Genomic DNA, 132,607 nt, shown 5'->3' with positions numbered 1-132,607 from the left:
CTGTGATATTTCTTTTCTTAAAATTCTTTTTAAATTTTATTTGATCATTTTTTACAGTCCAGATTTTATCCCCCTCCTGGTCCATCCTCTGACTGTTCCACATCTAATACTCCCCCCCATGGCCACAAGGATGTCCTCACCACCCCACCCACAAACCCAGAAGACCTCCCCATACTCTGGGGCCTCCAGTCTTTTAAGAGTTAGGTGCATCTTCTCTGACTGAATTCAGACACGACAGTCCTCTGCTGTATGTGTGTTGGGGGTCTCATGTCAGCTGGTATATGCTGCCTGGTTGGTGGCCCAATGTCATAGGTGTGCTCACAAAAAGGGGTCTATCATGAATGCCCTCTGAAAGACCAAACAAGCAGTAGAAAAAGTCAGATCAAGATATTTACACTCAACCAATGGACAGAAGATGCTTTCCTCTTTTTATTAACCCTTACAGACACCTTCCCTTTGTGTCAACCTCCAATACACATAACTGCATTCTCCCTGTGACCTCTAATGATGATACCTATAACAGGACTGCCATACAACATAAGTCATCACACATTCCCAAGATCTAGAAATAAAAACAGAAAACTAGGAATGGAATATTCACCCAACAAAGACAAAACATATCAACACCTAAAATCACAAAACATCTGAAACCCAAATGACTAGACACCAATGCAAAAACACAACATTAACATGCAACAAAATGTCTCCACCAAAACCCAGCAACTCTGCAAAAGGTGGCACTGAAAAAGACATTATAACTGAAGCATGGACAAAGCTTCAATGTAACTGTTACAAATATATTTAAGTACCTTAAAGAGGGTATGAAAAAATCCCATAATGAACTCTGAAAATAAAATCAAAGAGTGGGATGAAATGATAAGAAAAGTTTAAGACATGAAGTAGAAACAGATTTACTAAAGACAATACAAACTAAGGTATAACTGAAAAATAAAATTTAGAAAGTCTAAGACTTCAAGAGAAAATCACTCCAACAGAGTACAATTAATAGAATGGTGAAACTCAGGCATTTAAGAAAAATAGAAGTAGATAATTCCATCAAAGAAAATGTAAGGTCTTCTATTGTCAATAAAATTGAGAAATTATTTAAAGAGAAAATCTAAAAAGAATAGTAAAAAATAAGAGAGAAAGAACCCAAGCCAAAGGCACAGAAGTTTTTCAACAAAAGTATAGGACACCCCCGGAAACCTGCCCGCAGCAGCTCCCTGCTCCCAAACCCCGTGGGAGAGAGACCTCAACACCTGGACAGGTGGGCACTCCTGAGACTGCAGAGCAGAAGAGACCACCAACACTGTCCACCCCTGCCCACATCCCTGGCCCAAGAGGAAACTGTATACAGCCTCTGGGTTCCCTTGGATAAGGGCACAGCAGCAGCAGGTCGCCTGCGTCTGAGACACCGCCAGAACCTGAAGGGTACGACCAGATAAACGGTGCTCTGCACCCAAATCCTGTGGGAGGGAGAACTAAACCTTCAGAGAGGTAGACATGCCTGGGAAACCAGAAGAGACTGCACTCTGCCCACATCTCTGACTCCAGAGGAAAACACCAAACGCCATCTGGAACCCTGGTGCACGGAAGCTCCCAGAAAGGGCGGCGCAGATCTTCCTGGTTGCTGCTCCCACGGAGAGCTCATAAGCAACACCCCACGAGCAAACTTGAGCCTCGGGACCACAGATAAGACAAACCTTCCTACTCCAAGCAACCTACCTAGTGAACTCAGGACACAGGCCCACAGGAACAGCTGAAGACCTATACATAGGAAATACTACACGCCCAAAAGCAGAACACTGTGTTCCCATAACTGAATGAAAGAAAACAGGAAAACAGGTCTACAGCACCCCTGACACACAGGCTTATAGGACAGTCTAGCCACTGTCAGAAATAGAAGAACAAAGTAACACTAGAGATAATCGGATGGCGAGAGGCAAGCGCAGGAACCCAAGCAACAGAAACCAATACTTCATGGCATCATCGGAGCCCAATTCTCCTACCAAAGCAAATAACTCCTAAGGAAATAGAAGCAGTCATTAAAGGTCTCCCAACCAAAAAGAGCCCAGGTCCAGACGGGTTTAGTGCAGAATTCTATCAGATCTTCATAGAAGACCTCATACCAATATTATCCAAACTATTCCACAAAATTGAAACAGATGGAGCACTACCGAATTCCTTCTATGAAGCCACAATTACTCTTATACCTAAACCACACAAAGACCCAACAAAGAAAGAGAACTTCAGACCAATTTCCCTTAGGAATATCGACGCAAAACTACTCAATAAAATTCTGGCAAACCGAATCCAAGAGCACATCAAAGCAATCATCCACCATGACCAAGTAGGCTTCATCCCAGGCATGCAGGGATGGTTTAATATACGGAAAACCATCAACGTGATCCATTATATAAACAAACTGAAAGAACAAAACCACATAATCATTTCATTAGATGCTGAGAAAGCATTTGACAAAATTCAACAACCCCTCATGATAAAAGTCCTGGAAAGAATAGGAATTCAAGGCCCATACTTAAACATAGTAAAAGCCATGTACAGCAAACCAGTTGCTAACATTAAACTAAATGGAGAGAAACTTGAAGCAATCCCACTAAAATCAGGGACTCGACAAGGCTGACCACTCTCTCCCTACTTATTCAATATAGTTCTTGAAGTTCTAGCCAGAGCAATCAGACAACAAAAGGAGGTCAAGGGAATACAGATCAGAAAAGAAAAGTCAAAATATCACTATTTGCAGACGATATGATAGTATATTTAAGTGATCCCAAAAGTTCCACCAGAGAACTACTAAAGCTGATAACTTCAGCAAAGTGGCTGGGTATAAAATTAACTCAAATAAATCAGTAGCCTTCCTCTACACAAAAGAGAAACAAGCCAAGAAAGAAATTAGGGAAACGACACCCTTCATAATAGACCCAAATAATATAAAGTACCTCGATGTGACTTTAACCAAGCAAGTAAAAGATCTGTACAATAAGAACTTCAAGACACTGAAGAAAGAAATTGAAGAAGACCTCAGAAGATGGAAAGATCTCCCATGCTCATGGATTGGCAGGATTAATAGAGTAAAAATGGCCATTTTACCAAAAGTGATCTACACATTCAATGCAATCCCCATCAAAATACCAATCCATTTCTTCAAAGAGTTAGACAGAACAATTTGCAAATTCATCTGGAATAACAAAAAACCCAGGATAGCTAAAACTATCCTCAACAGTAAAAGGACTTCAGGGGGAATCACTATCCCTGAACTCAAGCAGTATTACAGAGCAATAGTGATAAAAACTGCATGGTATTGGTACAGAGACAGACAGATAGACCAATGGAATAGAATTGAAGACCAAGAAATGAACCCACACACCTGTGGGCACTTGATTTTTGACAAAGGAGCCAAAACCATCCAATGGAAAAAAGATAGCATTTTCAGCAGATGGTGCTGGTTCAACTGGAGGTCAACATGTAGAAGAATGCATATCGATCCATGCTTATCACCCTATACAAAGTTTAAGTCCAAGTGGATCAAGGACCTCCACATCAAACCAGATACACTCAAACTAATAGAAGAAAAACTAGGGCAGCATCTCGAACACATGGGCACTGGAAAAAAATTCCTGAACAAAACACCAATGGCTTATGTCGATCAAGAATCTACAAATGGGATCTCATAAAACTGCAAAGCTTCTGTAAGGCAAAGGACACTGTGGATAGGACAAAACGGCAACCAATAGATTGGGAAAAGATCTTTACCAATCCTACAACAGATAGAGGCCTTATATCCAAAATATACAAAGAACTCAAGAAGTTAGACCGCAGGGAGACGAATAACCCTATTAAAAATGGGGTTCAGCCCAGTGAACTAGACTATGGGGGGAGGGCGGCAATGGGGGGAGGGTTGGGAGGGGAACACCCATAAGGAAGGGGAGGGGGGAGGGGGATGTTTGCCCGGAAACCGGGAAAGGGAATAACACTTGAAATGTATATAAGAAATACTCAAGTTAATAAAAAAAAAAAGAAAGAAAGAAAGAAAGAAAAAAAAAAAAGAACAACAATACCAACCAACCAGAGGTCCTAGGAACTAAAGACTACACATGGACAGACCCATGTGTATATGTATATGTTGCTGCATATGTAGCAAAGGATGGCCTTGTTGGTCACCAATGGAAGGAGAAGCTCTTGGTCCTGCCAAGTCTTGACCCCTCAGTGTAGGGGAATGTCAGGGAGGGAGGCAGGAAAGGGTGAGTGGGTGGGTGGGGGAAATCCCTTATAGAAGCAGGGAGAGGGGGATGGAATAGGTGGTTTCTAGAGTGGAAACTGGGAAAGGGATAACATTTGAAATGTAAATAAAGAAAATATCGAATAAAAGAAAAGAGAAAAAATGGGGTTCAGGGCTAAACAAAGAATTCACAGCTGAGGAATGCCGAATGGCTGAGAAACTCCTAAAGAAATGTTCAACATCTTTAGTCATAAGGGAAATGCAAATCAAAACAACCCTGAGATTTCACCTCACACCAGTGAGAATGGCTAAGATCAAAAATTCAGGTGACAGCAGATGCTGGCGAGGATGCGGAGAAAGAGGAACACTCCTCCATTGTTGGTGGGATTGCAGACTGGTACAACCATTCTGGAAATCAGTCTGGAGGTTCCTCAGAAAATTGGACATTGAACTACCTGGGGATCCAGCTATACCTCTCTTGGGCATATACCCAAAAGATTCCCCAACATATAAAAATGACACGTGCTCCACTATGTTCATAGCAGCCTTATTTATAATAGCCAGAAGCTGGAAAGAACCCAGATGCCCTTCAACAGAGGAATGGATACAGAAAATGTGGTACATCTACACAATGGAATATTACTCAGCTATCAAAAACAATGACTTTATGAAATTCGTAGGCAAATGGTCGGAACTGGAAAATATCATCCTGAGTGAGCTAACCCAATCACAGAAAAACACACATGGTATGCACTCATTGATAAGTGGCTATTAGCCCAAATGCTTGAATTACCCTAGATGCCTAGAACAAATGAAACTCAAGACGGATGATCAAAATGTGAATGCTTCACTCCTTCTTTAAAAGGGGAACAAGAATACCCTTGGCAGGGAATAGAGAGGCAAAGATTAAAACAGAGACAGAAGGAACACCCATTCAGAGCCTGCCCCACATGTGGCCCATACATATACAGCCACCCAATTAGACAAGATGGATGAAGCAAAGAAGTACAGGCAGACAGGAGCCGGATGTAGATCGCTCCTGAGAGACACAGCCAGAATACAGCAAATACAGAGGCAAATGCCAGCAGCAAACCACTGAACTGAGAACAGGACCCCCGTTGAAGGAATCAGAGAAAGAACTGGAAAGCTTGAAGGGGCTCGAGAGCCCATATGAACAACAATGACAAGCAACCAGAGCTTCCACGGACTAAGCCACTACCTAAAGACTATACATGGACTGACCCTGGATTCTGACCTCATAGGTAGCAATGAATATCTTAGTAAGATCAGCAGTGTAAGAGGAAGCCCTGGGCCCTGCTAAGACTGAACCCCCAGTGAACGTGATTGTTGGGGGGAGGGCAGCAATGGGGGGAGGATGGGGAGGGGAACACCCATAAAGAAGGGGAGGGGAAGAGGTTAGGGGGATGTTGGCCCGTAAACCTTGAAAGGGAATAACACTCGAAATGTAAATAAGAAATACTCAAGTTAAAAAAAATGTAATTGAAAAAAAAAAGTATAGGACAAAATTTCCCTAACCCTAACCTAAAGAATATACCATAGGAAAAATTGGCACAACAGTCAAAGATAATATAAAAGGCAAAAGGCTGCTTTCCCAAATCATCCAGAAAATCCAGGACACAAGCAGAAGATCAAACCTAAGGATAATATGTATGGAAGAGAGCAAAGACTCCGAACTTAAAGGGCCAGTAAATATCTTCAACAAAATTAGAGAAGAAAACTTCCTTAACCTAAAGGAGGAGATGCCCATAAACATACAAGAAACCTACAGAACTCCAAATAGATTGAAGCAAAAAGAGAACTTCGTCCTGTCAGATAATAGTGAAAACACCAATTACACAAAACATAGAAAGAATATTAAAAGCAGTACGGGAAAAAGGTCAAGTAACATATAAAGGCAGACCTTTCAAAATTATACCAGACATCTCACCAGAGACTTTGAAAGCCAGAAGATCCTAGAGAGATGTCCTACAGACCGTAAGAGAACAATACTGCCATACCAGGCTACTATATCCAGAAAAACTCTCAAGTAACATAGATGGAGAAACTAAGATATTCCATGACAAAACCAAATTTGCACATTATATTTCTACAAATCCAGCCATACAAAGGATAATAGATCAGAAACTCCAACACAAGGAGGAAAACCACACCCTAGAAAAAGAAAGAAAGTAATCTCATTGCAATGAAACCAAAACAAGTAGCCACACAAACATAATTCCACCTCCAACAACAAAAATAACAGGAAACAACAATCACAATTCCTTAATATCTCTTAACATCAATGGACTCAACTCCCCCAATAGAAAGGCATAGACTAACAGACTGGATATGGAGAAAGGACTCAGCATTTTGTTGCATACAGAAAACACACCTCAGAGACAAAGACAGACACTACCTCAGAGTAAAAGGCAAAAGAACAATTTTCCAAGCAAACAGTCCCAAGAAATAAGCTAGAGTAGCTATTGTAATATTGAATAAAATCCACTTTCAACCAAAAGTTTTCAAAAAGGATAAGGAAGGACACTTCATATTTATCAAAGGAAAAATCCACCAAGATGAATCCTGAATATCTATGCTCCAAATGCAAGGGCACCCACATTCATAAAAGAAACCTTACTAAAGCTCAAAGCACACATTGAACCTCACACAATAATAGTGGGAGATTTCAAACCCCACTCTCCAAAATGGACAGATTATGGAAACAGAAAATAAATAGAGACACAGAGAAACTAACAGAAGTTATTAACCCAATGGATTTAAGAGATATTTATAGAACAGTTAATCCTAAAACAAAAAAAATGTACCTTCTTCTCAGGACTTCATGGTACCTTCTCCAAAACTGAATATATAATCAGTCACGATGCAGCCCTCAACCAATAGAAGAAGATTGAAATAATCCCATGCATCCTATCTGATCACCATGGACTAAGGCTGGCAAAGCACACATATACATGGAAGTTGAACAACACTCTATTCAATAGTAAATTGGATATGAAAGAAATAAAGAAAGAAATTAGAGACTTTTTATAATTTAATGAAAACTAAGGCATAAGATACTCAAACATATGGGACACAATGAAAGCAGTGCTAAAAGGAAAACTCATAGCTTTGAATGCATCGAAAAAGGAACTGGAGAGAGCATACACTAACAGCTTGACGCAACACCTAAAAGCTCTAGAACAAAAAGATAGTGCACCCAAAAGGAGTAGAAGGCAGAAAATAGTTGAGGTCCAGGCTGAAAGAAGCAAAAAGAACTACACAAAGAATCAACAAAACCAAGAGCCGGTTCTTTGAGAAAACCAACAAAATAGATAAACCCTTAGCCAGACTAACCAGAGGGCACAGAGAATGTATTTAAATTTACAAAATCAGAAATGAAAAGTGAGATATAACAACAGAATCTGAGAAAATTCAAAAAATCAACAGATCCTACTACAAACTCCTGAATTCAACAAAATTGGGAAATCTGGATTAAATGGATAATTTTCAAGTCAGAAACCAGATACCAAAGTTAAATCAGAACCAGAAAACCACCTAAACAGTTCCATAACTCCTAAAGAAATAGAAGCGGTTATTAAAAGTCTCCCATGACCAGATGTGTTTAGTATAGAATTCTATAAGACCTTCATAGAAGACCCCATACTAATACTGTACAAATTATTCCAAAAAGTAAACAGAAGGAGCACTACCAAATTCCTTCTATGAAGCCACAATTATGCTTAAACCAAACCATACAAAGACCCAACAGAGAAAGAAAACTTTAGACCAATTTTCCTTATGAATATCAACTCAAAAAATACTCAATAAAATTCTCGCAAACTGAGTCCAAGAACATCAAATGATCATTCATCATGATCAAGTAGGCTTTATCTCAGGGATGCAGGGATGATTCAATACATGGAAATCCACCAATGTAATCCACCATGTAAACAAACTCAAGGGAAAAACAACACATGATCATCTCATTAGATGCTGAGAAAGCATTTGACAAAATTCAACACCCCATCATGATCTAGTCTTAGAAATATCATGAATTCAATGTCCATACCTAAACCTACTAAAAGCAATATACAGCAAACCAGTAGTGAACATCAAACTAAATGGAAAGAAACTTGAAGCAATCCCACTAAAAACAGGGACTAGACAAGGCTGCCCACTTTCTCCCTACCTATTCAATATAATACTTGACGTCCTAGCCAGAGCAATCAGACAATGAAAGGAGGTCAAAGGGATTTAAATTGGAAAGGAAGAAGTCAAAATATCACTATTTGCAGACAATATGATAGTATATTTAAGTGACCCCAAAAGTTTCACCAGAGAATTACTAAGCCTGATAAACAACTTCAGCAAACTGGCTCGGTATAAAAGTACCTCAAACAAATCAATAGCCTTCCTCTACTCAAAAGATAAACAGGCTGAGAAAGAAATTAGAGAAATGATACCCTTCACAATAGCCACAAATAATATAAAATACCTTGCTGTGACTCTAACCAAGCAAGTGAAAGATCTGCATGACAAGAACTTTAAGGCCCTGAAGAAGAAAGCGAAGATCTCAGAAGATGGAAAGATCTTCCATGTTCATAGATTGGCAGGATTAATATAGTAAAGATGACCATTTTGCCAAAAGCAATCTACAGATTCAATGCAATTCCTATCAAAATTCAACTCTATTCTTCATAGAGTTAGAAAGAGTAATTTTCAGATTCATTTGGAAAAGCAAAAATCCAAGAATAGCAAAAAATATCCTCAACAATAAAAGTACTTCTAGAAGAATCACCATTCCTGACCTCAAGCAGTATTACGATGCTGATTAAAGAAGTGCAATAATGATTTAAAAAAACTGTATGCTGTTGGTACAGAGACAGGCAGGTGGATCAATGGAACAGATTGAAGACTCAGAAATGAACTGACACAGCTATGTCACTTGATCTTTGACAAAGGAACTAAAACTATCCAAAGGGAAAAAAACAGCATTTTTTAAAAATGATGCTGGTTCAACTGGAGGTCAGCATGTAGAGCAATGCAAATTGACCCATTCTTATCTCCTTGTACAAAGCTCAAGTCTAAGTGAATCAAAGACCACTACATAAAAACAGATACACTCAAACTAATAGAAGAGAAAGTGGGGAAGAGCCTGGAACACATGGGCATGGGAGAAAATTTCCTGAACAAAATACCAATGGCTTATGCTGTAAGATCAAGAATCAACAAATGAGACCTCATACAATTGCAAAGCTTCTGTAAGGCAAAGACCACTGTCAATAGGACAAAGTGGCAACCAACAGATTTGGAAAAGATCTTTACTAATCCTACATCCTATAGAGAGCTAATATCCAATAAATACAAAGTACTTAAGAAGTTAGACTCCAGAGAATCAAATAATCCTATTACAAATGGGACAGAGTTAAACAAAGAATTCACAACTGAGGAATATGGAACTCCAAGAAATAACTAAAGAAATGTTCAACATCCTTACTTAGTCACCAGGAAAATGCAAATCAAAACAACACTGAGATTCCACCTCACACCAGTCAGAGTGGCTAAGACAAAAACTCCGGTGACAGTAGATGCTGGCGAGGATGTGGAGAAAGAGGAACACTCTTCCGTTGTTGGTGGGATTGCAAACTGCTACAGCCATTCTGAATATCAGTCTGGAGGTTCCTCAGAAAATTGCACATAGTACTACCTGAGGACTGAGCTATACCACTCAAAAAGATACTCCAACATATAACAAGGACACACTATAGTTCCACTATATTCATAGCAGACTTACTCATAATAGCCAGAGCTGGAAAGAATCCAGATGTCCTACAACAAAGGAATGGATACAGAAAATGTGGTACATCTACACAATGGAGTACTACTCAGCTATTAAAAACAATGACTACATGAAATTCATAGGCAAATGGATGGAACTAGAAAATATCCTGAGTGAAGTAACCCAGTCACAAAAGAACACACATAATATGCACTCACTGATAAGTGCATATTAGCCCAAAGGCTTGAAATAGCTGAGAAAAAATGCACAGATCACATGAAGGTCAAAAAGAAGGAAGACCAAAATGTCGATGCTTCATTCCTTCTTAGAAGGGAGAACAAAATACTCCCAGGAGGAAATACAGGGACAAAGAGCGGAGCAGAGACTGAAGAAAAGTCATCCAGAGACTGCCCCCACATGGGGATTCATCCCATATGCAGCCACCAAACCCAGTCACTATTGTTGATACCAAGAAGTGCTTGCTGAGAGTAGACAGATATGGGTATCTCCTGAGAGGATCTGCCAGAGCTCTACTGAAACAGATAAGTAAGCTTTAGACTAACCATTGGGGACCATATGGAGGAGTTAGAGAAAAGACTGAAGTAGCTGAAGGGGTTTGCAACCCCATAGGAAGAATAACAATATCTATCAACCAGACCCCACCAGAGCTTCTAAGGATTAAACCACCAACCAATGAGGTCACATGGAGGGACCCATGATTCCAGCCACATATTTAGCAGAGGATGGCAGTGTTTGGCATCAATAGGGGGGAAAGCCCTTAGTCCTGTGAAGGTTCATTTCCCCCAATGTAGGGGAATGCCAGGGTGTTGAATTTGGAGTGGGTGGGTGGGAGTGGGAGCATCCTCATAGGATCAGGGGTAGGGGGATGGGTATAGGAAAGGGGGGAAGAGGATAACACTTGAAATATAAATACATAAAATATACAAGTAAAATAAAATTTAAAAATATTTAAATGACCAAAAGAAGTCAAGTGGTGACTTTCTGAAAAAGACTCTGATAGCTCCAGTCATAGTAATAGCAAGGGTTAAAGGGCTGAAAGATGGCTTAGTGGGTAAAGGCACTTGCTGCAAAGGCTAGCAATCTGAGTTCAATCGCTTGAACTCCTGTAAGTACTGGATGCAGTCGCATACATCTGCAATATCAGTATTCCTATGGCAAGATGCAATATGGAGACAGGAGAAATGCCTGGAAGCTCGAAGACCAACTACCCTGAAGTGAAGCAGCATGGTAGCAGTAGGACTGACAAGGTCTCAGAGTCCAAAGGTGAGAACTGACTATAAAATGTTATCCTCAGATACTAAAAGGATGCTCAGTGGGTAAAAAGCTCTTGCTGCTTTTGCATAGGATCCAAAGTTTGGTTCGTGACACTCACATGATGGCTGCAACTACTTGTAACTCCTGTTCCAGAGAATCCAATAACCTCTTCTGGCCTCTGCAGGCACCAGATGTATACATCCTGCACCTATATAAATGCATACACTCACATATACACAAAATAAATATAAGCAAATCTTCTTTTAAAAAAATAATTGACTGGTAGGATTACAAGATGCTTCTAAGCAGAGAAAATAATAATCACCCCAAGAACAGAGACAGCCTAGGAGAAAATCATTGCCAGTTATTCAGCCAACATGGAATTAATATACAGTATACAGAAAGACTCAAAATATTAAACACCAAAAAAAGCAAACAATCCAGTAATGGAGGGCAGATAAGAACAGAACCTTCACAAGTAAATAAATACAAATAATCAACAAACACATGAAATAAAATGTCCAATGAATTTAGCTATCATAGATATGCAAACAAATGTTATATGGGTATTGCCCCAGCCAGGCTATTATTAAGAAGCAAAAAACAACAAATGGTGGTGAGGATATGAAGTCTAAAAGAAAGGAAACCTATACACAGCTGATAAGTATATCAACTAGTGTAGCTACTATGTAAATTATTGAGAGGATCTCCAAAACATTAAAATTACAATAAGATCCAGCTATATAATTTCTGGGTGCTCACCAAGAAGAATCAATGTCAGTTTTTTATGATGATAACTACATACCCATGTTTATCATGGTATTCTCAATATCCAAACTATGGGGTTAGCATGACAACACACCATGAAAAGAATGTGTGATGAATGTTCATAATACATATTATCCTGCTATAAAGAAGAGTAAAATCATGGCATTTGTAAGACCATGGGTGGAACTGAAGATGCAATTATAACTGAAATAAAGCCATCCTCTGGGAGACAAAAAACATGGGGCTCAGAGCTAAACAAAGAAGTTACAACAGAGGAATCTCAAATGGCTGAGAACATCCTTAATCATCAGGGAAACGCAAATCAAAACAACCCTGAGATTCCACCTCTCACCAATCAGAATGGCTAAGATCAAAAACTCAGGTAACAGCAGATGCTGGTGAGGATGTAAAGAGGAAAGAACATTCCTCTATTGCTGGTGGGACTGCAAGCTGGTAAAACCACTTTAGAAATCAAACTGGCGATTCCTCAGAAAATTGGAAATAGTTCTACCTGAAGACACAGCTATACCACTAACGGGCATATACCCAAAAGATGTTTCAACATTTAACAAGAACACATGCTCCACTATGTTTATAGCAGTCGTATTTATAATAGTCAGAAGTTGGAAAGAACTCAGATGTCCCTCAACAGAGGAAAGGGTACAGAAAATGTGGTACATCTAGACAATGGAGTACTACTCAGCTATTAAAAACAATTACTTCATGAAATTCTTAGGCAAATGAATGGAACTAGAAAATATCATCCTGAGTTAGGTAACATCCTGACATAAAAGAATACACATAGTACATATTCACTGATAAGTGGATATTAGCCCAAAAGCTCAGAATACCCATAATACAACCCACAAACCATATGCAGCTTAAGAAGTAGGAAGATCAAATTGTAGATATTTCAATCCTACATAGAACAGATAACATAATAATCACAAGAGATAGAGAGAGGGAGAGACCTGGGAGGGAGAGGGGAGAGGAAGAGAAAGGGGTGAGAGGGCAGGAACAGGTATTGGAAGGGACAGGAGAGAAGTACAGGGGGTCAGGAAATTGAATAGAAACATGTAGCAGTGGGGGATAGGGAACTAGGACTAGCCACAGGAAAGTTCCAGACGCCAGGGAAGCATGAGGCACCCAGGAGCCAATGGCTATGACTAGCTGAAGTACCCAACAAAAGGAAGATAGAACCTGTAGAGACCGCCTCCAATAGACAGGCATGGGCCCCCAATTGAGGGATGGGGCCACTCACCAGTCTGAAAGTTTTTAACCCAGAAATGTTACTGCCCAACGGAAAGACAGGGACAAAAAATAGAACGGAGACTGAAGGAAAGGCCATCCAGAGACCGCCCCGTCTAGGGATCCATCTGCAGACACCAAACCCCACAAGTGCCAAGCAGTACTTGCAGACAGGAGCCTGATATGGTTGTTCTCCGCAAGGTTCTACCGACACCTGACCAATACAAATGCAGATACTCAGAGCCAACCACCAGACTGAGCCCAGGGACCACAATAGAAGAGCTAGGGAAAGGACTGAAGAATCTGAAGGGGACTGCAACCACATAAGAAGAATATCAACTAATCGGACCCCTCAAAACTCCCAGGGACTAAACCACCAACCAAAGAGTATACATGGAGGAGCCAGGACTCCAGATACATATGTAGCAGAGGATTCCCTCATCTTATATCAATGGGAGAGGAGGGAGGCTTGATGCCCCCGCATAGGGGGAGGCTAAAGAGGTGAGTGGGGAGTAGATGAATGGGTGGAGGAGCACCCTTATAGAGGCAAAGGGAAAGGAGGAGAGGAGGATTTGTGGAGGAGTAAGCAGGAAAAGGGATATCATTTGAAATGTAAACAAAAATATTAATTTTAAAAAATTCTATCTTATGAAGATGATAGATACCTTTAGAAAAACACAGGAAAACATAATCAAACAGATGGAGGTCTTTAAAGAGGAAACAAATGAATCCCTAAAAGACATAGCAGAAAATACAGCTAAACAGGTGAAGGAAATAAATAATACTGTGCAATAGCTGAAATAGAAATAGAAGAAATTAAGAAAACACAAACTGAGGGAATCCTGGAAAGGGAAGAGAACAGGAACAAGAGATTAAAGCTTCACCAACAGAATGCAGAAGATGGAAGAGAGAATCTAAGGTATATAAAACGATACATCAAAGAAGATGTTAAATGAAAAAAGTCCTGACATAAAATATCCAGGAAATCTGGGAAACCTGGAAAGACACAGAAGGGTCAGAGGAGGAGAGGGGAAGGTGGGAATGATGTAAGCATAGTAATCATGTAAGATATTCTCAAAACATAAATTAAATAAGTTCGTATTCACTACAAAAGGGAGCATTAATTTTAATAGATGATATTTTTTAAATATGAAGGTAAAGTTTTTTTTAAATACGAAGGTCACGGATTCTGCTATTCTGCTGTTTTCAGAAGTAGGATCTTCATGGGAAGATAGGAGTTTTTCTCATGCTGTCTAGGATACAAAATGGCACACAAGTAATTACTCGAAAACACTCATCGTTAATACAGGTAACACAAATGGGGTGTGTTCAGAATAGACAAGGTAGAAAGGTTCTATTTGTATAAGGATAACTCTTGAGGATCTTTAGGAGACAACTTTAATTATCTTCCAGCCTTTTAAAAAGATTAATTTATTTGACATGTATGTGTGCTTTTATAAGTACATGTATGTGAACCATGTGCATGCTGAGCCTGCAGAGACCAGAAGACAGCATCGGGTCCCCTGGAATTGATGTTATAGGCAGCTGTGAACTGCCATGTAGACACCAGGAACTTTTCCCTGGCTCTCTACAAGATTAACCAATGCTCTTATCCACTGGGCCATTTCTCCAGTCACTTGGTTAGACTTATTACAGCCACATTTTCTCCATTTTTTTCCTCAAAAGATTCAAGCTGAGTTCTTCTGAACTCAGTTTTAATGTGTAATGTTCTCTAGTGTTTTGATCTTGCTTTTCATGAAGGAAAAAGTAGATATCTATGAATTCTTAAATTCCTCTTGAAATTTTTAAGTTTCTCTGTGAAGAACCAAGCAACACCCTTCTACACTTTGTAAATACCTATGGGTAATAATCATGTCGTACTGGTTCTTTGATCTTTTATCTTTGTACTGCAAAGATGGTAAATTACCTAAGCAAAATTTGCTTTTTCATATTCTTCTTAACGGATCTTAAAACACAGAGTTCTTTGAGTAGCAAACGATGATTATTGTAACATTATTCTCACCATTACCCATCTAAGAGAAGAGATAATCACCGAAGGTATTGCAATGTGTGCCAGGTTACCTAACTCGATTGGGCTTCTCTAAATCTCTCTCCCCATTTATCATCTCCCTCCATTCTCAGCAGGTAAATTGCTCCTTCTTTTTTTCCACAGAAGAAACAAAAACCATAGGGTATGAATGTCCTCATTCCAGGCCCTACTCATTGACAAGCACAATTATGTCGTGTGTGTGTGTGTGTGTGTGTGTGTGTGTGTGTGTGTGTGTGTGTGTGTGTTATTTATTCTCCAACTTACAACAGTCTCACAGTCATACAATCCTGTTTTCTGTGAGGGAATCGAGACCATAACACAGCTTTTGTGGTCTCATCTCCACTGATTTTCATTAAACCAATCCAACCATTCTCTTCCTATTCCCTTTTTAAATCCTGCCTTCTACCCCTAATCACTAAGCAGTGCACACCTGCCTTTGGGCCGTAATGTTATATCTGAATATCCATTCTCAACCATTTCATCCTCCCATGTTTCAGAATTTGGGATTAAATGCATAGGCTTTGCAATAACAAGTGAAATGATATAGAATTGTGATTGAGTGGTGGGGAAAAAATGTCACATTAATGAAACTAACGTCTTGAGTTAAATGAGCAGGGCAACTCTGCTCTTGTACTGACAGCCAGTCCTAATGTGGATGGCATGATCCTGGTAACACTACTACGTACCCATGACTGAACAGAAGTCACAACTGGAAATATAACTGTTGCTAAGGTAGCAGTGTTGCTATTTCAGGTGACCCACTGAGCTAGGTAACTAACATGACCATGTTGTCTTCAGAACAGCTACTTTCACAATATGTGATCTGCATGACACCAGCAACTACCTGTCCTTAAGATATTATGCAGAGAGTGTTAAATATTACAACCGCAAGTCATTATTTGAACATGTAAGCAGAACACTATAGTATAATTTAATTATGATCCTTGTAGGAAATATTAGAGTTAATTTCAAAAGTTCCTTACACTTTGAAAAATAATCTTTCTCATTTTATAAAGAAACTCTTATGCTATATCATTGTGCGTGCCTTTTTCCAATGGGTTTGTCTCTGATATTAATAAATATCGAATTAAAAGTAACAGAAAAATCTTAATTTTAATGAATATAATAAACCCAATTGTGTTTTCCATATACACTCAAGGAAACAATATAGTCTGGCAGTGATCGATAGATAATAGGAATGATTTGATGAATAAATCAAATTTAACATGTGAAAGATGACAATAAAGATTAGGTTAAACGTAAAATGAAGCAAATTAAAATGAGATACACTTGTGCTCTGATTTTTAAATAAGGAAATATTGAGTACATTTTTATGCAAAAGTAAAGCCTTAGAACACTGAACTCTGTGCAGTCTTCCTAAAATTATTTTGTGCAGAATTCATGTTAGAATATTCTTTATCTTTCTTCCATTTGTCTTCAGGTCCTTAATGCTTCCTGAAAGGACAGACTCCTTGATGAGAAAAGGGAGAGAAAAAGAAAAAAAGAAAATACAAAAGAATATTAACCATAATCCAGTACCTATCTCAATTTTAGTCATTAAGTTATTGAGTTATATTAAGTCATTGAGTTATGTCTTAAATAGCAACCAACAAGCACAAGTAATGATGCTTAGTAAACTACACTTCTGGTTCCATTTGAAAATTGTAATGGTTTTTATTAATGTTGCTTACTATTAACACCAGGTTTATATATTCTTCAAATTATTTGCTTACTCTGTACCCCATGCCTTGAAAAGCAGAATCCCAGTACCATAGCTTTTAATATTATACAAAAGTTTCCTACTCCAATTTTATCATAATTAAGCATAAGAAGTATTTCTAGGCAAGGACTCTAAGCATTTTAAAGGATGTAGAAAACATTTATAAAGGTTGTTTTTGTGTAGGTCTGGGAGTTAGGTCATCAACTGCCACTGTACAAGTATTTCCAAACTTTGTTATTTGTAAACTTAAGACCAGTTAGAAATATGATACATGTGCTTTACTTCTTATTTCAAAGTATGAGTTACATTTTGAACGTTTAAATATTGTAAATGCAAATAGATTTGTTTTCCAACTGTCAAAATACCACAGATATATTGAATGGTAAACAGCAATTTGACTCCACGAAACTCAACTGCTTCCAATGTTTGGTTGAATTTAAGATATAAAGAAAATACAATTTTTCTCTCCAACAGACATGAAAACAGAGTAGTGTTGAGCACAATATTATAGAATTTATAAAATAGCAAATCTCTTGACTAGCACCTGACAAAAACATACTTTCAGTGCATTTTCTTACCTTTCTCTTGGAGTACACTTAGGGTATTTCAGTATTCCCCCGTCACACTGCACTCGAAGTTCAGACTCAGGAATAGATGTCTCAGTCATATATGCATCTCCCTTGCAAATAAATTCAATATACTCGCCATGGAGAATGAGCGGTCTGTTGTCAAAATTCCATTTCAGCTGTAAATAGTTCTTATCCATTTCAACAAATGATAATGTGCAAGGCTCTGGACAAACATAAGAAATTAAGAAGAAAACTATATTGACACATCTTATGTGAGGTAACCTTAACATTCCAGAGAGCCAAGTGTGTTAGAATTATTATTGAAGTCAGAAAACATGCTCATTCCTAGTCCCAAAGGGAACCTGTATGACATTCACTCCTGTGGTGTTTGAGCCAAAGAATACATAGTTATAATTTTCATTAAAATTCATTTCCTTCCATTTGTTTATTCATAAAATTTAAATAAAGTACCTGAGAGATGGCTCAGTGATACAGTGTAACCTAACATGGGTAAGTCCCTGTCCTTTGTTCAGTCCCCAGGAACCCCTAATACACATATTGTCCTCATATGGTTCCTTGACTTAATTCATTGTCTGCAGTCAGTGGGACATAAACTTTGCCACTAGTTGAGTTTTAATATGCACAGTTGATTGTAAACATATTTTTCACTTTTTATTTAATTTCAAAAAGGTTGGAATGCTGACACCATGAAAATTTTCACATAATTGATAATATTCCTATAAATATTATATATAGCATGTGCAGATAAACCATCAATTGCTAATAAGGTGACATTGTAGAAACAAGCCAGATTCTCAACACTAATACAAATGTTCTGACCAAAACAGGTGACAGTTTTCTCTCTTAAATTTCCACTTGAGGACTATTGGGTTGGATTTAACTGAAGATTGGGTTCTGTTATAAATACTAAGCAATGAAAGTATTCATGTCATCCTTCAAATAAGGATCAACATAAAGCAAGACAAAAACTAAACACATATAATAATAAACATCTTTGATATTCTCCTGTGATAAAAATAGGATTTTAAAAATTTTTCAAGAATCAAAATATTTAACCAGGTAGTGGTGTGCACACCTTTAATCTCAGCACCCAGGAGGCAGAGGCAGGGGGATCTCTATGAGTTGAAGGCCAACCTGGTCTACAGCATGAGACAGAGCTACACAAAAGAAACAACGACAAAAATCAAAATATTTTCAAAATGGAGTTACTTTTGCCTCCTTAATGACCTAAGACTAAGGAAATACTCCTGAAGTAAATTTAAGATTTCCAGAGTTGCTAATGTAATATACCAACTATCATATATTTATGCAGATACTTTTAAAGAATGTACTGAATATCTGTAGATCAAGTGATATATGAGAGACACTATAGTCAATAATACTAAATAAAAATTATTGGAAAGGGTCCTTAGAATTTTCATGCTCTCTGTTAAATATTATTTTAATGAAGTCAAGTTGAGTTGTAATTTAAATCAGTACTGGTGTAGAATAAAGTACAAAACAGCAATTGTTAGATACTCAGACAAAGAGAATGGTGACAATGTCATCTCCATGCATTAACTATGGGCAGAACTTGAAGGCACAGCAGATTAATACAGTCTGTGGGTAAAGGAAACAAATGAAAAGTGTCCTTAAGTCTTGGAGGAAAAACAAAATAATAATCCACTTCAGATCTCAGAAACAAAGGTATCATGATATGATCCATGACATAGGTAATGGAAAACCACAGGAAAGTATAAACAAACTCAAACATGATAAGATCATAAGACAAAAGAGCTAATTTATCCATAAGAAACTTAAAAGAAAAAAACACTTATGAATGTGGTCAATGATAGCTACTGTACAAATGTGCTTTGAAATAAATCAACAATTGGCTGTAAAATACACACTTAAAATGCAAATTCAGAGGGTTAAAAAATCAAAATATAGAAAACTTTCTACTGAATAAGCTAGCACCTTGCTCTCTCTCTCCCCCAAAAGTCCTACAAAACATTAACTAAAAACAAAAGGTTGGTGGGTAGGAATGTGGGGAGAAGCTGGTGGATCTGGGTGAAGAAAGAATATGATCAAAATACATTGTATGAACAGAATGTAAATAAAAATAAATTTAAAAAGTTAGTGAAGGAAAAAATGTCCTGAACAAAACACCAATGGCTCATGCTCTAAGATCAAGAATCGACAAATGGGATCTCATAAAACTGCAAAGCTTCTGTAAGGCAAAGGACACTGTGGTTAGGACAAATCGGCAACCAACAGATTGGGAAAAGATCTTTACCAATCCTACAACAGATAGAGGCCTTATATCCAAAATATACAAAGAACTCAAGAAGTTAGACTGCAGGGAGACAAATAACCCTATTTAAAAATGGGGTTCAGAGCTAAACAAAGAATTCACAGCTGAGGAATGCCGAATGGCTGAGAAACACCTAAAGAAACGTTCAACATCTTTAGTCATAAGGGAAATGCAAATCAAAACAACCATGAGATTTCACCTCACACCAGTGAGAATGGCTAAGATCAAAAACTCAGGTGACAGCAGATGCTGGCGAGGATGCGGAGAAAGAGGAACACTCCTCCATTGTTGGTGGGATTGCAAACTGGTACAACCATTCTGGAAATCAGTCTGGAGGTTCCTCAGAAAATTGGACATTGAACTGCCTAAGGATCCAGCTATACCTCTCTTGGGCATATACCCAAAAGATGCCCCAACATATAAAAAAGACACGTGCTCCACTATGTTCATCGCAGCCTTATTTATAATAGCCAGAAGCTGGAAAGAACCCAGATGCCCTTCAACAGAGGAATGGATACAGAAAATGTGGTACATCTACACAATGGAATATTACTCAGCTATCAAAAAAAATGGCTTTATGAAATTCGTAGGCAAATGGTTGGAACTGGAAAATATCATCCTGAGTGAGCTAACCCAATCACAGAAAGACATACATGGTATGCACTCACTGATAAGTGACTATTAGCCCAAATGCTTGAATTACCCTAGATGCCTAGAACAAATGAAACTCAAGACGGATGATCAAAATGTGAATGCTTCACTCCTTCTTTAAAAGGGGAACAAGAATACCCTTGGCAGGGAATAGAGAGGCAAAGATTAAAACAGAGACAGAAGGAACACCCATTCAGAGCCTGCCCCACATGTGGCCCATACATATACAGCCATCCAATTATGCAAGATGGATGAATCAAAGAAGTGCAGGCTGACAGGAGCCGGATGTAGATCGCTCCTGAGAGACACAGCCAGAATACAGCAAACACAGAGGTGAATGCCAGCAGCAAACCACTGAACTGAGAATAGGAACCCCGTTGAAGGAATCAGAGAAAGAACTGGAAGAGCTTGAAGGGGCTCGAGGACCCATATGTACAACAATGCCAAGCAACCAGAGCTTCCAGGGACTAAGCCACTACCTAAAGACTATACATGGACTGACCCTGGACTCTGACCCCATAGGTAGCAATGAATATCCTAGTAAGAGCACCAGTGGAAGGGGAAGCCCTTGGTCCTGCTAAGACTGAAGCCCCAGTGAACTAGACTGTTGGGGGGAGGGCGGCAATGGGGGGAGGGTTGGGAGGGGAACACCCATAAGGAAGGGGAGGGGGAGAGGGATGTTTGCCCGGAAACCAAAGAATTATTATTAGAATTATTATTAAGTATTAAATAAATTTTTTAAAAAATCACAAAAAAAGTTAGTGAAGCCTAAGTTAGGGAAAGTGGGCCTCAAGACAATTAAAAGAGCAAAGTATGTTATTGTTAAAGAAGTTCTGTCTCAAAATCAATATTTTAACTGCTCTGATCCTTATGCATCTAAAAATATATCACTATACAAAAGAAAATAGAAAGAATTAAAATGAGAACAAAATTAATTCAAAGTATGTCTCTTCATAACTGATACTAAGACATGTATCATGAACCCTTGACTTCTGAGACCCATTATGAAGTCATTCCTTTATGAAGTCATTCTTTATGATATCATTCCTTTATGAAGTCATTCCTTTATGAAGTCATTCTTTATGATATTATTCTTTTATGAAGTCATTCCTTTATGAAGTCATTCTTTATGATATCATTCCTTTATGAAGTCATCCTTTTATGAAATCATTCCTTTATGAAGTCATTCCTTTATGAAGTCATTCCTTTATGAAGTCATCCTTTTATGAAATCATTCCTTTATGAAGTCATTCCTTTATGAAGTCATACTTTATGACATCATTCCTTTATGAAGTCATTCTTTAATGAAGTCATTCCTTTATGAAGTCATCCTTTTATGAAGTCATTCCTTTATGAAGTCATTCCTTTATGAAGTCATTCCTTTATGAAGTCATTCCTTTATGAAGTCATTCCTTTATGAAGTCATTCCTTTATGAAGTCATTCCTTTATGAAGTCATTCCTTTATGAAGTCATTCCTTTATGAAGTCTCCTTTGATGAAGTCATTCCTTTATGAAGTCATTCCTTTATGAAGTCATCCTTTTATGAAGTCATTCCTTTATGAAGTCATTCCTTTATGAAGTCATTCCTTTATGAAGTCATTCCTTTATGAAGTCATTCCTTTACTCTCCAGGCCTCTGAGACACTAGCACATTGTCTTCTTCCACATGCTGCATTAGTGTGCTGTGCCCTCTAATTCTATATGTAGTTTAAGGCCTGGAGATATTACTAGCATTATTTCTGTCTGCCAATCTTTATTTCAATTTTAAGGATTAATTTAGCTGCTTGACAATTCCATATGTGTCTACAATGTATTCTGAAAACTCTATATTATACTATAGTGTCAACTATATTGAGTAGAATAATAATTTCTCTGTAACATTATAGTTTATTCATCTTAAAATCTAACAACGCATCTGATTGTGATGCACAGTCTGTGCTTAGTAAACATTTTGAAGAGTAACAGACTACAGTAATACAGAAAGAAGAAAACCAGAGCCTATGATTAAATAGGAGCATCAATAAAACAAGAAAACCGAGTGTTAACTCAGTATCGCCTCATATCTAAATGGCAGAGTGAAAGAGGAGTGTTAGAGCACGTACCTAAACAAGATGGTGGTGTAGTCCACACTCCATCTACACAGTAGGCATCCCGTGACCCTTGTAGGAAATGGCTATCAAAGCACTGGTACTCTACTGACGAGCCATTTTCATAGGTGCTGGCTACTAAGCTAACAATGTTCCCATTTCTTATCACTGGAGGAGATGCACACATCCCTTTAGATTCTGAAAAGAAATGATTTTACAGAATATAACAGTTGCTATGATGAACTTTTAGTTTTTGATGATTGCTACAGAAATAAAATGAGATGTTTCACTGACTTAAAAGTGTTAAGGCAATTAACTATATCTCATATTGAAAATAATTCATGTCTAAGATCAAAAACTCAGGTGACAACAAATGCTAGTGAGGATGTGGAGAAAGAGGGACAGTCTTCCATTGTTGGTGGGATTGCAAGCTGGTACAACCACTCTGGAAATCAGTCTGGAGGTTCCTCAGAAAACTGGACATAGAACTACCTGAGAACCCAGCTATACTTCTCCTAGGCATATATGCAAAAGATGCTCCAACATATAATAAGAACATATGCTCCACTATGTTGATAGCAGCCTTATTTATAATAGCCAAAAGGTGGAAAGAATCGAGATGCCCTTCCACAGAGGAATGGATACAGAAAATGTGGTACATCTATACAATGGAGTACTACTCAGCTATCAAAAACAATGACTTCATGAAATTCATAGGCAAATGTATGGAACTAGAAAATATCCTGAGTGAGGTTACCCAGTCATAAAAGAACATACATGGTATGCACTCACTGATAAGTATTAGCTCAAAGGCTCAGAATACCTAAAATACAATTCACAGACCATATGAAGCTCAAGAAGAAGGAAGGCCAAAATGTGAATGCTTTAGTTCTTCTTAGAAGGGGGAACAAAAGTACTCACAGGAGGTAGAGGGTGGGAGGGACTTGGGAGGAAGGGAGGAGGGGGAGAGGGAGGAGAAAAGGGAGGGGCAGAATCAGGTTTGAGAGGAGACTGGAATGATATACAGACAATCAGGAATTTGAACAGAGGTGAGTAGCAATGGGGATGGGGAACTGGGGGTAGCCACCAGCAAGTCCAAGATGCCAGGAAAGCAAGAGGTTCCTAGGACCCAACAGAGATGAGATTAGCTAAAATGCCCAACAAAAGGGAGGGAGAACCTGTAGAGACCATATCAAGAGGTTAGGGCAAGGCCCCCGGTGGGGGATAGTGGCACCCAACCTTCTCAAAATTTTAACCCAGAATTGCTCCTGTCAAAGAGTAGAGCAGAGACTAAAGGAAAGGCCATCCAGAAACTGCCCTACTGAGTATCCATCCCATATTTAGCTACCAAACCAAGTCACCATTGCTGATGCCAAGAAGTGCTTGCTGACAGGGGCCTAATATGGATGCCTCCTAAGAGGCTCTGCCAGAGCCTTACGGATATAAATGTGGATGCTTGCAGCTAACCATGGGGATCCCAATGGAGGAGTTAGGGAAAGGACTGAAGGAGCTGAAGGGGTTTGCAATCCCATAGGAAAAACAACAATATCAACCAACCAGACTGCCCCAGAGCATCCAGGGACTAAACCACCAACCAAAGAATACACATGGAGTGACCCATGGCTCCAGCATATGTAGCAGAGGATGGCATTGTCTGGCATTAATAGGAGGAGAGGCTCTTGGTTCTGTGAAGGCTCAATTCCCCACCGCGGTGAATGCCACAGTGGTGAGGAGGTGAGTGGGTGGGAGGGGGAGGATCCTCATAGAAGCAGGGGGAGGAGGATGGGAGAGTGGGGAACCCGGAAAAGTTAATATTTTCCCTTTCCCTTTTAGTTAAACCAGAGGTGAAAAGGTAAACCATTTATTTGCCTTAAAGCATATGCCTTCCATATGTATTATCTTTCTTTTCTCTTATTAAAAGAAATTGCCCCTAGATCTAGCGAACAAATAAAATCTCTCACATTCTGCCCTAAACCCTTTCTTGAGCCAAAGGATCCCAGCGAATCTTGAGAAAAATGAAGCTTTAGAGGGTTTCCGCGTGAGGAACATCAGCCTCTAACAGTCTGGGGTTATTCATGAAACCTTGGCATTTCCCCATCACAATTATTCTTTCAGTGTAAACTGTCAGTATGGGCTTCCTTTGTTAGCACATACGCTTACTGGAAGCAGGGAACCGAATCACTTCCAATTGTTATCAGAAGAGAAGGCTGCAGATACTAATAGAGCAGCATTTCCAACCTCATTCCTTTACCTCTTCTCACACACACAGGGTACCTCACATCTCCTCTATTGCACTGCACAGACACTTCAGACAGGGTGGTCGACAGTGGCAAAACATAGCCTTGTTTACACACAAAATCTATCATGTCTCCATGTAAAATCTTGCCCTCATATTTCCACTTCATCTGTATGTTATTCCTGTTCATGTGATCCACATCAATAGTGCATGGCTCTGAAAAACACAACGATCTTTTTAAATCATCAATAATCTGACAAACACGTAATACATTTTTAAAGTAATATTATACTAGACACCAAAAGTAACATTATACATCCGTCATTCATCATTATGATCATACATCCATGTTAGACGAAGAAGTAATATGTAGAGACACAGACAGGAACTGAGAGGTATTTTTATGCGGGCCACTATATCAAGGACTTACTTGGCTCCAGGTTTCAACACATAGGCAAATACAGGAACCCATGGGTCAAAAGGAATCACTTATTTTTTATAATTTTTCCCCTAGGGTGTGGATGCTTTCAGGGTCTTTACTACTGGGGGTGCTGACAAAGAGTTTGGCCTTGGAGACACTTAGCTGGAGTCTTTAGGTAGGATGTCTGTATGCAACTTAAAGATGATTTGGGGTGAGGGCAACTGAGTTGCATCCTAGGAGGGCTATAAATAAGAAAGAATGTTTTCATGTGTCCCTTCTACATCTGCAGGAGACAGACACCAAGCCACAGGAGAGGCATGGCCGGATCTCCTTTGGGAAGTCAACAGAGGGAAGGAGGGGCAGGGTTTGCTTTCCCACCATAGCAAGGTGGCCCTGTTACTTTTTTGTCTCAAGGTTCAGGCCACATAAATTGCTCAATCTGGTCTCAAAGCACAGGCCTATGACAATATAGTAATAAAATACAAACTTTATGACTTCCAAATTAATTAATTGTATATGTCTTATTTTCATGATATCGTGGATTTAAACCAAATAGTTTTCAAAATCAAAATATTATTTCAAGTCATGAAACAGCAATGTTGAGCATAGTTTTTTAAATTAACTAATAGCCTTGAAACAGAGAGTGCATTTAATTTATAAATATTTGCAGAGAGCCCAGCGTACCTAACCATGAGTACTCAGGGAGCTTCTACTGTAACAGAAGCTCCCACAGTAAATCATAAATAAAATAAATACAGAAACTGTTGTGATTTGTGACCATCTTACAGCTTCGCTGTGAGTTAGAGAACAAAAGAGGTGTGGAGAGGAAGGGTTTCTATAAAGGCTGAGGGAAGGGAGTGTGCCCTTTTAAGAAAAATGATCCCAGTGAGCCCAGTTTTTAAGGATTGAATTTGTCGTTTTCCTATAGGAGGGGTTCAATCGATATAAAGGTCGTCTGGAGATAAATCACAGGCAAGATAAAGAAAGCAGTATGGCTGAAGCATTGTGAGAACGAGAAAATGAGCCGGGAAAAGCTAGAGACACTCCCGTCTGAATGCTGATTTACATGGGAAACTGTGCCCCTTCCACAGTTGCTTGAACCTGCAGTGGAAGAACTACGGAATCTAAGAGATGCTCACACTCTCTCACCGTACCCTGCCAGCAAGAGTAACTCTGCACAGCATCTGCTCTCATTCATTACTGTCGGGTCAGAACGTCTGTAGCAATCGTTCCAGGGATATGATGGAATGTCTTTAGATCCTGCTATGCCTTCGGAAGTTGTTTCACTGCTGTTTTAATCTAAGCTCTGTCCTCAGACTATAGTTCAGTTCAACAAAATATCAGTCACATCACCAAGAACCTAGTATTGCAGCATTTATGACAACATAATAAGAGGCGAGCAATTGTGGTTGATAATGTATTTGATTTGATGAGCATAGCATTCTCAGAATGACTTGAAATATAGAAACCACAAAGGCTGAAACTGAAGGTGTCTGTGTTTTAGGACATTATAAATAAAAATAAAATCAAGAGAGATATTTCTAATCTATGTGATTTTCAAAGGTTAATAATATACATTATGTTTCTATAGCACACATGAAAGTAGAAAATGAAAACAAACCTGTATACATTAGAAAACTGAAAGCTGTCCAAGTTGTACTTCAATAAAACAAATTAAAATTACTGTAATGATTAGGTTAAAAATTACATGATAATTAAAATACCCAACAATAGTTATAGTTCATAGGCGTTTATGAGATGTAATAAAGGTGACCATTTGAGTACAGAAGAAAGTGCATCAAAGTCATCAGCAATGTTCCTTGCAAACTTAGATTGTGAGTACTACAGAGGAAGCCTGCATCTAGGCACAACACTGCACCTAAAGAAACAGGTTACAAATTTAAATATGCACAATGTCATTAGATTGTCCACTAACTGTGCCACAAAATGACCAATTATATGATATTTATAAATAAATATCAAGTGGGTTGGGGATTTAGCTCAGTGGTAGAGCGCTTGCCTAGGAAGCGCAAGGCCCTGGGTTCGGTCCCCAGCTCCGGAAAAATAAATAAATAAATAAATAAATAAATAAATAAATAAATAAATAAATAAATAAATAAATATCAATAAAATTGATTGCAAAAATCATATGTAGATCCATACCAGGATGTAAGAAATCTCCTAATTAAATCAGAGAAAAATGTATGAATGTATCCAAGTGTAAATTCAATAATGTTCTCTCTTTCTTACCCAAGCAGACAGGTGGCGATGACCATGTTCCTTGCTCACAGAGAGATGTTTGCGATCCCTTCAATAAGTAATACTCATTGCATCTGTATTCCACCGAAGATCCTGTTGTGTAACTTGCCAGTAAACCATCAACAACTGCACCATTGGCTATAACAGGAGGAGGCTTACAATTCTCAATATTTTCTAAGAAAAGGGATTGTTTGGAAATTTAATAAACCTGCAACAATACAATGATCTGGCTATCCAAAAACATGATATCTCAACATTTGTCCTATCAATTGGGACAATTGTTTCTAAGTTAATCAAAAGTTGAAAATATTTTAGCTTAAGTATTTTTAATGCATTTTCTTCTTGATCAAGAACAAATTTGTGTATAATTCTTATTTGCTTGATGGTAAAGCGACAGTGATAGGATGTTCTAAAATGCCTAAAAAGATTAGAAGAGTTGTGGTCCAGCCTAAGATTGCCCCAGGCTTTACCCACCCCTCTCTTCTTCCTTCCCCATTCCTTTCATCTCTATTTTAATTAACACATGGATGAAGTGTATCTCTCTCCCACTTTCTCTTCCTCAGTTAATTCATTTAGTCTCTTTTGTAAGCTTTTTCTCTTATGTAATAAATATCTTATATATGCATGCTTTGGGAACTTTTTCAATATCCAATCAAAACAAAACCTGATAAAGATGGTAGGAAGGGTGGCAACCAGGAGTGGGTGGACCTTGAGATATCATTCAGTAAAATCTAACACCAAGGGAGTGCCTCTTAGAAGCTGCGAGGCTCAGAAGGGTACGATGTGAGATTCCAATCAGCAGGATTTACCTGGGATCTAAGAGAGTGTGTTGTGTATTGACCATAGTGCTTTGGGGAGGGGAAGCAGATCATACTCAAAGCCATCTGCTCACCAGGCCTCCCTATGCTTGCTTCTTTAATAAAACACATCTCCCTTAAGTGTGGTCACGAAAAGTATACAAATCATGGGGTTAACGAAAACTACACACCAGCCTGGTATTAATGATGCTTTGATGTTTATTTTTTTAAAAAAAAATAATGGTTTGAATTCACAGCTGAGGAATGCCGAATGGCTGAGAAACACCTAAAGAAATGTTCAACATCTTTAGTCATAAGGGAAATGCAAATCAAAACAACCCTGAGATTTCACCTCACACCAGTGAGAATGGCTAAGATCAAAAACTCAGGTGACAGCAAATGCTGGCGAGGATGCGGAGAAAGAGGAACACGCCTCCATTGTTGGTGGGGTTGCAGACTGGTACAACCATTCTGGAAATCAGTTTGGAGGTTCCTCAGAAAATTGGACATTGAACTGCCTGAGGATCCAGCTATACCTCTCTTGGGCATATACCCAAAAGATGCCCCAACATATAAAAAAGACACATGCTCCACTATGTTCATCGCAGCCTTATTTATAATAGCCAGAAGCTGGAAAGAACCCAGATGCCCTTCAACAGAGGAACGGATACAGAAAATGTGGTACATCTACACAATGGAATATTACTCAGCTATCAAAAACAATGACTTTATGAAATTCGTAGGCAAATGGTTGGAACTGGAAAATATCATCCTGAGTGAGCTAACCCAATCACAGAAAGACATACATGGTATGCACTCATTGATAAGTGGCTATTAGCCCAAATGCTTGAATTACCCTAGATGCCTAGAACAAATGAAACTCAAGATGGATGATCAAAACGTGAATGCTTCACTCCTTCTTTAAAGGGGGAACAAGAATACCCTTGGCAGGGAAGAGAGAGGCAAAGATTAAAACAGAGACTGAAGGAACACCCATTCAGAGCCTGCCCCACATGTGGCCCATACATATACAGCCATCCAATTAGACAAGATGGATGAAGCAAAGAAGTGCAGACCGACAGGAGCCGGATGTAGATCGCTCCTGAGAGACACAGCCAGAATACAGCAAATACAGAGGCGATTACCAGCAGCAAACCACTGAACTGATAACAGAACCCCCATAGAAGGAATCAGAGAAAGAACTGGAAGAGCTTGAAGGGGCTCGAGACCCCATATGTACAACAATGCCAAGCAACCAGAGCTTCCAGGGACTAAGCCACTACCTAAAGACTATACATGGACTGACCCTGGACTCTGACCTCATAGGTAGCAATGAATATCCTAGTAAGAGCACCAGTGGAAGGGGAAGCCCTGGGTCCTGCTAAGACTGAACCCCCAGTGAACTAGACTGTTGGGGGGAGGGCGGCAATGGGGGGAGGGTTGGGAGGGGAACACCCATAAGGAAGGGGAGGGGGGAGGGGGATGTTTGCCCGGAAACCGGGAAAGGGAATAACACTCGAAATGTATATAAGAAATACTCAAGTTAATAAAAAAAATAAAAATAATAAAAAAGAATGCTATTTGGCATCTAAAAAAAAAAGAAACATCCCTCCATGACCTCTGTATCAGCTCCTGCTTCCTGACCTGCTTGAGTTCCAGTCCTGACTTCCTTTGGTGATGAACAGCAATGTGGAAGAGTAAGCTGAATAAACCCTTTCCTCCCCAACTTGCTTCTTGGTCATGATGTTTTGTGCAGGAATAGAAACCCTGAGTAAGACAAGAACCATAAGAGGTTAGACTTATTGTTCCTTCAACAGGGAGGTTTATGTGCTGCACTCAATGAGGTATGCTGTTTCTACATAGATCACTCAGGTGTAGTTAAAGACTCAATGACTAATGTATGAGGGGAGCTGGCCCAAAGAAAGAGAAAAAGAGAACAGAGCCAGGGATGGTTTGAATTCTGGCTTAATTCTTCCCCATGGTTAACTACCATGGTGTGGACCCTAGCTGGACCCTTGACTATCCTACTTTTGCTGCTAACCTTTAGACCCTGCATTTTACATTGCTTAGTTACTTTTATTGGAGAACAAATTAATACAGTACAGCTGATGATACTTAGACAACAGTATGAAGATATACCTCTCAATGATTCTACCTATGTGTTAACAGAATGTGATTAATCACTCCAAGATTTCATACTCACAAGAAAAAGGAGGGAACGAGAGAGAGCCCAGACTTGGAACTTCCCACCAGGCCTTAGGGAAGGTCCATGAGTTCCTCCCTGCCCAGCCAATTAATGTAAAGGTTACCAGGACCACCAATCATTATGTGACAAGTTGCTGTTGCTATAATCTGTCCTCAAAAAATGTATAAAAAGCTTATGAAAGAGAGAGAAGGGGCCGTCTCTACTCTGGGTGCAGGACGACCCCAGGGTGCTAGAACAATAAACCTCTTGGTATTGCATCAAAAAAAATGGTTTGAATAATGTTTTTGATTCTGAATTATTAATTTGCCCTAAATTCAATAGATACGTCTACACACTCAAAAATTCACACAGTATCCAGTAGGTATTGTCCCTAAATTTCGCAAGCATTAGTGTCTGTCCATGAATACACAGACTGAACACATCTTAGGCTTACATCTTAGAAGTAGCCCACATACCAACACACTCGGGGGGCAGTGTCCATCGGCCACGATTGCAAGTTATGGTACTCGATCCTCGGAGACGGTAGCCCCCTCCACACCTGTACGTCACTTTATCCCCACTGTAGTAAACCTCAGAGCGTGGGTCTGCAACGCCATTCTCAACGGAGGGTGGTTGCTCACAGGCTACCTTCTCCTTCTCTTCTGTGAAGGTACAGTTAAAGAGAGAATCATCTTAGGAGAGGATTATTCATGGCATTACTAAGTAGGGAGAGTAGCTTGGGGAGATTGTGAATAAGAGCAAGGGACAACGATACACATGTACGGGAATGTCACAATAAAATCCACCATTAAATACACAAATTAAAATGCTAACAAACACAAACTTGAAATGATTTTACCAACCAACACATTTTGGAGGTTCCGTCCACTTCCCATTTTCACAGACTAGTGCATCTGAACCCTGGATCGCAAAATTAAGCTCACATTCTATTTGAACTACTTCTCCGTGACGGTAAGTTGTTGAATGCGGTTGAACTTTAGAATTTAGAGGCACAGGTGGAGGAGGGCATCGATTTCTTCTTCCTGGTGTAAAAAATACCAGCCTATTTAGTCATAGAAATTTTTTTAAAATGTTAAAGGTTCATAGAAAATATGGCAGGCAGACTGCAGAAACATTGTTGCCTGACTACTTTCCGACACAACATCCCTCTCTGTGAGTGGGACCTGGCAATTGTTTCTTAAGGAAAAATGATGAATTAGTGTGCGGTTATGTTACATGATAACTAACATAAATTCAAAATGCTGGTCTCACTGAAGAGCCCTCTCCCTTTGAAGAATCAACCTGCTGTACTGTGGAAGACCAAATGAAGGAGGCCAGAAGGCAAGGTTTAGAGCGCTACCTCAGCCAAAAGCCACCAATACTGGCTCAGCAGCCTGCAAAGCACAAAAAGCTGTCAATACCCACAGTGAATTTAGAATCATACTGCCAGGCCAAACGTTCAAGCTGGCACAGATGTAGTTCAACAGCCAAACTGAAGCCATGCCCACACCCTTGGTGTACAGAACCAGTAGAGCAATAGTCTTGGGCCATTTTAAGTATTTTAAAGTCACCTTCTTCTTTAGCCCTAAATTCCTCACATATTCTAGATAAAGAATTTAAAACTGTTCTCTTCCATTGTTACAGCTCCAACTTACACTTCTATGGTCAAGTACCCCTCCAGTTTCCTTTAGGATGACACTTAACAATACTTAGGGACTAAATAAATAACCTCAGAAAAGAGCCACTACCCCAGATCTTTAGTCATCTCTGCAGTTATTTTGCCATGTAAGTTTACTATGCTGTCTCTAGGATTAGGATGAGGATATCTGGGGCTGGGAAGTATATTTTTCAACATACTAACATACTACACACAATAATTAATAATTGTAAAAGTATAGGCAGATGACCATGCTAATTTGGAGGGGTCTCAGAGCAGTCTCTAAGTTGTCCTGCTACAGATAGCTTGCTAGTAACGCCTTCCCCCATATGGTTATTACAAGGCTACTGGGCTCAAGTAGAAAGTTGTCAAACCTCCAAAGCCATCACTCACTGATTACAGAGTTCTGATAGGTTCAGACACTGCTATCCATGCCCTGTCCAGACACCTCTTTCCTTCCTGCTGCTACCTATTTCAATTATGTTTTTCTCTTTTACTTCCGTGTCATTGGCCTGCCTGTCAATAATAGCATTATCTCCTATATTACAGCAAAAAATAGTGGCTATCACACCTTTCGCCTCTCATCCCTCCCAAAATCCTCAGATTTCTAATTATTTTTAAGACTAAGTTCAAATACTATCTGTCATGTCTATGAATACGGAAGTGGGAATTCTCTCACATTATACTAATCAAAATCTTGATTGTTTACTCGCACACTTGTCTCTGAGTTTTCTCTGCCACGTGAGGCCCCTCTATGCTATGAATTGGCATCTTCGGCGTGTATTCATGGCTCCCCTTGGAACACAAGCAGTGATAGAAATCCAACCTTAGCTATTACATTTCTGGATCCCTCCAACTACATGACTGGCCTCCTTGTCCACTTTCCCTTCAGGTTAATAGTCTGCTGTGGGTGCTTCCCACTTGGTAATTCAGGAAACGTGCTTTTCACATCAAGAACTAGATGGCCAATTGAGAAAGTATGTCATCCAGCTACATTGAAAATGTATAACAGGGGTCTTAAAATAGTCAACATAGGGCTAGGGAGATGGTAAAATTTGATAAAATTGTTGGCCATGTAAACAGGGTGACCTCACTACAATCTCCAGCATCCCTGGAAAGCCGGACACCCTGGCAGGTGCCTATTATCTGACTCTTGGGAGGGAGAAGAGAGGCAAACTGATGCTCATTATCTAAACAGATCAGCCAATTCAATAAGCTCTGGTTCAGTGAGAAGACATCTGTCAAAAGCTAAGGAGAGGAACTGAGGGTGACACCTGGCATGGACCTCTAGCCTCCACATGTACCTGTTCCTTCACATGTACATGTACATGTTCCTGCACCCACACAGACTTATGCACATACTACATATATAAATACTCAGACCTAGGCATGTTAAACACGACAGATAGTATTACCCAAATGCATACAAACCTTAGTTTCATCAGATAAAATAATTCATTGACTTGATATGTAATAATTAAAAATAATTCTGGAATTAGAATTAGGTATGATCATTCAGAGATCCTGGAGAATAAAGCTGATTAAGTGGGAAAATTTTTTTAAGTTACCTTCACATATGGGCGATTCTGGATACCAGCCAAAGTTATAGCACTGAATTAAATCAGATCCACTTAGGTAATAATTTTCATGACAGAAAAATTGAACTACATCTCCTTCTTCATAGGTTTGCTTTACAGGATGAAAATAGCCATTTTCTATTAATCTCAAAGAAGAGCACATTAATTCTAAAAATGAAGAAATAGATAAAAATAACAAAACATTTATTTTCTCTAGTAGAACAATTCACCATTTATAATCTATATCTGGAGTAGATATTAAAACATTTGCTGCACTGTTCTATAAGCTTACTAATATATTTTGTCTTGCTAAATATCAGCAGTTTTAACTGAATTGAATTCCAAAGAGTTAAAATGAGATTCTTCTATTTGAGAGCTTAAAATGACCAAAGTCTATCTACTGTTAACTAAAATCCAACTGAAAGCAAACTAAGAGACAAAGAATGTCACGGCAAGACAACTTATATGACATGGGCTTCTGCAGCCAGAAAGTTCTTACTGTTGCACTGTGGCGTGAAGGACCAGCCATGAGCCTGGCACTCCACTTCCTCAGTCTGCTTCCCTGTGGCGGTGTAGTAGCCTGCAGTGCATGTGTACTGCACTCTGTCCTTCACTTTGAATGTCCTCTGTATCGTGGAATAATTCCCATGATGCAACTCAGGGGCCAAACATGTCTCTGAAAAAGTTAAACAGTTAAACATTTATTTTATGAACTTTGATAAGCTTTGCCAGTACCCTAGACCATTAAAAAGGAATCACAAAGTATATCCCATTGAACTGTTGTAAAATTGAAAGGACCACTTTGCCTTTGCCTCTGTAATTTCATTGTCATAGTCCTCTACCAGTCTTCTACTTTGAAATATTAGCCCATTGTACTTGACCAAAGGCCTCATTTCAAACCTTTTGATGTAATATAATATAATGTGTATATTTGTATAATTTAAACAACTTATACTGACAAACAGTCTAGCAATAAAGAAAATATTTACATAAATTACACAGAAAAGTCTAGTAAGGTTCTCTCACTTTGAGCATTTTAGCTCTTTCTTAGTCCAAAGTAAGATATGATGAAGCAGAGGACTTGCTGAAGTCGAGAACCCACAGGTTAAGAAAGCACAAGCATTTTTAAAACAATAAAATGCTGTCAACTTTTGACACAGAAGAGACAATAGTGGAAAATAAATTATACAAAATAAAACTGCCTACCAAGCATTAACCTCATAGTTGAGTATGCTGCCACATTCTTGTGTGTGTACCTTGTTCTTTCCTGCAGGACGGTTGAGAAGACCACCCTTCAGAAAGACACTGGACCACTTCTTCATCCTTTCCCCCAGTCGTTTTGTATCCTGAAGTGCAACCGTAGCGCATATTCTCTTGAATTTTGTATAGTACTTTGCCATCAGAGACATAGCCATTCCTTAAGACAGGCTTCAGGCATTTTTCTGTGTTGTAAAAGTAAATGTGCTTTGTTTCATGATGAAATTACAATGTCTATCTGTTGACTAATAAAATTAGTATTATATGTACTTCACTAAACTGAAAAATGAACCAAAACACATATTGTTACTCTTAGTTGGAATTTTGAGGAGCAAAATAGTTTTACATCAAAATTCATTGATTTGGTTTAATTTTGGAAATATCTCACATGCTCTGCATGAAATTTCATTGGAAATGGATTCAGGTTAACATCAACTGTTTTTGCATCTACAATTTTTAATTTCCTTAGATACTCCCACATCTTCTTTTGGAAAATACACTAACAGCTTTTCACTAGTTGTCAGTAATCACAAGTAAAAGTAATTTCTTCTTGTCCTACGTGATGTATTGTTCCATTGTCTTATAATGTAATCAAAAGCATCCTTAATGGATCATTAAATAATGCTAAGGTAACTTACTGTGAAATCTTCATTCATTGTTCTAGAAAATATTTTTGGGATCCAGGAGTAAGTGTATGTGGACTTACTAAGTCATACATATGCGGCTGGAAACCTTTGAGTCTGCAATCAAGTTTGTGATCAATATGTGCAGTAGTGAGGGACACATAAGAAAATTACCTTCGCATTCGTCAACCTACACTTTTAAGTCATATTATTGGAACTTTTTGACAAAGCAATCTTGAAGGGTTTAGAGATTTGTCCAATATGTTTATATTACCACAAACACATCTAGTGCTAGCTGTGTGGCTCTATGTCAAAGTTCCTACTCCATTTTGTGCATAAGAAACAGACTAAGAATTTTCACATCACTTTCACAGGGGTGGTGGTGAGACCACATGCAGTCAGCTGTCCGAAGAGATTCTGTCTTGACGACTATGCTCCCATGCCAATCTCTGCAATTTTCTGTCTCTTAAGATAGTAAGTTCAAGGCATGTGACTTCTTTCTATGACGTTAGAATGGCATTTATCTTATAACTGTTATAAAATATTCTGGTCTGTCCTGAAGTCACAGTATGAATGATTCTTACGCAGTTATGCTTACTAGGTGTCTCGACCACAGCTACTACCATACCAAAATGTCTCTTTTAAATGGAAAGGACTTAATGGGAGCCTTTTAACTGGAAAACAGGAATTCCGGGGGCTCAAGACATTTCACCTAGGTACAGGGAAACCAGCGATAATGTAACATGTGATGCAAGGAAGCAATGAAGTGAACCCGGTATGATGCTATTTACTTAGCTGAAGTCAGCGTACACAAACCTTCAGCTTTCAGTGAGTAGCAGAAAGAAAAGTAGCCACACAGATGAGTGACAAATATACACAAAAAAACATTAGAAAGGCTCATCCTGTAAAAGAAAATCTCTTATTCTGGCTTCCTATTAAAGATGGTGAATATAAGTCCTGCCTTACTTAAAGTAACCCAGGTGTGCCTCCTTAGCTATTTTGATGTACATTTTTAGGTATTTCTTCACAGGTACTATAAAAAGCAAATAAAACGACTTACTGGTATAGCAATCTCATTTACAGAATTTTATGTATGGCATTATATAACGGTATTTTTGTTGTTACGTATGGATATAAAGTGTAATCGCTCTTCACATTTAATATAAACAAATATTCTTTTCCCAGAAACCACTCTGTAATAATCGAGCTGGCACCATGCACTGACTTACTGTAGCACCTTGGTTTTGGAGACCAGCCTTCCGCTGTACACCTGATTTTCTCTTCTTGCTTCCCACTTTCGGTTGCATAGCCAGCCAAACAGAAGAATGATAGTTTTTTGTCTATGCTCATGGGGAAGTAATAGCTTTTAAACGTATAATAATATTGGGCAATTCTTCCATTTTCCACGGCAGGAAAATCACACTGTTTCTCTGAAATGAGGAAAACTCAAGCTGAAAACGGAACAACATGTAAACCCATGAAACTCATGATGAAACAACATTCCTAAAGGTTGTTTGTTTTGTTTTCGTTTTGTTTTGTTTTTTGTTTTTGGAAGAACCTTCAGTTTGCACTTACTTTAATAACCTAATTTTCGAAGTGATATTGTTGCACTCTAAATATCTAAAACCATGCCCTCCCTTCTTTATATATGCTGGCAATTCTGAACAGCTGTGATAACCTGAGTAGCTGATAGTCGACTTCTTGGAAGTTTGTCCTTGCTTTGTAGAACACTCTCACAGATACACCATGACATCCCATATGCAATTCTAACATTTCTGAAGGTCACACTGGTAAGAGTAAAGATAAAAATGAAAACTTAGTTTGTTTTAATATTAGGTTTTATTTAGTCTAATGTATTAAAGTATTCTATATTCTTTGTTCACACTTTTAAAATCCAGCAGGCATTTCATTCACAGATCAGCTCTGTTTGGATCAGTTGTTTCAGTGCTCAATAGCCATTGAGTTGACACTCTGGATTAGCAGTTGAGTTGATTCCAAGTCTCCCCATAGATGCCAAAACCCATGGATGCCCAAATCTTTTATATTCAGTAAATTTAAAATTTGCATATAGTTTACATATCTCCACCCATGTAATTGAAATCATCTCTAGATGCTTAGAATATTTAGTAAGATGTCTGATCATCATTTTATAAATGAGAATTCAAATTCAAGTTTTGGTTTTTGGACCTTCCTGGGTTTTTTTCCCAAATTCTTCCTTCTGAAGCTGGATGAGCCTACAGATGGGAACCCAGGATGCAGGTTGCTAACCTTCTGTGACTAGTGTCTTCTATATCAGATGGCAAAGTTCTAGAACAGATGAGGTCCTTGAGATACAAAAACTGTACACAATTGTGAAGTAAATGTGACTTATCATTTGGGGGGAAGGGGGCATATAACCAATCAAAATAAAACCTTTCAAGAATAAGTTTGGAAACCAGAATGTTTAAGTGACCAGAGAACAAATATTTAGCTTGCCTAGTCATTGGGAAATTCACATTCAAACCACTGTATTACTGCAATCCCACTAACATAACAGAAAGGAAAAGGACAGACCTTCACAATGACTGAAGAAACAGGACTCTCATATATGAGAAAATATGTTGGAGATATTTATTACAGAAGAACATATAATAAGTCATCTCATAGCAATGTACATTGAGACCAAAGAGACAGAAGTGTTTTTATATTAGTACTATACATGTCAGTATCAGATTGCAAACTAGTTCCCATTAATGGCAGAAAAGATAGTGACACAGTTTAGCCTAGTGGTTCACAACCTTCCTAATACTGTGACCTTTTAGTACATACAACAGTTCTTCATGTTGTCATGACCCCCAGCCATAAAATTATTTTTGTTGCTGTTTTGTAATTATAATTTTGCTACTGCAGTGACTCATAATGTAAATATTTGGTATGCAGGATATCTGATACATGACCCCAAAGTGGTCACAACCCACAGGTTGTGAACCACTAGTTTAGACAATCTTCCAATAGAGTGGGCTTCATAGAAACCTACAATTTTAAGTCATCTTTAAAAGCATAAAAGTGAATGGAAGAAGCCAGTTGCATATAAGTCATGTGACTTGTTTGAGGAGGCAAAGTGACCCATGGTAAAGAAATCAGAATGGTTATCTCTATGTTCTACTGCCTTAGAGAGAAAATAGTGATAACATCAGCCAGGGATGAGAAAAAGAAGGCAAAATTATATGCACCATACTACTGCCAGCATCTAGTGAAACACAAGCAGTAAAATCCCCAAACCTTCTAGTATTTCCCATGTATGATAACGAGGAGTTAGAAGGACCCAATGTAGCTGCTATGGAGAACAGTGGTAGCCTCAAGGGCCACTGTTCTGGACAGAAGAGACAATATCAATCAATGGGTGCACTGTCCTGGGTTATAGCTCATATCTGTAGTATTAATATCTCTGGACAATTTGATTTATATCATTATGGTCACAGAATCATGTCTGGACCCTTTCACTCACTCTCTCCCAATATTCCTGTTTCTATAATCAACAATATTGGCATCAAAATAATCACTATGTAATAACTGCAAACAAAGAAAATAGAATCATGAGGAGAAATCTTGCTAGTGATTTTGTTCCTTTGCAAATTTCCCACATTAAACTCTCTCCTCTTAAAAAGAGGAGAGAACTAAACTTATGCAAGTTTTAGTGTTATGCATGGATCCTTGCCTAAAATTATAATTAAGGCAAATGTGTAACTTTCAAAATGACCAGATTACCGGCATTGCCAGCATTAATTTGGCTAATACTAAATTAACAAGAAAACACTTTTGAGTGGTCAGATCCTGGCTCCCCATGCTCCCAAATCTAGAGAAATAATGGATTTGAAATAAACATTATCAAAATGTTTAAACAAGTTACTTTTATTTAAAGCAGGCATTACAAAATTGGTATGTTAAAATGAAATATTAGGATAATATTTCAAGTATTTAAGTATTGCGACATCTAGACTCTCTGCTCTCCATATATATTTTAGAGAATAAAGAGTAATAAAAGAATTAATTTTACCTTCTGCATAGAGTTCTCCTGAGATGATTAATATAAGAATAAATGGCAAGTGTCTCGGCCTCATCTTCAGTGTATGTCTCGTGAAGATTTTTACAGCTCTAAAGCACCCAGGAACTCATTACTAAGTGCACAGTACTTCTGTTGACAAAACAAGTTAATAATTACCACATCTGCCTAAGAACCTTTGGAACAAGGCAACATTTTACTTAAACTATTCTCATACTGTGCCAGTATTATCTGACAATATTTTTTCTTTCTGTGTTTAATAAGAACATATGAAGCAGTGGAGGTGAAAAATGACAGCAGCATAAATAGTGAATCTAGGTCAATTAAGGAAGGGTAGATTTCAAACCAGATTCACGACTATTTATTCCTAGGGCAAAGTCTACCTGCTCGATGCTGTTTACCAGCTTCGAACCGAGCAAAGATGAACTTCGGGAGCATGAAGCAGTGGATACCTCATGTGAAAATACATTGTCTGGCCTGCAGTCTCCCAAAACACAAATGATCCTGTCTTTAAGGCACATGTGCTGTGTTTAAGCTTTGTGAGAAGAGGCCACATGAGTAGCATTGCAGTCGTATTCACTTATGAGAAAGTTTTGAATGACGGCTATGGGCAAGTCATAATGTCTCTGTCTCCACAGCCTAAACACTCCACCTAGGCCTCACCTCTGAAAACTACTATGGTACAGAATTGAGGGTCCTATACATGATCATCCAGAAGTCATTTTCAAAGCATAGCAGTGCCCGGTATTATACTGCTTCCCCATCCTTCATGTCTTTGGTGTGGTATATTGATAAGGTTCCTTAGTTAACATATCTTCGAATCTCAAGCGCAGGTTGGTAACGGTGTACACTCCATTCGGTGCTCTGCTGCATTTCCTGTTTGTGCCTGTGTCTGTTCATCAGGGATATCCTTTGATATCCCTGGCTTTGACTTTGGTGTCCTGTGATGCTGGCCTTACTGAAGGAGTTTGGAAGCTTCTTTGCTTCTTTCTGGGTGGGTGGGCACAATTAAAGATAGGTTGTTCTAGCTCATCTTAAAATATTTGGGAAAAACCACCATCTAGAAAAGGTCTTTAGATTTTTCTGTTGTTAATTTCTTATTCAGTTTAAGTCTGCATTAATTTTTCTAATTATTTTTTTCTGATTCAGTCTTGACTGGTACTTTAGTCCATTTTGTTGTTGCCAAGACTGATGCTCAGTACTCAAGGAAAATGTGTTTCTTTAGCTCACAGTTCTGAAAGTCCAAAGGCATGATGCCTTTTTAGCTTGTGACTTATATTTAAATTTTGTTTCTCTGCTCTGCCACTCTTCCTCTCCACTGTCACTATTTGAATGGAATGCTTTTGCTTCCTTTCATTATCAGCCTGTTTCTATCTTTAAATCAATGTAAGACACTTGTAGACAATAGGCAGGATAGTTGTCTTTTTTTTTTTAATACGTTTTCAGAGGTTTGTATAAGCTTGGCCCAGGGAGTGGCACTATTAGGAGGTGTGACCTCATTGGAGGAAGTGTGGCCCTGTGGGTGTGAGCAATGAAACTCTAACCACATTGGAGCCAGTCTCCTAGCAGCCTTCAGATGAAGATGTAGACCTCTCAGCTCCTCCTGCACTCTGCCTGCCTGCCTGGATGCTGCCGTGCACCCGTCTTGATGATAATGAACTTAATCTTTGAACCTGTAAGACAGCTCAAATTAAGTGTTGTCCTTATAAGAGTTGTCTTGTTCATGGTGTATCTTGACAGCAATGGAAACCCTAAAACAACATTTACCTCTTCAACTACTTTTAAGAAGATTTTTATATCCATGAGTGTTTCTCCATGTATTCCCTATATGTGCACCATAATCATGGATGCCTGATATCCACAAAGTTTCCAAGAGGCTCCCTGGAACTGTACTTAGAGATGGCTACGAATGTGAACTGTAAAACAGAGCCGGGTCCTCAGCAAAGACAGCACATGCTCTTACCTACTGAGCTGTCCGTCTTCTTCAGCCTCAGGCTCTACTCCATTGTTTTTAAGATCTAGGATTTTTGTCCATTTTCACTTAAAATAATTGAGAGGCATAAATTGCCATTTTGATGGACGGAACTAAATGATACTAAGGCTATTATTGATGCACAAGGACCACCTGTTCTCTCTCATATGGAAATCCTAGCTTTGAATCTTTTGTATGTCAAAGCCAAGAATCTAGAAATGGGCCAGTGAGGGGGTGTGAGTTCTTGAGGCAAGGGAGATGGTAAAATAAGAGTAAAGAGAGACAGACTGGGGGCAGAAAGCTTCAAGGATGGAGGGACTCGGAGAATGGGCAAATAAGGTACTGTCAGAAGACTTGGCCAAATGAAGGGAACATGGAGGCTATATAGAGATCTATGGTCATCCAACTCAAGAAAAATTAAATTAGAGAAAAAGCTGAACACAATTGACATGAAAAGAGAAAGGGAAAAAAATACTAGGAGTTAAAGGTTTAAGTGGGGATCGAGTGGGGTTAAGAATGGATATATATATATATATATATATATATATATATATATATATATATATAGAGAGAGAGAGAGAGAGAGAGAGAGATTGAGAGTATGTATCTGGGTGTGAAGTGAAGCCCCAGAGGTACCCCCAAACACAAGCTAATGTCAGTTCTCGGTGGCCCACCATAATTACATGGTGTAAGACTACATTGCTAAAGACATCTTTTACCTTGCAGAACACAGAGAAACCAATCTCAAACTGACCTGGAAACGTCCTCTGATGGTCAGCTTTTAAAGTGTCAGAAGGTGCTATGCAGGCTGCTGGGGAGAAAATAACATCAATGATCTTACCCAGAACTGTGTCTTGCATGCTTCCGTGGTGGTTCAGATATAGACATGTTTCCATACTGAAATGTTGGTTCAGATGTAGACATGCTTCCATACTGACATGTTTGTAAAGCTGTACAATAGTACAATAGTGAGATTATAGGCAGTTTTCTGATCGGACTGAGGTCTGCTCCACAGGAGAGATTTCATGCCTGGTCAAAGCCCCTGAATGGAAAGCTCATCGGCCCTAGGGAGAATATGTTGCTATACTAAATGGCCAGGCTGTCAAGGTCATTCTAAATATTTATGTTCATATGCTCTCAACTTTAATTAGGGAAGTTTCTCTCTGCAGTAGTAATGCAGAGTGGCCAAGTATAAAATCTAAGTACTCAACTGTGGGCGGATCATTTATACCAACCTTCCACCATCCAAGGATCAGGCAACGTTACAGAAGACGCAGAGTGAATGTAAGAGGTGGCAGGTACAGAAGGGAGCTATGAAATTCTGACTTCTGGACAGGACATTGTTATTGTACACATCAACTCACAGCAGCTGGGGTTAAATGCACAAGATCTGGACAAAATTAAGCACATTAAAGTTCTAGCATGGATGGGGAAGCAGCCTCAAAAGCTCTGACTCACGGGAGGAGTTATTTGCTGTTGAGAGCTGCTATGGGAGCTGAATCCATTCTCACTTTGGAATGTGACTACTTGTAGGCTTCCTATGTCCCTGTGGATGGCCACACGCCCATGTGCATATGGAAAACACTAATTGGACTCAGAAGTTACTAGTAACAATTTTTTTCCTAGGGGGAGTTTGGGAAAGACAATTGTGGATGGATATAATCAATATATTACATATTTTAAAATTTCAATAAATAAAATAATTTTAAAATTATCTATTTTGCTGTTTACTGGGGGTTTGTTGGTTTTATGTTCTGATTACCTTTGTAATGTGTTGGGAGCGATGCCTTAAAACCTTCCATTATTGATGCTAATAGCATAGTTAGAGTTAAGTATGGCTGGGTTCATAGAAAATCCCCAGCCAGCTGCAGAAGACTAATACAAATCTGGTGGTCAGGATGAATAATGATATGATAAAGCTCTGACCTTGCTGAGAAATACATCTGACGTCAAGATGCCCAATGTGATGACCTGTAACCTTTCTGAAAAACCAACATCCTGCTGACTAATAGATATGACAAACCTGTGACCTTTCTGACATCCTGTTAACATCAGCTGATTCCCTGACCACACGAATACTCTGTCCTTGGCCTGTGTAAATGTTTCCCACTTACCCTCTCCCTCCGTTACCCCTGTTATGGTATAAATTCAGCCTTGGGAAAAAATAAAATCATCGTCTTGATCAGACTCTTGTCTTGGCGTCCTCCTTCATGTCTCTGGTCCCCCATTCTCTTCCAGGTACCCTCTGCACCCTCATTGATAGTAATGCTATGCTTTTGTTTTTTTATTTTGTAATACATCTAGATTATTCTGTATGGTATCTGTGTATCTCTAGCATATCTACCATGGAGCACTGAATATCGTCCAGCAGAGTGTCTTAAGGTAATAATACTTAATCATCAGAAACTTCACAGTTCCAATCAAAATAAACTGCACGCACGCACACGCACACACACACACACACACATACACACACAAACATACACACACACACACACACACACACACACACACACACACACACACACTAACCCCAAGCACGTGTTCTTCTATATTCAACACATGGCACTAAATATATGGGAAAACTTCTATACGAGCCCTCTAATACCAATTGGGTATCTTAGAATTAAACTATGAACCAAGGACCTTGAATACAGCTTAAGAATAAACTCCAAAGACATTGTATTACTTCAGATGCCGAGTCACTATGCTATCTATACTTCTATGTGATTTGACTATAAATTAAGACCTCCAGCAATGACCCAAAACCTTCTCAGGTTTTATGGTTTGGTATAAATTTTCGCAAAGCTCAAGGAAACTAGTAACTTAATGTAGGATGATCTCATTATGCAGGGGAAGGCAGGTACAAATAGAAGAAGGCCTGTCATTGGACCAGAAGGAAGGATAGGCAGGAGAAAAGTTTTAGAGAGGAGGAGACTGGAACAAGAAGAGAGGCAGCAGAGAGAACATGGAGGCAGATGTTAAGATTCCTCTCTGCACATTTACAGGTTGTTATGAATATTTTTAAGGGATTGATGTGTCAGAGCACAGTCTAAATGAGTATGCACAAAAAAGCAAGACAAGTCCTGAGTGGCTTTGTACTTGAAATGAATTGCAGCAAACTCTGCTACATGAATGTTTCAATATCTTGGAGGTCCCACAAATCCTATAATTCACAAGGATCTGCCTATGAAAAGGAAATAAATTTTGCTGATGGACTGGGAGCAGGTGTTGGGTAGAAAAAATACTGGCAGAAACGAGTGGAATTGGGGGAGCATGTAGAGGGTGAGGTCGGAACAGAATGCAGTGGAAACTCCATGGGATATACAAGAGTAACCCTAGCAGACTCATAGTAATGGAGGACACCAGGTCTAAACCTGATATCCTCTGTAACCAGGCAAGGCTTCAAAAAGAGGGATTAGTGTTTGCATTTAGTCTAGGCTCTGCCCCACAGTTACCTGGCAACAGCTATGTGTGGCTGACTCACTATAATAGGGGCTACTGTTTGCCCCTCCTCTCTCTCTTACTTTCTTGCTCTGTGTTCTGTCCTCTTGCCCCTTACTCCCACTTCTCATTCCCCTCCCCCTTTCTCTGTGTGTGCTGATGGCCAGCCTCCTCCTCCTCCTTTCTCTCTCTCTCTCTCTCTCTCTCTCTCTCTCTCTCTCTCTCTGACTCTACTACCATTTCGACTCCCTTCCCCATGCCCTGAATAAAATCTAGTCCCTCCAGGGGAAGGTATGCCTCAGCATGGGCCCCACAGAGGCACCCCAGTCCCCCACACCTGACTACTCATCCACCTTATGTTTTTATAAAACACAACAATTAGGACACCAACCCAAACACAAAACCTTTGACCTAGTCTGTCCTGCCTCCCGTGCGTTCAGGGATTGGAGTCTAGCATTATTGTCATCGGAGAAATTAGATTTCATCTGACAACTCATGGGATTCCCACAGCCAAATATTACTCAGAGCTCAGGAAGTTCTGTAGAGGAAGGGGGAAAAGGATCTGAGGAACCAGATGGGTCAGGAACTGAAGAACAAAGCCCACAGAATCAATTAACTGGGACTCATGTGAGCTCAGAAGTGAGGGAACCTGTAGAAGTTTGACCTATTTGACCTAGGTCTCTGCATATTATAGCTGTATAGCTTGGTGTTCTTATGAGATTACTACCAAGGGAACAGGGGTGGCTTATGACTTTTTTGCCTGTCCATGGGACCCCCTTTCTCCTGCTTGGTTGCCTTGTCCTGCCCTAATGTGATGGTGTGTACCCGGTTTTATTGTAGCTTGATACACAGTGTTTGGTTGGTGCCCCAGGGAAGCCTACTCTTCTGAAGGAAGGAGAGGGGTTGACCCCTGCATGCTGGCTGTTTCTGCAGAATAAACAGTCTTTGTCTTTATACACAATGCATGTGGTCAGACACCTCAGAAGCGTTAAATCTGGACTTTGAGCTCACTGGGCTGTCTATCTTGGTAATGGGAGACTCCACTATTTTGGACTTCTGCAGAATAAAACACTCTTCTGAGTTTACAAACTATTTGATTCTGGGGTTATCGTTCTTCGGAGAATCATGGACCCTTACAGAACACTTTGCAAAGATGCAAAGAAAAGCAAAGAACCTTGAGGCTGTAATGGTTAATCTCAAGCAACAACTAAAACAGAAAACACAAGACATACAGCATCCTGGAGTAGACTTATCTTCAATCCCATATTTTTCTTAAAAATGTGCCTCAATGTAAGTATAAATCAAAGATATTACTTTTCCTTTAAAAATAGAATTACATTAAAAAATAATACTTTTTAAGTTGATAGACACAAATAATGTAGTCATGAGAAACTGGCTTTCACATGCATTGAACCAGTGCTAAACATCAGCTCTGAAAACATACATACAAGTGACATTATAGGGATTTATCATACTGTATTCGGGAATACATACATACATACATACACACATACACATGCATGCGCGCGCGCACACACACACACACACACACACACACACACACACACTCACACACTCACACACATATATGTATGTGTGTATCCGCCTGCATAGTAGTGAAGGGAAGCAATGAATTAGAAAAAGAGTAGGTAATGGAATATGACAGAGTTTGGAGGGAAAAAAATGGAAGGGAAAATGTATTTAAATTATAATCTCAAAAATTAAAAACAGTAAAAATGAATTCATTAAACAACTTAGTAACTTGTAATATATACATATTTATTTTTACACAAAGTCATATCTAAACAGTTTACACTGACAGTAAAAACTGCTCCAGGTATCCATGATTGCATAAGTTTTTTTTTGGTCCCACACTGAAAATGTTTCCTTTTAGCAATAAGGAATTCCAAGGGTATCCATCACCAGTTGAATAGCTTGCAGGGAATTTGTGATTTCTTCCATATTATCACGCCTCAAAACCCACTGTGGCTTAAGTCTGTTTAAAAAAAATGAAAAAGCATCAATGCAGTGTTTTAAAGTGTGGGAGAGCACACATTATAGATTACTACCTACACAGCCTAGACATTACTTTAAAAACTGACGCTGGTCTCTTGGCAGCTTCTGCTGTTTCCTTCACCACTGCCTTCTCTGCTCATGTAGCGGACTCTCAAGGTAAGATCCTTGGTGTAACTACTGAAGCCTTTTCTCAGATCACCATTCTTAGTTCTTAGTGACAGCATCACAGTATGACCAAGGAGTAGAGAGCCTGGACAGTGTCACACCTGGCACCCCTTACACTTTCTTTCTGTACTACCTTAATCATTCAACTGTCCTTTCCTACAGACACAGACTAGATTGTGTCTTCACCAGAAACTGCATGGCCCTTAGTGTAAGCCTTAAACTTCCATTCTGCAACTCCACTCTGATCCCATTGCGTCCCATGCCCTGTTGAAGCACTTTAACCAAATGTTTCCACCTCAACAAGGTGTCAGAGAGACTTCTGACAGTTGATACATAATATATTTTAACTTTACTATAGAAAACAAGTGATGTAATTAATCACCTTTCTAGTGTGCTTTCTGAGCTACTTAACATGGAATTTTTGTGCAACTGCCCACAGCCCCAGCAATGATGCTTCATTACGTGGATCTCCTCCACTCACCCAGTGTTCTCCTGCTCAAACTGTTCATAGCATTTTGCTTCTGGTAAGAGTGAGTAAATACTCATTAAATGAATCCTTTGTATATGCATTTAACTGCTTACCTTGAAACTATCCTGGTCTTTATAGATCTTTCTGGTATAAAAGGAAAGCCTATACAGGAATTCTGCTTCTGCTTATCAAATAATCCCTGTGTATTCACTTTATGCTTAGGAACTGTAAATTTGTAGAGACGATAAATACGATCAATGACTTTTGATCTACTTTGTGCATCCTAAAAAAAAGAAAAAATTACACTGGTTAGAATTGCATTTCTCTTTCCTAGAGTAACTAAATCATGAATTATCAATACTATGTTTTTCAAGAACAATGCTCTGTAATTATTAACTAATTTAATATGCAAGTTACTTATAGGAAGACATATAGTCAACAGTTACACATGGACACAGACAGAAAGACTTCAGCACATACACATCACGCCCAGAGACCAAATCTTGGGAATTTTTCCAAAGAGTTCTCTTCCTATCAGTGACAATCCCAGATGACTACGCCATCCCTTGGAGAGGTTATAGCACATCTGCACTTGTTTCCTTCCTAACGTCTCCCTTTTCCACGCATGCTCACTCAAATTCATTATGTCCATAGCCAGAATAAATTTGGCTACTTGAGAGAGCTGAGCATGGTGAGCATTGATTTCAGAGTTTAGCTTTCCCCCTTTTAAACTGAGCTTCTATGCTATGCATGTGCTCTACTAATGAACCATTTTTCCAGCCCTGGAGTCAGATTCTTTTGATTAGAAAAATGTCTGTGTGACATTTTTATTATTGAATAAAGCAGGTTTGAATATATATAAAGCTCTACATTAGTGTGATAACTAAAGGAAAAATATACAAGTCATAGACATTAAAAATCTAGGAGAAAGGGTATAGATCTACTCACAAAAGCACACTGCTCTGTCTTCAACAGCACAGCTAATAAACAGCACGTCCTTGTGAAAATGCTGGCACTCTTCTCGGCAACTCGGTCACCAGGCTTCTCCCGGTACGCCTGCAGCAGCTCCAGCAGTGTGTCCACACAGTTTTCAGCATCGTAAACAGCTGAGATCGTCTTATCATACTTGAAGAGACCAGAATAAAATTAAAACTCACGAGGAGCACAAGTCTTTAAACAGTCCAACCACAAAATATTGCTAGAGCCAAATGTCTGGAGCATGTGCAGCAGGTAAGGAGACTGGTAATATTTTATTTCTGAACACATCTTACACATATATTCCCAGCGTAATCCTTTTTAGAACTTTAACATGAACCAGAGTCAAATGCTCTTGGGAAAGAAAGAGACGATCTTGAGGTAGATAAAAAGCTTTTAAAACATTTTGTATACTACTCTCCCAAAGTAACTTTCTGTGATTACCACAGAGTAAGATAACAATAAAAAGATCTATTTAGCTCCTGGGTTACTTGTTTCTTGGGAAGACGAAATTGCTATAAAATAAAATGATAATTTTAGCACTGAGTCTAGGATACATTTTCAATGGCTTATTTGTCTAATTGTGTCATTAGATGTGCACTGAAATCTGCAGGGTAACAATACTAAAATAACAAAACATCACTAGCTAACACCAAGGTCTCCTTAGAGAAGTGCCTCAGGTCTAACCACTCTTCTCAGTGACAGAGGTGGGTCCTGTGGTGTAACCACTCAGCCTGCTCAGTGACAGAGGTGGGTCCTGTGGTGTAACCACTCAGCCTGCTCAGTGACTGAGGTGGGTCCTGTGAAGGCCTCACTTTACAGCTGAAGAATGCGAAGCACAGAGAACCTAAAGAAGCTGCAGCATCACACAGACCCGAGGCTCAGCTTGGTGTCAGTCTGCTCGCATCTGCTACTTCTCATAAAGACAGAAGGGTGGCTTAGCACATGGCCCAGGCAGAAAACCTTCCTTCTTAATGCCTCAACTGTCTCTAACTTAGTAAGTACTATTGCCGTATCTTCTCTGAAAAATGACACAGGAACGACCTTAGGGGGCTATAAAAAAAACTAAACTCATTAATTCACTAGCATATAGATAGTAAATGATAGTCAGAATGTTTCAATTAGCAATAATTGCGCCTCGGATAAACCTCATTGGCTACGATACTGCCACTGTGCAAAGCTGATAGTCAGAATATTATAAACAAATCAAATCTTATAAAAAACTAGCATTTCCACATGTAGCTATGTTAAGAGACTAAACATTTTTACTCCCAGAAACACTTGAAAATAAGTGAATTTTAAGTCAGAAGCATGATCTAATAATGAGCAAGCACAAAGTTTAGTTGGCTGGGTCATACTTCTTGACAATGGATGTTTTATCACTGAAACCTTAAGTTACCTTTGCCACATTCAGCAGGACTTGGACAGCACATCCAACAACTTCCATGCAAGGAACACTGCGATTACAGCTGCGGATCACCACGAAGACGGTAGACACTGCTCCGCTTTCAGCCATGTTCTCACAGCAAAGGGGAGATAACCTGGTAACAACCTCTGAGAGAGAACCGAATGAATGAACAAGAACGTGCACAGCAACAAGACTGAACTGTAGGAGCCACTATGTTATCCCACTCTATACCTCAGGGGGGTGTGCATCCCTATTCTTAAACATGACAGCTAGAGTGCACTAACCCAGGTGCTTCATGGCTTCCAGAATGGCCGACAAGTGCTTGTACGTGAGCAGGTGATGAAGGGCACGCTCAGTTCTTCTGTACAGCTTGTTTTCCTCCTCCACGTTCCTGCTGACAGCGCGAAGGCTTTGTCGAATAGCTTTAATTTCTGTGCGATCATTTTTCTTCCTTGAAGCATAGCCTCTCCATAATGCCTAACAATCAGGTACAACGAAGTCATTTAGAGACGTCAGCCAGGAATAAGGGTCTGCACCTCTATTCCAATTGAAGCTGCAACTCAGATTATAATCTTGGGCTAAAACTGGACTTCAGTTTACCTGAATTCTAGTGGCGCTGCTGTTGACCTTTTGCTGTCTTCTGCTCAGGAGAAAGCGGCGCACTGCCTTCTGAATCACTGATGCAGCCCTGTCCTGCTGGTGCCGACGAGCTTGAACGTCACGCTCAGCTGCCATGATCTTACGATATTGCTCAATGAACCTCTGCTGCTGTAATCTTCTTCGAAACCATCTCTACTCAAAACATGAAGGTTTTTCAGTTTTACTTCAGAATATGTACTAAATACATAAACATACTCTTATGTGTGGATACACATCTGGATAGAGAAATGAAGAGCACTGAATTGCCTTTTCGCCCTCCATCCTACTCTGTGGTGATAGTTTCCTATGCCTCGTGAAGCAAATCCTTCAAGCGCTTGCTGGACAGATGTGGGCACAGCTCACGATGTATACAAGTCCTATCAAACTCGGCAGCACTTTGTAAGTTGCTTTCTACCCCAATATATGTAATATATACATAAGGAAAAATTTCGAGGGTATAACTACTATAAATTACAATATGGATATGAAATAGAAAAATATTTTAAATAGTAAATAATACACAGATAAGAATTTAAATGACTGATAAATATGGGAAAAACTAGAAATGACAGTAAACAAGTAAATCCAAAACAAAGATGTATTTTATTCCCATTCATTAGAGTGGCAAAACCAGAATGTCTTCAGTTGGCCCCTGCTGGAGATAGAGAAACAGAGTGAGGGTATGGATGAGTGGTTACACCAGTGGATGGTCACTCGCATTTCTGGCCCATAAAACATCATCCAATAATTTCCATATTTTGTGACTGTAAGCACATCTAAAACTGAGTAACATAAAAAATACACTTGGAGCTGGAGAGACGGCTCAGTGGTTAAGAGCACTGACTGCTCTTCCCGAGGTCCTGAGTTCAATTCCCAGCAACCACATGGTGGCTCACAGCCATTTGTAAAGAGATCCGATGCCCTCTTCTGGTGTGTCTGAAGACAGCTACAGTGTACTTACATATAATAAATGAATAAATCTTAAAAAAAAAAAAAAAAAAAAAACTAGTAATTTAAAAAAAAAAAAAAAAGAAATCTGATGCCCTCTTTTTGGTACTCAGGTGTACACGCAATGCAGATAGAGCACTCAGATACATAAAGTAAATCTTTAAAGAAAATTTCTTGATGTTTTCCGTTGTTGTTATTGTTTTTGGTTTGTTTGATTTTCGTTTGTTGAGTTAGAGCTTGTTTGTAAGGCCTTAGCTATCCTGGAACTATCTTTGTAGACCAGGCTGGACTGGATTGCCTGTTCTCCCTCCAGAGAGCTGGAATTAAGAGCTGACATAAAAAGTAGTATCTTTTGTTTGAATTTGGAAGAAAAGTTAACCTGAATAACGATGACTGAATTAACATGCTTCTTAGCATTCCTCATAGCCACGTGGCGTCTATAAGCTCGCTGGATTCTAAGAGCACACATGTGACAGTATGCAGCTGCTATAAAGCGGAAACGTCGAATGTTGGCTTTCTGTTCTGAAACCTAGAGCACAGAGAGAAAAAAATATCAATAGAAAAATAGGCAAAATACATAAAACAAACCTTTTAAAAGAAAATATATAGATAAAAAGTATTTTTGTATAAGCAAATGAAATATACAATGTATTAACTGTTACTTACTTTCATTTTAATTTAAAACAATTATAATTCCTTATTATATAATAATTCTAATAGAATAACTTATGTAACAAACTATAAAAGCAGATTTTTGGGACCTTTGCTAAAGAGAAATAGCATTTAGGTAAACAAACTTATCCAAAGACAGTTTTTTAAAGCCATAACCACAGTACTCGGGAGAGGCAGGTAAAGGTTTGTAAAGGTTACAGCACTCTAAGCAAAGATGTTCAGATACAGTGATATGAGGCCTGACGAATTTCATTTTCCCAGCATTAGATAATGCAGCACAAGTACAGGGGAGCCTCTTGTTCTAAAAACTTTCTACAGTGACATTTGGATTGTAGATTCCTAATTCAGATTTAATGACAAGATTTCTCCTTTTAAACTTCAAATCTAATTACTTTTTGTGTATGCCAGTTCTATATCCTCAGCCCCCAAAGTCATGGCCTTCCTAAAAACAAAAAAGTCCTTTCTTGGTGAGGGTGTAGCTTTCAGAGGAAAAGTTCTTACAGCTGCCAGAGAGTGGCAGAGTAAGGGGAGGAGTGGCAGAAGGCTACTCCTGGGAAAAATTAGCCTTCTCCACACACAAAGGGCTCACACTCTTGTCAGTTCTTCAGCTAAGTGTTACTGCTTTAAAAATCACAAACAGAAAACAAAACAAAACAACCAACAGAAAATACAATTAACTCTATCTTTGCTGTGACCATCTGTGGGAAGAAAGGGTCATGGAGCAACAACACCACGACCTGTGATGACTGGTGACTTTGTTAGGTGGCTCTGCAGCAGTTAACAAATGTATTACTTTTGACAGCATTCTCCAGGATCTTAGCTCCAAAAATTTACCATCATAAACATCAAACGCTTTAATTTTACTCCAAAATACTTACTCTTTTTCTTGCTAACCAGCCACGCACCAATGCCTGTAAAACAACTGCAGACTTCTTAAACTGGACGTACTTTGTCCTCTCCTGCCTCGCAGCCACCGAGGCTCGTACATATCTCTGTATGGTTAAAGCAGCAGACCTCTGCTGTCGGAAGGACTGCCTCCCCTTATAGCCTCTAAAGTGGGCCTGGATCACACAAGTGGCTCCATGTCTCTGTAAGGAAAAAGGTACAAGTTGCACTAATAGGTAGGGACAAGATTTTCAACCTGTTAGAAGTTCTTGGATTTCTCACTGTAAAGTGAGACACTACACTCATAATATTCTTTGCTTTCATAGCTTGAGAAGGTGCTACCTCATGGACATGGGGAATGATAACACATTACGTCTGAACTGTACAGGTCTAGAGTCAAAAAGAAAAGTACAAGCTAGGGTCAGCAGCTGTCTGGAACCTTCCCTTTCCCCAGACTTTTCCACTTGTGTGAGAGAAGGGAAGGAATGCTGTTACAGGGCAAACACACTGGACCAAAGCACAAGCTACAGAGTGAAATGTACAGCAGCCATTAGAAAGGAACCAGAGCACAGCGGCCTTTAGGAGCTGCAATGCAGGGTGGAGAGACGGTTGAGCACTTGCTGCTCTTACAGAGGACCTTGGTTTGGGTCCCAAGCACTGACATCAGCTTACAACTTCCTACAACTGCAGATTCAAAGGATCAACATATCCCTGTGACCTCCACAGCTCCCCCATGTGCATACTTACACGAGGCACACAAATACACAGAAAAGAAGAAAACGCTTAAAAAAAGAACTACATTGCATGTCAACTACATTCCTTAGATAGCCCAATTATGTAAAAGCTTCAGAACCATTGTTTTACACATTCAAAAGGGTATGGTTAAAACCCATTTAAGCTATGTCGGCTTTATAAACGCCCACACACCTGCAAAACAATCATGGGCAAGTTAGCACTCAACAGCTTCTAGACTTAAAATGATCACAGCAATAGCAACTACCACATAGGTTTACTTGCCAGTGCCTGCCTGGCATGCAGTACGCGCCAAAAGTCACAGAAAAGACAACTGTGGTGATGTAGCTAGAATGACCAGTACATGAACATAAATCATATATGCAAAATTCTACTTTTGATATATAGCAATTATTTAAAGCTATACTTAATAATAAGCCATGGGGTTTATAGCTACTCTAAAACTCTGCTATATACTTAAACAAATAAACTATGGTCTAGAAAGCATGTTGTGAAATATTTGACTTAAACGAGACAAAATATATTTATTTCTTTACTTTTTTCCAAGCATATATTATTTTCACTGCAATCATGGAAAATTTGAGTTTGAGAATATTTTACTTACACACACACACACACACACACAGAGAGAGACAGAGAGAGAGACAGAGAGACAGAGAGACAGAGAGAGAAAGACTCACGCATTACATACTGGCAAAATCATATTGTTATAAGTGAATGTAGTTTTAATGGACTAAACCAGATGTGTGTAAACAAATGCATAGTTCATCTTTAGTATTGTCTGCTTTATTCCCTAACATGAGTCTGTGTGTTTATCAGCACTTACTTTTAAGGTCAGACTCTCACGTACTGCTCTTGCACAGAGTGCAGCTCTCCACTTCCTTTGAATTATGATAGCTGCTGCCCTCATCTTCAAGAACCTGAAAGTTAGATTAGGGAGTAACCTTAAATTATTTGGTCTAGTCACTGCTGTCCCCCGACACTGAGGAGAAGGAACACGCAAGAACAGCTACGGTATAAGACAGACCAGCATGCTCCACCCTTCAGCTCCAGCAGTCAGTCCTACACAGACAATGAAAGCCAGGTTTGCAAGTAGCAATGTTCTAGGGTATAAATTATAAGCTCTAAATCCAGTAGGACAAAGACTGTGTAGACTGTTTTAGATATCTTATTGAAGAGTTGGACGCATCTCTGGATGATGGAGGCAGTCCTGAAATGAACTTTAAGGAGAAAGGGACACTCACAGTTCTACGACATGAACCTGACACTGATCAACCACTAGCTTGTCTAGGAACCATGATTCTTAGAGAGCAAGGCTGCGCATCCAGAAGAGAGGCTCACCCCTGGTACAAGAAGATACCGTCATACTGATGGAGCATCACCTACAACTGACCCTTTTCCCCAGCAGCAATGGTTGAGGAACTCTTCAAACTCTTGAGGTCCCCTTTAGTGAATTTTAAGCAATTTCTCATGCAGTAGCTCATTAATTATGGATAAAAAAAAATCCTTACACTATGGCATTAAAAAAATAAAAGGTTAGTGAAACTTGATGAACATTTTTGAAACAGAAATTAAGTAGGAATAGGCTCTTTATCATTAAGGATAAAGTAGATAGAAAATAAAATCCAGTATAATAAAAACTTTTCAATCAGCGAGTGTTGGCTGTGCAGGCCCTAAGTGTCCATATAGAAAAAAGCCAAAAGCAGCACTGTGGGGTAGAGTTAACCACTAGCTAACTGCTGAGTTCAGTGAAAGGCCTTGTCTCAAAAAGTAAGTGGACAGGGAGAACTTCTGCCTCTCCTTCAGACTACCCACAAAAAAAAAAAAAAAAAAAAAAAAAAAAAAAATTGTTGCCAGTAGCGAAATTAATAAAAAAAAAGTGAAAAATGAAAAATGAATAGGTAAGTTTATTCACTTTCCTTGTGTTATCCCTTTGGATTTGAATAAATCACATACATACTTTTTAGACTTTATATTATAAACTAAGCCCAGAAATGTGCCACTAATGGAGAACAAACACAAACACACACAATTTTTAAAACCATATAAATTGAACATAACATAGCGATTACTGGAAATCAGCAGTGTGGTTCCTTTACCTAAGAGCCTTCACACTTCCACAGAGCTGAAGTACATTACCTCGTTCTCTCCTGCTTCGCATAGAAGTAACCTTGGATGGTTTTAACAGCTTTCAATAAAGTTAGGTATCTCCTGCGCACTCTGCAGCGCCTATACCAAGCTTGAATCCTGCAGGCAGCTTCCCCTCTGCGTAAGTCCTGCCGAGCTTCAGATGTTCTCCACACAGTCTATATCATGCACAGAAATGTAGGTTTACAATAATGATTTACGATTGCAAACTAGAAAGATCTTATGCAATTATTGTCAATTATAATAATTAATATACAATTAATGGAAAAATATTAATTGTAAATATCAAGTTAGTTTCTGCTCTACCGGACTAACACACAGGGAACCTTCAGAACTGTGTCATTACAACAGTCTATGTGTAGTAATCACTTTCTCTATCACACAGACTCGGTGGCTGGTGGCCAGCCCACCTCAGCATAGCCTAGTGAGACGTTTAAAACTATGCTCTGCAGAATCTGTTGGAAGCAGACAGATGCTCACTGTCCTCAGTGCATCTGAAAGAACAGAAATGAAGTAAGTTCTGTTTTCTGGAGAAGAAAGACACAGCTTCCTCTCCCATCCATTGGTCATCTGCCTGAAACAGGATTTGGAAAGGACGACCATTTCTCATTTTGGCAACCTGATGATTACGACAACTATAACTTATTCAATTAAGATTTAAAAACTGATTGTTTTAGTAATAAAAGAGACAAATTATGGACCAGAGAAACTAAATAAGTTGATACACAGTCATTTCAAAGGTCACAAGGTCTGACATAGTTAATATTTATAAGTATCTTGTGAAGTGAAATACTGCCCTAACCCTCTACTGAAGAAAATAGAATTCAGTTGACTTTTCATGAGATTAGTTTGGCTTTTCTGTCATGAAGCTAATGCTACATACATGACGTATTCTCACTGAAATCTAAAACAGCCACTGATTCGTAGTATCTGGAATTGGAGAACATTTCTTGTTCTTTCCCAATCCTTGGCTGGTTGATACCAAGTTTCTCAGTTTACTTCTTTCCTAGGATCCTGGAGACTTTGCTCAATACCCTGTGTTCTTATGGTCTCCGGATCCATGTCTTAGACCCTCTTCTTCCTATACATCCTTCTACAAGGTTCAGTTTTCAGTATGCGATGAAAAATAAACAAATCAATCAACCTAAAAAGGTTACTGGTCTGCCCTCCAGTGAGCTGCCTTAGGAGCAGTCTGTGAGACTCTGTGGCTTCACACTGAGCTCGTCACTACTTCACTCCCCTTGCATCTGCCCCCTGTGGCCAGGAGGGGTGTGTCTGCTGAACTGCTAACATTGATAATGTGTTAATTATAATAATGCTTACCCATCCCAACACAAAAATGTATTTCTTTGCTCAATAGAGCTTTAGCATATGCATTTGACAGAGTGACTCCTGTGGCAGCCAGGTGCAGGGGTGGCACATTACTCACCTGGAAGCCTCGTTCAGCCTCCATCAGCCTCCTTGCTTTAAAGGCTCTAAAATGCTTCTGTATAATCACAGCAGCGTCACGCTGCAGCTGAACTTGTTTGGCCATGTTTGAGCCCTGAAAATGCATCTGAGTAAGAGGTGTTTCTTCCTTACGTACCATGGGCAGATCTTGCCGTCTCTTATTTGCTCTGTATTTCTTTTGTATCACTTTTGCTGCCCACCAAAGCTGCTGGTAGACACAGCGCTGCCTATGCATCCTGTATGTGCTTTGTATTCTGACAGCAGCACAGTGTTCTTCTCTGCTGAGTTGTTCTCTTTGCAGTTTTCTAGTTCTGTATGTTCGATAATGCTGTTGAATTCTAATTGAGGCACGCTTCCAAAGGTGAAACCTAACGTAAGTTCTGTGCATTCTAAACGTAGCCTGGATGAGAGTCGCAGCCCTGTGCCTTTCTTGTAACTGCTTTTTGACCATCAGTCTTCGAAAAGAGGACTGTATTGTAATGGCTGCCTTTCGTAACTGCAAGAATTGGTGCAATTTATGCTTGGCATAAAGGGTGGCTCTGTATTTCCTCTGCACGAATATAGCAGCTTTTCTGAGAGCAAGGAATTGTCTCCTTACTATTCTAGCTCTAAATTTACTCTGAATAAGGGTTGCAGAAGCATGCATAGTCTTCAAATGGTTTCTGGCTTTCACGCCCCTAAAGGCAGCCTGAAGGGTCAGAGCAGCTTGTCTCTGCCTGACAAAAAGCTGCCTCTGCAGTTCTGCAGTTCTGTGTGCTCGGTATTGCTTCTGGATCACAACTGAGGCCCTCTTCAAACGCTGGTACCTCACACAGGCTCTGTGCATTCGGAAAGTGGCCTGAATCACAGTAGCAGCCCTGTGCATCTTCTGCACACTTTTCCTTACCACCCATCCTTTGTATGATGACTGGATCTTTGTAACCGCCTTCTCCAACAGTAATTGTTGTCGGCAATACTTGGCGTGAAGTCTTGCACGGTACTGTCTCTGAATCCAAATGACTGTTTTCCTGAGAGAGAGGAACTTCCTTCTCATCAGTAGTGTCCTGAATCTCCTCTGAATGACAGTAGCAGCTAAATGCATAGCTTTTAAGTGTCTCCGCGCTTTCAGTCCCCTAAAGGCAGCCTGGACGAGGATTACAGAATGCCTCAGTCTGCTGTACCTCTGAAACTGAGAGCTTCCTTCCTTCACTGCTCGGTACCTCTGCTGCACCACTGTGGCTGCCTTCCTCAAGCGGTGGAAATATGTTCGCTGTCTGTGTCTCCTAAAGTATGACTGAATGAGCGTTGCTGCGAAATGCATCTTTCTTAAAGTCTTTCTAACTCTTGCTCCTCTGACACCGGCTTGAAGGGTCTTAATAGCCCTTAAAGTCGTCAGGTACTTTTCCTGCTGAATTTTACCTAGATAATACGCTCTGTACCTCACCTGGATCACAGCCGCTGCTCTCGACTGCTGTATCTTAAACAAGGCTTTAATGAGTGTGGCCGCCATGTACATGTGCTGAATGTGTCTCCTTACTCGAATGCCTCTGTACACAGCTTGGACTTTAGTTGCTGCTCTCTTTAAGGTAAGGTATGCCTCACGTTGCTGGGTGGTAATTTTAATATTCCGATACCATCTCTGAATTATAATAGCAGAAGTTCTACAGGTTGTATATTCCTTCTGTGTTCTGTAGGCCCTAAATTTAGACTGTATAGTGACTGCTGCTTTGTGGCATTCAGTTATCTGTCTTCTCGCTTTCATACCACGGTAAGCTGACTGTAAAATTACTACAGCTGCCTTTGTTTTCAAGTACAAATGGCGCTGTTCCTTTCCAACTCTGTAGGCCCTATAGCACACCTGAATCTGACGAGCAGCGGTTTTCATGAGGCTCCACTTCCTGCGCTGACTGTACATTCTGTAGTACGACTGTATGAGGGCCGCGCACTGGTGCTGCTGTGCGATCTCTCTCCTCAGCATCTTTCCCTTCCACGTAGCCTGAAACACCAGGGCGGCGTGACGGAGCCGGATGTACTCCGAGTGCTGCCTCTCTCCTGCAGCCCGTGCCCTGACATGCTGCTGGATGACGACTGCAGCATTTCTCACTAGTTTATACTGCCTCTGGGCCCTGGCCATTCTGAAAGCAGCCTGGATCTTCACTGAAGCCTGATGTTGCCTCCTGAGCTGCTGCCGAACTTGCCAGCCACGGCAGGCAGACTGCAGAGCAACGACAGCCTCCCTTGTCTTCAGAAAGTGAATTCTCATGTCAGAAGCAACCTTGTGTGCCCTGTACCATCTCTGAACCTTCACAGCAGACTGAAGCACAGTCTGGTATTTCATCCTCTGACTGTGGCCTCTAAAAACCCTCTGAATTGTAACGGCAGCTGTAGACTGCTGCTTGATTTGCCGGCGTGCTCTGCGGCCTCTGTAAGCTGCTTGCAAACAAACAGCTGCTCCTTTGACCTGCAGGAAGATCTTCCTCTGACGGACTTGTGCTCGGTAGGCACTGTAGAAAGTCTGAATGACAACAGCCGCCTTGCGCGTCTTCAGGTAGCGCTGCCTCACTCTCCACATCCTGAAGTAAGACTGCAGAGAAATGGCAGCCTTGCTTTGCAGCCTCATCTGCTTTCTGACCAGGCATCCTCTGAAGTACGACTGCAGTTTGATACAGGCTTCGCGCACCTGTACAGACTCTTTTCTCTTTTGGGAACGGTACCACCGCTGGATAAATACCGCAGCGGCTCTTACCTGTAAATACTGCTTACGTGACTGTTTCATTTTGACAATTGACTGCAGCTTTACTGCAGCATTCCTCAAGCTCTGAAACTTCTTTCTGGAGATATAAGCCCGATAACATGACTGAATCTTTACTACAGATGTTAAAGCACGACGAAATGTTTTCCTGGCTTGCATCCCTCTATAAGCAGACTGTAGAACAATGACTGAAGACCTTGTTTTCTGGTAAGATGCTAGACTCTTCCTGGCTGAAATGGAAGCTCGGAAATGAGTCTGAATTGTAACAGCTGCTTTCTTTATCTTCTGATATTTCTGTAGTTGTTGGTGTTTTCTTATGTGTGCTTGCAATTTGATAACAGTCTTTTTAAGATTTAAGAATTTAACTCTTCCCTGTCTCATTCTCCAATAGGACTGAAGAACACAGGCAGCTTGAATTTGCAAACGGTATGAACGGCGAGCCTTCATGCCCCTGAAGGCAGCCTGCAGTTGAATGGCAGCCGCTCGCTTCTGCAAATAGTCAGTGCGCGCTAACTTCCCCATCTGACGGGCCCTGAAGTGCTTCTGGAGAGTCAGGACGGCGTCTTTCCTTCTCTTATGTAACTTTTGGGCGTGAAAGCACCGAACTCTTCTCTGGATGACTACAACACAAGACCTAATGTAAATGTACTTCTGCAATTCCCTGTGCATTCTGTACCACGACTGTATCACAACAGCGGCCCTTTCTCGTGTCTGTTTCCTGCAACGCCATTCTCTAAAAGCTCGCTGCAATGTCACCGCGGCTTTGGTTTGGAGCTGCAGCTTGCGTCGCTTCCACCGTCTGAACACAGACTGGATTACAAGGGATGCAGATTTCAGCTTTCTGAATCTCTGCTGATCTCGTTTTCTACTTAAATGGGCGCGCCAACGCCTCTGGATGGTAACCGTGGCCCAACGATATCGCTTGTAAGATGTAAGGGCGATTTTCATTCTTAACCTGGACTGAAGGATGACGGAACAGTGTTTCAACTTCAGGAAGTGTTTTCTGGTGGAGTGTCTTCTCCAGTGAGCCTGAGAAACGTAAGAAAGGAGAGGTAAAATGGACACAGCTTTCTGAGGTCAACACTCGAAGCGTTCACTCATCTAGCATTCTGCTTCACAGCAGCCATGCTAAGGGCTAGGGAGGTGGCTCAGCCACCCAGAGCCACAGGACCTGGGTTTGGATCCCAGGACCCTCATCGGGCTGAGTTCACAATGCTCCAAATTTTAAAATGTTCCAAAATGAAAGAAAAATAAACGTGTTGAACAGTTCCCTAACAGGCTAAACATTAAAGGTGATGACTTATTCCTGAGGAGTAGACATTGTAGGAGGACCTTCTGGTAGTCCAGATACTACATACCCTGGATGATGTGCAAATGCAAATGCCATGCACTTTTATAACAATCTTGTTCATAGATAGAATTTGGGAATCTGTCAGGGACCTCAAACGGATTCTCTGTGTACGGACGTAAAGGTGACTACATATCAAGTTGAAGTAAATGGCTACATTACTGGCCCAATAAATAGGGCTGTAGACCTCGAGCTGATGCATCCATGATTCCACTGTCTAGAAGATACCTGACAAAAAGTAACATCTAGAATAAAATACTCAACCGTGTTAACACCCCAACTCCAAGTTATCCAATCAGGAAGTGCACACGCAAATTAAGTAAACAGGTAGTTCTCACAATAAAATAAATTACCAATAAATACAGCCTCGCCCATGAGGAAAATGAGAAGCTTTAGATAAGCTGTGCTAAGTTTACAGTACTCGGGCTAGGTAGCTAAGGGACATGGGGGGGGGGGGGGGGCGTGGAACAAAATAATATAGTCCATGCGCTAAAAGAAAGACACTGCCTACCCAGACTACTATATCCTGCAAAACTGTCATAATTAAAGGAGAAACAATTGTGCATAGAGGAAAAAAAACCCAAGCTGAAAGAATTCATGACCACTAAATCACCACGATGTAAGATACCTACAGGAAAGCTTCAGATTGAAGAGAAAGATAACGTCATCCAGGAAGCTGTGGGACAGAATGAACCGTGCTAGAAGGGAAGGTCAGCAAATGAGAGATAGGAAAACACCAAGCACCACGAAGCTACCTCACTGCCAGGAATCACCACTCACCTCTCAGTAACAACTGTGAATGTTAATGCTCTTAATTCTTCGAGCAAAAACTCAAGTCTAGGAGACTGGATCCATTTCCTTGCTGCCTACACCTCACCACTAAAGACTGATATTATCTGAGGCTGAGAGGAAAAGCAAAGTAATTTTAATGAAAGTAAAAAACAAACAAATATGGATCCATTCTCAAAGTAGATATTATAATTCTAAACTTAAATTCACCAAACACACTTGTACCTAATTTCTAAAAACAAATCTACTAGATATGAAAATATGAATTAACCCCAAACACAGTAATAGTGGATGACCTCAGTATACACTCTCATCAACAGACAAGTCATTCTGATTTTATATATATATATAAAATCAAATATATTTGATATATATATATATATATATATCAAATGGATATAACAGACACATACAAACATTCTAACCCAAACATACAGAACATTCATAATTGTCAACAGTCTCTGGAACTTTCTCAAAATTACATCATATATTAGGACACAAATACAGTAAAACTAAAATAACTCTTTACATTCTATGTAACCATAATTGAACAGAGCAAGAAATCAATAGCAAGAATGTATACAAACTAACAGAGACTGACTACACTACCAATTGATGAATGGGTGCTATACAGCTATTTCTTCTAAAATTCGTCTTCCCAAAGGGAGATGAATTAAGAGTCCAAAAGTAAATAAAACTCAGAAGTCTCTGGAAGCTCCTGAAAATTACAAGATTCACAAGGGGGCTCTCCCTGAGGTTATATAAGCAATAATCTCTAGGACAAGGAGATTTGTCTTGCTCACCTGCCTGCATATGCTGTAGTGAGCGCCAGGAATTCATGGCAGGGTGGGATTTTGATTTTGCAGTACCTTCAAGTCATCCATATTAGGTAACTTCTTACCAATATGACTATAAATTCCAATAAGCTCAATGGTTCTTTACCCTAGACTTGGGGGGTCATTTTTAGGTCCAGCTTTGGTGCATTATCTGGGGCGAGCACACGTTTCCTTGGCAGAAATCACACAATAATGGGTCATCAGAGAAATTAGGGAAGTTAAGTTTAGAGGTGTGGTGTGGAAGGGAGTAGTGGTAGAAGAGAATGATTAACAAATAGATGTGCTTTCCAGTAACTGGAGAAAAACGTAGATAGATATCTAGGCTCAATGAAAATTAAAAGATGAGATTTAAAAACAAATTTAGGACTGCAGAGAGGCTCAGGAGTTATGAGCACTTATTACTGTTACAGAGGACCTGGTTTTGGTTCCAATCAACCACAACTGTCCATAATTCCAAGGGATATAATGTCCTCTTATAGCATCCATGAATACCAGTCATACCCAACTAAACATTCATCTTCTAGTTCTATAAGTTCATTAAAAGTTTAAGACAATAAATTCTTATGCCACAGTAACCTGTGGTTTTGCTAAGACACAGATCATCTGCCTAGTGTCTCATTAGTTTTGAAGATTTGTGTAGTTAAACGAGTCAATATTTTATTTTCTGTCCTTATACTGACAATAAATTGTGCATTCTCAGTTTATGCCCTTTAGTTGTCTCACAACAAACCTAGAAGAAATGTTTTCCCTCATTGTAAACTTGTTACCAGTCTGCTTTCTTATCCTACCTAGTGAAATTAGTCCATGACACACAAAGGTTTACAGAGCCTTATTTGCTGCTTTTTTTTGAGGGCTGGAAATTACTTGTATAAATTTAGGAATTCTATAAAATCATTATCAGGAATTATGAAATCATCATTGCTAGATGAAGAGTACCCATCTTCATTGATCTGCAGAAAATCTGCAGGGTAGAAAATAGGGTAGGTTGATATCCAGGAATCATTAGACTATAATGACTGGAAAGATATCAACAATAGGAACCAATCCTGAGATGAGATCTCTGAAGGCCCTGAAATTCAGAATTTACCCATTGTAGCCATGCAAAATGATGGGCCATCTCTAGAAAAGTCACTTATGATTATATATATGATGTTTACTGAGTCTACAAGAAGACAAATCAAAAAATTAGGATAGTAGAAATAATATGACACAAAATTCAATTTCCAAAATAGGTGATTATTATATTATTAATAAAATCAAATTAAAACTGTTTTAGAGGGGTTAGGGATTTAGCTCAGTGGTAGAGCGCTTGCCTAGGAAGCACAAGGCCCTGGGTTCGGTCCCCAGCTCCGGGAAAAAAAAAAAAAAAACTGTTTTGGAGGTTAGTATATATAATGCTAAGTATACAATACTAAGAAACTTTCTAAGTATTTACATTAGTGTAAAAATATGCGATGCTAAGCTGAACTGTACTTTGGCAAGTCTCTGGCAGTATATCCTAAAAATGAAATGCAATCACCTGACTGCTACCCACAAAACCTCCAAAGCTGGGAAGGGATGTTAGTCAGAAGGCATCAGCCAGCATGGTGCACAGGGCTGAGGTAGGTTTTGCCCTTCTTCTATTCCCTCTGTCTTGCTAAAAACCTGTTAGATTCCATTCCTAAAGCTAGCCACCAAGGCCTACTCCTTTATTTGGCCACTTGCTCCTCCTGAGGCTGACTACCTAGGCCCAGCTATCAAGTCCAACAATCAAAAAGTCCCCTTTTGTCTGCCCTAATTAACATGCCCAAATAAAACTAAAGACTTCATCCTAACATGGGGTTTCTCCTTTTACCTTTATAAACTGCCATATGCCTATGTCTCCTCTCTGTCTAAAGCAGTTGTCTGTCCCCCTCAGGACAAATATCTCTTCTCCCTCTCCCTATTCCGTTCCCCTTTCCTTTTCCTTTGTGTTAAAAGCTTGGTCTTGGGGTGTCTTGCGCCTACACAGGTCCCTTCGGGTGCTACTTCCACTGAAAGGTGCATTCAAATGGCCTTTACAATGGTTCAAAACGGGAAGATCAAATGTCCATCCACAACAGAACAAGTGACAGCTTATTCAACCCTAACAATCCTCACAAACACAATAGCAGCAAATGAAAGAGTTAATAGAAATCTGAGTTCAAAACAGGACACAACTAATTTATACGGCTTTAAAAAGATGCATAAGAAAAAGGTATGATTAGTACAGAACAGCCAATGGTCACCTGGGGCTAGGGTAGAAAGGTTAACTAACTCTGTGAAGTAGCTTATAAGAGGCCGGTCACAGTCTGTCTCATGGTTAAGGAAGTAATTACATGGGTATTCATTTTGTGAGAAACTACCAGGCTCTAAAATATCATTGCATGCAATTTTCCCTGTGTAACATTTTATTTTTAAAGTGATTCAAAATGAGGCAATTTATTCAACTAATCTAGCATTTTCAGTAGACAGAATCAAAGCTTTTACATTTCTAAAAGAGATTTATATGGGAAAGCTTCAATAATATTTACAAGGGATGAATTGAAATAGCACACCTCATTAATGTTAGAATCCATTATAAAAACAAACTGAGGGTTGGGGATTTAGCTCAGCGGTAGAGCGCTTGCCTAGGGAGCGCAAGGCCCTGGGTTCAGTCTCCAGCTCTGAAAAAAAGAAAAAAGAAAAAGAAGAAGAAAAGAAAAAGAAAAAAAAAAACAAAACCAAACTGATACCCATGCATGGAACACGTCTGTTTTTAAAAGAAAACAATATAGGCATTCTACTAGCCAGTGATGACCATGATTTCTGAGATAAACCAAAGGCGATAGAAAGAGAGGAAATGTCCACTTTGCTCAGAAGAGGAGTTTCCAGGATTCAATGCAGAGGAGCACGGAATAGCCTGGCATCAGCACCTCCCATGGAGTCAAAGCTCTAATGTAAAACAAGACAGCAAGGGGTACAGAGCTTCAGCTATGTCTCAGCTCTATGCTACACACAGCAGCACTCAGCAGACAGCAAGGGCGTACCAAGCCCAAGAGCCTACTTAATTAGGCAGTCACCCTGCGTCCTTGCTTTTCACATCCTTGAATTCAAGCTAATGGCAGATAGGAGGCACCTGAGGAAAAGAGCAAGCATCTGACTGAATCTGCAAAACGTTTTGTTGTCCTTGATCCCTAGGCAATGCAACCCGACTGTGACCCAGCCACACTTACACAGTGCGAGGTCCTACGCAGGAGCATTAACGATCTGCTGCATACGGGAGGCTGTAAGAAGTTACATGAAAATGCGCCTATATCTGGGATCTACAGGACCCCAGGACCGACCCCCAGATGCACCAATCACATAGTTCCTTCTTTGCTAAACTCGGCATACATGCTTTCAGTTGAAGCTTCACTCCAGAGTACCGTACCTGAATCAGTGATGCTGATGCACTGTGAAGTTTTGCCAGTTTTTCATTCTTCAGCATCAGCAACTTCCTCTGTGCTGAGACTCTTCGCCAACATGTTTGAATGACGAGCGCTGCACTGACTCTCTTTTGCAATCTTCTTCTAGTTAGAAAATTGAGAACGACTGCCTGAATAATTCTAGCAGCTTTGTCTCTTTCCTTTAATGAGGAAAAGAAAAACAGAATTGTGTTAACAACCACTTTAAGACTTTGTTCTTTGTAAAATAATCAATTTCTACACATTAAGTATATTAGTAATTTATCCTGCAAAAACCCTCCCATACTCTAGGCTTACGTTCATCCTGGGGCTACAAGTGGTTCTGGGCATATCAAAAAGGCAAATGGTAAATCAAAACAACCCTGAGATTTCACCTCACACCAGTGAGAATGGCTAAGATCAAAAACTCAGGTGACAGCAGATGCTGGCGAGGATGTGGAGAAAGAGGAACACTCCTCCATTGTTGGTGGGATTGCAGACTGGTACAACCATTCTGGAAATCAGTCTGGAGGTTCCTCAGAAAATTGGACATTGAACTGCCTGAGGATCCAGCTATACCTCTCTTGGGCATATACCCAAAAGATGCCCCAACATATAAAAAAGACACGTGCTCCACTATGTTCATCGCAGCCTTATTTATAATAGCCAGAAGCTGGAAAGAACCCAGATGCCCTTCAACAGAGGAATGGATACAGAAAATGTGGTACATCTACACAATGGAATATTACTCAGCTATCAAAAACAACGGCTTTATGAAATTCGTAGGCAAATGGTTGGAACTGGAAAATATTATCCTGAGTGAGCTAACCCAATCACAGAAAGGCATACATGGTATGCACTCATTGATAAGTGGCTATTAGCCCAAATGCTTGAATTACCCTAGATGCCTAGAACAAATGAAACTCAAGACGGATGATCAAAATGTGAATGTTTCGCACTGAAGCTCCCGGAAGGGGCGGCACAGGTCTTCCTGGTTGCTGCTGCTGCAGAGAGCCCGTGGGGAGCACCCCACGAGCGAACCTGAGCCTCGGGACCACAGGTAAGACCAAATTTTCTGCTGCAAGAAAGCTGCCTGGTGAGCTTGGGACACAGGAAAGCAGAATTTCTCTAGGACCGGGCACGTTCTGTGTTTACCGGAAGTCCCACACCCGCGGATCCCGGCCCGCAGCAGCTCTCTGCTCCCAGACCCGGTGAGAGAGAGACCCAACCGCCTGGTCAGGTGGGCACTCCTGAGGCTGCAGAGAGGAAGAGACCACCAACTCTGCTCACCCCTGCCCACATCCCTGGCCCAAGAGGAAACTGTATAAGGCCTCTGGGCTCCCGTGGGGAAGGGCCCAGGAGCGGCAGGACCCCTGTGCCTGAGACACCGCCGGAACCTGAAAGAAACAGACCGGATAAACAGTTCTCTGCACCCAAATCCCGTGGGAGGGAGAGCTAAACCTTCAGAGAGGCAGACAAGCCTGGGAAACCAGAAGTGACTGCTCCCTGCACACACATCTCGGACGCCAGAGGAAAAAGCCAAAGACCATCTGGAACCCTGGTGCACTGAAGTTCCCGGAAGGGGCGGCACAGGTCTTCCTGGTTGCTGCCGCTGCAGAGAGCCCGTGGGCAGCACCCCACGAGCGAACCTGAGCCTCGGGACCACAGGTAAGACCAAATTTTCTGCTGCAAGAAAGCTGCCTGGTGAACTCAAGACACAGGCCCACAGGAACAGCTGAAGACCTGTAGAGAGGAAAAACCACACGCCCGAAAGCAGAACACTCTGTCCCCATAACTGACTGAAAGAGAGGAAAACAGGTCTACAGCACTCCTGACACACAGGCTTATAGGTCAGTCTAGCCACTGTCAGAAATAGCAGAACAAAGTAACACTAGAGATAATCTGATGGCGAGAGGCAAGCGCAGGAACCCAAGCAACAGAAACCAAGACTACATGCCATCATCGGAGCCCAATTCTCCCACCAAAACAAACATGGAATATCCAAACACACCAGAAAAGCAAGATCTAGTTACAAAATCATATTTGATCATGATGCTGGAGGACTTCAAGAAAGACATGAACACACATAGGGAAGCACAGGAAAACATTAATAAACAAGTAAAAGCCTACAGAGAGGAATCGCAAAAATCCCTGAAAGAATTCCAGGAAAACACAATCAAACAGTTGAAGGAATTAAAAATGGAAATAGAAGCAATCAAGAAAGAACACATGGAAACAACCCTGGATATAGAAAACCAAAAGAAGAGACAAGGAGCTGTAGATACAAGCCTCACCAACAGAATTCAAGAGATGGAAGAGAGAATCTCAGGAGCAGAAGATTCCATAGAAATCATTGACTCAACTGTCAAAGATAATGTAAAGCGGAAAAAGCTACTGGTCCAACACATACAGGAAATCCAGGACTCAATGAGAAGATCAAACCTAAGGATAATAGGTATAGAAGAGAGTGAAGACTCCCAGCTCAAAGGACCAGTAAATATCTTCAACAAAATCATAGAAGAAAACTTCCCTAACCTAAAAAAAGAGATACCCATAGACATACAAGAAGCCTACAGAACTCCAAATAGATTGGACCAGAAAAGAAACACCTCCCGTCACATAATTGTCAAAACACCAAACGCACAAAATAAAGAAAGAATATTAAAAGCAGTAAGGGAAAAAGGTCAAGTAACATATAAAGGGAGACCTATCAGAATCACACCAGACTTCTCGCCAGAAACTATGAAGGCCAGAAGATCCTGGACTGATGTCATACAGACCCTAAGAGAACACAAATGCCAGCCCAGGTTACTGTATCCAGCAAAACTCTCAATTAACATTGATGGAGAAACCAAGATATTCCATGACAAAACCAAATTTACACAATATCTTTCTACAAATCCAGCACTACAAAGGATAATAAATGGTAAAGCCCAACATAAGGAGGCAAGCTATACCCTAGAAGAAGCAAGAAACTAATCGTCTTGGCAACAAAACAAAGAGAATGAAAGCACACAAACATAACCTCACATCCAAATATGAATATAAAGGGAAGCAATAATCACTATTCCTTAATATCTCTCAATATCAATGGCCTCAACTCCCCAATAAAAAGACATAGATTAACAAACTGGATACGCAATGAGGACCCTGCATTCTGCTGCCTACAGGAAACACACCTCAGAGACAAAGACAGACACTACCTCAGAGTGAAAGGCTGGAAAACAACTTTCCAAGCAAATGGTCAGAAGAAGCAAGCTGGAGTAGCCATTCTAATATCAAATAAAATCAATTTCCAACTAAAAGTCATCAAAAAAGATAAGGAAGGACACTTCATATTCATCAAAGGAAAAATCCAGCAAGACGAACTCTCAATCCTAAATATCTATGCCCCAAATACAAGGGCACCTACATACGTAAAAGAAACCTTACTAAAGCTCAAAACACACATTGCACCTCACACAATAATAGTGGGAGACTTCAACACCCCACTCTCATCAATGGACAGATCATGGAAACAGAAATTAAACAGTGATGTCGACAGACTAAGAGAAGTCATGAGCCAAATGGACTTAACGGATATTTATAGAACATTCTATCCTAAAGCAAAAGGATATACCTTCTTCTCAGCTCCTCATGGTACTTTCTCCAAAATTGACCATATAATTGGTCAAAAAACGGGCCTCAACAGGTACAGAAAGATAGAGATAATCCCATGCATGCTATCGGACCACCACGGCCTAAAACTGGTCTTCAATAACAATAAGGGAAGAATGCCCACATATACGTGGAAATTGAACAATGCTCTACTCAATGATAACCTGGTCAAGGAAGAAATAAAGAAACAAATTAAAAACTTTTTAGAATTTAATGAAAATGAAGATACAACATACCCAAACTTATGGGACACAATGAAAGCTGTGCTAAGAGGAAAACTCATAGCGCTGAGTGCCTGCAGAAAGAAACAGGAAAGAGCATATGTCAGCAGCTTGACAGCACACCTAAAAGCTCTAGAACAAAAAGAAGCAAATACACCCAGGAGGAGTAGAAGGCAGGAAATAATCAAACTCAGAGCTGAAATCAACCAAGTAGAAACAAAAAGGACCATAGAAAGAATCAACAGAACCAAAAGTTGGTTCTTTGAGAAAATCAACAAGATAGATAAACCCTTAGCCAGACTAACGAGAGGACACAGAGAGTGCGTCCAAATTAACAAAATTAGAAATGAAAAGGGAGACATAACTACAGATTCAGAGGAAATTCAAAAAATCATCAGATCTTACTATAAAAACCTATATTCAACAAAATTTGAAAATCTTCAGGAAATGGACAATTTCCTAGACAGATACCAGGTATCGAAGTTAAATCAGGAACAGATAAACCAGTTAAACAACCCCATAACTCCTAAGGAAATAGAAGCAGTCATTAAAGGTCTTCCAACCAAAAAGAGCCCAGGTCCAGACGGGTTTAGTGCAGAATTCTATCAAACCTTCATAGAAGACCTCATACCAATATTATCCAAACTATTCCACAAAATTGAAACAGATGGAGCACTACCGAATTCCTTCTACGAAGCCACAATTACTCTTATACCTAAACCACACAAAGACACAACAAAGAAAGAGAACTTCAGACCAATTTCCCTTATGAATATCGACGCAAAAATACTCAATAAAATTCTGGCAAACCGAATTCAAGAGCACATCAAAACAATCATCCACCATGATCAAGTAGGCTTCATCCCAGGCATGCAGGGATGGTTTAATATACGGAAAACCATCAACGTGATCCATCATATAAACAAACTGAAAGAACAAAACCACATGATCATTTAATTAGATGCTGAGAAAGCATTTGACAAAATTCAACACCCCTTCATGATAAAAGTCCTGGAAAGAATAGGAATTCAAGGCCCATACCTAAACATAGTAAAAGCCATATACAGCAAACCAGTTGCTAACATTAAAATAAATGGAGAGAAACTCGAAGCAATCCCACTAAAATCAGGGACTAGACAAGGCTGCCCACTCTCTCCCTACTTATTCAATATAGTTCTTGAAGTTCTAGCCAGAGCAATCAGACAACAAAAGGAGATCAAGGGGATACAGATCGGAAAAGAAGAAGTCAAAATATCACTATTTGCAGATGACATGATAGTATATTTAAGTGATCCCAAAAGTTCCACCAGAGAACTACTAAAGCTGATAAACAACTTCAGCAAAGTGGCTGGGTATAAAATTAACTCAAATAAATCAGTTGCCTTCCTCTATACAAAAGAGAAACAAGCCGAGAAAGAAATTAGGGAAACGACACCCTTCATAATAGACCCAAATAATATAAAGTACCTCGGTGTGACTTTAACCAAGCAAGTAAAAGATCTGTACAATAAGAACTTCAAGACACTGAGGAAAGAAATTGAAGAAGACCTCAGAAGATGGAAAGATCTCCCATGCTCATGGATTGGCAGGATTAATATAGCAAAAATGGCCATTTTACCAAAAGCAATCTACAGATTCAATGCAATCCCCATCAAAATTCCAATCCAATTCTTCAAAGAGTTAGACAGAACAATTTGCAAATTCATCTGGAATAACAAAAAACCCAGGATAGCTAAAGCTATCCTCAACAATAAAAGGACTTCAGGGGAAATCACTATCCCTGAACTCAAGCAGTATTACAGAGCAATAGTGATAAAAACTGCATGGTATTGGTACAGAGACAGACAGATAGACCAATGGAATAGAATTGAAGACCCAGAAATGAACCCACACACCTATGGTCACTTGATTTTTGACAAAGGAGCCAAAACCATCCAATGGAAAAAAGATAGCATTTTCAGCAAATGGTGCTGGTTCAACTGGAGGGCAACATGTAGAAGAATGCAGATCGATCCATGCTTATCACCCTGTACAAAGCTTAAGTCCAAGTGGATCAAGGACCTCCACATCAAACCAGACACACTCAAACTAATAGAAGAAAAACTAGGGAAGCATCTGGAACACATGGGCACTGGAAAAAATTTCCTGAACAAAACACCAATGGCTTATGCTCTAAGATCAAGAATCGACAAATGGGATCTCATAAAACTGCAAAGCTTCTGTAAGGCAAAGGACACGGTGGTTAGGACAAAACGGCAACCAACAGATTGGGAAAAGATCTTTACCAATCCTACAACAGATAGAGGCCTTATATCCAAAATATACAAAGAACTCAAGAAGTTAGACCGCAGGGAAACAAATAACCCTATTAAAAAATGGGGTTCAGAGCTAAACAAAGAATTCACAGCTGAGGAATGCCGAATGGCTGAGAAACACCTAAAGAAATGTTCAACATCTTTAGTCATAAGGGAAATGCAAATCAAAACAACCCTGAGATTTCACCTCACACCAGTGAGAATGGCTAAGATCAAAAACTCAGGTGACAGCAGATGCTGGCGAGGATGTGGAGAAAGAGGAACACTCCTCCATTGTTGGTGGGATTGCAGACTGGTAAAACCATTCTGGAAATCAGTCTGGAGGTTCCTCAGAAAATTGGACATTGAACTGCCTGAGGATCCAGCTATACCTCTCTTGGGCATATACCCAAAAGATGCCTCAACATATAAAAGAGACACGTGCTCCACTATGTTCATCGCAGCCTTATTTATAATAGCCAGAAAATGGAAAGAACCGAGATGCCCTTCAACAGAGGAATGGATACAGAAAATGTGGTACATCTACACAATGGAATATTACTCAGCTATCAAAAACAACGAGTCTATGAAATTCGTAGGCAAATGGTTGGAACTGGAAAATATCATCCTGAGTGAGCTAACCCAATCACAGAAAGACATACATGGTATGCACTCATTGATAAGTGGCTATTAGCCCAAATGCTTGAATTACCCTAGATCCCTAGAACAAACGAAACTCAAGACGGATGATCAAAATGTGAATGCTTCACTCCTTCTTTAAATGAGGAAAAAGAATACCCTTGGCTGGGAAGGGAGAGGCAAAGATTAAAACAGAGACTGAAGGAACACCCATTCAGAGCCTGCCCCACATGTGGCCCATACATATACAGCCACCCAATTGGACAAGATGGATGAAGCAAAGAAGTGCAGACCGACAGGAGCCGGATGTAGATCGCTCCTGAGAGACACAGCCAGAATACAGCAAATACAGAGGCGAATGCCAGCAGCAAACCACTGAGCTGAGAATAGGTCCCCCGTTGAAGGAATCAGAGAAAGAACTGGAAGAGCTTGAAGGGGCTCGAGACCCCAAAAGTACAACAATGTCAAGCAACCAGAGCTTCCAGGGACTAAGCCACTACCTAAAGACTATATATGGACTGACCCTGGACTCTGACCCCATAGGTAGCAATGAATATCCTAGTAAGAGCACCAGTGGAAGGGGAAGCCCTGGGTCCTGCTAAGACTGAACCCCCAGTGAACTAGACTATGGGGGGAGGGCGGCAATGGGGGGAGGGTTGGGAGGGGAACACCCATAAGGAAGGGGAGGGGGGAGGGGGATTTGCCCAGAAACCGGGAAAGGGAATAACACTTGAAATGTATATAAGAAATACTCAAGTTAATAAAAAAAAAAAAAAAAAAAATGTGAATGTTTCACGCCTTCTTTAAAAGGGGAACAAGAATACCCTTGGCAGGGAATAGAGAGGCAAAGATTAAAACAGAGACTGAAGGAACACCCATTCAGAGCCTGCCCCACATGTGGCCCATACATAAACAGCCACCCAATTAGACAAGATGGATGAAGCAAAGAAGTGCAGACCTACAGGAGCCGGATGTAGATCGCTCCTGAGATACACAGCCAGAATACTGCAAATACAGAGGCGAATGCCAGCAGCAAACCACTGAACTGAGAATAGAACCCCCGTTGAAGGAATCAGAGAAAGAACTGGAAGAGCTTGAAGGGGCTCGAGACCCCATATGTACAACAATGCCAAGCAACCAGAGCTTCCAGGGACTAAGCCACTACCTAAAGACTATACATGGACTGACCCTGGACTCTGACCTCATAGGTAGCAATGAATATCCTAGTAAGAGCACCAGTGGAAGGGAAGCCCTGGGTCCTGCTAAGACTGAACCCCCAGTGAACTAGACTATGGGGGGGAGGGCGGCAATGGGGGGAGGGTTGGGAGGGGAAGCCCATATAGAAGAGGAGGGGGAGGGGTTAGGGGGATGTTGGCCTGGAAACCGGGAAGGGGAATAACAATCAAAATGTAAATAAGAAATACTCAAGTTAATAAAGATGGAAAAAAAAAGTGCACTACTAGAAATAATGGTAATTGATAAAGATTTTAGAAGTGATTGAGCTCAGAAATACAGAATGTTTGGGTCAGAATTAAAAACCCCAAGGGCGTCTTGGATAAAAAAGACTGAAGTGAAATGAAACAGTGCAACTGCAAGATCCGCTTTACGTCCAGTGAGTAAAATGCACAACTTGACCTGTCATTAGATAAAGTGTTGAAGGGAGAGGCAAAGCACTGGAAGAGTTATCAAGACAGCTCTCCTAAGCTATGGCTACTGTGTCCACACCTGCAACTACTGGCCATTCTCTAAAACACTGCAATGCCGCACTTACTACTCTACAATCAAGCTCCAGTTTCTTTTATTTCCCCATATATAGACCAAATACTACGATTTAATTTAATTTAAAGTTTGTGTCTACTTATAGATAGGAAAAAACATCATGCTGAACTTAGCCAAGGGACCCAGGAAATGTTGTCTACCTGCCATTTCATTGCCACATAGCTTGAGTGACTCTATTGTCAATGGAGGGTTTATACTAATTATAACAATAGCATAAAAGCAAAATATAAAAGCTGGAAAGGGTATCCCAGAATAATCATTGTCAGCCTAGCAGCTCGTGAAGTGCACATGAGGATCTAAAGATGCTACATGTGTTCTTAATAGAAAGACACAGAAGGATGTCATCGTCACCATGTGGGAAGACTGCCAGCAGAAGAAACAAGTAGCAATCAGATTAACCAATAAAATGTAACGAGAACTATTAATATTTCTTTTAGTCTTTTGTGGTGGCTCGCCTTGGTTGTCAACATTACTAAATTGAGAATCATTACAAGATCCAACACCCAAGCCTAAGCAGCACTAAAACACAGGCAGTCAAAGCACTCCTGAGCCAGTAAGAGTCCATTCCCGGTCTCCGGAGACAGGGTAGGCAGCAGTAAAAATATACATGAGGCAAGTACTCCTAGTTTATTCTTCACAAGTTTACAGGAAGTTGTCTATGGCCTCCAGCGATTATGGGGAGGGGGTCAGGATGGAAGATACGTCAGTATACCATATTTATAGCTCCACATCCCCAAACTCTATGTAATTAATACTTTTATCTCAACCATTTCTATTTGTAAAATTCACTGGAATCCTATGAGATACTGTTCTCATTTTCCACAATTACCTGACGGTCTTTCAGGTCTCTTTTTAGTTTATATTTTCTCCAGGTTATCTGTATAAGTCGGGCAGCTCTTATTTCTTTACGGAGATCCAAAAGCCGTGCACAAAGAAATGACAAGTAGGTGATAACCACCTAAGAAAATATAAGAGAAAAGCAGAGGGTCAAGAGGGGACTGTTTCTCACTGTCACCTTCACACCTTTAATCCCAGCCTTCGGGGGGCAGAGGCAGGCTAATGTCTGAGTTTGAGGTCACACTGGTCTACAGAGAGCAAATTCCAGGACAGCCAGGGCTACACAGACAAACCCTTTCTCAAAATGCAAAACGAAGTGATTAGGAAGAAAGTGTTCACTAACCTTCTCGTCTGGGATGGTATTTGACATATCTGCATGATGAATCATAGCAGGTATTCCTCCAAGATCTCTAGCTGCAGATCTCACCAGATGAAAATTTTTCTTTTCGTTTTCTAGAAGCTCTTTGTACATTTCTGGAGTACTTTCTATTACACACACAAGTGACAAAGAGATGGCTGTGGTCAAAACTCAGACACGGCAAAGTAGCTGAAGACGTAATCAGCCTAAAGGGACTAACCATGATCAAGTGCTTCCAGAGACAGATCCAGACAACCGCCTTCAGATTCGGATGAGGAATTCAATACCACTGAACCAGTCTGTGTGCAGGCCACGGACTGAGTGGTGCGCTGGCATATAGCATCGAAAGGAACATAGCCCGGGTGGTAATGGTGGATCAAATAGCATAGCACACGGCCATCTGAGAAAGACACTGTAAAATTCTCCACCTGAGTGCAAACGATAGAGAAGCAATCAGTGCTACTCAGATATTAATATAAACAGACTTGGTAAAAAGTAGGGTTTGATTTCTATCTTGGTTGGATAGCATCTCTCAAAACAACATCAGCCTTCCCAGAACCAGAGAATATGACTTTATTGAAAGACCAGAGAGACACAGATGGAAACACGAACAGAACGTAATGGCAAAGGCGGAGACTGAACTAATGCAGCTTCAAGCCAGAAACCAAACAGGATCAAACAGGATCGCTGCCTTGTACCAGAACATAAAGGAGGCGCAGTGAGAATGGCCTTTAATGAGACTATGGACTGGCAACACCTTGCTCGTAGTCTTCTGGCTTCTACAACTGTTGAAAAGAAAGCCGTATGTTAAGTCACCTGGCGCGCAGTAGTGTGTATGGCAGTCTTTGGAAAACTAAGAATTACGTTCAATCACCAATACCCATGAGTAGCAAATTCGAAATAAATGACCCAGTCTCTTAATGGAAAAATCAGGTTAAGTTCCAACATTTCCATCAACTATAAAACTCGACTTGTGTGTGTTCAGTGACATCAACCTCACGGCCAGCAGCACCGGCACACATGCCAAAATGACACTGCTACCGCCTCCTTCGGAGACAGAGCCTGCCTCAGCTGCTCACTGACCTCGCAGGGAACGCACTCACATCTTTGGCACTGTGAGATTTGATTAAACCAGAGAAGGTCACTATTATAGCTAACCATGTTTCCAGGGACGATGTCTTTGAGGTGTAATAATTTATTATGTCCCTAGTAACATGCACTCTGTATTACTGATCCTATTTATAATTTGTTAGCAAGGAGTTTACATGTATGTGGGATCGTTTTTAAAACTATTTTACTTAAAAGTTCAGATCGTACAGAAAGTATCACCCTAACAAATTATCATAAAGACCCAGCCAAGGTCTGTCACTCCGTTCTGAATGATGTTTCTTTGGATATTACAATAGAGTATGATCAGATTTCCATGTCCCGATTTTATGTTGCATCTGCCTTTAAAATGTTTCTTTAATTCTGTGGACAAATGTCACACAGATACTATCCCTGCAGCCTCTTCAGTCATTCCTTCCCTCACATCTGTCTCAACTCTGTCCACGGCTCCCTTCTGACCTCATGCCACATATGTGTGAATGGATGTGCATGTGTGCATATAAATATACTGTCATTGTGTGTCTTTAAATCTACATATCACATAGGGAAGAAAACATACAATATTTGTCTTTTCTCAAAGCTTTTAATCTGTCTTAGTGATAAAAAATTATTGTGCACTGTTCAATGATTAACAGTCTGTATAACAGATTATATAGACTATAAGATGATAATAATTGTTGAGAAATAGTTTGGAATAATGAATGTGCAGAGTGTATGAAAGAGAGAGAGAGAGAGAGGAAGAGAGAGAGAGAGAAAAAAAAACATGCTAAAATTAAAGAAATACAGGAAAAGATTTTATATATTGCTATATTTTAGCAAAGGTTTAAAATATGTCAAAAACAAAACCAAGAAGACTGACCTTTTTATTATAGAAGGCGCAAACTGCATTTACCCAGTCCATCAATAGCTTCACACTGTCACCATAGTGTTCAAAGTTCCCACTAAACCGTCTGTCTTTTTGCTTCTTAGTAACCGCTGGAGAAGAGCATATTAGTGCAGACATAGCTGTCTTTATATTGTGTGTGTGCTTTAGAAAATCAATTTCTTCCTTTAGTTGATTTAAATTAAGGGAAATATCCACCTGAAAAATACAGAAAAATTAAATACATTTTTATATGTTTTCCATATTTCATTTTTAACCCACAAATTAAAATAGCTGTCTCTACAATAAAAAACTAAAGAAAAGCCTCTCAGAAATGATAACAAACTGGGGAGGGCTGCTTGGGGGTAAAGGGCCTACTAAGTCAAGGACACCTGAGCACAGATCAGCGGCACCCATGGACCAACCAGGTGTAGCATCACAGGATCTAGGGGGACAGGGACCCGCAGATCCTGGAGACCGCCTGGACAGCCAAGCTAGTCAAGTCAGTGAGCCAGAACTTCAATAAATGACTTTATCTCAAAGAACAAAGTGGACAGCAAGGAAGAAAACATACCCACCATTGACTCTAGCCTCTTCACACACACACACACACACACACACACACACACACACACACACACACACACACACAGAGATTTTTTTCAATCTAATAAAATCTACTTAAAATGTACATCTTAGCATAAAAATTCTATTTTTAATAGCAAATAGTATCCACACATAAATGGTAAGAAATGTTTTCCGGTTAAAAATAAAAACTTTGGGTCTACATAAGACCGACTTGTACATTTAGCACTATTTTTTTCTAAGATAGAAACTTTAGCTTCAGTTCCTTTATTAGGAATTTACTTTGTCGATAGTATAAAAAAAGATTTAATTATAAAACAATAGCAATTACCACAGTTCCTAGGATAGAAAAGCCCAGAAAGTGCAACTGACTGTTGCTAGTCTTCATTTGATTCTAAGTGATTTTAATCATCAGCATTCAAAATCAATTAAAAAAAAGAAGAAGCTAAACATACAATACCTGGAAAGCAAATGCTATTTTCCAAAGCAACCCAAGGGTTTTCTCTCTGTGCCTATCCACGATATCCTTAGACAAGATAGTGTTTCCTACAAGTGAAAGGCAGTCCGTTAGGACAGGACATGCACACGTCAAGGTTCAGCAAGGACAGAAAAACTTTATTCTGATTCTGTGTTTACCGTGCTCATCCGTCAGAGAAACTCCTCGTGATTTGAGAACCTGAAGAACAAGATCAACATTGTGCATCTTTTGAACTCGACTTATTGCAGGAATCCTGAGTTTGTCTGACAGATTCCAGTTCTGGGTCAGAAGCTCTATAGTTCGCCTAGCAGTAAAGAAATTTTCAATAAAACTTCTACAATGAAACTTGTCTAAGAAAAAGTTCACTTAAATAAAGATATTGTCCAAAAAAGTCATGAGACTCTAAACACATTAGGACAAAAGGAGGTCTCCCAGAATATTCAAGTTTCTATTGCTTCAGTTAGTAAGTGGACTTGCTTCTCACTGCAAGCCTGGACTTTGATGTCTACACATACATAAAAAGGAAAAGCATGGTTGGGGATTTAGCTCAGTGGTAGAGCGTTTGCCTAGCAAGCACAAGGCCCTGGGGTCGGTCCCCAGCTCCGAAAAAAAGGAAAAAAGAGAGCTGGCCTTTGAACAGGAGGGTAGTATGTAAAATATTCTGTCCCAGGAGCACGTGCATGCTCTCGGGCACACAAGAAAGAAAAGCATAAGATATATACAAATATGAACAATTTAATAGAGTTCTCTACGGTAAGACAGAAGAGGATGAGGAGGAAGGAGTGTAGGAGGAAATGTTGGGCAGGAATTAAGATACAGCATATTCTACAACAAGCAAATACGTGTTTCTCTTAGTCAGGAGCAAATCCCATAATTTGGCATTAACTGTTCCTGATTTTCTTTGTTTTACAGAAGGCACCAAGACTTAGAGGAGTTAGGTAAACTTAGTCACACAGCTAACAAGTAATGACAGAAGGTGAAAGCTGAAGTAATGTTTATCAGTGTCCAAGCCAGAGCAGATCACTAGGATGCTATCTGAGTACCTACCCAGAAGAGACGCAGCAGAACCAGAAACCCAGCTCCTAGTAGCATCTCTATTATTTTCTTATACGTAAGTCCAATGAAGCCACTGCTGACACAGTGTTTTTAAGAATTCAGTGTTTTGCTCTTTGATAACCCTATTCTGACACCCACAGATCCTATTCCAGTAACAGCAACACAAAATTGTGTGGCATAACTGATACATCATTTTTGTCAAAGAGAAGACTAAACATGTTTAAGTTTTAAATTTATTGTATCATAAAACATTTAAGGATTAATCCAGGAAAGACATGTTTAAAAAAATTCCACTAAGTAAATCTTTAGCTTATACTTACACAAGGCGAACCCCACACTGCAAGTCCACTGCAAGATTCGTAACAGCAAAATCAAATTCATCAAGTGGTGTCTGAACGTGGCTCACAGGCAACCCCAATAAGCTAAGGTGACGAGAAAGGTCACCTTCACCACTTAGGAAGTCTCGTGAAAAGGCTAGAAGGAGCTCTTTACTAGCCTATAAAGAGAGAGCAAGTATCTTTCAGTAGTATATATTTTATTTCCAATAACAAATCCTTCAAACCACCCTGTACTTATGGAAATATGAGGAGTATAAAGAAACTGCCTATAACCAAGGCAAATGCAAACTCATTTCCAACTTAAGACCTTGTAAAAATTTGTTCACAATTAAATACAGAAGCTAGTTTGGTAACATATCACTTAAAATAAGGAAAAAATTTCTCCCCCAAAATTAATTCTGTATTAGCATAACCTACCTAGCTCATTCTTAAGTCAAAATTAAGAGTAAAAATGAATGGGAAACTGTCAGTCAGCAAAAATCAGACATTTTAAATCAGGGGGTTTGAAGTCTCCAAGAACATTATAAAAAGATAAAAATGAGACTCATAATCATGGATAAACTGAGTCCTATGCAATTTAAAAGAATAAAGAAAAAGCCACTGGGCAAATTCTATCTCTGTTCCACTTGGGCACGTCTTCACTGGAATATCAAGGTTTTTATGATACAAAACATGCCGCCAGAGCAAGAAAAAGTCTGGCGAGGAAACTATAAGACGTAAAATAAAAATGGTACCTTGAATTCAGCATCTTTACAAAAGAGACACGGATCATGATCAATAAGTCTGGAAATTTTAGCATGGTCAAGGAAACAGATCAACAACAGTAACTTTTTCAATGTGAACTTAGACAAAGCTGCTTCATGACCTTAAAGTACAAACAAAACAAACAACAGTAAGTTTCTCTGTGAAAGGCAATGATAACTGTAAGTTAGCAGAGCTGGTAGTAAGTACCCCTAAAGTCATCATGTAGTTTTTCTCAGTAATTTACAGGTATGAGTCTATTAAGTAGTCTACGGGACGGGTGCCATTTACTATGTCCAATGCAGGAAGGGACAACACAGTGGCAGCAAGGAAATCCATCTGGTCTCATTCGACAGATGTTTGAGGAACTCCTACCACGATAAGCAAGCATCATCCTAGGTTCTGCATCGTTAGTAAAAAAAGAAAACAAATGTAGTCCCCACTGGACTTACAGCCTACTGGGGTAAGGCGGTGGGTGGAGATCACAGGAAGAAACAGTGATAGAGGAGAGGGCAAGGGAAGAGAAGAAAAGCCAGTCAAAAGCAGAGATCATTTAAATTGATTTGTGAAAGTAAAATTCAAACTACCAGGATCGATGACAAGCTGTATGGCAGTGTGCAGAGATACTCACCATCCCGAAACAGGAGAGGGACAGTGGGGTGTCTATATTCAGCCGCTATGTCAGGATTCCAAAGTAAGCGATTCAGAATGAACATCGCCAATCCTGTGATGTCACTGTTGTCTGCGAGAGGAATCAGTTCTCCAAAAACTGTCTGTGAAGAGAAGACAAGGCCAGGCCAGGGTTACACTAACCCTAAGTGGAAGAGGAAACTGTGCGGAGAGCAACTGCTGTTTTCTAAGAAATGTAAAACAGCGCAGAAGTAACGTGGCTGCTACAGAATGTCCTGCAGCTGTGCATACAACCTGCATGCATGTTTAGTATGAATGGTAGGCTGCAAAATCCTCTGAGAAACCTCATTCATGTTTTATTTTTCTCACTCAATTAAAGACCCACCAAGAATAGGCTCACTGCTCAAATTATATCATAGTCTTAAGAAGCATGTCCTTAAAATAATCAAACTTTTATAATAGTTAATGTGAAAGACTATCTATAAACAATCGGAGAAAATAATCGAGAAGTATAGGTATGTCCATAAGCAACTATGAATGTGAAATTAGCTTAACGTTTACATGCTTGTGGATGTTTTTCAAGACATTTAGAAGAAAACTAAAAATAACAGGGAAAGATGAAAGTAGACGAGTGTTAACGTCATCACGGTCAAAACAGGGACGTTTATCTTTATGTTCTTATGTTCTGGTCAAACACCACGCTCTGTGCAGAACCCTAAGGTCTAGAGTAAGATAAAGTGTATCAGGGTTCAATCACTGATCCGCTTTCCCAGTGCGAGGGTTATCCATGTGCACTGCTTACTCCTGCGTTTCCACCGCGTGTCCCCAGCGGTGCCGGGACATACTCTGAGCATCTGACACGGAAGTGATACAGACTACGCCTAAGCAGAAGTCTCCAAAGGTCATTAGGCTGGAGCGAGCAGGCTGGGGATGCCATGGCGTATTAGGGTAATGGGGTTGTTAAGAGTTAACAATGAGGAAATCCCACTCAAGATCCAGAAAAAAATTTAAAAGTTTCAGCATAAAGAAATGATAAATGCTTGAAGAAATAAATGTTAAAGATTAGACAATATACAATATATCTATATGTAATATAGATAATAGATATACGCAATATATAGTATATTGATGAATCTATATTAGCCCAATTTAAAAATATATAACCATCTAATTATATATAAACATAACATAGCACTACAATAGTTCTATATTTTTATATATAACTTAAAATAAATTTAAAAGTAATGTTAAATTTTAAAATGGCAGCTTTAAAAAGGCATTGCAAATTTCTATCTAGTAATTTTATTTACATCCTTTACTACAAAAAAAAAAGGAGGGCAAGGGAGGTCACAAATTCAGGGAAGTGGACCGTATCTATTTACACGGATTACAGATTATCAGCAGAGTCAGCTGATATGTGATTTATTTAATACTGAGAGGGTAACAACTGAAATAAAACATTTTAGCAATGCTGTTGTCAGACAATGCATGCAACGTTAGCATGCAATGACATTGCCATGCAATGGCGCTCCAGTCAAGAATGTTCTAGTGCTGTTAGTCAGCTCTCTCTGAACCTACCTACTAATACATAAGCTACTGTATTCAGCTTTCGAGACTCCTGTGTTCTGAACTGGTAAATACTAAAATAATAAATTGTATGGTAGTCGTAGGAAAAAATCAAAAGCATACTGGAAAAAACTAAAAAGAAAACACACATACACATACAAATGCCTGCCTTATGTTTTTATAAGTATACTTTAATAGTAGTGGTTATCAGGGCTGGAGAGATGGTTCAGTGGTTAAGAGCACTGACTGCTCTTCCAGAGGTCCTGAGTTCAATTCCCAGCAACCACATGGTGGCTCACAACCTTCTGTAATGGGAACCGATGCCCTCTTCTGGTGTTTCTGAAGACAGCTACAGTGGACTCATATGAATAAAATAAAATAGTAGTGGCTATCTAATGCCATCAGTTCTTATTTTATTTTATTTTTTTGGAGACACGTTCTCAATATGTAGACTAGGCTATCCTGGAATTCACTATGTAGGTGAGACTTGAAACATGGATGGATTCTTCTGTCTCCACCTTCCCCAGGCAGAGATTACAATCATGAGCCACTACACTTGACTATGTCTATTTTAACTTTAGGTATTGCTGAAACAATATACATAAATATATCCATACAGCATTACTATGAGAAGTATTTCATCTGAACACTTACAAAGTGTTTTGCTAACATACTAATAAAAATTCAAAGCTTACCCTAACATCTTAGCTGTCATTTTTATTGACACAAATAAAAAATTCAAAGGCGATTGTATTGTCATTAAATGCAGCAACAAATTATGTACAAAATAAAAGAAGCGACAGTAAATTCCTCCGTAACGATATGCCAATAACTTAGAACAATGTGCCCGCACACGGGAACTAGCACAGCACAGAGACCCACAACGGGGCAAAAAGACATTCGAATAGTCCTGAATGGAGTGTCTCCATTAAAGTGCCCCCATCAGGGTCAGGGAGCTCTGTAGAGACAGAGGCAGAGAGACTGAGAGACAGGTAACAGATGACGCCAGGAAAAGATGCTTCTACACAACAGGACTGCGGCACATAAGAACTCGGATACTGTCTAAGCCAGAAAGAGCCCCAGCACAGAGGGAGAAGTGGACATGGACTCTCCTCTTTAACAAAGAAGCTATGTGCAATTGATATCTACACCAGTGGAGTCTCACTGGGTGCACTAAGTACACAACAGGCCAAGAGTAGTTGGCCAAGATACACAGACATAAAAATGTCATTGCTTTCCAGTGGACGTTTTGTTTCCTTTTACTTTGTTTAGGCATTGTTTGGTCTTTTGCTTATTTTCCTTTTCCTTTGTGTGTTTTTGGAGTATATGTTTCTTGGTTTTTCTTGTTCTTTTGTCAGTTTGTTTTAAGAAAAGGAGTATGAGAAAAAACATAAATTTGAGTGAGTAGGAAGATTAGAAGAATCTGGGAAGAACTTGGGGGGTAAGCATGTTTAAAATATATGATATGAAAATTGTTTTTTACCAAAAATGTTTTAAAAAGAAAGTGGTACAGTGGATCTTGAGGGAGAATGATTCCCATCTTTGGGGAACCACCAGATCTCCATAGTGGCTGTACAAGTTTGTACCCCGCCAGCAGTGGAGGATTGTTTCCCTTGCTCCTCAGCCTCGCCAGCACAAGCTGCCACTTGTGTTATTGATCTTACATTGGAATCTCAGAGGCATTTTGGTTTGCATTCCTCTGATGGCTAAGGACAGTAAACATTTAAGTGCTTCTCAGATGTTTGAGTTGCCTCTACTGATAATTCTTTGCTTAGAACTCTACCCCATTTTTAAAGGGATTATTTGGTTTGTTGATATTTAGTTTCTTAAATTTGGTACATATTTTGTGTATTAGTGTTCTATCAGTGTGGAGTTGGTGAAAATCTTTTCCCATTCTGTCGGCTGCCACTTTTCACCAGGAGAACAAAGTCCTCTAAATCAACTGAGCAAAGCTCATGTGAATGCAGAGACTGAAGCACCAAGCACACAATGTAAATAGACCCACACCAGGTCCTCTGTGAATATACTGAAGCTCTCAGTTCAGTGTGTTTATGGGACTCTCAAGTGTGTGAACCAGCGGGGCTCTGACTCTTTTGCCCTATCTTTGGCTTTTTGCCCTCTGTGGGTTCGCCTTGTCCAACATCAATGTGATGGTTTTTGCTTTTTCTTATTATATTTTCTTTTGTTTTGTTGTTATTGTTAGAAGCCTGTTCTTTTCTAATGAGAGATGGAAAGTGAGTGAATCCAAACTGGTGAGAGTCAGAAATGGTAAGATTAGAGGGAGGGAAAACTGTAGCCAAGATATATTGTATGAGAAAAGAATATTTTCAATAAAAGGTAAAATCATCATCATCATCATCATCATCATCATCATCATCATCATCATCATTGTAATAATAATGTGGACCAAAAACCTCAAGTAAAATAATTCATAAGTAAATTACTTTGAAACAACATGCTAATAACTTATAAGGACATGATCTATTCATGCAGTAAGGATTTACTAAGTGACCTGATATTCTTTGTAGGAAGATGAATCAAGTCAACCAAATGACTTAACTATTCTAAGTAAAAACCATATTTTATAAAAGAATGTATTCTATTGAAAGTATGTAATTTTTAAAATGAAGTGCTTCGAAACATGAAAACTTACCTCTAGACCAATTCGAAGCCACAGAGGATTATATGACAAGAGCCAATTCAGTACTTTTTGGCGTTGTCCTAAAACATAGGTTAAAAAAAAAAAAATTAAGTGTGGATCACTAAACAAAGATAGTAAATAAACCTCAACAGAGAATATTAATAAATATCAATTATAATTAATAATAAATAAATAAACCTCTATAGTGCAAAACAGAACAATTGAGTTATACTTCCTAAATATATGGCCACAATCTTATCTGTGAGATTTTAGGCAGCCAAGAATTGCAGCATCAAATGGGGATGTGCAGAAGGAAACGAAAGCAGCATCTGCATGAGGGAAGTTTGTTACATCAACATTCCTCACAGGCAGCACAGGCAACCAACCTTAGTCTCTACAAAGATGAATGACTGAAGCAAGAACACACTGATACACAGACAGACATAGTATTTTATTCTAAAGAAAGGTAAATACTGCCATTTTCTAATGTCCTTCTTAATGAGAAGGACATTAAGTAAAGTGAGCTAGGCAAAGAGTCAAATTCTTTACAGTCTCACTTGCACACGTCATCTGAAATTATTGGGCCCACAGAAGCAGAGAATGGTGGTTGACAGGGCCAGGAAGATGTTGGCTAAAAAGTAGAGTGCTTTAGTTATGCAAGGTGAGTAAGTTTTAGACATCGGCTGTAAAGAATGGTGACTGTAACTATGGTTCACTGCACAAGGTGTGACTCCATCACATTATAAATACGTACAGTTCTGTCAATTATCCATGAATAAATCTGATGAAAAAGTAATCCAAAATCTCTTTTAAAGAATGAATCTTGAGATTTCTAGAATCTTACCAATATCTTTCCAGAGGTGTCGATCTTTTCGAACAAGTAGCCGCCCAACTTCGATTTCAATTTCAATCTTTTTAATAGCTTTAACCATTTTTTCAGAAGTAAACAAGGAGCAAGCTGTACGACGTAATCTATTCAGCCTGCAGCTGGCGGTGTAAGCTCTGAGAGACACTTCCTCTTTTGTAGGTGCTTTCGGGACACTTACTTTATGCTGGCCCTCCGCTCCCAAAATAAGGGTGGCCGCGTTTACTAGAGAAAAACAACAGGACAATGCTTCTGATCTCACACCATCTCCACACCTTACTAAACCCAGCAACTGAATGCGCGGTAAAATGCTTAAAAAGACAATTCGTTATGCCCTCCAAGCTCTCTCCTCTGGCTTACAGGTAACACTATTCACTAAGAGCCTTTGGCCAAGCTCTATCTGAAGACTGCCTAACAAGGAAAGTTCTTCTTACTAACCTCACACACATCTTCAAACACGAGACTTCTAAGGCAGACTAGTCAAATGCTTCTGCTTCTACGGAATATGGTTCAGATGAAGTATGACATAATTTGAATTCTGTGTGCGTGCTTACATACACATGCATGTGCACATGTGTGTGTGTATATGTTAGAAACAAGAAGACAAGCTTGGGTGTCACTCCTGGGTGCACTCCACCTTCTTGTTTTTGAGATGGTCTCCCACTGGCCTGGAACTGACCATGTAGGCTAAGATAGTAGACAAGTGAGCCCTGGGGATGTGCCCATCTACACAGCCCCAGCAACGCCCCTGGCTGCTTCTGTGAGGCTTCTGGGAACTGAACTCAGGTCTTCATGTTTTCAAGGCAAATGCTTTGTCAACTGAGCTGTCCCTCCACCTATATCTGGGATTTTTATAAAGCATATTTTACCTTAAGAAAAAAAAAAAAAACAATTAAAATCTGACTGTATTAAAAAAAAAAAAAAAAGCAGCATAATGGCAGAAACCATACAATTCAGAGAGTCCTGTAATGCAGAAATTCCATAGTTGGCTCTCTGAGAAGTACAAAGAAGCACAGTGGAGGAGTCACCCCTTTACAAAGAAGCCTATAGGAGTTTAACTTGACGCCATCTTAGCCTAGAACTAACCCTGGGACTTCTACGCCAGGGCAAGTCAGGCTGAGTTCCCTTCTCCTCCAGAAGAGATTCCGACTCTTTCCACCCTGTCTACTCCCATGTCTTCCTGGAAAGTAAGCACCAGAATATGTTTAAATTCTCTCAAATCAGCATCCACGTGCTTCATTACCTCAGAACTTTCCTGCGCACTCCTTTATTAGGGCAACGAGCTAGTAAAACATTATTAAGTACAACATAATACCATTACGTGCAATTCAAAAACATTTACCTTTAGAAACATTGGTTTTTACAGTGAAGTCATCAGGTGTTAATATATAATTTAGCCACCAAGTGAAGCCCTGTTCCTGTTTTTCCTTCCAGCGTTCATCATAGAACATATTCTTTGCAGCAAATGGCATTGGGTGTCTAGGAATAGCTAAAAATATAATTAAATTACTACATAAGAAATTTTCCTTTAAATCGCTTTTGAAAACAGATCAAGAGGACTTCTGTACTAGCAAAATCATCTTTAAACCACTGAGCGACGTTTGCTGTCACTCCATGCTGGAGAGAGCTAAGAACTTCGAGTGTAGTGCGCGGTCAGAGCAAAGGCTACATGCTTTACTTCCCTCTCCTCGCGTTTCTCAGTCTGATAAATACAGTGAACACTTGCCTGCTTTTAATGGCTTTATAAAGGTCAGATGAGACTGTGCTACAGGGACAATGGATCTTCTCTTTCTCTTTGTTTTAGAAAGAGGTGTTTTTAATATTGATGAATCTAAAATAAAATAGAAAAAAGAAGCATTAAGAAATAAAATGTTTCCAAATACGTAACAAATTTCAACTTGGATTCTTTATTACCATATTCATTTAAGAGATACATAATAATATAGGTGCTAATTCTATAAACTTCAGTAATCAAACCAACCAACATCTAGGGGATAGACAGACAGTGCGGCGGTGAGAGCTCTTGCTGCTCTTCCAGAGGACCTCGGTTCAACCTCAGATTCCACAGGTGGCTCCCAACCACCGGCTAACTCCTGCCAAGGGAATCCATTGCCTGCTTCTACAGTACTAGGCATACACATCTTTCAAAGACAGTCAGGCAAAACACCCACACTCATTAAACTAAGGAACAACATCTTCAAGTTACAGACCGCAAACCACTTAATGAACCCCAAAGCGCCCCCTCCTGATGTAACTTAGCTTAGCGTGTGCACACTTCCATACTGTGCTACATGCAGGGAAATGCAGATCTGACAGGCGTGTTCTGTCATGAGGCCACTGTCAGCCTTCGGCAGTATCAGAAGGCTCTAGAAAGGCCTTCTGAAGAGGAATTCACCAAGCTCCATTTAAGGAATATAACCGACTGACAGAGCAGCAATAAAGACGAAGCTAGGATTACCTGTGAGGAGCGGCACAAAGTGCAGAGCTCTACAATATTAATAACGGTGGCAACTAAAATTTAAATTCACTATTTCAGGAACTATGAAATAATAAATTCTAAGTTCTATTACCACAATTATCACATTAAATCATAGTATTATACTTATCCACAATTTATACAATTAATACACTGGAGCAATTTTGTAGTCAAAGTTATACAAGCTCATAAATCAAATCTAGTGCATATAATTCTCTAGGTTTCTACTACAAATAAATAGTAGATTTGAGCAACCAAACATCCATGGTCATTTGTGTATTTATTCATGAATTCACTGATTCTCTTAATCACTTATTGTCTACTTTGTAGAAGGTCAAAATAGATATTTCCTTAAAAAATCAAAGAATTTTGTTTAGAGTGCATCTATACAAACAGTGAAGCAGCGAGACATCACTAACAGGCATGTGCAACTTATTTATTTATATTTAAAATGTACTTGAAGGACATATTGGCCTCCAAGTCTTGATGTGTCAATATAACTACCAACAAATGGTACCTTCAGTTCCTATGTAAGAAACCTAAATGATGTGCACTGTATGATCTCTCTGGCTAGCCAGCCTGATGGTCTTTGATTCTGCAGGAGAGCAATCATGATAGCATAGTCTTCTTATTTGATGTCTCTTACTAACATTTCTGCTTACTGTTTTCTTGGCCAATTCACATTCTCATTCAAGTACTAAAAACTCAACTTTTGATAATCCCATTGGCTAATTAATTTCCTTCTAATAGCATTTCCAAATATAAGTATTTAGGATCATACCGATTTGGAATTTACATAGAAAGGATGGAAGATTACCACAATTAAGGACAATTCCAAGATGTCTGCTCCAGGCAATGAGACATTTAGAATCTTTCACTGAGGTCTGTACTGAGTAGATAGGAAGGGTTTGGCTTTGTATAAAGCAAGTGAAAGACACTGTTGGCTAGTCATGTAGAAACATAATATTGACTATAGGTCTACATATTAGGAGTCCTTAAAACTATATATAGGAAGATAAATGTGCATAGCTGGCATCCAGAACTGTGACATATGATAAGGTTATAAAAAGAATATGAAAAATATTCTTATAGACCAAAGACACAAGTACGCAGTAAATATTGCCTGTTGTAATCTGACACAGTGGAGGAAGAGGGCTTCAAGAGAAAAGAGAGGGATAATATAACTTAGAACAAAATAGAAGGCTAATTTTTCCAGCCAGAAAAATTCAGGCAAAAAAATGAATAAGGACTTAATAGTAGTGACAAGTCATGAAGACCTATACAGGTAATGTTCAGGCATAGGCCACTCAAGTGAGATCAGCTTAGACAAAGGGAGCTGCTTGCTGCTTGGCTGGCTAGTTGGGACATGTCTGGGCAGCACAAGAAAGGAAGGCAGGTAAGTATAGTGTTTGTGAAGAATTAAGAAAGAAAGAAAGAAACAGACACTGTAGGCGGGGCTATAAAAACTACTAATTAGGAAACTATAGGTGTTAGAAAAATATAAAAATGATGGCGTTTGGCTCAGGAAGAAGGAAGGGCTGGAATCAGAGATGATGACAATTTACACTTAAGATGCTTTTAAGAGAGCAGAGCAGAGCTCATGGACGTTGGAACTAAAAGACCGGGTTCTACAAATATTTTTAATTCTTCAAATTAGCTATTGGAGAGATGTTCTGAGAGAGATATGAGTGTTCACCCTGAGAGACAGGAGTGAGTCCGAAAGATGAATTTCAAGCTGCTTGTTGTTTTATTCATTTGCTTGTTGAAGAAAAGAGACAAAATAATTTAGAAATAGTTAAGAAAACAAAAACAAAAAGGCAGATATAACAATATCCCACCAGGAGGCCCAAGGTCATTTAGATGCAATATTTTTGAAGTTATAATTTAAGCAGAAAACTCAGGAACAAAAATAATCAAAATGGGGTAGGATTAATAACTATTTCCGAATACCACAAGTATCCTGTTTTTCTGTCAACAAATTGCTAAAAGTATAAATCAATATAAGGCCATAATAGCAGATGTACTAAATCAGAGACCTCACGAAAGCAAGAGAAAATGCATTTTTCAATTACACTTCTGCTTGAAATGTTACAGGCAACCTACCTGTTTTCTTCTTCAGGCCTGATCGCTCCAAGTTGCTTATACGATTTGAAGTGAGTGCTTCTTTCTTTGTGGTTCTTGCCACAGTTGATGGTGTAGATTCCAGAGGAGAAAAATGGATCCGTTTGATTTCACACACGTCCATCCATTCTGCAACAGCCAGCTTTCCACTTGTGTCTCCCACGGTCCCACTGCTCTTTCTTTTGCGGGCGATTACAACAGTTGAAGGTGTTACTTCATTTCTATAACTTGGAGGTTTATTTATTACTGCCTCTACAACTGGAAGAGAAGAATGAAAGGCTTTCTCTTTTAGCTTATCCACTTCTTTTCCACATTCTCCTACTACACCTTCGAGACTCCTTTTTGCATTTGGTTTGTTAATCTCAGGTAGCTTTTCTCTGGCATTGGTGGGCTTCCTTTTGGTAACAGTGGCGGAGAGAATTGGACGTCTCTTTTTCAGTTGTTTGCTCTGGTTACAAAAAGCATCTTGAAGCTCAGAAATCTTGGGTTTTTGCTTTGTAAAACCATAGTTATGTAAATTCATTTCTCCAGGGTTTTGTTGTTCAGATTTACTGCTGGGAGTTTGTGCATGCTGACCCTTGGGGTTATCCGCCAAGCCTTCATTTACTCTCCGGTCCTGAGACGGTTTAGCTGGCAATGGTGATAGCTCACCCATTTGCTGCCCTACGTGGACCATGTTATCCTTTACAAATTGGGTTGGAGATAAAACAGGATTGACGGATTCTAAGTTTAGACCTTTCTTAAGTCCATAATTATCATTTAGAAAAGACTCTGGGCTTAAGATTGTTTGGCAAACTTCATGTACAGTTTGGGATTCCAGACATACAGATTCTGAGGGATCTTTCTTAAATGTATCTGATAAAACATTTTTCATTGATCTCAGGCCATTATCAGATGTATAGCTGTCGTTTTCAAAAGAATCTGGACTTAAAAAATGCATTTGGGTTTGTGCAATATTCAAAGGCGAAGAACAGTTTGGGGTCAGAGCAAGTTTACTATCCCCCTCACTGTGGTGACTAACGCTAATGGGATTAATAAAAGTTTCATTTGTAACTTCCTCGTTAAAATCAAAATTTTTTGAAATGCTGGCATCTTGTACTTTTGAATTTCGTGCATTTTCGGATTCATGAAGAGACGAATAGGCAGTGGGTCCGGGGGAAAACAGTGACAAGCAAGCTTCACTCTGGCATTCTCTAATAGGGCTGATGGATGAGGTGGGCACTTTGTTTTCTTCAAGGGGTAAAGAACTGTTTTCTGTTGGGGAGCAGCATTCACTCATAGCCAGATTTTCACAAGGCTGCAGTGGGCTCCTAATTCTGTCAACTTTTTGTGAAATAGTAAACGATTCATTAAAATTTTGGTTTTTGGAGGTCCTTTTGGTATATTTTGAAGAGGCTGGAATCTTCTTACTGGTATTCCAAAGACTTCTCTGTAAAAATAGATGAAATATACTAAAGAAGTTGCAAGCTATTCTCAACTAGTTTTAAGTAAGTGATGTTATATATGTGGCTTCATGCCTCCCAGCTAAAGCATTTCACCATGACGAGCATTCCTTCCAGTAAATCACAATGATTAAAGCCTTACCTTTTTCTTCCTCTGCTCTTCTGCATTTCCTAACAATACAGCCTGGTGCTTCAGAAAATCATTTACAAGAAATGTCACAATCTCCCTTACTCCCCCTTCTTTCAGTGGTGTCCAGGTAACAGAAATGGTAATCTTTTCTTTAGGCTGTAATCAGAAGAACACATTATAAGTTATTATAACAGTATAATTAATAATAGCCAAATGTACTATACATACTTAGAACAGATTGATAACTGTCACTACACCCTAATAGAGTTAATTATGTTTTCCTATTCAGTTTCCCTACACGAGTTCACATAAGGGGAATAAAAGTCACTAGCAGTAGAACAAAATAAAATTATAAGTATAATAAAAACTATAAAAGTATAAAACTATAATAAAATCCAATTGCACAAAAGCAAAAGAACTGATAATCTACAAGTCATTTTAAGTGAGTGGCTTTTAAAATATAATAGTAGGGACTAGTGACCTAGCTCAGGGGTAAAGTGTGTGCTTTGACAAGCTTAGGATGCCAGGTGTGATGGCATTAACTTGTTTAAGTGAAAAGGATAAGCTTTTCACAATCACAGAAGTCATAGATTTTTAAACCAGCCGACTAACAATAACAACTTCTATAATGATAATATCGTTCTATAGCCAGAAATCCAGGCATCAGTGGGAAGGGCAATGGTTTCTTAAGGGTTGGGACTCCCGATGCTGCAGCCAACCAGCCTCTGATTAGCCTTTCCCCTGAGGCCCATCCTTACTATTTAGTAGGCAGTGTGTGCAGAGGCCCATCCTTACTATTTAGTAGGCAGTGTGTGCAGACTCCCTCAGCTAACTGTTTCCACAGCTTTAGAGATTCTACTCAAGGAAAAGGACACGGTAATCCCAGTCAGAACGAAGAGACTACAACAACAGCAAAGGAAATAAAAGAGTAAAATACAAAGGTTGCCTACATATCACATATACATATTGAGTACAATCCTGTGGCTGCTTTTAGGGTTTGGACTGTGGATATTTAGGCAAAACAGTTTTTTCATTATCACAACAGAACTACATTTCTGAATCCAAACATATGAAAAACAAAAATGCATATTAAAATGGCTGAATGGAAGCAACTAGAAAACTTTCATCGATGTACTCCTCCAGTCTCAAAACACGGAATGTTAAAGAGTACAATCTTTAGAACCTCGAACATATATTTTGCAACGCCTGCCAAAAGTCTATTTAAAGCGCGTCTGTTTAACAGAAACTTCCTGAAATGCTTCTAGGGATGGCAGGTGCACACGGTTTCAATCATCATCCCAAGCAAGTTACTGCCCACTTTTCGCCAAACCATACGACGCCAAAGCCCGTCGACTGTGGACTTAAAGAGTTGACTTAACGCTGGGATTCCACTCTCTCCTAGTCCCATCCCTGCAGGAGCAGTCCCCGGGGTCCGACTGAGGGTGGATTTGGTGTTGGCTCTTTCCCTGCTTCACCCCAGTAGAGGGAGCCCCATCCACCTCCCACCCCCGGTCGAGTCCCGGAGCTGAAATGGTCTTGGGGTCCTGTTCTATCCCTGCCCTACCTATAAGGAGAGCGTCCCAAGATCAAAACAGGAAGGTGACTTGATATCGGCGTCCCATTATCTCCTAGCCCCACCGTCAAGACTAGGAGCTGACCCAGGTCTTCTCAGGGTTTCTTGCCACTCCCCAAGGTGACGCCACGGGGACGTGTCCCTCGCACCTACCTGCAGCTCGCAGCGGTTCGGCGACGCGCTGAAGCCCTGGCCTGCGGCGCGCAGCAGCGACAGCTCCACATGCAGAGGCTCCGCGTGCGGGTTGTGCAGGACCAGAGACCGCGTACGCGACGTACCCACGCGGACATCCCCGAAACAGAGGAAGGGAACGGCGCAGAAGTGGCTGAGCAATAGCACCGGCGGAGACGCGTCCTCGGCCGCGGGATCCCGGCGCGCCCGTCGCCCGCTCTCCTCCGAGCTGTAAGCCGCCTGCACCGTCGCCATGGCAGCCGCCCGCGCCGGGCAGTCAGGTACCCGCTGCTCGGGTCCCGCCGGCCTCCCGGAAGCCAAGGACCAGGACAAAGATCACAAGAACAGGGATATCCCCAAACTCCCGGGAAAGTAGCCTAGCCGCTTTTGCTCGGTTCAAATTTCTCGCCTCCACCAATGGGGAGCTCCCGGAACCTCCTCGCTAGCGCACCAATCAGTGAGAAGAAACCCGCCCACATCACTAAAGAGCCAATGAGCGAGCGAGAGCTCCTGGCCAATGAGGAGGTGGCGCCTTGTTTAAACGTTGGCGGGGTTGTCAGGGTTACCAGGGAAAGAAACAAAAGGGCTACAAACATCCACTACTCAACGAGCCAGTGAATTAGAACGGAAATTGCCCTTGATGTTTTTAACATGTTACGGCAAAGAAAAGGGTAACATAACTGTGTCCAACCCACGGCTGCATGCGGTCCTGAATAGCTGAGTGCAACTTGTGAACAAGTTCCTGGGAAGAAATGGCATCTTCAACTCATCCTAGGCAAGGCAAAGTAACTGACAAGAATATCAGTGATGGTGGAGGGGTTAGAATGTCGGTGGTCAAGTCCAATAAACAATTATTGGGGAACATAGCTAGTCTTAATAGCCATGTCTTGCTATCCTTCCTAAATGATCTAACATCTTTGTGAACATTATGTAAATTAGTTATATGTAGAAATACAGCACTGGTTTCCAACCAACCAGAAATGAGTACTGCCGGCAACAGAGGCTATAACAGGTTTCCCTGTTGTCTTAGCACACATATCTAATGTTTCTCCTATGTAGTTGAAAAGCACCCTTAAGTATTGTAAAAAAAAAAAAAGAAAGAAAAAGAAAAAAATCATTGAATTGTTACCACCATAAACATGGAATTTGGAATAAATTTTATTTGGGTCCATAGGCCATGGCCTTTCATATTTGACCTCTGAATAAACACTCTCATAAAATGGGACCAGGATGAGAGTTCTCATTTTATGTCAACAAACAACACTGTACAGTTAATGTGATTTTTTTTTTTTTTAGTAACTTGTGTGGTTTACCAACATTGTATCACTATGTCAGAAAATTTGACAGTGAATGTCACATAAAACCAGACACAACTGTGAAATAACCCAAGAAATATATAAAACATGTCTTCTTATCTGACATGTGGCAGGAGCCATAACGGGACAAGCTAATAACTATCAGGTGATCATCCTGAGATGGCCAGCCTAGGATTATTATATAATCTGCAACTGGTTCGCCCTTATTAAGCAAGGCTATAAGGGGTTCATTTTAGGAAAGATTCCTGCTATTAAAATGCTTTTCCTGTTATTATTAAACACATATAACAATCATTAAGTAATAGCACACCCCTCTGAAGCAGATCTCTACAGATCTATAAAGATGTCTTGTGATGCTATATAGACAAATAGATGACTTCTTAGCTCTTGATAATTATCCTATAAGAATTCCTAAAATTATAACTGATTATTAAGCTTTTATAGTGGGACTGCTATTAAGTCTTTTTCTGATAGTCAAAACTGCCAGTCTCCCAAGTGTTAGCAATTAATTGCTCTTAGATGGTAACCAGACTTTCTCCTACTCAGTGCACATTCTAAGAGGTTGTAAAATAATTAACTAAAAGTCATAAAAAGGAAACTAACAATTTATTCTAGATGCTAGGACAGAGGCTAAAATGTTGACTGGGTTTATCTATACAAAGCTTCGCTAATAACTTAGTTATGGTTTTAAACCTTCAGTGAACCTGTGGAGTTGAGAGAGGTGATGGATGTTCAGCCAGATAATTACTCCCGATGGATATGCATGTAAACATACTCTGGTGTAAACATCTATTTCAATTTATGATTTGATTTTTTTGTGTGAACCTGTAATGAACTTTTTACCATGTGATCATGTATTCTGAAAGATGCTTAAGTGCTGAGGACAGAGAGAAGAACTGAATTAAGAAGAACTGAGCTGAAGAGAGCTAAGGAGAACTGAGCAAGATCTGGGCTGAGAAGAACCAAGCTGAGAGAGGAACTGAGCTGAGGAGAAATTTTTAGACAGAACTGAACTCAAGAAGAACTTAGAAGTATAGGCATAGCACTGGGAGAAAAGGCACTGAGACTAAGAGCATTATTGGTGCATAAAAGCAGGAAGAGAGAGCAAGATTAGAGGGAGAATGCAGAGTGGAATAACTGAGAGACTCTAGGTAACATAAAACACTAAGAGCACCATGCAGAATGCAGAGGGAAAGAAGAAAGAAGCTGCAGAGAGCAGAAGGAACAGGTAGGTTTGTCCTTACCATGGGACAGAACAGGCTTAATAGCAAAGCAGGCTTAGTCTTATTAAAAGGAATAAACCTGTTTTCTTACAAACTTGGGTTTAATTCATTTAGCATTAAACGAGTAGAAGCTATTTCTTACCTAGGCAATAAAGATTGGAGCTCATTTTTCATCCAGAATGAGTGAACTTTCTGCACTGGTGCTTGGTCTTTTTCTCCATATGCACATGTAAATATGGATGTGTGTGTAATTATGGATTTGTAAGAATGTATGCATGCTTATGTGTAAGAATGTAATTGTGAGAATGCATGTAAGCTGGGCCCAAATGCTTTGAGTGGAAATGTATAAATGCAGTCAGGAATCTGTATATGAACTTATATAAGTTTGTGCATATTTGCCTATGTAACAGTTTTTCCTTCTGCAAGCACTATTGACTTCTCTTGGTTCGATAGAAACTTATTGTTCCAAAGTTCCCCCTAGCCTGACAAGCAAGAGGCATAGGGACAAAAAGGAAAAGGCTCTAGCAATTAATCCTCTACTTCATCTCCTGCTGATTTAGAATGAGGTGCTAAGTGTCAGAGACTGCAGTTTCTGGCCTCAGAGGAACACAGAAGGCAGGTTAGCTACAGTAGCAGAGCATAGTGACTTAGACATAGATAAGTAAACCAGCTACAGTAACATAGTAACTTAGACTTAGAGAAGTAAACCTATTATTATACAGCAACCCTAAACATCTCCTAAGTCAAAGTCTTACCCTCCACCAATGCTCTTACCCCTCCACTGCCTCAAGAAGAACCAACAAGAAAGAAGACCCATGCCAGGCCCGCGGCAGACGTATCTGCCCGGAATTAATCAGCTTTACTCTCTAAGTTTCCGTAAAGAAAACTGGTAGTATCTTTTTGGGTTATTTTGTGCTTTTTAGACAGTATCTTTCTTTGTAATTAAAATCAAATAATTGTGGCACATTGAAGACTGTAACAAAAATGGAGTTTGTTAGGTTGGGATGAGATCCTGTAGAGTTGTTAACATTTTACAGCAAGCCCCCTCCCTCCAAAAAACCAGAATGAATAATTGCTGAAATGAGGTAAGAATGCCCACTTTTGGTATTATATAGGATATATTCTTTCAGTAATAGAATTTTGCTACACTTTTAAATTCTCCAAAAGCAATAAGACTACTTCAAAGTAATTTCTAATACTTGAGTTTATATATAAAACACTGAACAAATTAAGGTCCATTCATTTATACATTTCATATATACTTATAAATATATTTTAAATAATATGTAATTTATTAGAATTGTTTCAAAAATGATCCCAAGATACTTGGTTTTGCATTTGTTCATGGTTTTATAGACACTTGCTGAAGACATTGTGATCCCATACTCTGAAAAATGTAATTTGAAAAGAACCTGGATGTGCTTTACTAGGACCAAAGAACTCTGTTTATTTTAAATATCAAAATAACACAAAGAACTAATTTAATACGCAAGATGTCATCTCCTCACAAAGAACTGAATGTTTGCTATAAAGACATTTATATTTAAGAAACACGAGACAAAATACTAAACTCAAGAAATTTTTCTTACAGTGGAAAATAATGAATTTTGACATTTTTGATTTTCCTTTGCAATTGGTTTTAAGACTGTCCTTAATTCAAAACAAAAATTCAGATTAGAGACAGAAAACAAAAGCATTTCTATTTCAATATACACTGTTTCTCCCTTAAATAGAACAGTTATGACAGAACACTGAGCAGCTAAACATCCAGCGCTTGGCAATCACACTCATCAATTGTAGTAGTTTTACTTACAAGGAGAAAAGTCTGACTGTTAAAAGGATAAGGGATCACACCACAGTACATTATTCAACTTTATACAAGCAGGAATATCAGAGAGGCATAGTGACAATGAGATGTGCACATGCTCTTCATTCAAGAAACGTTTCAAAATCTCCAGCAGTAATGCAAATATTGAAATTGCTTAGCTTTACTTGAAAATTCAAAAGGTTTTCATCTTAAGTAACATTTGTTCTCCAAATAACATCTTTAAATTCTCTCTACATAAATGCCTTGGGGATCTCTCAAAGGTCATAGACTTAAGATCAATATACAGTAAGTTAAAGCATGAATTAGTTGAACATAAACACACCCGCCCTACCAAATCCTCCTCCTTCCAACTTCCACACAATCTAATCCTATTGCTTTAGTAATAGTGATCCACTTCCAAAGAGGAAGCACAAAACACATGCTGATGCCATAAGGGAAAGTATGGTAAGTAAAACTTGTAAGAAACATGGAAAGACACCAAAAAAGAACACACAGAAATTACTAAAAGAAAAATGGGCAAAAGAAATGAGTGAGATATGTAGAATTGTCTAGTACCTATATGCTGTGTAGAAAATTATAATCAATCCATTACTCACTCTAATAGCAGGTAAGATTTAACATAATTCTACTTAAGTATTTAGAAACAGTACTTACTCCTTATTAAGTAATGCATTTTCAGTCTTTTTTAAATTTGGCACTAAATATGTCCAAACATGACTATTGAAAAGCCGTGCTTTTTCCTGAGTCATCAACTCAAGTTAGGTGTTGACTAGGATGTTGCTGCTTGCTAACAGCAGCTCTTCTCACACCATCAACCATGTTCAGTTCAGGAAAGGTGAACTAATTCTTCAGTTTAGAGCTGTGTGTTCCTCCTAACAAGTCACTTAAAAGGAGAGCAATCAGAGATAGACAGTAACAAGAGGAGCAGGCATACTATTCTTCTGTCAGATTCTGCTAAACATCCAGACAGGCTGAGGAGTGACTCCAGTAGCTATAAAGGCCACAGTACAAACTTAAAAGAAGACATGTAAATCCTGAAGACCAATGTCCACACTACCACTCAACACCAATTTTCCTAAGTTAACACATAAAAGGCTGTTGCCCAGCCAGCAGGCAACAGGAATATTAAGACTCAGAACCAAAAAATTAAACAAAAGGAACAAGTCCTTTATTTACCAGTACAATCTAGGCAACAGAGAAAAATGCTACATAACTACACATCTCTGAAAAAGTACAAAGTATTTGATTCAGAAAAGATGGTCTAAAAGGACACTCTTAAAGAACTAATGTTCAAAACCTCTTGATAAATAATAAATTAGAGTGATATTGTAGGAAGAACATTCAAGCTCATAAATGTACCAGGTTAGTTGTGTTTAGGTAACCTGGGATTGAGTGAAAAGCAACGGGTGGAACTGATTAGCCCTTAACACTTTATAGTCACTCCATAAAGGTGGTTTTGACACTTTTTTAAAGTTGAAAGGAATTAGTGTACTTCTTTTATGTTACCATCACTTAAAAGGCAGTCAGTTTATTAAAGCACCAGTTTAAAATGGTATTTTTTTATTCCTCTTTTGCCCAGCAGTAAAGTTCTAAATTAAAAGTCTGCAAACATTTCTACTTTTGTAGTAGCATGAAGGTATCTTGCTGGCATGAGGAACAAACCCTACGGGTTAAGGGGTATTTTTAGGCTGTCAAAACCAAAAAACCTCTAAGGCAGAAATTATTTTTATAATGTAGTGTAAAATATAAAATTATTGAATAGTGTTCATTAAAAAACTGTACTCAACTAAACGGAGAGAAATGAGTACTCTCACTTGTAACTGGTTGGTCAGTATGAATGTTCCCAGAGTATTTTCCTCTACTTATTTTATACATATAAACACAAACACTTAATACTTAATCTCAGTATTCAAACTAACAATTTTTAAAATTCAGTATCCAAGAACTTCAGCTGTGCTTCTTTGGACAAATATATAGTCAAACAACAAAGAATTTAAATTCTTTTAAACTATTCAATACCTACTCAAAATCTTTGGTGCATTAAGTCAGAGACAGTAAGTTAATAAATTTCTGCACTCAATAACTTATTCAATTTACAGATTAAGTGCTAACATATCTATCAAAATTAATTTAAAACAATAAATTATACTCACAAAATAAAATATTCACAATGAGGCTAAACTTACTTGTGAGATTCAAAATTTTAACCATAGTTACAAAATAATGATTTTAGAGTCATAAAAAGGTCAACTAAGAAGAGTGGGGCCCATTTTATAATTTTTGTGCCAACTTAAAATACTAATATACATTCAGCTTACTCAAATCCATGTTCTTACATTTTTGGAAACCAGAGGGAACAGGTAATTTTTTTCATTATTGTGGGTTTACTTATTTCTTCCTAAATATTTCTTCCTAAATATAAACTATCTACCTCCAGTCTGCAATAGGACCAAGAGAACGCAGGACTTGACCCAGTAAGCACTGGTTAATGCTATGGGGTCTCCTCCTTCCACTAAAGGCAGTCTGCCATGAGAGTAGAGTCATGATGAGTCCTATCTCTCTAAAATGGAAATGTGTCATTTCCTTTCTATTTCAAAACTGCTTACGAGGTTCAAATGAGATAACATGAAAATATTTTAGATAACAGACACTATTCCAGCTTTTCTACTACAATAGCTAAGTACAATTATACAATTGTATGTCACTTTACATAAGAGCTATATTCATAAAAAGTCCTATGTAAACCAATTCCTAAAATTAAGTCATATATTTAACATGTTAAAGTATCATTATTGAAAGAACCTTAAATACCTTCAAAACCCAAGGCAATATATCCACTGTGAAATGTTGTAGCCTCCTTTTCTGCCAAAATGTACAATTTATCATGCACATAAACACATATATAACATTTGCCTTTTCTGATAAACCCTAATTTTTCTACATTAGCTTATCTCTAAAGCAAAGTACATTTTATACGTATGATGTTTTCATTTCAGTAAGATATTTAGTTAAAAACCTTATCTGCCTTTAGGATAAAAATCACAAATCTGTCCTCTTGAACTTGATTTATAAGTCTAGGACTCATAGTGCCTCAGACTCAAGCTCCATTGTTAGTCCCCACAGAACATTTCTACATTAAGTAAATAAGAATGCTTTAGCAATAAGAAATAATATAAAATTAAGTTCACTGATCCAAAGACAATTACAACAACCAAACTCTGATAAGTGAGGCAAACTCAGGGGTTATAGCTATCATTTATCTTCGCTCCTTTGGTTAGTGCCTCAATTTGCAACATGCTCTTTGAACATTATATGGCAACTGTTCCTATAAAGTACCTTTGTTTCTTAAGTGCTTCAACAGTTTCCTCCTTACTGGTTACATTTTATCCACTAAAAGTTCATCATTTTATTTGTGATATGTTTTTAAAACCCACAAGGGCCAGGCAAGACCTTACAGTTTACACACACACATTCACACACAAAAAAGTGCTAAAAGCAATTAGCAGTGTAAACAAATTGAAATAGGAAAAAGTTTGAAACTGCTACTTTTCCAGTAGTTTACATACAAACTGCATGTTAACAGTGAGTCAACCCTGCCTGTGTAAGCATCAGCAGCCCCACAAGACAAACCTCATCCTACATAAGATGAAAGTGAGTTGAAAAAAATGCAAAATGCCCATATCTAAAGGTATTTCATAATTCTGGCAGATTTTTTTTTCTTTTTTTTGGAGCTGGGGACCGAACCCAGGGCCTTGCGCTTGCTAGGCAAGCACTCTACCACTGAGCTAAATCCCCAACCCCTTCTGGCAGATTTTTTTCTTCACCTAAACTTAATCTGTGAAGTGCTCCTGTAATTCCTATTTCCTTTCATCAAGAATTCAACCATTGCCTCATCCAAAAACAAGAATGAAGAATAGAGACAAATTCACACAAAAGCAAAAATAAAGATCTGGTTTAAGTGTCAGTCTATACACAAACGGTACTGCACTGAGCATCATGTTAAGTTAGGGCAAATCTAAGAATGGGTTTGGCACCTTTTCTGATATTCTGTTTCCCTATTTCAATCAGCCAAATGTGCGAAATGAAATGCTAACTACATTATTTGATTGAACTGCCATTGATTTAGTTACACTTGTCTTTCTTTATACATCTGTAGATGCTGAAACAGACTATGAATGTGGACTAAGTGGTCAAATACAAATGCACATGTATATTGATATGTAGGTGAAACTGACATATTTTCATTAAGATATATTCAATTAGATAATTTAGTGCCTAGATCTAAGTTTGTATTTATTACTTATGATAGTTGAATACAGGTCCAATTATCTGGATTAAAATAACAATTTTACATTTCATTTAACATGCTAACCTTGTATTTGTTAGCTCTTGGATTTTGGCTTGTAAAAAACCCAAATATAATGACAAAAACAATAGATAGATGACAACCTGAAAGTATCAAGATTTTCTTACAAAAATTGTAAGAAATTTCAATAAGTTTCTAAACTCAATTTTGAAATTCTGAATGAAATATTTAATTAGTATTAAAATTTTGCCATTATTGACATATTTTTACATCCCTTCCTATAGACTACATGGTTCTTAAAACTTCATAGCAATATGGGAGAGAAAAATAGATGATTAGAAGTAAAAACCTTGGCTTGGGCTCACACCTATAATCCTAGCAATTGGTTGGCTAAGGCAGAAAGTCTGTCACAAATTGAGGATACCCTGGGCTACAAACTAAGACCCTGTCTCAAAAAAACAAAAAGAAAGAAAGAGAAAAAATTTCCACTGATGATTTAAAAAATATCTCCACCATTGTCAGCAGCTAATAATCTGAAATTTTAAAATTTCAAAATTAGTACTAAATGATCTTTTTTAAAAAAATCATACTTCTAATATCATGTTAAAATGTGTCCAAGTATTCAGTCAATAGAAATAAACTTTTCTTGATTTGAAGCTGTTCTGAAGACTTGAGAAATTATTTAAAAAAAAAAAAAAAATGGAGAAAAAACAGCAGCCCTACTCATTCAAAGCCAGTAGCTTCTGACTGTCAGCTTACAAGCATCAAGAGGTCTATGGAATGTTGACTCATGAACGATGCTCACTAGTGGACATATTCTGAACAGCAGTTGTGCTATCAAGGCCCAGTAATGTTCCAAGATAAGACGGTTCTCTAGGATCTAGCATCTGTTCAGGTCGGACTGGGTGAACTATATTTGCAGGCTGAGGAGTAAGAGTGTATTTTTCCAGAAATGCTAAGTCTGCTGCACGAGGATAATCAGTTGGCTGCGTCTGTGGTGGCAGCATCTCATGGGACGATGTGGGGAGTGTGGTAGTATGAGACACCAGATCGCTGGATGTGTCAGGCATCTGAACTGGGACCAATGTTACTGGAACACATACTTCCGCAGACACATTCTGTAGCATAGTCTTGGCTTCCGACTGATAAACTTTGGGCTGGTCCAGATACTGTTTTGTTTCTGCTTGAAAGATCTTATCATCAGATGAGTACTCTATTGGCAAAGACATGAGTTTTTCCTCAGAAGTACTGAGAGAATCATCAGGAGATTTTATCCCATGAACATGGTCAATGTGGTACTTCAGCTTATCTTTCCGCTTAAACGTTGCATTACAGTGTTGACAATTGAAAGGCCGAGCATCAGAGTGAATAACCAGGTGTTTTGTTAAAGTTTTCTTAATTCTAAATGACTGATTGCAAATTTGACACTTGTATGGTTTTTCACCTGTATGAACAAAATCAAAATTAATGTATAATGTACCCACTTGATACGATGTCAAATTTTAAGTAGCAAATTTATCACATGCATACCTGTAAAAAACAGTAGTATTCTATGCTATCATAAATGAAGACGGCCTACCAAACTCATATAGCTAATGAATTAAACATCGAAATAATCTGGGCTTTAGGCCTGGATAAACCAACTAGCCAAACCGCTAAGCCCAGCCCCTGCAATGTGGAACAATAGTTCCTACATAAGAAATAAAGTTAAATAAATAGGGCTAAATAACTGCTTAGTCTATTCTCAGTATAATGGTAAGTGCTTAGTAAGCCCTATTATCACTATTACTTTATCACTACTAAAAAAACACACAAAAGGTTTATTAAACTGAAACACTTAATGGTCAAAATCAATTGCTATGAATTAAACCTTCAACTGTCTCAGTGTAATTGTGAGTTCACCATCAATTTCACGAGTTCTATTTGTTTTTTATTAATAACTGATGTGAAAAAAAAAAACAGCATTAACAGAGTTTCTCCAGTTTACACTCCTATAGATGCACTCCTAAAACTCTTTCAGTGTGTCTGGCTATTTCAAACTTGCTTAGAATTAGAGATGTCTTTCCACTCGGTCGTAGAGTAAAACTGCTGTAGTTATGATGGGAATACAAGGGGAAGAAATAATCTAAAGAGTCTGCTTTTAGCAGCATCATTGTATCTTTACTAACTCTGGTATCTAAATTACCCAAATTGATTCACTTCCACTCCTACATTCACAATGTAATTACTTGTTTCTATCAGAGTAGCAGCTCTAAAAATACAGAGTATAAAACAAAGCAATTTTAAGTGTAAACAAACTTCTTGATTTAAGAAAAAAATAAAATTTTGGGTATGAGTGAAAATGAAATCAATGTACCCCTATACTTCATTAGAAAGTGAGTGAGTGCATTGAGAGAGGCCTTCTAAATGCCTAAAGGCTCTACATACCTATAGGAGAAAACCCAGACACCACAACTTAATGAGTCAGGAGATAGAAGTATCACTTCTAAAAGAAGAAAATAATAACAGAAGCCTAAGGAACTGTTCCAAAGTTCACACAGAACCACAGAGCAGAAGGTACTGCAACACAGGCTAATTTTCTACAAAAAGGAATTTCCCAAAACTCTGAAATTGAGAAGAAAGTGAAAACATTGCTTATGTTCATGACATGAACTTTAACAAATTAAAAAAAAACTATATAAAGATTTGAGTCAAAACACATCTAGATGTTTCAATATTAATAACTACACAGAGATCAGCATCAAGTACCCTTAAATATTACCTGAATGTGTCCGAAAATGCATTTCCAGACTTGATTTTCCTTTAAAAATCTTCTTACAAACATCACATTGATGAAATGTTGCTTTATATCTAAGAAAGTAAATGAGTTATCTATAAAATTTAATGGATAATATAATTGACAACAGTGCAACCATATAAACTGTCACAACATAAAACATTCAAGTCTAGAGGAGGAGCAGTACTTAGAAATCCAGAGCTTCTTTCTCCAGTTATATTTTATTAAAGAATTAAAAAAAAAAACTTGTGAGAACAAAAGAACTTTTAATCAGTTATTCAATATACAAAGAAAAAAATGCAGGCAAAAGAATAAAAATTACATCATTACTAACTAAATGGCAAAAAGTGCTAGGGCAAAAAGCTTATAATAAAATTTTCTTATGGTGATAATGACTACTAGATTATAGAAATACACAATAAAAATTGAATTTCACCTTAAGTAAATTATGTCAGTCAGTTAAGGAAACAAATACTGAGACTGATTTAAAAAAACTAAAATAATCTCAATGTCTGTATTCATCCAAGTTGATGTGGCTCTCATTAGTTCACCTAACAAATATTACTAGAAGTTAAGAATAAACTTTTTCCCTAAATCAAAAAACAAATTATATATGAACCCTTTGTTTTTATACACGCACATATAAGTAAAGCTATAAATGGTCTGAAAGTTAACCTAGTTAACAGCATAGTGGAATGCCCAGTAAGTATGAAGTTAATGTTAAATTCAAACTGTACTTGTCAGGACTGTGAAATGAGTAGCACTTAAGTGAAATCCAGTGCCTATCCCTTCCTAGCCCTCTGAGTCAGGTACAGAGAGAGGGAGTAATAGGATAGCTCTTTAAGACTTTAGAGAAATATGGCAACTGAAGAAACAGAGATGATTAACCTGACTAAATTAAACAGAACAAATAAAAAGCCTAAATGCCCTCCATTCGGGACTCTGCCAATGTAGTGAAGAGGACAGGGGCTCATGCACTCACTTCTGCCACACCTTCTCCCCCAGATGCACACTCTTGTAATGAACAGTGAGGTGATCCCTGCGACCGAAACACTTTCCACACTCTTCACACTGATGAGCCTTCTCACCTAAAAAAAAAAAAAAAAAAAAAGGCCCACATACTTTTTTTTAATCATAATAAGCATTTAAGCTTTATTTTTTTATTTTCTCTAGAGAAATAATGACCAAACAGTAAGATGATTTGATGGGAAATAGACCAGAAAAACAAAGCTATCCTTTAATCTGAGTCATTTTCTAAATACCACTTAAGCAAGTATCTTTCCCAAAGAACCTATGCCTAATTTTATGATGTGGATGTTTTGATCACATGGAAAAGAAATTAGTAACTTTCTGTGGTAGACACCTAACTTTTTTTTTAATATAGCAGAACAAGATAAAAATTACTTCAAACCTAAGGTATTGATTAGATTATCAATACCTTATATTATCTAGATATAAAACACCTCGAATGAATATACATTAAATTCAGATGAGTTACTTAACTACTTAGAAAAGGGACCTGAACATTTTCAGATCTTTGTATTTTAAGATAGCTTCATCTATGGAGATTTCTTAAATTTGCAATGAACCAAAATATAAATGTACATATAAATATAATGGAAAATCCAGCTGATTACCTATTATTACACATCAAAATAAAGGTTAATCTTTAAAGATCAGTGTCTCAGTACCAAAGTGCAATTAATGCATGTGACTTCTAGAATTACAAATTTAGACTTTCTTTATCTGAAATGAAAATGTGTAGTCGAGATTAAACTGTCATGAGACCTTTAATCTCTTAGAAGTAATGATGGCTACAATTTGCCTGGCTGTGACCATTAAGAAACCTGTCACACTTCATATTTAAGGAATGTTGTAGTAATGAGGGTAGTCACCTGTTCTACTGTGCTCAGGGAGATGGCTCCTTCCATTACTGCACTCACAGTTGGATCTACTAACACTCCCTGAACATCAAACGGAGAGGAAAAGCCCCTAGTATAAAAATTATAATGTAAAGGTCTGAAAATTTGGTCAGGATTATAAAGGTATTATTTTCCAAACATAAGGCTCAAAATCTCTTTATTTTCAGATGCTTTTACAGAAAGGATACAAAACCAGCATTATGAAGGGGTAATCAACAAATGTCAAACTACTACAAACTAAGTTAGCATAAATAGAAAGCAGCATCATGTCCTTTTTTTTCCACGTGGAGAGGTTTAATGAGAGAAGAAGAGTAGAAGAGGAGAGGAATAGAGGCTGGCCATGAGCATGTGGAGGGAAGGGGGCAGGGGAATGGGGAGAGGGGGACAAAGGGAAGAGGGAAGAGAGCAGAGAAGAGCAAGAGAGCCAATATCACGTCCTTCACAGTGTTTTTTCAAAACAATTTAGGAAACAGCAATACAAAGTACAACTTACCTGAATGTATTTTTTTGTGCTTTGTGAGGTGGTCATGGCGAATGAATGTCTTCCCACATTCATCACACTCGTATCTTTTATCATCATGATGCACGCGTAAGTGAAGCCTGCAAACATAAAGGAAGAGAAACTGCTGAACCTGCTGTAGAAAGAAAATACCTGATTCTGAGTAAGTGAGGAAAAGGAATGAAACTAGGCTGTCTGCTCAACCGCTCTCACAATCATTTGCTCTGCATCAGTGGCTTTGAGGGTCCTGCCCCACCTTTTAAACAAAGATCTGAGGGTTTCTATTCACCTTCTAAAAGAGTACGTTGAAATGTGCATATCCCATATCAGTTCTAGACACTTCCTAAGTGCTTGGATCTTAGACCTGTCTCACCAGCACGACCAAATGTTTGGGGGTGTTATTGGTATGAGTCTCAAGGATATAGTTCAGGAATTAAAATCAGACAAATGGATAAATATATAAATAAGTACACAATAATGACAGCAACCAGATAAGTGATGATTATAGTACTCTGCAAAACTGACACCGTACAGAAACTGAGAGCTATAAACCACTGTATTTTATAAAAATTACATACTTATAATACATAATTACTGACATATAAAAATTACACTTTTACTACTTTCTTTTACACTAAAGAATGGTGCTTCCAATTCAAAGATAAACAACAGAAGGGCTAGGTTACTAAATTTTACCTAGTTTGAATCCTTTCTATTCCCACAAAGTTCTTGTATACCGGAGTAAAAGGAATAGCTTTCCTTGTCAAAGTTCTAAAACAAGTCTTGATTTTACGATAACCAAAACCAGTCAAACGCAAAGAGAAGATAATCTCTTCATGATTGAAATCACACGTATCTCTTAGCAAATACTACCTATTTAGAGGGCAATTCCCACATGTTCAGACCTGCAGTTATGGTTATTCAGATATAAAACAAATAAGTAACAGAGCACATACGGCCATCTACAAGTGAGGACTCCAGAGTCCTTCGTCTTATCCTAGCTCCACATTAAATCCACTCTTCTAGCTTGAAGGGGCTCGAGACCCCATATGTACAACAATGCCAAGCAACCAGAGCTTCCAGGGACTAAGCCACTACCTAAAGACTATACATGGACTGACCCTGGACTCTGACCTCATAGGTAGCAATGAATATCCTAGTAAGAGCACCAGTGGAAGGGGAAGCCCTGGGTCCTGCTAAGAGTGAACCCCCAGTGAACTAGACTGTTGGGGGGAGGGGGACAATGGGGGGAGGGTGGGGAGGGGAACACCGATAAGAAAGGGGAGGGGGGAGGGGGATGTTTGCCCGGAAACTGGGAAAGGGAATAACACTCGAAATGTATATAAGAAATACTCAAGTTAATAATAAAAAAAAAAATAAATAAATAAAATAAAATGATAAAAAAAGATATAAGATAGAAAAAAAAATCCACTCTTCTATTACAAAGGATGAGAAAACACTCAAAGGTTGAAACACCATAGTTTTAATACTACTTTCACTCACAGACAAATAATTAAATGTTTAAGGAGAGCTCAATAAAGAATTTGGTAAAGTTGGTAATGACGAAAATTTAGTATTTTATATGCAGAATGAAGAAAATTAAAGTTGTAGAAACAAAAGTCTAGTCAGTAAAGTGTCTTCCCTAACTATACATCCTAAGTTTAAGAAAGGCTTTAACTGAACAAAGCACCTAAAGTAAAACAGACCTAGGCATCCTGTAATTTTATCTCATTTAATACAGGGGAAGGTAAGTTGACTGACCTGTATGAGCTTCCATGACGAAAACTTTGCCCACAGATACTACAAAGATGAGGCTTTTCTCCACTGTGTATTCTCAAATGTTCTTTCAAAGTAGTTCTGTGTTTAAAAAAAAAAAGTTTAGCATATTATATATTACAGAGTCCTTAATCTTATATTTTATAATACAGATACACTCACAGTCAACTCGTTTAATATCAATGTACATACTCAATACAGATACCAAACCCCTTACCACAATGGAGAGTTACAGTCTGACCATTATTTCAGCAGGTACTTGGCCAGCAAACCTGTAGTTCTAACATTCGAAATTTTTCTACACACTACAAGGGCTAAGTAAGAATGGACAAAATTACTGAGGGAGAGAGAAGTGCTCCTGACTTCTGCCAGGTGACTTTAAAAGGCAGACCATGAGCTGGAACTCTGCCAGCAGATGGTGCTAGTCTACAAGAGCCACTGACACCTGACAAGAGAGAGGAGATTAATTGTGCCCAGCTCTGTGGAAAATACCCCTGCACAGGATTCTACGCTTATGTAAAAAGGCAGCTAGAGTAAACAGAAAAGTATCTATCTTCATTTTATTGTTTTTCTTTTTTGACTTTTGTTTAAACTTTAGTTTTTATATAAAGTTCTACAAGGGGAAAATAAGTTTATAAATTTTTGAATCTGTAAAGAGGATTTTATATTAAGTGTCATAATGATTTCCCAACTCCCCTACCATATTCATAATTTATATTATTAAATCAGCACTTCTAATTCTAAGTGTAGGCCATGAAGTTTAATTACACTGAAGGTTTTAATTTTGGCCTAGTGTTTCACAAGGTAATTCCAGTGACAAGCTTATAGGCAACGTGCTTTGACTTGCTAGCATTGGGGTTGCAGGTGTGTGTCACTAAGCCTGGCTTGAAAACTACACAAAAGTTCTATATATCTGTTCTTCAAGAAGAGCATTAAACATACACTCAAGTCAGGAGGCAGACGATGCCATGCAGTCAGATATCTCACTGATCTCCTTCTCCTCTCTCCTCAGAAACAACCACTCATATTTACCATGCCTTTCTGTTTTACTTCTCTCACATGCCCTCTATTATAAAAGACAGCACTGGCTTTTGAAAGCTGAATTGCTAGCACAGTCCTAACAATGTTGCCATTGTAATTAGGTCAATAGGGATCCAGAAGGTAGCATGACCAGGGCCTGTAGAGGAAATCCCTCTGCAGGTTCTGAGAGTTCACAAGGCCATCCTGACATGCCAGTAGATGAAGGGGAAAAAAAGGATATAGTAAGCCAATCATCTAAATTTGCAAATCCTGATTTCTGTAATTGCTTTCTTGTCTTTTTACATTTTAAATTAAAGCATAATTCTAGTACCTTACTTCCCAAGTTACCTAATTCCTATACCACTTATTAATAATTTATATCACATGTAAGTGCTTCAACTTTCTGAGTGTACAGATAACTTTACCTTTCTCGAACTGACTTCCCACAAATAAAGCAAGTCCATTTCCTCTTTCCACCGTGAGTACATTCTATATGACGTTTCAAATTTCCAGTGTCATTGAATTGACGACCACATATATCACATGGGAAGGGTCCTTTAAAAAATAGCATATATTTGAAATTTAAAGACATATTAAATTATTCAACAGAGGTACCACAAGTTTGTTCCTACCACCACCAGGCATGGAGGTAAAATCCTTAGTAGTCTGAAATTATGTTTTTATATTCTCTTCCCCTCGAGGTCACTTATTCCTGAAAGGCATTTCTAGACCTTAGGCCCAAAAATGTGACACAAATATGTTCATTTTGAATACTCTAATGCATTCATTAACTGAAATGGATAATTTCTAGTTTTAAGCTAGACTGAATCAAAATAGAAAATACTACACACAATTTCTATATAAAGCAGCAATGGGAACTTTTGAAAAAATGAAAAAGTGAATAGTTCATTATTTGGAAATAACCTGCTGTTCACATAGAACAATTTGTCAGCAACACTGAGAAAACACTGTGACACATTTCTGCCCATTCTTACCAAACTAAACCCACACTTGTCAGTGACTCCGTAACACAAAGACCTTACCTGGTTCTGAATTTTACTATTTATTGAGAAGGTAACTGGAAACAGTAAGTTCTACAGAATAGGAAGCTGAAGCAAAAACACAGCAAAAGGCAGTGGCAGACACAGCTTAAGGAAACTGTTTGAAGGATGGTAGTTCAGAATTTGTGAAAATGAAGTGAAGTAGGAATTACAATGAATTACTCAACAGTACAAGGGCAAGACTGAGAACTTGGACATGTGTTCAGAAACTACTTAAAGCAAATCTGGCCCATGGACATAGGACATTTCTATATTCAAAGTGAGATGAGACTTCAAAAACTATATTATTAGTACACTAAACATTCTTATTTAAAGTGTATATTTCTTTGACCGTGGGATTTGAATTTATTACTTATTAACTCATTCAACAAATACTTACTGACTCATTCCTAGTACTATGAGAGCTCCCTCCCTCCCTGCCTGCACTGAGGAAAGAAAAGGTCTCCAAATAGTTGGGAAGGCAAAGGCAGTATTTGTACAACTGAAAATAAAGCCATGAGATGTACAGCCAAGATGAGCCTATATGACAAGCAGGAGTTAAGTGAAGCACTAACCATGCACTCATAAAGTCCTTGGACCCTGTAGACTCTCTTTTCAGTTGCTGTCCCACAGAACGAGGAAGGAACAGCATCTACCTTCGTATTGCTGATGTGTTACTTGTTAGCATTCTCCAAAACCACTTTTCCCCCATGTTGGATACTCAGTTTTGCATGTAAGCAGCTTATCTCAACTCTTTATTTGACAGTAAGCTAGAATCTTACCATCAGGTAGAACTTCAAAATAAGTCCATAAATAGGATAGAATTTTTAGATCTGAACTTTTTGATCTGACTATATATCTCACACTTACAAACACACATATATTAAAAGCTCTCCCTTAACTGTTCCATTCTCTCTCTCCCCTCCTTCCCTCCTTCCCTCTCCCTCTCTCCCTCTCTCCCTCTCTCCCTCTCTCTCTCTCTCTCTCTCTCTCTCTCTCTCTCTCTCTCTCTCTCTCTCTCTCTCTCTCTTTCCTCAACAGGACATACAGTCCTAACAGAGACAGTACAAATGTACTGTTGAATACAACAGGAGCTCCTCGTCACTTGCACCATCACTGCATAGGACAGTAGATAAGATCCACAAAGGCAAGCACTCTGGAGACAGTGATCACGGACCAAACTGTTTCAAGAATCATTTCAAGTGCTGTGATTCTCAGGAATCACTCACCTGAAGCTTAAGCAGTTCACAGCAATGGACGTGTAGAAGGAGGGTGAAAAGTGACCTACTACCTGTCACTAAACACCTCCTTTGTTGTCTATTCATTATCCTTACAGAGCTACGGATAAGTCCTGGGCTTCCCAGGCCATACATCTGCTCTAGGACTGAGCCACATCGCCAGCCACCACACATTAGCGTCATGAGTTAAGGGGAGAAAAAAAAAAGAAAAGAAAAAAGAAATGCCCAAGCCTATGTTTAATATTTTTCTTAAATATAATGAAAAAAATATAAGCCCATTATATTTATTTCAAAAATAGAATACTCAGAGTTCTTGAAAATAGTAACTACAGTACTAGAAATAACACATATTCAGAAAAAGAGAATATAAACTCAAACCTATTACAAATGACCTTTGTGGTGACTGTTTTACATCTGGAATACAAATGTACTGCACTATGAAGTCTTACTCTTTAAATGATACCATACCTGTAAGTTCTTCTTAATAAATGTCACCTCATATAGAAATTACACACAGTAACTAAGCATGTGTGAGCAGAGAATTAAGGTTTACTGACCTGCTTGATTACGTGCTGCACTGTACTCTAATCAGGAGCCACAATCTCCCTGGACACTAAGGCAGAACTTGTTACATAGCCAGCAGCTGTTCCATGGGTGGTTTTTACTAATTTGAATATCAGTATCTTTCCTAGAGTATTTTTTTCAGTTACCTTTATAACTAAAGCTTTAGCACATTAATTAAACTTCACTGTCTACCGTTTCTGTATCATTTCTCTTATTGAGACTAGGTAAAATAGACTAGGTATAATAGAAAAACAAGTAATAGTTTAACAACAGTAACAACGAATTACTTTTAGAAACATCCTGCTCAAAAGCTCTAATAGTTATCCAGTTCAGGATATGCTCATAGAAAAGAATAATGCTGGTTACCTTAAAACTTTGAAGCTCTAAGAATGCATAGTGGACTAACTTTATAACTTAGAACTATAGTCTATCTGATATTTCTCAAATAGTGGCTACTAAATGATACATTTAATTGAAGTTGATATAGAAAATCATTAACAGAAATGGAGGTAGAATCAAAAAAAATCTGCCAGTTTACTTTTACAAAAAGAAAAAATCAACTATAGTTTTCAAATCAAACTAGTTGTCCAATAACAAGCAGGCAGTGGGGTGGGGAAATGGCACAATGAATCGGAACATTTCCTGAGCAGGAATGAAGACCTTACAGTCAAATCACCAGAACCCAGGTCAAAAGGCAGGCACGGACAGCGCAACTGTAACCCCAGTGTTATAAGGCAAGAAAGAAAGATTGGCTAGTGCTTGCTGGTCACCAGCCTAGGTCCAGGCTCAGTGAAAGACACTGTCTATAGGGAATATGGTGGAGTGACAGTATAGGACATGAGACACCTTCCCCTTCCTCTTCCTCTGGCTTCTGCATGCTCAAAATGAGAGGCACCTGCACATACACATGTGCATACACCACAAACAACCACAAATGGACAAACACAAACACAAAGCAGTTATTCCTGCTTTAGAATTACTAGGATTGAACTTAGTCAAAACAAACAAATAAACAAAAAAAAAAAATACTTGGAAAAAGTTAAGCTAAAAAAAACTACCTTCTAGCAATAAGTGCTTTCTATATTATAATCACAAATCACAATAACGCCTTGAAGTTATCTGACACTTTGATCAAGGCAATAACAATTCAAGATCCTTTAACAGTTTTTCACTGACATAATTTTAAAGCATTGTTTCATCAAAAAACAAAAACACAAACGTGAAATTGAAAATAAATCAGGCTACTCACTTCTATACTTGTCAATATCCACTTTAAATATAGTACCCAGTACAATTTTCTAGATCAATTCAAAAAAGATTATTAATTTAATTCTGAAAGATGTAAAATACTAATACAGCTTAAATCTACATTGGTTTTGTCAGCTCATTGTTGGTTCACACCGTGCTTTTGTGTAAAAAGTGTTTGCTATTAAGCCCATCCATATAAAAAGGAGTTTGGATCATACACCACTTCATAACCAAATACTCCAAGAACTAACATTTGATCACTCTTCATGCATGCTGGATAATTTACAACCACCTATAAATCCAGCTTCAAGATATGCAATACTCCCCCTTTTATGGCCTCCATGGACACACACAGCAAGAACACACATGTGCGCACGCACACACACACACACACACACACACACACACACATAATTAAAATAATAAAAATAAATCTTTAAAAAAATTAAAAGTATGTTCAGGTCAGAGAGATTGCTCCACAGGTAACGGTGGTTGCACTGAATCCCATGACTTCAGTTCCATCCTTGGGACGCACACAGTGGAAAGAGAGACCGACTCCTACTTGTCTCACTATCACCGTGTAGGAATAGGAAAATGTGACACACACAAATATCTACGTGCTTTTAAAAAGAATTCCCAACATTCAACAATAAAAATAAACAAATAAATCCACTAAACAAAAGGCATAAAGACTTAACAGAACACCAAGGACAAATTACAAACACGTGAAAAGTTGTTCCACACTATATCTCCAGAAAAATGCAAATAAAAGCAATGATATAGTAAGCAGAGTTCTGGCGATACTAAATGTTAAATACTATAGTAATGAAGCTCTAATCCTTGCTGGTGAGAATTAAAAATGGTACAACCATTTAAGAAGAAAATTAGAAGACAAACTGTATACATTCTAACAGGCCAATAGAGGTTTTCTTTAAGTTCTTAGGTTTTTATCAACAAAACTTGCAAACAGATAATAACAGCCATATTACAATTAAGTACCAAAACTTGGAAGTTCATCATTTTTTAAAATGTACCATGTGGTGAGGATGCTGATGAGGGATGATGCTATGCATGTAAAGGGTGGTAACCATGTGGTGAGGATGCTGATGAGGGATGATGCTGTCTGTGGAGTCTGTCAGTACAAGAGCTATCTGCACTTTTTCAATTTTGTTATGAACCTAAAACTGTTTTTGAACAAAAAGACATATCTTTGAGATTATAATTACTCATTTTACACTTTTCTTTCCTTTCTCCAAACAATACAGATTTTTAAGAGGAAAAAGTAAAGTTTAATAGTAGTGAGCTCTTCGAGAGTCAGACAATCAGAAAGTAGATGACTATTTTACAAGAGTATAACTTACCTAGATGGAACTTCTCTTGATGCTTTAACCGTGCAAATCTGGATTTGAAATGTTCTTCACAATAGGTACATTTAAAAGGTTTATCTTGTGAATGCAGAATCATGTGTTCTTCCAAGTGTGGTCTTCGAGTAAAAGATTTCTTACAAATCTAAATGAAAGTATACATAAAATGGAACTACTTTAATTTAAGCATGAATTAAAATACAAAGGCTATAACAAGGATAAAACATTTACATTCAAGAGAAGTATCTTCCAACAAAAAAAGTACCAAAAGATAATCGATTTTCTACCTGTGCTAGGAAAGGAGGAAAATAAACACTAGAATTATAGTCCCAAATTATGCTAAATTAACCCTAAAGTAAGGCCATATTGTATGTTTAACATGGCTGTAAAATACTTAGTGTCTTAATTCTAGACAGCAATTTCTTTTCAAAACACAAAGATTTATTTTATACATGTGAGTGTTTTGCATACATATAAGTATGTGTAGCACATGCATGCCTGGTGTCCATGGAGGTCACAAGAGGACGTTAGAGCCCATGGACTGGTTTATGGATGATTATGAGATGTCATGCAGGTGGCAACAAAATATGAGTCCTTTGCAAGAGCAGTGGGCTCTTTGAACCGCGAGCCGCCTCTCTAGCCCTGAATATCAATTTTTTAATCCACGAAATAAACCCAAATTTTATTTCCGGAATTTATATCAGGGATGAAAAGATTTTTAGCATTATTATCACATTATTTAATTAGGATTATAATTAAATGACAGAAATCACTTATCTTGAAGTTTTCAGAAATAAGAAAAGATGGTTTATAAAAACGTGATACATGTCAGGGACTTAAAAGGAATGAAGCTCTTATAGCAACAGATAGCAGCACCAACCAGGCACAGTTCCAAGATTATTTTATTTAATGCTCAAAATATACTACAGAGCACACAAAACTACCAATATCATCATTTGTAGAGTTGAGGACGATAAAACCTCATAAGCTAAAGATATTATGTTGTATAGAATCAAAGAAATTAACCTCGATTTCTTGAAACCACAATCAAAACTGGGAATGATTCTTAAGTGTCCTACATAAGCAAGTTAGAATGAAATGTATAACAAGCAATATTAAATACTAAACTATATGCAACTAAATAATGAAAAGAGTCCCTAAGAGTGTGACAAAATAAACACCAATATTTTGTTCCTATTCCCACAGAAAAATACAGCTGAATTGTTCTCCCCCAACTCTGTTTTAGCACTGACTGGTTTAACCAATAGCATGGAGTGGAAGTTATGATCTTGGACTTCAAAGGCCTTGACTATGTTTCCTGGCTCGATCTCGAGTCCTCCCCACCACTCCTACCACTGTCTCCTTCCCCTCCCCCTCCCCTCCTCCCCTTCCCTCCCTCTCTCTGAACCTAGCTGCCATGCTGGAAGTGTAAAGAAAGCCCAAGCAGCTTCACGGAAAACAAAAAGTCACTGCCTATCCTTACTAACCCCAGCCATCAGGCATCACCAAGTTGGCAGCCATACAAGTAAGTCAATGAGAAAGTGCCTCAAAACCAGACAAGATCATCCTCCTTTGACTGACATCACACAGAACCAAAAGAATACCAAGCAAAGCCTTGACCCCACTTTGGTTCCGAATCCACAAAAGTGAAAAAAAGGAAAATAGCAGTTTAAGGACCCTAAAGCTTCAACATGGTTTATTATACAGCAACAGACAACCAGGAATGGGGCGTTAACTTTAATACTTTATAGTCTGCCACAGTAATGTCAGAGACTGGCATACACACCTATAAAGACAAGCACAGTAATTCTGATAATTGCATGCCAGGGGCAGATCAGGGAAAACTACCAACCGAGGCAGATTCTCCACTTCTAAGTTTGAGAAAACTAACGCATCACAGGCTAAATTTAAAAAAATCAATTAACTATATTTAATAGGTTCTAAAAGTGAGAGAAGTTCCATTACTTTTAAAGCCCAATTACTTTGATTTTCAAATAGAAATTACAAATTCTTACATCACATTTCCAACTCTCAGTCTTAGTCTTCTTAATGGAAATAAATTCTTGTGCATTTTCAGGATGAAATCTATCAAAGAAAGAAAACATTGAGAAAATATGTTAAATAAGTCTGTATCCCATGTGAATCTGTCAACAGTGCTTTCAAGATCAGACATTATCACAGTGTGTACACACGTCACACTCAGGAGGCTGACGCTAGAGGGTCGAGAATTGTAGGCTAGCCTGTACTACAAACCAAAGCTGTGCTTCAAAGCACAAAGAACTAGATAGGACTTGTTTACTGTTGGTTTTGTAAACACAGGGGTCTCACTCTGTAACCCAAACTGGCCGTAAGCTTACAGCAATCCACCTGCCTCAGCTTCACATATGATGGAATTAGAACAATCCGCAACCTTACGCACCTTAGATACTGGTTCTTCTTACAAGCACAGGTACATATATTAAGAATACAGGTCCCATCGCTTAAACAGTTTTATACATATATCTAAGTTACACAGAAATCAAGAAAAGCAAACATATTAAAATGTACTCTTAAACAAAATCTACATGCTTTCAGGTATTTCAATTTTTAAAGTTAATATTAAATAGTCATGAACTTTTCCATCGTAAAAGTAAATATGGAAAAAAAATTAAAGTCATGAATTTCTGAAGGCACACTTGTCAAAACTGGATTTTTTTTTAAAGGATAATCACAGTGCATCTTAAACTTTACACTCCCAGCCATACACCTGCCGCGCTGTCAAAAGGCTTTATAAACTACGAACAAAGCGACGTTTCTTGTTACTTGTGTTCACACTGGGAGGACAGTGGCGCAGGCTCCGAAGCAGGATACTTGCCTCTTGACGTGCTTGGCTAGCGTCTTCTTGCTCGCGTGCAGCTTATTACAGTAAGGGCACTTGTGCTCCTTCTTATGAAACTCTACCTCGCTGCTGTGCTTCTTTCTGTGAACGGTTAGGTTAGACTTGGTCGAATAACGCTGGTGACAGATATCACACTCAAAGGGCTTCTCACCTGTGTGCACACGGGTGTGGCTCTCATATTTCCCTACAAGGGAGAAGAAAATTGAGTTCAATGAATCTGCTGTGCTGTGACTGAAACATCGCAGTGCAATGAAAAGGCGTGGTTTAATAAACATAATATATATATATATATATATACATATATAACATATATATAACTAAAAAGAAAACTATTTACCTAAATTTCTAACTAAATGAGCCTCAAAGACTCAGCACTTTGAGCTTATTGCTTAACGTATATTTTACTCAAATATCTAAGTTGTTTAAAAAAAGTACTCATTCATGGATTTTAAAAATCTTAATGGCTGAAATTTTTCTGAAAAAAAAATTGTTGACAAATTCTAAATTTTCAATGTATTTTTAAATGTAAAACTAACTTTTACCAGATATCCACTCATCATTTCTCATTGACTATATCTGCAACTTAATCTTCCTATGCAGATCCACAAACTTGGTGCTCAGGATTAGTAGATCTTATTCAAATATCATGAGGAAGAAAAACGTTTACTTACTTTATTTTTTTTTCACAAAAGGCATTCTTGAAGAATGCTACAAACCCAAAATAATTAAAATAACAAATAATTAACAGTATGACCTATTTGTATAAAAACTCCTTACAAAAATAGATGACTGTGTGTTTAGTACTGAAATGCTAAATCCAGCACATACGAGTAAAATCAGAGAAAGAAAGAAAGAAAAGATGAACAGGCATAAAAGGCATCCAGAGCCAGAGTCCCACCCGTAAAATTCACGCCTAAGATCTTTATCCACTCAGAGCCTATCACACAGGTATTTCTAATAGAAATGACCAAGAAATTGTAACGCAGTCTGCTCAACAAGAAAAGGACAAAGACAGACAAGTGGATGGCCTTAATTGATTTACATTCTTATTTAGCAAAAAATTCTTTCCATCACTAGAGACGAAAGCACCATAGGTGATCACGGGTCAGGTGATCATAGGTGATCACCTTAGCAGAAATGTGTGACCTGGAACAAATAACTTCTCTGCTTCAAGTCTTCTTTATCCCAACAAAGCACAGATAGAGAATTTCTGCAGATTCATCTTTATCCTCTTACACATCCGTGTATCCAGACAGCACCGTCAGTAACTGGCCCCTCCTCAGTTAGCTAAGCTTAGTTAAGCTGAAAATTTACTCTTAGTACCCGAGTTAGCAGCACTTTATGAAACTGTATCTAATAAATGAATTAATATAGATGATATTTAAAGCATTCTAGTACTGAGTAAACACTAGTAAATATCAGTCATTATTATTATTAGCCTCTTTAGATTCTTAGGATTAGAAAATAATTTATCAACTCCCATATGCATGAATCTAATTTCTTGGTCCCAAATGTGACAGGAAGAGTAACCTGAAAAGATGAGGTGTAACAAAATAAAAAAAAAATGTGCAGCAGCCGTTCATTTTCTATAAACATTATTACAGCTGTAAAGATCTTATACTAGTAATTAGTAGCATTTTTATTACAGTAAAAATCAAAACTTTTCTATTTTGAAATAAAATTTAAGATATGTTTTAAATATCAAAACCATTAAGTAGGAATAGTTAGACTTAAATTTTTAATTACTCACCTTAGACCACTAAAAAAGATTAATAAAAAAATTTTAAATAGCTCAAAATGGGCAAATACAACAGTGTGTGTGTGTGTGTGTGTGTGTGTCTGTCTGTCTGTCTGTCTGTCTCTCACACACACACACAGAGACAGAGAGACAGAGAGAGACAGAGAGAGAGAGAGAGAGAGAAACAAGGGAGAATGTGAGGGTGCTTACCCATGTGTATACATGCCAAGACCTGAGTAAAGCACAGAGTGATGACTTTTTCAAGGTTCTCCATTTTGTTGTCTTGAGATGAGGTTCTAAATGAACAATAAGTTCACCCATTAACTAATCTGGAGGCCAGACCATTTTTGGACCCCACCTGTGTCCATCTCTCAACTCTGGACTTACAGGTAGACAGAGCCATTCCCAACCTGTTATGTGGGACTCAATCAAAGGCCTCCGGTCTTCATACTAACAAGAGCCCAAACCCAATGATTTTCTCCTTTAATTTTGGAAATGTAGTAAATTGTGATTTTTTTTCTAATTTGCATGGTTTTTAAAATAAAAATTTGAGTAAGTTATAAAAGAAGAAAAAATAAAATAAATGTAATGATGTCAAGAGACCAAGAAAAATTCTCATAACACTAAGAATCACAGAAATGAAAAACTTAAATTTATGCATATCCATACTGCAGAGCCTATTTTATCCATGGATTTAAAATTCTGAACAAGAACAGCAGACATGCCTGAGGGAAAGCTCGCCTCAGAAGATCCCCGTGAGTCTCCAGAGATTAAAGAAAAAGAAAAAAAACAAAAAAACAAAAACAAAGGAAAAACCAAAAGAAAAAGCAAAATGTAAGCCCCCAGTAAATCTCAGGTTTAAGGCAAGTGGCAGGAGTGTAAGGTATGAAAAGACAATCCTCAATAGAAACTAATATTCACAATCTATTTCATTGGTTCACATTTGTGTGGTAGATGTTATAATAACAATATATAAAATCATGTTCTTTTCAAACTATCAGTCTCTGTTTAAAAACAGAAAAACACCTTACAGAAAAAAACTGCACACAGTAGTTTTCTGAACGAAATCTCAGTAAAAACTGTCTCAAAGTAGTAGTAAATCAAAGGTGTTTTCACATGAATAAATTTGTCTTGATGTGTTTCTAAGTTTATCCCTCATATATCTCAGCAAAAATTATTTTTCAAATTTTATATGCAGTTTTTACGAAGTATCACTAAATGAGCCTACAGATATTTCTAACCTGATATTGCTACTCTGAATTACTCCTATTCATATAGCATACGGTAAAGAGTACAGAAACGAAATCCTTAGATGTAGAGAATTACAGCAGTGTTACAATTAGCTAAGAACCAAGCAGAACCCCCATCTAAAAAGACCAAAAGAACTCATGTTTAATAAAGAGGTAGAGGGGACACAAAACATTTTTGTCACTGGAGAAGATTAGATTTACGCCAAACAAAGATTTCAGTTTTCTACAGGAAACAAAAAATATAAATTATCCGAATTTCTCTCTTAGCCCATCTGTCATCTCTCTAGTTTGCTTTTTACCCAGTAGGTTTTTGGTACAAGGGGCAGCAAGGTCAAAGGACTTATATTTACATGAGAATTGGATGAGGGATGGACAGCTGGGAGCCTACGGAAAGACATAACTAGATCAGGAGTGCTACTTGCAGCACCAGAAAGAATAAAAGATCCGAGTAATGGAACCAAACCTCTGGGTTATGTATTGTGCAGCTAATAGTTCAGGCAGAATCTCAGTGCTTATCACTTGCTCTCATAAACAACACAACCAAGTTAGGACATGGTAAAGAACACTTACTGGGTCCACACAAGCCAATGTAAACCCAGAGAGCATTCTTTAAACTTCGTTCAAGTTAGTAAGAGCTTGCTGACCTAAATACGCAAATCATACTACCTGAGCCAGCCTCGATTTAGTTAGACCAGCAAAATGATAATCAAAAATCTAAGGTGGACCATTGTAAAATGCTGTAAAAGGAACGAGCATGGTTTAAGAGGAACGACTGGAGAACAGCTATTAAATGGTTTTGAGATTAGGCAGACAAGACATTCCAAGTGTATCTTCTGCATACTCCCTCCGTTCTAGCTGTGGCCAATTGCTCAGTTGACATTCACCACAAGCACTGCTCTACCCTCACCCCACTTTTCATTGCCAACGCCATGCCTTCCGAATCCAAGCAGCATCCTGCTTCTGCCTCCCTGCTTCCTTCTGGCCTCCTTGGTTTCTCGTTTTCTTGCCTTACTTCCATCTTCACACTGAGGTCAAGATGATCGAGCTGTAACTCACTGTCAGTCTCTCCTTTTTAAGCTCCCTGCCCATCCCAGCAATTTCTTCAGATAAAGGTAAACCCCTCTGGATAGGATTCAAGTCATCCCCGAGTTGGCTTTCCTTTACTTGACTACTCTTAGTACCTGTCTTTTTTTTTTTTTTTTCTATGCCTCTTCACTTATCCGAAAGACACCCAAACCTTAGCAATTTCTAGAACAGACAATGCCTTCATACAGGGATCCTTCTACCTTGTAAATACTAACCTATTCTGTATGTTTGAGGTTCAATACTACTTGTTCCATGAAGCGAGTCATCATTTCCCTGATCACCTGTATTTATCCTGGTAAAATGAACTCTATTGTATTATGATAACTTTTTACATGTACTCAGATACTTGAGGACAGAGAATATATCATTTCATACCTATTGAACAGTGCTTGGCAGGCATACAATACTAAATTAATGATTAGCAAGGGCAGCTAACAGTCTTTGTAGTATTTAAGTGGTTCCCGAGAACCATCCATTTAATTCCCAACACTCATACTGTTACAGCACATCTCATTTCACTAGTGAGAAGGAAAATCCCACACAGGTTAAACAATGTATGCGAGGCCTAGATTTCAAAACCCAGCAGTGTGACCCTATAAAAGCTCAAACTTTTCAACCAGCATAAAAATAGAAACAAGTACTAGATAGACAGACAGACAGACAGACAGACAGACAGACAGACAGACAGACAGAGATATGCTATTGTAATGGCCATAAGGAAGAAAGGGTGTACAAGGAAAGCCCCAGTGTGGTCAAGCAACAGAAGGGCAAAAGTGGAACATAAAATCATTCTGAAAACTAAATTGGAAATAACTGTAGACTGTGATCTACTGATTCTCAGAATGGAAGGAATTTGGAAAAAGATACTTGCAAACTTCTTGCTTTATTAGCTTCAATCATAGGTAGTATTTTCTGAATTCATGAATATAACTCAAGTTTCCTGGAGGGCATTAAAAGGCCACTTGTACGTTAACTTGTTTATAGTGACTTGAGGAAAAGCTAGGTTTAGAGGAATTAACTATATTTCTAGTACTATTACAGAATTGCATTAAAACAGACTGTGTGTTATAGTTTTCTAAACTTACTGGAGCTCAAAGCACTCTCTCAACAAAGTACCTCACGGGCTGACTGTTCAAGGCAACAGTCTGAGACCCATGTGCTAGACCTACAGTGCCTGTAGTGAACTGACCCTTGGTCACCGATTTCCAAGTCAAATCAGGCTAATTAAAGTTTGTGCATACCACAAGCAGGGAGTACAAAGTCTAAGATGTATAGGGAAGATAAAATGTTCCAAGATAAACGTTCCCAAGTATCTCAGCCCCAAAAAGTTGCTCTCTGTGTATATCCTCATACTGATAGAGCTAGAGACATTTGCTACCAGGATTGACAAGGTTCTTGTGCACATACACTTTTCCCATGGCCTAAGTTATTCAGAAGTTGTTTCATTTTTCTGTGTATGAAAGAGTAAAAGTATTAATAATCACTATATTGGATTCTGCAAAGTATCCTTAGCAATACATTCAAAAGGCATTATAAAAGCAAAGAAACGTTTGTCACTGCAAAGCCAGTCTATACCTACTTGGAGAGCAAATGATTACAAATATCTTATAAGACGAATTTTAACCTATGCAAACAGCATGCATAACCCAGTACAGAACAGTCATATATCAAACTGCATGATTTCTTTTCCAAGGTCAGATGACACTGAGGTTGTCTTAATCATTTCATGTGCAGAATGTAACAATATCATCATCAGTGTACACGTGACTCAAAACTACTAGCACTTCTAAAATTAAACATATAAGTCAAAGCTGTACAGAATAACTGCTGATATTCTGGAGGTTTCTTCCAAATACAGAGCCTGTACCCTGTTGAGACATGATGAAGACAACACAAAAGGGTAAACACTGGATAATTTCTGACTCACAACAAATTTAAAAATAACAAGGTAAACTATGTGCTGAAAACTGGAGCGCATTCCCTACTTCAGAACTCTTTTTACATGTTCTTCTCAAAGTTTAGTTTTGAATGATTACCCCTGAAGGGGGAAAAGCCACAAAGGGTAAACAATTAGAGCTAGCAAACGGGCTCCCCTTACCTATCCGGTCAAATGTCTTATCACACTTGGGACACTGCAGGATCTTCTTATTGCTGTTCTGAATGACTACGGGAGCCAACCCTTCGTGGATGCTTCCTGCAGAGTCAGCAGCCTCGGGCTCCTCTTCTGCGTCATTGTCTTTGTCACTCTGCTCGGTGTCAGACTCCTCATCTGACACTTCCTCCTCCAGCTCCTCGTCCTCCACATTATAATCACTTCCAGGGTCCTCGGAGTCATTCCTATCCGACCTCTCCTTATCAAAACTTTCCTGATTCAAATTGTCTGACCCATCCCCACTTTCCTGTTCATCGTCACTGGTGTCATCAAACTTCACGGGACACTTCCGATTCCTCTTGGACCTCCGAGTAGAGAAACTGCGCTCCAGCATTTTTAACCCATGTTTTTTCCCCAGTAACAGGGACCTATGAGTCTTAGCTAAATGGTTCTCTAAGGACTTTTTATAGCAGAAATGCCTACTACAAAATTTGCACTGATGATTGTTGGATAGCCTTCCGGTTAATTCATTTAGTGTCTCTTCTGGGGACGACTTGTCAGTGAGTTCCGCCTGAAACGTAGCAACGTTCTCATTATTCAGCAGCTTCACTGCGTCTATAATGTCCAAAAATTTTGCCGCCTCTAAAACAAGAGGTATTTCGTATTTGTACACAAAAAACTCTGATGTGTAAAGAAACTCGAGCAAATGCTGAAAAACTGAATGCGTTACGTGATCCAGGGTGACGACATCCGTGCTTGGATTTTTGCTCAAACACGCATGGAAATAACTACTGCCAACAGCAACTACTACTTTATGAGCACTGAATTCTTTCCCTTCTACTATGATAAGTAAATCACAGAAAGACGGCTGCTTCTGCCTATCATCGTTCAAGTACTTCAGCAAATTCTTATTGTACTGCAAAGAACTCAAAAGCTTTCTCTGATCCGGAGAGGTGGGAAGCTCTTGGCAACACTGAAGAGCTTCAGGGGTTGGTCTTTCTGTCGACTGAGTGTAGGTCACTTGGCCACATTCCACAGCAGCATTTTCTTCTGAAGAATCTTTATGATAGCCTAGATGGATCTTCTCGTCAAGATCTGAAGTAACCTTTCTCCTTTTCTTCATTGCAGTACGGCAATTTTTGAACAAGAAACTTCATAAGTGGCTTACAAGATTCATGAAACAAAACTAGATTGTCTTGAACAACAGCTTCTGAAGGGGCGTGCCCCACCGTTTCATGGTCTGCAAAACAGCGAGAATCAGGTAAGAGCCCCACAGTATAGCAATCTTAAATAACCAAAGGTGCTGTCAACGAGTCTTTCCTACATCGTAACTAAATTACAAAGTCGACATTGCATTCACTAGCGGCTAAGATTTCTAGGGCAGAGAGAACCAGGAGAGCTGGGTTTGGGAAAGACAACCAACAAAAGAATAGTGTTAAGTGAAGGCACAGCACACCTTCCAGGCCTGACTAAGGTGGAAAAACGGAACACAGACAGCACTATCCCGCCGAGGCTGCAAACCTTGCAGACTGGTTGGCCCGGACTGCAGTCCGGGTTTGGGTGCTGTGACCGTGACAATAAGGCCAGCGCAGCCGCGAAAAGCAAGTCTCCATTAGCATGCTTTCCCCGGGCGAGCGCGGCATGGCTCCAGAGAGACAGACCTTCCGAAATCCACTAGGCAGGGCGGCCCCAGGAGGGGCGCAGAGAGTGGGGTCAGCACGGGCGACGACTGCAGGAAGCGAAGCCTTCCCAGGCCCGGGTCGGCGGGGACCGCGCTCGCCCGTGACCCTTCCCTCCCAGGCTGTCCGGGCAAGCGCCCCACAGGCCCATTACCGGGAACCCCGGGCTCCCGCGCCGGCTCGGGGCCGCCCAGCTCCGATCCCCGCGCGCTCGCGCCCGCGCCCACCCACTTCCGGGTCCGGCCCCCCACCTCATCCACCTCGGCGGCGCTCCTTCCCCTGGCGGAGTCCCGCCGCCGCCGCTCGCCAGGCACGTCAGTCGCGCGCAGTCGCCCAGCCGCCGCGAGAGGCCGGAGAGCCGGGGGCATCCGCCAAAGCGCATGCGCGCGCCTCCTGCCCCGCGCATGTGCAATGAGCTTTCTTTGCTGTTCTGGCTACCCTACTAAGGTTCCAGGTCTGTTATACCCGCTTTTCGTGCGGACTTGGGGGCCTTCGCTAATTGAATCAGAAAAACGTGGCTGCAGAAGGGGAAACGAAGATAGCTGTGATGAGGAGTTGGGGGGAATTGGCGCCGTGACCACTAGTGTGTTCCAGTTTGTCACGGAACAGCCACCTCCTCTGGAAGCCTGCCCCAGTCCATAGTGGCAAACACCCAAATGCGGGCTGGAAATAGTTATGTGGCTTTCCAAGATTTACATATGCGTAAAATGTACGCGCACGTTAAATTGTGGGGTTTATTTTTATTAACTTACTATCAACAGATGATTTGCATGTAGGTGTGAAGCTGAGAAAAGGACATCCAAACCTTCAGCGACTTAAGAGCCTCAGAGCCCTTGCCTAACTTGTTTCTTCTCCGACAGAATGCCCAGTGGACTGATATTGCCCATCTAACGATGAAACTTCTAGAGCTTGTTTGTACAAACCTAAGGGGGAAAAATGATACAAAGGCTGTGACCAAATGAAATAAATACCACCACCACCAGCAGCAGCAGCTTTCCCTTTTACCTGTAACTCCACTCTCTTCATAACTCTGAATCTGAAAAAGTTACCCTCTCATTAAAAAATATGATGAGTACACATGGAGGAATCCATGACTCCAGCCACTTATATAGCAAAGGATGGCCTTGTTCAGAATCAATAGGAGGAAAAACCCTCGGTCCTTTGAAGGCTCATTTCCCCAATGTAGGGTAATGCTAGGGTGTTGAGGTTGGAGTGGGTGGGTGGGAGTGGGAGCATTCTCACAGAAGCAGGGAGACAGGGGAGGGCATATGGAATGGGGAGGAGATAACATTTTATATGTAAATACATAAAAGAAAAATAAAATTTTAAAAAAGTTGGGAAAAAAAAAAAACAGGATGCCCTGAAAAGCAAAAGGAGGAGGAGGAGGAGGAGGGAAGGAAGGTGGAGGAGGAGGGAAGGAAGGTGGAGGAGGAGGAGGAGGAAGAGGAGGAGGAGGGAGGGGGGAAGGGGAAGGAGGAGATGACGACGACGACGACGATAATGATGATGATATGGGCAAGGACATACCCAGGAGAAGGAGAAATGGGGGGAATACCTCAACTTTGTTTCCCTTGTTTGAATAGACATTGCAGTGAAGGTGCTTTATAGACGTACTGAAAGGCCTATTTGTAGATATAGCTCTCTAGAAATCTGCTGCGCCCCATCCTATCAGTTAGCCAAGACTGGCATTAGGCAAATAAACAGTTCCTCCCTTCTGTGTTTTCACCCCAGAGCAATTGGGAGTGAAGACTGGATCGTCAACTCTTGCCAAAATTTTAAGCTTATTGGGCTGTTCCTGTGGATTTTACAGTCCAAAAAATTAAAGACATGACAGCTCCTACATACGGTTGAAGAGAAAGTCCATTGTAGAAATAAGAGAACATCCAGAAACATCTGGAATGGTCTAAACCGAACTGGGCCATGGGACGGGGAGAGAGGAGAGAGGAGAACTAAAAGGAGCTTCGGACTAAGAGGCCATGAGCGATCCAGGAGACCAAGAAGAAAACAGGAGCCATAGAACAAAAGAACAAGAGACCCTGTACTCAAAATGGCTGGGTTATATAGATATCAAAGAAGCTAGAGGAAGGGAAAAGGAGCTCAGAGGCTGAAGAGATTTAGTGTAGAGGCCCAGGAAGGTCAGTGAGAGTGACTTAATACTTGAGATGCTTAGAATCGAGTGGCCATTTGCCATCAAGCAGTTTTTGTGTGTTGAGTGGGCAACACAGCCATTTGCCCCTAATTTAAGACCTAACAACTGTGTGACCTAATTTCTGGAGCTAAATCTTATCAACCTTACTAATCTGTCCTGTTTCTATTTCTCTGGAGAGTAAGAAGCAAAAGTTAAATATAACATGCCTAGGAATCAATCTTAATTATGTGCAATTTGTATGCAAATTCTCGCCTACTGGGCTACAAAATATTTCTGAGACCAGTTATTAATCATTTTCTTTTCTCTGTTTCTGCATTTTAAAATGTTTATAGGACATAAGAATCCTTTTCATACCATAAACTACACAAAAGCCAGACATTGGTTAAATTTCACTCAAGAGCCATTGTTCTCTAACCTCTCCCTCAGAAAACGCACAAGTAAATAACTGAAAACTGTTCCCTTAGGTGCTCTATGGTGGATAACCAACACTCCAAACTGGATAATTTATACACTATATAGTTTATTTCTTATATTTCTAGAGTGTAAGCGTGGTGGTTTGAATATGCTTGGCCCATGCAAATGATACTATTAGAAGATGAGGCTTTGTGGAGGTAAGTGTGTGGCCGTGGGGGTGGGCTTTGAGGTCCTATATTCAAGCTCTACCATCGTGGAAAAGACCCTCTTTCCAGGGTACCTGCAGAAGAGAGTTCTTTCCTGGCTGCCTCCAGATCAAGATGTAGAACGCTTTCCATCTTCTTATTTCTTCCTCAATTTCTTTGTTCTTGCCATACAGGTCTTTCACTTGCTTGGTAAGAGTTATACCAAGATATTTTATTTGTGGCTATTGTAAAGAGTGTTGTTTCTCTCGTTTCTTTCTCACCCTGTATAACATTTGCATAAAGGGGGGCTACAGATGTTTTGAGTTGATTTTGTATCCGGCCACTTTGCGCTAGAAGAACCTCTGGAGTCACTTATGTATGCTCTCATTTCACCTGCAAGTGGTGATACTTCGACTTCTTGTTTTCTTCCTTGGCCCCACTTTAGTGTTCTTATTTTTCTAGCTAGAATTTAAGTGCTATGTTGAATAGACAGGGAAAGAGTAGTGATCAGCCTTGTCCTGTCCCTGATTTTAGCGGAACTGATTTAAGTTCCTCTCCATTTAATTTAATATGGGCTATTAGCTTGCTGTAGATTGCTTTGATTATTTTTAGATATGTGCATTGTGTCTCTGATCCTTCCAAGACTTTTGACATGAGGGGGTGTTGGGTTTTGTCTAGGTCTTTTTCAGCATCTGGTGAGATGATCATATGATTTATTTTTGCTTTCAGTTTGATTATATGGTGGGTTATATTGATGGGTTTTCATATATGGAACCATCACTACGTCCCTGAGATAGCAGCTTTACTCCTAATAGCCAGAAACTAGACACAATCTAGACGCCCCTCAACTGAAGAATGAATAAAGCAAACAAACGTGGTGCATCTACATAATGGAATACTATTCAGCTATCTAAAATAAAACACACCATGAAATTTACAGGCCAATCCACAGAACTTGAGAATGTCATCCTGAGTGACACGGACCCAGGAAGACATGTGTGGTAGGTACTCAGTTATGATTAGACATTAGCAATTAAGTGCAGGATAACCATGCTACAATCCACAGACCCACAGAAACTGATTAATAAGGAGAGCCCAAGGGAAGATATGTAAATCTCACTCAGAAGGGGAAACAAAACAGTTATCAGAGGTGGACAGAGAGAGGGAAGAGGGTTGGAGAGGGGGTGATGAGGGGATGGGGAGGGTGATCAGGTGTCAGGGGCAGGGAGGGAGCAGGAGGAGGATGGGAGTGAGAATGGAAATCAGCGGAGGCATCTCTGGGACTAGCTACATGGCAGGAGGCTACGGGGAGTCTATAGTGTTAAGATTATAGCACTGAGATTCCTACCAGCGGTGAATATAGAGACTGTAGTCAGGAAAGACTTCCCATGAAAGGAGGAAGAAATCAACCCACCCACAAAACTATCAACCCAAAATGTGTCCCATAAGACGTGCAAGGATAGAGATGGAGCAAAGACTGAGGGAACCAATGCCTGGCCCGACTGGAGACCCAGCCCACGCAAGAGGCCGACCCTAACACTATTAATGACACTCTGCTATGCTTGCAGTTAGGAACCTAGCATAACTGTCTCTTGAGAGGCTTCATCCAGCAGCAGATGGAAACA

General features: G+C 39.2%; 3 protein-coding genes and 1 pseudogene across 9 annotated transcripts; all 4 read right to left on the bottom strand.

The window, feature by feature from the left end:
- Positions 1-16,447: 16,447 nt before the first annotated feature.
- F13b (coagulation factor XIII B chain) lies at positions 16,448-40,076 on the bottom strand. Of its 3 annotated transcripts, none has more exon segments than NM_001401310.1 (12): positions 16,448-16,831; positions 17,659-17,872; positions 22,717-22,899; positions 24,953-25,153; positions 27,609-27,791; positions 31,076-31,261; positions 31,463-31,642; positions 33,825-34,001; positions 34,333-34,509; positions 35,090-35,275; positions 36,943-37,143; positions 39,750-39,849. In NM_001401310.1, coding segments are annotated over 12 exon segments (1,986 nt in total). In that variant the 5' UTR covers positions 39,814-39,849; the 3' UTR covers positions 16,448-16,797.
- A 6,791-nt stretch (positions 40,077-46,867) lies between these two features.
- Positions 46,868-95,798, bottom strand: Aspm (assembly factor for spindle microtubules). Of its 2 annotated transcripts, none has more exon segments than NM_001105955.2 (28): positions 46,868-47,167; positions 47,935-48,104; positions 48,770-48,946; positions 50,196-50,350; positions 50,489-50,681; positions 50,805-50,996; positions 52,171-52,320; positions 53,342-53,551; positions 54,928-55,021; positions 56,241-56,407; positions 57,679-61,458; positions 66,812-67,006; positions 76,244-76,372; positions 76,595-76,737; positions 76,830-77,037; positions 78,576-78,797; positions 79,624-79,709; positions 79,800-79,945; positions 81,018-81,193; positions 81,770-81,900; positions 82,408-82,549; positions 86,626-86,693; positions 87,458-87,703; positions 88,821-88,967; positions 89,205-89,309; positions 92,058-93,504; positions 93,660-93,803; positions 95,374-95,776. In NM_001105955.2, coding segments are annotated over 28 exon segments (9,402 nt in total). In that variant the 5' UTR covers positions 95,647-95,776; the 3' UTR covers positions 46,868-47,061.
- On the bottom strand, positions 49,853-49,978 carry LOC120096438 (U4 spliceosomal RNA; annotated as a pseudogene).
- Positions 95,799-99,352: 3,554 nt separating the features above from the next.
- Positions 99,353-128,604, bottom strand: Zbtb41 (zinc finger and BTB domain containing 41). Of its 4 annotated transcripts, none has more exon segments than NM_001191670.2 (11): positions 99,353-105,508; positions 106,826-106,914; positions 107,823-107,928; positions 109,256-109,362; positions 111,023-111,118; positions 112,483-112,612; positions 117,509-117,656; positions 119,527-119,596; positions 120,366-120,573; positions 126,562-127,795; positions 128,486-128,604. In NM_001191670.2, coding segments are annotated over 10 exon segments (2,727 nt in total). In that variant the 5' UTR covers positions 127,679-127,795; positions 128,486-128,604; the 3' UTR covers positions 99,353-104,852.
- Positions 128,605-132,607: the final 4,003 nt, after the last annotated feature.

This window comes from Rattus norvegicus, chromosome 13, assembly GCF_021556685.1.
Source record: "Rattus norvegicus strain SHRSP/BbbUtx chromosome 13, alternate assembly SHRSP_T2T, whole genome shotgun sequence".
Taxonomy (NCBI): Eukaryota; Metazoa; Chordata; class Mammalia; order Rodentia; family Muridae; genus Rattus; species Rattus norvegicus.
Note: the sequence above shows the minus strand (reverse complement) of the source record. Positions and strands in the feature narration are given on the sequence as shown.

What these genes read in the sequence shown, in the direction of transcription:
- F13b (XM_087580164.1), bottom strand. Translation starts at nt 37,063, where the DNA reads ATGAGCATAGACAAAAAACTATCATTCTTCTGTTTGGCTGGCTATGCA. An exon ending in CTTCACGCCACAGTGCAACA is followed by an intron (nt 34,002 to 34,332) that starts GTAAGAACTTTC and finishes CTTCATTTTTAG; the next exon opens with AATTAATGTGCTCTTCTTTG. An exon ending in AAGTGTACTCCAAGAGAAAG is followed by an intron (nt 16,832 to 17,658) that starts GTAAGAAAATGC and finishes TTTCTCATCAAG; the next exon opens with GAGTCTGTCCTTTCAGGAAG.
- Aspm (XM_087580163.1), bottom strand. Translation starts at nt 95,646, where the DNA reads ATGGCGACGGTGCAGGCGGCTTACAGCTCGGAGGAGAGCGGGCGACGG. An exon ending in AAAAACCAATGTTTCTAAAG is followed by an intron (nt 87,704 to 88,820) that starts GTAAATGTTTTT and finishes GTTTTTCTCTAG; the next exon opens with TAAACGCGGCCACCCTTATT. An exon ending in TTCTCTGACGGATGAGCACG is followed by an intron (nt 79,710 to 79,799) that starts GTAAACACAGAA and finishes TTTCACTTGTAG; the next exon opens with GAAACACTATCTTGTCTAAG.
- Zbtb41 (XM_087580161.1), bottom strand. Translation starts at nt 127,678, where the DNA reads ATGAAGAAAAGGAGAAAGGTTACTTCAGATCTTGACGAGAAGATCCAT. An exon ending in CTAGCCAAGCACGTCAAGAG is followed by an intron (nt 119,597 to 120,365) that starts GCAAGTATCCTG and finishes TTTCTTTGATAG; the next exon opens with ATTTCATCCTGAAAATGCAC. An exon ending in CTGAGAGTTGGAAATGTGAT is followed by an intron (nt 117,657 to 119,526) that starts GTAAGAATTTGT and finishes ACTTTCATTTAG; the next exon opens with ATTTGTAAGAAATCTTTTAC.